At 37.4% G+C, this 129657-nt stretch overlaps 5 protein-coding genes across 6 annotated transcripts; 4 read left to right on the top strand and 1 right to left on the bottom strand.

Moving 5' to 3' along the window:
* The first annotated feature begins 8717 nt into the window (after positions 1 to 8717).
* LOC149843997 (putative zinc transporter At3g08650) lies at positions 8718 to 25556 on the top strand. The gene is made up of 5 exons (XM_090001009.1): positions 8718 to 9206; positions 20021 to 20305; positions 22280 to 22408; positions 23067 to 23164; positions 24481 to 25556. Exons 1-5 carry the CDS (start codon positions 8718 to 8720, stop codon positions 25286 to 25288), a joined length of 1809 nt encoding a protein of 602 aa, XP_089857135.1. The 3' UTR covers positions 25289 to 25556.
* A 1581-nt stretch (positions 25557 to 27137) lies between these two features.
* Positions 27138 to 30782, top strand: LOC149843996 (hydroxyacylglutathione hydrolase cytoplasmic-like). The gene is made up of 7 exons (XM_090001007.1): positions 27138 to 27142; positions 27189 to 27311; positions 27880 to 28041; positions 28913 to 28991; positions 29152 to 29265; positions 30200 to 30378; positions 30707 to 30782. The coding sequence occupies exons 1-7, from the start codon at positions 27138 to 27140 to the stop codon at positions 30780 to 30782; spliced, it is 738 nt and encodes a 245-aa protein (XP_089857133.1).
* Positions 30783 to 37476: 6694 nt separating this feature from the next.
* LOC149843995 (hydroxyacylglutathione hydrolase cytoplasmic-like) lies at positions 37477 to 47525 on the top strand. Its single transcript, XM_090000225.1, has 7 exons — positions 37477 to 37571; positions 38255 to 38377; positions 38536 to 38697; positions 45962 to 46040; positions 46199 to 46312; positions 46832 to 47008; positions 47215 to 47525. Exons 1-7 carry the CDS (start codon positions 37525 to 37527, stop codon positions 47287 to 47289), a joined length of 777 nt encoding a protein of 258 aa, XP_089856351.1. The 5' UTR covers positions 37477 to 37524; the 3' UTR covers positions 47290 to 47525.
* A 4002-nt stretch (positions 47526 to 51527) lies between these two features.
* Positions 51528 to 83147, top strand: LOC149843994 (NADH dehydrogenase ubiquinone 1 alpha subcomplex subunit). Of its 2 annotated transcripts, none has more exons than XM_090000223.1 (3): positions 51528 to 51710; positions 51857 to 51946; positions 82838 to 83147. In XM_090000223.1, exons 1-3 carry the CDS (start codon positions 51609 to 51611, stop codon positions 82904 to 82906), a joined length of 261 nt encoding a protein of 86 aa, XP_089856349.1. In that variant the 5' UTR covers positions 51528 to 51608; the 3' UTR covers positions 82907 to 83147. The 2 variants fall into 2 exon arrangements, with proteins under 2 accessions (XP_089856349.1, XP_089856350.1); XM_090000224.1 differs by having other exon boundaries at positions 51539 to 51710; positions 82873 to 83147.
* Positions 83148 to 89376: 6229 nt separating this feature from the next.
* On the bottom strand, positions 89377 to 92222 carry LOC149843993 (uncharacterized). The gene is made up of 2 exons (XM_090002014.1): positions 92134 to 92222; positions 89377 to 91428 (listed from the first exon to the last, which is right to left on the bottom strand). Exon 2 carries the CDS (start codon positions 91079 to 91081, stop codon positions 90113 to 90115), a length of 969 nt encoding a protein of 322 aa, XP_089858140.1. The 5' UTR covers positions 91082 to 91428; positions 92134 to 92222; the 3' UTR covers positions 89377 to 90112.
* Between the last annotated feature and the right edge of the window lie 37435 nt (positions 92223 to 129657).

The following is a 129657-nucleotide window of genomic DNA, read 5'->3' as shown; positions in this document are numbered from 1 at the left end:
CACCATCCCCACCAACACGAGAGGGTGGTGTATGTTCCCCCCCGATGATTCACTGAATCCCATGTCTGTGTTCGGGGCTTTGAATGAGCACCACGTATACAAGCACATGGGGCTCGTATTCCCGTGTATGTTGACATAACTTTGCATCGGACTCCGGTGTTGTTGCAAAGACTTAAGTACGCTTTCTTGCTATTCTTCTCATAAAGTGATGGTTTGAGAAAATGACAAAAATACTCTTCATTCAAAAAAGAAAAAACAAATAGTTCAAAAAAAGGACAAACATGTCCTCCATCCAGAAAGTAGAGGATGATGTTGACTCTTCAAAGTCTTCTTCTTCTTTCTCCGTTCAAAAAAAGGACAAACATGTCCTTCATCCAGAAAGTCGAGGATGATGTTGACTCTTCAAAGTCTTCTTTTTTCTCCGTAAAACACTGTAAAACCCCCTCTCTCTCTAGAGAAGAAATCAAGGGAGGCAAAAAGTTCTCCCTGGAAAAGGTCATGAACATCAACCCTCACACTCTCTCTCTCTTCCCTCTCTACTTCTGTGCACATCCAACAGACGATCCTACATTGCTCCATCAAACACCGACTGACCTGCACACTGACTGTAGCATCGTTCAACTTGAAGAGTTGATATGTATAGGAGAATACAAAGATGTTTCTCGGATTTATTGGAACCTGTTATTTCTTTTTTAATGTGCAGTTGACTCTTATCATTTTCAGTTGTTTTTTACATTGTACTTTCAATTCTGGTGTATTTTAAATCCATCTATTTGTATATAATCAGAGCTCATTTCGATCTGAATTTTTTACTGCAAATTCATTCATATGTCTTCATACTCCCTACCAAAAATCAGATTATTCTGAGTTTGTTTGACCCACTTTAAAAATCGAGGTTCAGAACCTGTAATTTTGCACCGTCGGGATTTTAGCAGAATCAGGACCAAATTTCGGGAGTGATTTCTCCCTAACCAGAGATGATCTTTTCAATCCGTAAAAAAAGTTGTTTTTTAAATTGAATCTAGTTTGTTCATACCAAATTTCAGTGATTTCTATGGTGTTTTCATACCAATTTTGGGTCAAAGACTACAACCCTGTCACCCTGTGTCATTTTAACGGCTCAGATTTTCATCCATTTTGTCAGAATTTTATTTCCCTAATGAGAGATCATTTTTCAATTTTGTAAAACGGGTTCTCTTCATTTATGTGTCTAGTTCATCTCTGTAAATTTTCAGAATTTTTCATGATCAATTGCTATTTTATTTTGATTTAATACCAGAACCCTGTATCCAGATTTTGTAAATGTTATGATTTTTGCCCCCATATCATGACTGTTGTAGCACTCCTTCAACAAATCGCTATTTGATTGACAAAATTTTCAGATATAAACTAGACAAATGAAGCAAAAAAACCCTTTTTACAGATTTGAAAAATGATCTCTCGTTGGGGAGATATGACTCTTGCAAAATGAACTAAAAACATGAGTAACTCAAACGATATAAAGTATGATAGAGTCTTGGTTTTTGATCAAAAATAGGTATTGAATGACCATAAAAATTGCTAAAAATTGACAGGAATAAACTAGACTCAATAAGAAATACACCGCTTTTTACGTATTTGAAATTCGATCTCCGGTTAGGGAGATACGCCCCCGACAAGTTGGTCTTGATTTAAATAGCGATTTACGCGTGACGACTATAGCGATTTGTAACTAGAGTCTTGGTTTTTGACCAAAAACAGGTATGAAATGACCATAAAAATTACTGAAAATTGACAAAAATAAACTAGACTCAATAAGAAAGACACCGCTTTTTACGGATTTGAAATCCGATCTTCGGTTAGGGAGATACGCCCCCGACAAGTTAGTCTTGATTCAAATAGCGATTTACGCGTGACGACTATAGCAATTTGTAACCAGTCTCGGTTTTTAACAGGTTTGAAATATCAAATGAGCATAGAAAGTTATGAAATTTTTCAGATATAAACTAGACACATAGAGGAATAAAACCCTTTTTACGGATTTGGAAAATGAACTACGATTTATAGTATTTTTGGGTCTCCAATGACCCCTACAACGATTTATAGTGTTGTTCGATCTTTTAACTACGATTTATAGTGTTTTCGGGTCTCTAACGAGACCCACAGTGATTTATTGTGTTGTTGGACCTCGTTGTAGCGATTTATAGTGTTTTCCGCTAAACACTACTGCGATTTGCGATACAAATCGTTGTATATCGCTACTAAAATTATGACCAATTTGTGAGGGCCATATCTCCCTAACCAGAGATCGGATTTCAAATCCGTAAAAAGTGGTGTTTTTGTTATGAAGTCTAGTTTATTCTTGTAATTTTTCAGAGATTTATATGGTCATTTGATACTCCATTTAGATAAAAAACAAGACCCCTATCAGTTTGTCTTATTTGAATGACACAGTTTTTAGTTCATTTTGTAAGAGTCATATCTCCCTAACGGAAGATCATTTTCCAAATCCGTAAAAAAGGTTTTATTCCTCTATGTTTATAGTTTATATCTGGAAAATTTCATAACTTTCTATGCTTATTTGATATTTCAAACCTGTTAAAAACCGAGACTGGTTATAAATCGCTATAGCCGTCACGCATAAATCGCTATTTGAATCAAGACCAACTTGTCGGGGGCGTATCTCCCTAACTAAAGATCGGATTTCAAATCTGTAAAAAGCGGTGTTTTTCTTATTGAGTTTAGTTTATTCTTGTCAATTTTCAGCAGTTTTTATGATCATTTCATACCTATTTTTGGTCAAAAACCAAGACTCTATCACACTATATATCATTTGAGTTACTCATGTTTTTAGTTCATTTTGCAAGAGTCATATCTCCTCACCGAGAGATCATTTTTCAAATCTGTAAAAAGGGTTTTTTTGCTTCATTTATCTAGTTTATATCTGGAAATTTTTATAACTTTATATATTTATTTGATATTTCAAATATATAAAAAACTGAAACTATTTTGTTTAATCATGGTTAAATAAGATTAATTTATAACCAGTCTTGAATTTTAATAAATTTAAAATATCAAATATGTATAAATAGTTATAAAAATTTTCAGATATAAACTAGACACCTAAAAAAAGAAAACCTTTTTTACAGATTTGAAAAATGATATTTCATTGGGGAGATATGACTCTCGCAAAATGAACTAAAAATATGTGCAACTTAAATAATGCAGAATAATAGGGGTCTGGTTTTTAATCAAAATGGTAAAACAAATGACCATAAAAATTGCTGAAAATTGATGCTACCCACGTTGAGAGGAGTCCCCAAACCCTTCTTCTGTAAGGGCAAAAACTCTGAATCAAGATCTACAACTCATTTAGTTGAATGATGCTACCCACGCTGGGAGGAGCCCCCAAACCTTCCTCCTGTAAGGGTAAAAACTCTGAATCAGGCTCCACAACAGTCAATGTGCAGGTCAGTCGGTGCTTGATGGAGCAATGTAGGATCTTCTGCTAGATGTGCACAAAAGCAGAAAGAGAAAGGAGAGAGAGTGTGAGAGGGTTGATGTTCATGGCCTCCTCCAGGTGAGATTTTTTTCTCGGATAATCCTGCAGTGTAGAGACTAGGTCTTAAATAATCATCTTCGGGGCACTTAAGTCTTTACAATCACTCATTTTCTACGATCATTATTTTTTTTGGCACCAATGGAGGAGAGGGTAATTAAGTCTTTGCAATAGCATCAAACTCCAATGCTAATTAATGCTGACAAACATGGGGATACAAGATGCACAGGCTTAAATACGTGGTGCTTTTCGGGACCCCCGAGCATGAGATGCCCTGTTCGGGGGGGGGGGGGGGGGGGGGACATATAACCTGCCGTGCACCAACACTGTTTTTATTAAAAGGATTTGAGGAACAAGTGCCTCTATGGGATGGCAAGTGTGAGAAAGAAAAAAAAAATTAAAAAGAGAAGGCAAAACTAGGGCCTCTCGGGCTTTAAAGATTTCAATTTACGACATTGTCTTTATCTATTATTAAGGAAAGTAACTGTAATTTGTGGAGATGCCTTCCTAATTCTATTAGAGAGAGAGAGAGAGAGAGAGAGAGAGAGAGAGAGAGAGAGAGAGAGAGAGAGAGAGAGAGAGAAAAGTAATTCAACATTACCACTCATGAAGATCAACAAAATGTTGAACCCATGAACTGAACAAGAACAAAAGCCAAAACAAATAAAGAAAGCACAAGAGAAAAGAACATTAGACAGATAAAATGGGTTCACGCCAGAGCCGCTTGCCCAGATTGCGACAAAGGATAGGTAGCATCAGCAGGAGGGAGTGGAAGATCACTAAGATGCATACGCAAGATCGCATAAACATCTACCAAGATTTTATGCACCAGGTTTTGAATGTTAACTCGAATATGACGAAAATGAGCATCGTTTCGCACCATCCAAACAAACCACCAAGAAGTAAGCAACCACGTCCGCCGGATGAACCTCCACCTCTTGCTGCGCCTAATACAAACCGGCCCCAAGATCAGATCTAGCGCAAAGGACTCCTCCTTAACAAATACTTCCGGATGCCTCTAGGTCCTGCTAAAGATTTCTATAAATATTGGGCAAGACTAGAACAAGTGAAACGTAGATTCTTCTACAATTTGACAAAGCATGCTCAAAAGTTGAATGTCCCACTTGTTTCAAAGGGGGAGAGAGAGAGAGCACTTGTTTCAAAGGGAGGAGGTGCCCGAGAAAGGATGGGCTGGGCTCACCAAGGAACCGGCTGAGGGGTCGCTATCGACGAGTAGCGCGAGTAGGGGAAGCATTAGGAGGGATCACCCAAGTAGAGGCCATCATTCGTTGCCAGATGTAGGATGAAAACAAAACAAAAACAGTACACCAAATTGATCGGTGGGCAAGTGATTCAAGGCATGAGTGGGTGTGCCGCTGGTTTTCAGTTTTTTCAAAGATCTCCGCTCGTTGAGTCGGGCCCCCTGTTTCAAGGAGCGCCGAAAAAATTAACCCTGTTTCTTTATAAAATAACTATTCTACCAGTATCGCATCTTTAAATTACTATAATACTCTTCAACTAATTTGAAATGCCTTTGCTGTCACCTACCAAAAGGCTTTGATTTTTCATAAATTACTTATAATACTCTTCATCTAATTTTTTTCATATTTTTCCACTTTGTTTTTATCATAATACACAAACAAACAAATTTTTTGTTTTTGAAAAACTTCTCCTATCAAAACTCATCACAGGCAAAGCTTTCTTTTTCCTATGAGAGTTTTTCTCTCTTCCAAAAGGTGCCCTATATAATCCCTTTGGGAAAATAGTTGTCCATTTTGACTGACCAAACTAGGTGGGTGCTTATCATTATCAACAACAAGCTTTATATGATGCATAACACTGCATTAAACTCGAAACCAAGTGCTAGACAAAGTTGAACGAGTGATCCGTACCCAAGTTCATTTGTTTGCCCTTTTCTCACTTCCAAACAAACATGATTTTATTTTTTTTAAATGTGATTTGATTTGGGGTGGATTCACTCACATCTCATGTGATTTGGGATGCAGCCAAACAGCCATCCAATATTCATAACCATGACATTAGGGGTGTCAATGGATCAGGTTTGGTTCGGACCCAGGTGGAACCAGACTTGGATTAGATATTTGGGTATGGTATCAAGTCTGGACTCAGGTCTAATCAAGTCTCCAATAAGAGAAACCATACTCGGATCCGATAAGAACTACTTGAACCCGACCCGGTAAAATAATACTTTTTATCATTTTGACATTGAAATTTTTTTGGATCTTAACCAAAACTCGGGTTGGGTTCGGGTCTGGTATAAAATGTCACAAACTATACCTAGGTCCATGTATTAATCAGACCTTCAGGTCTGGACCTGTGTCTTAATTGGGTATCCTTATTTGTCATCATACCCGCACCCTATAGGGTTTGGTCCCGGTCTGGTCTATGTAAACCCGACCGATTGACACCGCTACATGACATGTGTTGGACGCTTAGATATTACTGTGTGTCACAGAAATCGAGTGCTTCCGCAAAAAATCACTTGGTCCCGAATGTATTTCCATGGGCCACACTGTGGTCACACAAACAGAGGAACGTCTATTCTTAAGGAAAGAGGCTCAGAGCCCGCAGCACACAAATTGCACAGTCTGTGTTTTTGTCAATAAATTTTTTATATTTTATTATTTTATAGATCTTTCTTTTTTAAAAGCAAGTTGGGGTTAGGCAGATCGCTACCAGATATCTCTTAAGCCCCATGTGGCAGAGGGATTAGAACTTGGGCCTTCAGCTTGGCATAGTACCCCCTTTCCACATGGGATATACTTTGAATGATTCTTTTAAAATAAATTTTAATGTAAAGTTTGGTGTACATATATCTACTTGTAAAATGAAAGTCATCTAACATTATTGTAAAATAGTAAATAATAACTTATAAATTAAAATTTAAAAGTTAAAACCACATGTCCTGTTATGATTTAAAAAAAAATCACATGTTAATGTGACCCAGGAGCAGGAATGAGACACTACCAGGTCCATAAGGTTCATTCGGATCCATATTATTATTTGTGCTTTTTTATAATTATTTAGTTAGATATTAGCCTTTGCATCATGTTTTGTATTTTAGTTGGTAAGTGATCTACCTCGGATGCATATTAGGATTATGGTTTCTATTGTTTTTATTGGGTTTGTTATATATATTCATTGTATGGAGAATATGAGTAGAGCTTGGTGAATGAGTTATTTGTGATTTTGGGTTTGTTTTTGTATTATTTTTATTTTCATGAAAAAATAATTTTGGCTAGAGTATCAATTAATTTTGCCAGGTTTGGAAGCGATCTTCCTGTTCACTGCATCATAAAGTCTCTTATCTTTCTTGGTATATGTATCCATGTGAGGCTCACCATCCTACTCCAAAGCATGGTCATAAATATCAGCCATTTTTTGAAATTCTCACTATTTATTATAAGATTTTCAAAAACCAATAAAATTTAAAAAAGGTGTTTTCCAAATATCATCTATTTTTTTTAAATAGTGTTTCTATGGCAATATTAATCTGTTATTAATGTGACATTTTATATTTTTTATATTTTTATATATTTTAGATATTTATTTATTTATATTATATTTTATATGTTTTTAAATTTTAAATATGCAGATATTTTCTTAAATTTTGCCGAAAAAATCCCGATGACAAGATTTGTGACTTACCTTCAAGGTTCAGAAATCCGAACCCACTAAGGGACACGTCCGTCATTTACGACCAACTCTTGCCCTTTCACAAATTCATCCCATGAAGTCCTTATATGTCCATGACCACGAAATGACGAACATTTGGTAATTCCACAGGCCCAACGAGCTCCGTTCTCCTTTAAATACGTTGTCTCAAAATTCCCGCCGCGGCCAACCGGACAAGACAAAGAGCGCGAAGCGTCGCCGGGAAACCACCATTTTCCCATCTACCACACTAGAAAGTGGTTTTCCGGCGCCTATAACCTCTCGGAAATCCTGTCTTCCGCAAGCTCGGAGTTTTTGGTGCGTCTCTGATCCTGCGTTGTTTTTTTCCGCATCTGAAATCGTCGTAAATTCCTGTTATTCATTTGTGGGGTTGCGGTGATATTTCCTTCGGATTTCCGTGAAACTCTCTTCCTTCTTTTGTTACAAGCGCAAGATTTCGATCGCTGGGAGGGACTAGGGTTTTCGGGAATCGGCGTGTTCCGGCGTTGATTTGATCCTGGTTTCTTGAATGTGTGCTCGAGATCATGCGATACACTGAATTTCTAGGTGGCTTTTTTGATGAAATTCGCATATTTCCTCCCTTTTTATCATCGAAATTAGGGTCTTGTTACGAGTCGGAGTGAGTAATGAACGGGTGATTTCTGTATCTTTTTCTATTCATTTTTTAATCTTTTTTATTTTTAATTTGGGATTACTAGTAGTAGATTTTCAGTGGTATCGGAATTCCGTGTTTTTATTTTTAAGTTGCTTGAGACGTCAAATTTTTTTGAGATTTCATAACTGTTTACGTGTTTTGAATTGGGAATAATTGAAAAAAAAGGAAAAAGAAATCGTGATTTTTTTATGCAGAGAGTTGAAATTTGGCTCTGTATTCAGATTATGGTCTCAAATCTGGTTTTGTTGTTTGAAGAAGAGTAGGTTTTCGCTTCTCGTCGATATTCTCTGCGTTAAATTGAGATGGTATTTCGGTCATTTGGATTGTGGATATACTCTTGCATTGATTCTGAAGTCATGGGGAACGTTCATTTTAATTGAAATTCAGACGCGCGTTTTTTAATCAATTCCGATGACGGGTATTGGTACTTTTGAAGATGTTGGTGAACCTACTTTTAGCTTTAAAAATGGTTTTTTGTTTTAGTTTGTGTTTTTCTTTACTTCAAAAAAATGAAAAAAGGTGGTGGGGTGCTTCTTCAGTCACCCATGATTTGCGAGTGTTGTGATTTTCTGGGCATTTGTTTATGAGCTCAATAACATGGAAAGTTCGTCCTTTGTTTCGATCCTCATACTCATCACATAATCAGTTCAGATGTATAAATTGGTTGATGATATTCCCATTTTCGGAAACCTGATTGTATAGTTTTGTTACTCAATTTCTGCTTTATAATATTTGTCGTTATGCTTTCTTAGATGCTTGAAGGAGATTGGACGCAGTAGGAATTTTTATTGCCGTATTCGTGACTCCTTATTGCATTCTTGAAGGACAATGACACTAACATCTGAACGAGCATGTATATTATGGGTGGTTCTTCTACTATTATGTGGTTCTGCCCTGGCAGATTCAACAACCAAAAGCTTCAATTCAAGGAGATTATTGGAAGTGCAGTCACATAAAAAAGTTGTGCATGCGCCTGATATGTATTTGGGAGCTTCTGTCATAGATGGGTCTGGTACAGAACATTTTATGAGCTTTGGTAGTGCTTCTCATGTGTTCAAGGAGAGGAATGACAGAGTTGCAGTGTCAACAGTTGCTTGGTTCACTCTGGCGATGGCTGCAGTAACTGGCTTAGGTGCAGTGCCATTCTTCTTTGTGGAACTGGAGCCTCAGTGGGAAGGGGTGTGCAATGGGATGGCTGCAGGTGTGATGTTAGCAGCAAGCTTCGACCTTGTGCAAGAAGGGCAGGACTATGGCAGTGACAGCTGGGTGGTGATTGGGATCCTTGCAGGTGGCATTTTCATCTGGCTTTGTAAGAAGGTAGTGACTTATACTTTTACCTCATGGTTTTGTTGTGTGTAACCTTGTAGGAGCACCTCTATCTCTTCCCTTTTTTTTCAATAATGGGAAGAAACTGTTGGATTAACCACCACGATTAACGTGGTGGTTATCCACGATGTGGATACATCCCCACATTAGGGATGATCCATCCGATAAATATGCATGCGATTAAGGGGAACGGTTACGCAAACCGTTCCCACCGTATGCTTTATATTGACTGGGTATCATGAGCGACCCAAGTCAAGCAAAATACAGAAATTTGAGAGGGGAAGAGGTCGACTCACCGTCTGCATAAGGAGGCCTGCGCTTGTGGTGGCTGCAGACAGGCTGAGTTGAAGAATCCTTTTCTCCGGCGACCTCCAACCTCCGTAAATGGCAGCATCAGGTACGCTGTCCTTTTTTTTTCTGTGTGTTTTGTTTTTGTTTTGCAGGGCCACTGCTACAGTGACGCCGTCTGTTTTGCCGCCTCGCCGGAATATCCTCGCCGGAAACCAACATTGGGTTATGGGCCCACACCACGTTTCCTGCTGCGCGGGGTGTGCTCCGGTTTTGACCAGAAACGCAGGTCACCGGCGCCTGTTGCCGGCACCGGCGACTGTCGCCGTTGGGCGACAGTATAATAATAATAATAAAAAAAAAGATCTTACCTCTGTTCATGGGGGTTTTCCTGTCGTCGAGGATCCCGCCGGCGTCTTCATCTTCATCCGCCATCAGGAGGCTGCGGGAGTTGTCGCCAGCGATTTTTTAAGTCGCCGGATTTTTGAAATTTTCTGCAGCATCGTTTTTGGCCGGCGGATGGATGCTTTCGTCGGAGAAGGGCGCCATCAGATGGCGGCGTTGGTCGCCGGCGGACGGCGGCATTGATCGCCGGCAGCGCCGGCGTTGGCTGTCGGCAGGCGGCGGCAAAACCCTGCAACAAAATGAAAAGGGCGAAATAGGGTTTTGGAAAACCCTAATTTTGACTCTTATCGTTTTTGTTTTTTGGGTCGGGTTCATTTTTGAACCGGACCCGCCCACCTGAAATCGATCCATAAAGTGATTCGGATCGGATCAGGGATTCGGGTGGGGACCCGCTCGGGTCCGACCCGGATAAGGAAAACCCCAGGTCTGACCCGGATCCAGCGGTAACCGGGTCCGACCCGGATCCGGTATGTACCGGGTCTGGCCCCGGATCCAGTAATACCGGGTCTGACCCGGATCTGGTTAGTACCGGGTCTGACCCGGATCCGGTTAGTACCGGGTCTGACCCGGATCCGGTTAGTACCGGGTCTGAACCGGATCCGGTTAGTATCGGGTCTGACCCGGATCCGGTTAGTACCGGGTCCGACCCGGATCCAGTTAGTACCGGGTCCGACCCGGATAAGGACTGTACCGGGTCCGACCCGGATCCGGATAACCCCGGGTCTGATCCAGATCCAGTTAGCAGTCGGGTTTGATCCGGATCTAGAAGGGTCCAGGCACTATTTGGCCTGAACCGGATCAGGGACTGACTCAGTCCCCTTTCGGGACCGGTTCAGAGCCGTTTTTGGCCGGTTCCTTCCAGTTTCTCACCGATTCCGAGATGCTAAGACCCTGTTTCCTTAAATATAAGAAAATATAGGGGTTTTGGCATACGGTTATAGGGTTTTAATGAACTTTTGTTCATTTTTGACCCGGTTCATAAGGTTCAAAACCGGTTCGGACCCTTGGATGACCGGTTCATAGTGCTTTAAGACCGGTTCTTGATACATATGACTGGTTCATTCAGTTTAAGAACCATTTCGAGGGTCATATGTCTAGTCCATTCGGTTTACGGACTATTTTAAGATATAATTTTGCATATTAGCATAAAGGATAGTTAAATGAATCAGTGTTTTCATGTCACCAAAGTGATTGAATACACGTGAGTCATGAATGAATTTTATACTATCATACAGTTCCTAAGCCGATATGCACATTGTACTTATATTCATGAAACGATAGACGACCTAAAGGTAGTTTTATCGTGTTTGGAATTTAAGTAGGGTAGAATAAGGTAAATGTGTCGAGATACATCACACATGTGTATCCAAAGATACCTTGTGTTGATGGTCTATCTTCACAAGAACCTTAGTTTTACCGAATATGGTTGGTAGGCGAAGTGGTTTCGCGTGTCGGAACTCTTACCAAAGTAGGACTCCGATGACCCCCTTCACTCGCCTGGAAAGAAGCATATCAAGGGCCTTTATCATTTTGCTTTTTCCACTAAAGTTTTAGTCTCGTATGAATGTTTCCTGATACGTGTCTTTTGTCATGCAGTTTCTAGTTCTGTGATTTTAGATGGCTCTAGCTCCATACCTTTTCTAGATGGATCCAATTTTAGTGATTGGAAAGAAACCGTTTTATTTGCATTAGGGTATATGGATTTAGATCTGGCCCTAAGGATAGATGAACCCGCTGCCCTCACTGATCAGAGTACTGCTGATCAAAAGATTGCTTTTGAGAAGTGGGAGCGCTCGAATAGACTTAGCTTGTTGCTTTTGCAATCTAAAGTAGCTAAGAACATTCGGAGTGCTATCCCACAATGCAGAACAGTGAGAGAATTCACGAATGCCATTGAGGCACAGTTTGTGAGTTCAAACAAGGCCAGAGCCAGTACCCTGATGTCAAAACTGATATCTATGAAATATACTGGAGGGGGAAACATTCGCCAGCACATTTTGGAGATGAGAAACATAGCGTCTCAGCTGAATGACATGAAGCTCACTATCTCTGATTCTTTCCTAGTGCATTTAGTTCTAACGTCCTTACCTTTGGAATACGGACCTTTCAAAATCTCGTACAACACACATAATGATGAATGAACATTTAATGAACTCATGTCTAAGTGTGTTGAAGAAGAAGAGAGGATGAAAGGTGAGAAGGTGCAAAGTGCACATATGGCTTCTCATACGTCCAAGGTAGGACCAAGGAAGAATGCATTTAAGAGAAATGCTAGGAAAAAGCCAACTGGGGATAAGTCATCCCAAGATAAGCAATCAAACTCTGTTCCCATAAAGTGCTTCTTTTGCAAGAAGAAGGGACACATAAAAGCAGATTGCATAAAGTACAAGAAGTGGTTGGAAAAGAGAGGTAATTTGTCATTTGTTTCTCATGAATGTAATTTATTACAAATTCCTGAAAATAGCTGGTGGATTGATTCTGGTGCTACTGTTCATATTTCCAACTGTCTACAGTTGTTCCTGAGCAGAAGGGAACCAACAATGTATGAGAAAAGCATCTATTCGGGAAACAAGATGCGTTCACATGTGAAGGGTGTTGGAACCTGCAGGATTACTCTGGATACGGGCGTAGTTTTAGATCTTCATGATGTCTTTTATATTCCATCGTATAGTAGAAACTTAATTTCAATTTCAAAGTTGGATAAATTTGGATATTGTTTTAAGTTTGAAAATTCCAAATTGTTCATATTCAGAAATTCAATTGAAATTGGTTCTGCATCAGTTTATGATGGTTTATATAGATTGAATGTGAAGATCCAAACTCAGGAGTCTTTGACTTCTGAATACGCATTAGTTGGAAATAAACGTAGCATGATGAATGATAAATCTTACATGCTTTGGCATCGAAGGTTGGGTCATATCTCTGAAAAGAGAATAAAGAGACTGGTAAATGAAGGGATCTTGCAATCTCTAGATTTTACTAACAATGACCCATGTGTTGATTGCATAAAGGCTAAGCATACAAACACATATAAAGAGGGTGCCAAACGCAGTAGTGAGATATTAGAAATAGTTCATACGGATGTATGTGGACCATTTTCCCCCTGTTACACAGGCGAAAAATATTTCGTTACCTTTATTGATGACTATTCTCGGTATATGTATCTCTACTTGATTTTCGAAAAATCTGATGTTTTTCAGATGTTTAAGGAATTTAAGAAAGAAGTAGAGAAACAAACCGATAAGGTTATTAAAATAGTCAGGTCTGATAGAGGTGGCGAATATTATGGTAGGTTTACTGAGATGGGGCAAAGGGAAGGACCATTAGCACGATTTCTTAAAGAGGAAGGCATTGTGCCTCAATATACCATGCCTGGTAGTGCCTATCAGAATGGTGTAGCTGAAAGGAGAAATCGTACGCTTAAAGAAATGGTCAGGGCTATGTTGAATTATTCAACACTTCCCATAAAGTTGTGGGGTGAAGCCTTAAGGACAGCTGTGCATATTTTGAATAAGGTTCCTACGAAATCTGTGCCTAAAACTCCTTACGAGTTGTGGACAGGTAGGAAACCATCACTGTCTTATATGCACATATGGGGATGTCCTGCAGAGGCTAAATTATATAACCCCCACATTAAAGCCTTTGATCCAAGAACAACCAGTTGATATTTCATTGGTTATCCAGAAAGATCAAAAGGGTACAGGTTTTATTGCCCATCTCACTCACCACATATTGTTGAAACGGATAAGGCTAAATTCCTAGAAGATGGTTCAGTAGGATTAAGTGCACTTCAAAGCATTGGTTTTGAGGAAATACAGGATCCAGTTTCATCACCTGTTAAGGAAAACATCGAAAGATACCACATTGTTATTCCTAATGATGGTGTGGTTGATCATTCGATTGTTAATGCACAAATCCAAAGTGAACCTATTGTGGACAATGCGGAAGAGCACGAACAGGATGATCAGGTTCAATCTGAGCCTGAGGAACGACCTGTTTGGAGATCCACAAGGATTAGGAGATCTGCAATACATCCTGATTATGTGGTGTACCTTCAGGAGCCTGGTGATTTCATAGATATGGATGATGACCCGTTGAATTTTATGGAAGCTGTTGAGAGCAAACAATCTTCGCACTGGATTGAAGCCATGAAAGAAGAGTTAGACTCTATGGCTAAAAATCAAGTGTGGGATCTTGTCACGTTACCTAAAGGAGTAAAGCCCGTAGGGTGTAAATGGGTCTTTAAGACCAAGAAGGACTCCAAAGGTAACATAGAGAGACATAAAGCAAGATTGGTTGCTAAACGATTCACCCAGATGGAGGGCATTGACTATAATGAGACATTTTCTCCTGTCTCAACTAAGGAGTCAATGAGGATAATTCTGGCCCTCGTAGCTCATTATGACTTAGAGCTACATCAGATGGATGTGAAAACAGCGTTCCTCAACGGGGATCTGAATGAAGAGGTATACATGGAACAACCTCTTGGTTTCTCTGAAAATGATCGTTTGGTTTGTAAGCTTAACAAATCAATATATGGACTTAAACAGGCCTCCCGACAATGGTATATTAAATTTTCCCAAGTCATTGTGACTTTCGGGTTTACAGAAAACATTATTGATCAATGTATATACCTTAAGGAAAGTGGGAGTAAGTTCATTATATTGATGTTGTATGTGGATGACATCTTACTTGCAACCAACGATATTAAGTTACTTTCAGAGACAAAACAGTTTCTTGCATCACATTTTGATATGAAAGATATGGGTGAGGCTGCTTATGTTCTTGGCATTGAGATTCGTCGAGACCGAGCAAAAGGGTTTTTAGGCCTCTCCCAAAGATCCTATATAGAAAAGGTGTTAAAGAGATATGGGATGGAGAATTGTTCTCCTACTTCTACACCCATATCAAAATGTGACAAGCTGAGCCTAAAGGATTGTCCACAGAACGATATTGACAAAGCACAGATGAGTGCTTATCCATATGCATCAGTTGTTGGCAGCTTGCAGTACGCGCAGACATGTTCTCGACCAGATATTTCTTTTGCAGTAGGGGTACTTGGTAGATTTCAGTCTAATCCAGGTTTACCTCATTGGAAGGCTGCCAAGAAAGTCTTGCGGTATTTGCAAGGGACAAAAGACTATATGTTAACGTATCATAAGGTTGACCACCTCGAGGTCATTGGCTACTCAGATGCGGATTTAGGAGGATGCCTTGATAGTAGAAAGTCTACTACTGGGTATGTCTTCTTACTAGCTGGGGGAGCGATCTCTTGGAGGAGTGGAAAGCAGACGACCACTGCTGCCCACACCATGGAGGCAGAATTCATTGCATTGTACGAGACTACTTCGCAGGCTATATGGTTAAAGAACTTCATATCACAGTTAATGGTGGTCGATTCCATTGGGAAGCCACTGAAGGTCTACTGTGATAATGAAGCTGCAGTGTCCTTTTCGAACAACAACAAAAGTACTACGTCATGCAAGCATATGGAATTGAAGTATTTTGTTGTTAAAGAAAGGACGGAGAATCATTTAGTGCATATTGTCAATATTGGTACCAAAGAGATGATCGCTGATCCTCTTACTAAAGGGCTAGCACCGGGATTATATTCCGAACATGTAATGAGGATGGGATTGTTAAACTCTTTTTGACATATGCATATAAATAAAGTGATCACTTTCAGTTTTTTGATTCTCATTTTGGTTGTTGTTAATCTCATAAGGATTAGAGATTCAACTAAGGACCTTTAGAATAGAATATAAAGGCCATTCTATTCATCAAGTTATTTCCATAAGGTTTTCTGGTTAAAAAGATTTATCGTCGGATCAAGTGGGAGAATGTTGGATTAACCACCACGATTAACGTGGTGGTTATCCACGATGTGGATACATCCCCACATTAGGGATGATCCATCCGATAAATATGCATGCGATTAAGGGGAACGGTTACGCAAACCGTTCCCACCGTATGCTTTATATTGACTGGGTATCATGAGCGACCCAAGTCAAGCAAAATGCAGAAATTTGAGAGGGGAAGAGGTCGACTCACCGTCTGCATAAGGAGGCCTGCGCTTGTGGTGGCTGCAGACAGGCTGAGTTGAAGAATCCTTTTCTCCGGCGACCTCCAACCTCCGTAAATGGCAGCATCAGGTACGCTGTCCTTTTTTTTCTGTGTGTTTTGTTTTTGTTTTGCAGGGCCACTGCTACAGTGACGCCGTCTGTTTTGCCGCCTCGCCGAAATATCCTCGCCGGAAACCAACAGAAACAACCACTTTCGTTTGGATGTTCCTTTACGGGCCAAGAGGTGTAAAATATTCAAGCTTTGGCATCCATTGAAGCACAAGAAAGAAACAAGAAGATAGAGAAGAGTTGAAACTTCATTAGCAAGAACGAAGAAATAATACAACATATAGGGTCGACCTCTCCCTTTGCACTACAACAACAAAACAACAACAACAACTACGCCTTCATCCCAAAACAATTGGGGTCAGCGATATGAACCAAAAAAGAAATTCATTTTGGGTCTTCCACATGAATCCTTTTCCTCCAATCATTTCTATCCAACGCCATGTCCTCGGTGAGGTTCAAAGCATTCATATCCTTTCCTATCATCTCCATCCAAGTCTTCCTAGGCCTACCCCGACCTCTTTTAACTAATATATTTTCCCATTTCTCTAACCTTCTAACTGGAGCATCATTAGGCCTTCGCCGAATATGTCCAAACCACCGTAAACGATTCTCTCGCATCTTATTTTCAATGGGTGCAACACCTACCTTCTTACGTATCTCTTCGTTCCGAATCTTATCTTTTATTGTATTTCCACACATCCATCTAAGCATCCGCATCTCAGCTACCCTCATTTTTTGAATATGATGTCTCTTGGCAGCCCAACATTCCGTACCATATAGTAAAGCGGGTCTAATAGTCGTCCTATAAAACTTTCCCTTCAACCGCAATGGCATTCTACGATCGCACAGCACTCCAGTAGCACTTTTCCATTTCATCCACCCAACCTTTATCCTATGATTTACATCTCCATCAATTTCTCCATACTTTTGAATGATGGATCCCAAATATTTGAAATAATCATTCACCGGTATATCTTGCTCACCAAGTTTCACTACACTCACATCACTACTTCGTTGCTTACTAAACCGACATTCCATATATTCAGTCTTACTCTTACTCAACTTAAAACCTCTAGCTTCCAATGTCTGTCTCCATAATTCTAACTTAGCATTAACCCCAGCTCTAGACTCATCAATCAAAACAATATCATCAGCAAACAACATACACCACGGTACATTTTCTTGAATTGATCTCGTAAGCTCATCCATCACTATCGCAAATAGGAAAGGGCTTAAAGCAGATCCTTGATGTAACCCAACCGTTATCGGAAAATTGGTTGTCACCCCTCCACAAGTGCGGACATTGGTCACTACTCCTTCATACATATCTTTAATTATACTAATGTACTTGAGAGAAACACCTTTCTTCATCATTGTCCACCAGAGAACGTCCCTAGGTACTCTATCGTATGCCTTCTCTAAATCAATAAAAACCATATGCAAATCTTTGTTCCTCTCTCTATATCTTTCAATAAGTTGTCTAAGAAGATGTATAGCTTCCATAGTTGATCTTCCAGGCATAAAACCAAATTGATTCTCCGATATCATGACAACCTTCCTCAACCTAGACTCAATCACCCTCTCCCAAAGTTTCATAGTATGACTCATGAGTTTTATACCACGATAGTTTGTGCAATCTTGTATATCACCCTTATTCTTATATAAAGGCACCAAAGTACTCTTCCTCCACTCATTAGGCATCTTATTTGTTCGCCAAATCAAGTTAAAAAGATTTTTCAACCATTCTAAACCTTTCTCTCCCAAGCATTTCCATGCCTCGATAGGTATACCATCTGGGCCAACTGCCCTTCTTGATTTCATTTTCTTCAAAGCCTCTGCAATTTCTTTCTTTTGAATCTTGCGCATGAAGTCACGATTTATCTCATGAAAAGGAATGGAGAAGTCTCCAAGATCTTGAGCATGACTATCATTAAATAGCTTATCAAAATAATCTTTCCATCTCTCCTTAATCTCCTCATCTTTGACTAAAACCCTTTGCGTTTTATCTTTGATACATCTAACCATACCCAAATCCTTCGATTTCCTATCTCTCATCTTTGCAAGCCTATAAATATCCTTCTCGCCTTCTTTGGTATCCAACTTGTCATAAACCTCCTTATATACCTTAGCCCTCGCGTTTCGAACAACTTTTTTAGCTTCCTTCTTTGCTATCATATACTTCTCCAAATTCTCATTATCACGACTCTTACTTAGATTTCTATAACACTCTCTTTTAACCTTAATAGCTAATTTGACATCCTCGTTCCACCATGATGTATCCTTACCTAGTGGTGCACCGCCTTTAGACTCACCCAATACCTCCTTAGCTACTTTTCTCATACCACCCGCTATCTTATTCCACATTGATTCTGAATCCTCCTCGAGACACCAATCAACTTCCTTAACTACCTGCTCTACAAACATTCCTTGTTTAGCTCCTTTCAGTGCCCACCACTTAATTCTAGGATCTATCCTATGTCTATCCCTTTTGCGGCATTGTCTAATTCTAAGATCTAAAATTAAGACTCTATGTTGTGTAGCTACACTTTCTCCTGGTATAACCTTACAATCGATGCAACAACCCCTATCTCTCTTTCTAAGTAGGAAAAAATCTATCTGACTCGTATTAACCCCACTTTTAAATGTTACTAGGTGAGACTCCCTGTTCCTAAACCAAGTGTTTGCTAAGATCATATCATAGGACAAACAAAAATCTAAAATCCTTTCTCCACTTTCATTTCTTTTTCCTACTCCCTTTGCACTACATGTCAAAAATATTTGACCACTACCTCCTAACTTCCTAACAGATTACATTGATACCCCTAACAAATAACAATATATACACTTAATGAGGGGTAGCACATGGATAGTAATACACATGATAGTTGATACATCTTATATTACAGTCTTCAACATAAAACTCTATGTGAATTCTCCCTTGCCCACTAGAGATAGTTTCCCGTTGGCTTCTTTTTCTTCAGTTTTGAGGTTTGAAAAGTACTGAAGTCAAAGCGTCAATCTTCATGTCTTTTATTTTGGTAACAACCAGAGTTGACTGGAATTTCATATTACTACCATACGCAGAAATGGTTGTCTAAATTAGAATGTTCAGATTGGTTTCTTGCATTGGTGGTTTTGAATTGGACTCTGATTAGATGCCTAGGGTACACCAGGTTTCTTTTCCAACAGTAAACACAATGAAGAACCACAGATTCACAGAAAAATCACTAAAACTACTTATACTCTAAGATTGTTACTGTATTCCTGTTTTTTTTAATACTGATATCGTGTATGTTTAGTCTACTCAGTATGTTATCCATTGGAAATTTTGATATTCAAACTTCCGGCAGATTTAATTTCTTGGCCATCATTTCTACTACTATTTTGTTGCTTGAAAAACACTAATTCCTACTGGCCACTAGAAGCCATTGCTCCTGACATTCAGAAAAGCATCCTGTTACCTTCTCATGTGATTCGATAAATCTTACTTGTCCTGATAGTTGATGTTTTTTATGAGGGGAAGTCCTAATAGTTAACATTTCAAATTGAAATAGTTGTCTATCAGGCAAGTAACAAGTTAAAAAAAAATGTGAATAAAGTTTTCATCGCCTTATATATCCTTATTATTAACTGATGATTGATAAATGTTGTTGTTTTATGGCTATACCTCGCATTTATGATGTGAGGTATTTATTGAATTGACATGAATATTTTGATCCTATCATTGTAAAAGGAATATATTTTTTTGGTCATCTTTATCAGTCAAAGTGATGCCATCAAATCATAGATTTCTGGATTTTCCATTTTTTATTCTTCTTTCTCTTGTTCTCTTTTTTTATGTTCTTTGAATTATATTCAAGTTTTATGTGCAATTTAAGTAGTTCTCTTGATGTTATTGATTTCTGATTTTGTTCTTTTGATGGAAGATGCTTGGATGGTGTCAGTAATGTGCTCGATGACCCTTTTCTTCTAAATATGCAGTTCTTGGAGCAATATGGTGAAGTAAGCATGTTGGAGATTAAAGGTGCTGATGCTAGAAAAGCGGTTCTTGTGATTGGAATAATGACTCTTCATTCTTTTGGTGAGGGCTCAGGTGTTGGAGTCTCCTTTGCTGGATCAAAGGGACTTTATCAAGGTAGTTTGGTAACATTAGCCATAGCTATACATAATATTCCAGAAGGCTTGGCTGTGAGCATGGTCCTTGCATCTAGAGGGGTCTCACCTCGGAATGCAATGTTGTGGAGCGTAATTACATCATTGCCACAGGTATTACATAATGAATGCTTCTGCTGGCTGTTGTCCTTGTTCAATATGAAAAGTGTGTGTTTTCTACAAATTGCTATGGTTTAATAGGTTGTTTATGATTTGGTTAACAATTATAATTGTAGTTATTGTATCATTACTATTTATTTTGGTTAGTGTTTTTCCATAAGTTGGTAAATGGTAATTTTCCAAAGAGGCACTTTTTAATAGGTTCGATATGGTTTGGTAGTGAGTTGGTGTGGAGTTTTATTTTCATTCGAATGCCATTTGAGACAGAATTAATGAGTATCCAACTTATTTTTCTTAAGATTTTGTAGGCATGCCATATCAAGATGGCTAGTAAATTTTTTCTTCGAGTTGAATATTTTTGTATCCATCATTTGATGCTCCTGAAATTTGTTACACCTCTTTGCAGCTTTCTTCAACTTTTAGCTATTTAATAGAAGCTGTCAAGCAGGAAATATTAAAATAACTCATGACATGAAAATGCATAGGCATGCTGTGTTTTAGTGCATTGGTTGAAACTTTTAAAGTAAAAAGAAAAAGAAGAAAATTTTGTTATGTTTTCAAAAGAAAAACGGGTTCTTGCAATATATATATATATATATATATATATATATATATATATATATTGAATCAGTGAAGTAAATACCTAAAATTGGAAGAAGTATGGATCCTTAGTTTTATCGTTATGTCTATGTGGTGCTGCAAGAATTTAGAAAGAGAAGGAAAAAAGTAAATAGCAAGCAATGACTAGATTGTTTCCTTCTATTATGAGTGGTATGCTACAACACAGTAGTCCAATATATCTTATTGCTATCAAAATGGGACACACCATTGTGTCCAATAGTATACTTTGCATCATATATATATATATATATATATATATATATATATATATATATATATATATAATGTTTATCCACAACATTGAATTGAATTGTAGAATCCATGTGCTCACATTATGCAACCAAATTAAATCATGTTGCTGTCATAATGGGATAGGTGATAATGTCAAGCAGTCTCGTTTGCATCATATTTGTTAATGTTCATTTTCCACATCATTGAGTGGGATTGTAAAATCCATCTATACATTCTGCACATTCTCCATTTTGCAGCTGTATGAGACAGGTGATCGTGTCAAGTAGTATCGTTTGGATCATATTTGTTAATGGTCATTTTCCACATCATTGAGTGGGACAATAAAATCCATCTGTACATTACGCATATTCTCCATTTTACAGACATTTCCTTATTCATTTTCAGGCTTCCTTTTCTTTTTTCTTTATCCAAATGTACTGCAGCTATTCTGCTGTAAAAATTGACAAAGACATATACATGATGGATGAATAAATTCTGCAGAACCAACATGAATATTATGCAATATAAAAGTGTGTTTTAGGTAAGCCTGTACATGTTCCTTCAAACTGCATATTCATGTTGACTTTTGCGGAATTTGTTCATCCCTTATGTATTCAGCTTTTTCATTTGGAGTTATCAAGCAGACAAGCAGGTACTCTTTTTCTTGCTGTTTCTAGATGTCTTTTGTGTGTAAAGCAAAAGTTATGGCAAGAAACAAGATGAGAAGCACTGCTATCTGTATGCATTTATCCAAATGCACTATTACAATATTTTTGATATTTATATAAAACTGATTCTATTCGAGATATCTACCTAGAATGTTTTGATCCTTCCCACCTTGGGGCTTCACACTTTTTATCAGTCTGCGTCTTGCATATTTAGTTGCAATTACTTGTTTAGTGTATGAAACTGTAGGCATAATGCTTACCGCTCTAAATATTTTTGTGTTTTTTCTCAATTGAAGATCTTGTAGAAGATATAACATTTATGCTATTGACACCTTCGTTGTTGTGATTGTTAACTCAATACAACTGTTTTTACCCCAATATGTATGGCTTCTCTCTGTGCTTTTTTCAATGAAGCTAATGGGACTGCACTGACTGTGGTTTCTTGTAGCCCATTGTAGCTGTTCCTTCATTTATATGTGCCGATGCTTTCCACAAAGTCCTTCCTTTCTGTACGGGCTTTGCTGCTGGCTGCATGATCTGGATGGTAATGGCTGAGGTACTCCCTGATGCATTCAAGGTAAATCTGTTTTTTCTTTTTTAACTTTGGTTTGATATTATTTTAATTTATATAGTTATGCTGATGTGCCCAAATATGCCTTATAAATTGTGAATTCTGGATTGTGGATGTTGAAGTTTTACTAAGATACAAAGTAAGAAGAAGGCTAAGCATTTTCTTCATATGATGCCTGTTGTTGGTGTGCACAGGCATGGAAGAAGTTTTTTTTTTGTCTTTTATAATCAAATGAAACCTTTTTAATGTATCCATTGAATGAGCAATGCATGGATGAGATGCTTGGAACAGTGACTACAAACATGCAAGGGAACTGACTTAAAATAAGATTACCTTTGTTTTCTTTTCATACTGTTGGTTAAAAGGAGGGTGCAATTTATGCACCATAACTTCTGGCAAATAAACAGTCAATAGAATATGTTTGAACCTATTGATATGTCAGGATCAAGCCCTTTCAGTTTTCAAATATCGTTGAAAAGCAATGAACGTGTGGTTGTTCTTTATTCCTAGGATGCAACAAGGACTCGGTTTCTTGTACATGATTTATGATCAATGTCTGAATCAATATTGTATACCAAGTATTTCTCTTTTTATGTGCACAACATGATTTCATTAATACCCTTGCAGTAGTTTTTTTAATTTCCCAGTCATATTGTCAATGCAGGAAGCTCCTCCTTCACAAGTTGCAACAGCAGCTACAATCTCTGTAGCCTTCATGGAAATGCTAAGCACAGTGTTCCAGACTTTTAGTGAGGGATACAGGTGAATATCTCCTTCATTAACCTTGGGTATTGGCAGTAAGATTTAACTATGTGCGCATAAATTAGTGATGAGGCAGTTAGATAAACCAGATTGCTTTGCCTACTTGATAATCTATGTTTTGCATGCAAAATTTATGTGGAAACATGCATAAATGTCCACAAAACCAGAAGTAAGCTGCACAAATATTCATACATAACATATGTTTGACGAAACCAAAAACGTGTACTCCACCACTGAAAATTCTCTAATCATGTAACTGCTCGAAAGCACGTCCTAGTATCATTGCCCAAGCACACATTTACACATGCAAAGTTGGGCAGTACTTTTTGTGTTGCTATATGTATGGTGATTATGTACACTAAATGCAACCAATCTGCTTGATGCTAAAAGTTATAGTAATCCTGTTCGATGTGATTGTGATAATTCTCTTGGTTTCTGTCTCATGTCATGTCAAGTGATTAGTTAGATCCATCTTTTAAGGTGTGGTCCCATCTGAATCCATCAAATGGCATCTCTTACCTACTCTAAGGGGATAAACTTGTGCTTCAGAAAAAAAGAATTTCTATACAGCACAAAAATTACTTTTGGTAGTGGACACAAAAAAAAGTTTTCAGAAAAAATTTTTTGATCTTGTTTTTACCTAGAAGCATTTCTGATTTAGGAGAATGGAATATTCCTTTGTGTATAGTTTTAACCTTAAGTCATCGAAGAAACCTATCCCTTGCACTATGCCATGTAGGAAGGTGCATTAGCTCTTCTCTAAAATGTTCTTAAATATTCTGAAAGGCAACCTGATTTTGTTTGCAAGGTGAGTGGTTTGGACCATCAGCTTGAAATATTAAACCACGTCCAAGCATGCTAGGTGTGTATAGGTGAACTATCATTGCTCCCATTGATGACCTCATTTAAGATAAAATCTGGCAGTTGTGTCTTCTCCTCTATCAGCCCCCGGTCTGGCTGTGGAAAAAATCGGTGGGTCAGGTTTTTGGCTGCCCAACTCTTGCCACCAGGTTGGCCAGAAAGGGCTGGGTTGGCACTGTCCTGGTTATGGTGCACCCCTCACATGTTCAAGCTGGTGCCTCTTCCAGGTACATAAAGCAGGAGAGCGTATCACTTGCATTGTATGCACAAGAATGTGTGTGTGAAATGCGGGCATATGTGTGTACACGTGAACACAAATGCATGCAAATGTAAAATAGTTGTGTACTGTCATATTTAAAATGTGTCTGTCATTGATTCTATACATGTGCATGTTATGTATGCATGTCTGTGCTAATCCATTTGTTCTTTTTCATGTCTGAAATTTTGTATTGCAGCTCAGAGCATGTTTATGGCTTCTTGGTTTCCCTTCTTTTTGGTCTGGGTCCACTCTTAGGTGGTGCCACTTTGGTTGCATTAGCCATCACTTCCTGCCTCCAGCACTCTTTTCTCACGGGTGCCTCTTCGGGGATTGCCTTTGTCCTTGCTGCCTGGCGGCCTTTACAGTTGTGGGCTGGTGAAAAAATGGGATTCTTCACTATTTTGATTCTACTAGCTCTGGGTTCAGCTTTCTTCCATTTCTCGACGACAGGCATCCTGAGGCTGGCACGGCGGAAGGTCTCCACAGACAGCCTAGCACCATGGGGTTTTCCCATGAGTGCTTTGACACTTCAAGCATTCCTTGCATGTGGAACTGTGGCCCTTCATGCACTTGCAGAGGGTCTTGCTCTGGGTGTAGCTGCTCCACAAGCTTACGGTCTTGGGCGTCACATGGTGCTGCCGGTTTCCTTGCATGGCCTTCCTCGTGGTGCAGCTGTAGCGAGCTGTGTCTACGGTGCCACTGATAGTTGGCGAGGTGCGCTTGCTGCTTCAGCATTGACGGGTCTTGCTGGCCCAACATCTGCCATTGGGGCAATACTATCAGGTATTAGCTACAGTGGGCTCGACTACTGGATGGTGTTCGCTTGCGGTACTCTTCTCCCGAGCTTTGGAAGCATTTTCCAGCGCGCCATCCGATTGGAACCTGGAAAGAGTATGTTTGGACTTGTAATGGGTCTGTCATTCGCGTTTGCATGTCTCACCAGCACAAAGCTTGTCTGCCTGCACACCCCTTATTGCAATTCTGCACCTGAAGCTGTGACATAAGGGAGGTTAATCAAGATGAAGTTGGTCACTGGTTAAGAGGAAAGAGGAGTTCGCCCTGCAAGATTCTGTGGATCTCAAGGACATTGCAGGGCATGTAAGAGAGAGAGCTTGTTGTACTTGTAACTTCAAATTTTTTTACTAGCAAGAGTTATAGGTTTACGTTGGAAAGGGTAAAGAGAATGCTCATGGTAACTTAACATGGCTTATGTAAAATTATTGCAATTTCCTGATTTTTGAATACGAGGTTCTGGGGGACCTCTCTTTCAGAGCTTGTTGTACTTGTAACTTCCATTTTTTACTAGCAAGAGTTATAGGTTTACGTTGGAAAGGGTAAAGTGAATGCTCATGGTAATTTAACATGGCTTATGTAAAATTATTGCAATTTCTTGATTTTTGAATAATAGGTTCTTCGGACCTCTCTCTCTCTCTCTCTCTCTTGTATGGAGAACTCTACATCCGATTAGCTAATTTAATTACTTTCTTAGGTGATTTTCAATTGTTTTTATACCGGACCAAACCCCCCAAAATTCTTTGGAATGGGAGATTTGTCATCCGGTCCTTCATCCACCAGGATGAGCGGGTGGATATATCACCTGATCCTTTCTCCTGAGAGAGTGTGTTATGTGTAGGGGTGTCAAAATGAGTGGGTCCATACCCAAATCCAACTAAGTGGTGCTGGTATTGTGGTCGGATCTGGGTTCGATCAGATCTTTCACAAGAAAATCATACCCGAATCTGATAAAGATCACATAAACCAATGGGGGTTCCGCTTGTCTGGTAGGAGCAGCTAGTGCACGTCAAAACCCAATGGTATAGTTGTATAACTGGTAGGGGTCTGCCTAACCCCAGCTTGCCATTAAAAAAAAAAGATCACATAAACCAGGTTCATAGCTTGTAAAATAATATTTTTTATTACACTGAAAAGTTGAGGACCTTTCGGTATAAAATTTCATAAACCATATCTGGTCCACACTTCACCGATCCGACTGGAATAGTTAATAGGACCACTTCCTTTGTTATCAAACCCTAATCCCACCAGTAGTCAAACCCAACCTGTTGACACCCCTAAAATATTGAATTGAGATAAGGTGCAATGTGACTGCATGCTTTTAGTGTGCTGCAATACAGCGCCGCACCCGATCACCCCATCATCCGGCTGTTTGGGCCCACAGCTAACAGGCTGTAGTGCAGCACACTAAAAGTATGCACCTGATCTATGTGTGTTACGTGTGCATGTGTCGTGCACTGGCCATGCCACCCTTCACACTCATCTGATCATCTCCTTGTATCTGCCTCAGACTGTGCTCCTCTCTCTATTTCTCTATTAAGGCTGGGTTGTGGTGTGTTCCCCTTCTCTCCTCTCTCTTTTCAAGGCTTATAAAATCATGCCTATGTATCACAATCTCGAGAGCTGATTCTCACTAACCAAAACATGCAAATCACATTAAAAAAATTTATTCACGTCATGGCCACCTATCAAATCTTAGCCCTTTATTATATATAGGCACCTAAAGTATGGCAATTTACATTTAGCTGCCTCAGTTCTCAAATATTTAAGATAAATGCCTACTTTTTCATGAAATTGCTTGCATGATGGTCGGAAGTGCTTTTTCATGTCACCTAACTTTAGTTTACTCGTTAAAATGATACTTTTAACCTTGCCCTTTCTGTAAATGATTAGACCTATCTGTTGTAGGTCCTTATTTTTGTAGCTACATTCTAAGAGAAAAATAAGTAATTTCAAAAGGTCCAAAAAGGTAACACATGCAGTAATATAAGCAATTTCTTAAAAAAGTAGGCATTTTATTTTAAATATTTGAAAACTTAGGCAGCTTTGCGTAAATCCATCATGGCGTTTGTATGTAAGTTACCCAAGGATTTTTTTTAGGTTGTTTTTCAGGATCATTGATGAAAGTTCAAGAGAAGCTGCAGTTGTTGATCCTGTGGAGCCTGAGAAGGTTTTGAAGGTAGTCAATGACAATGGGGCCAATCTGAAGCTTGTTCGTACCACTCATCATCATTGGTCTTCTTGTCTTAAATTCAGGAATTTCTAGCTGTTCGTGAGTTCATGATTTCAAAAGTTTGTTATGTCATGGTTAAAAATTTAATGGTTTGTTATGACAGAGTAGGTGGTAGGTGCCTACTGTTTTTCTGGCCTACTGCCAGCCTCCCGGGATTTTGAAGAGCTTTTTTTATGTTTTTTTAAAATTTGACAGTATAGATATGTTCTACATGTTTGGTTTTATAGGAATCTACTCTTGGATCATCCAATTTCGACATGCAGGTAGGTTTTTATAAGGTTTAAAAACAAACTGTCTAAAATTTTTATAAATATTAAAGGCTTCAAAAATTATGTTTTTTATTGAAAAACATGATCCAAGTGTCATTTTCTAGCAAATGGACCATGCTGAATATATACATCTGCAGGGCCAGATTTGCCAAAAACTGCTTGAAAACACCTGTTCACTTGCAGTAAGCTGGCGGTAGGCTAGATTCCATTATGACATGATTAGAAATTTAATCATTGGAATTCTATGATGCTGTAAGTACATGCATTATGCACCTTGAATTTGTGAACTTCCAAATTGTAGGGATCACGCTCGTGGGAATGAGAAAATAAAGGGATTGGTGCATGGGATAAGGGTTTTTGGAGGTTCACTAGATAATGTACACAGCTGTACTGATAAGTTAGATCATGGAGATAAGATTTCCATGGGGAGTGACGTGAACATATTGGCCCTTCACACACCATGGTATGTTTCCATACAGCTGCGCTTTCTTCTTCTTTCTTTCTTCCCTTTTTCGTGAAGTCGTTAAAATATCATGTTCCTGACGTATACATTTTCCTTTTGGTAAAAAAATTGAAGTTTTTTATTGCACAATTTCTAATGGTTGTTGCACTTCTCATATTGCACCAAAACTACACTATATTTTAGAATAATTATATTCATAGGGCCCATTTGTTTCATGTAATTTTCACGGAAAGATGCTCTGGCACCCCTTTCCCTCCTTTTCTCACCATGTGTGAAACAAACATGTAAGTGTCATGTTGGGAAAGTACCATGCTGGTACAAGTGGGTCTCAGTTTTTCCTACCACCTATTTCTTTTCACATGAAAAGTCTTTCATATCTCACCCCATATGAAAGAACCTTCATGAGAAGGACTCTTAGAAAGTCATGCCACTTTCCATGGAAATGAAACAAAAAGGCCTACATGTGTAATATTGCAATCATGAACTTTTTCTTTCTAACCTGTGACTAATGGCTCTAGACTAGTTGACTAAAATGTCTGTAAAATAAATTCAGTGTACAACAATAAGAATAAGAAACGAGAAAAAGAGAAGAAAAAATGTCCTGTCTTGTGGTATGTCCACAACCTACTACAGAAATTCTGGTCAAATTAAAATAAAATCGAAAATGCATCAATATTAACATTTCATTTGGTGTTGTGTCCTCAGCTTTTCTTGGTTTTTGTGAATGGGTTCATGTTGCATTTAGGATTCTAATTTTTTGTTCTTGAATGCCTGCATTTATTCTATCCTTTACACCGGTTCAACAAATCGGTTAGAATATTAGATACTTGAATACTCCATATGCTTACATGTATGTATATGATGTCTCCAGCCACACTAAGGGCTACACATGTTATTTTGTGTCAAGCAAAGGTGACCAAGATCCAGCTGTGTTTAATGGGGATACATTAGTAAGTAACTAAAGAAAAGGCGACACCTTTGTCTTGTTCTTGATATGCTTTATCATTTATGACTGGATTCCTTTATGTTCCATAAGATTGAATCAATTCTCAGTTCAATGTTGGCCTGATCGCTACACTAATGCTAGTAGTGTGATCCCATTTTCCACAGTTTGTAGCTGGCTGTGGAAAATTCTTTGAAGGCACTGCAGAGCAGGTGTATCAGTCTCTCTGCAAAACATTGGGGTCATTGCCAAAGTCAAGTCGAGTTTATTGTGATCATGAGGTATGATTGTATTTTGAAGTCTTTGGTAGCATTTAGCATTTGTTGCATGAAATCTATGTGCACATTTATATTCTACAAGTCTGCCAAAATTAGATATTTTTGGGCTATATAGCTTTTGCATTGAACCTTAAACTTGGCATATTGACAGAGATTTTGTTATATGTGTAAATCAGCAAGGTTGTAGTTTACCATCACTGGATCTGGATGGAATAAGCCATATTATGGACTCTTTGGAGTAATCAAACATCTTATAACCATGAAGGTCTCTTCTTGCTTGTGTTTTGTAGTCTCTCTCTCTCTCTCTCTCTCTCTCTCTCTCTCTCTCTCACACACACACACACACACACACATAGAGCTTGCATCTACAGCAACAAACATTTGAAATGGCAAAAGAGTGGCAGCAAAATTCTTGTGAGAAATTGAAGATTTTCATATTTCTCGCATTTTTATCAGAAAAATAGCGGTGAAATAAATACATTAAAAAATAAAAAGATGTTAGTAAGAAGTGTAAAATGTTTGAAAATAGAATCGACCATTTTTTTATGAAAGATAGCTGATAAAAACATAAATATCGTAATAAATTCTGATAATTTACATTTTAGTGAAAATTTCACGATATTTTGCCAAAGATGGCAACCTAAAGTATCACATTTTTTGCCGATATTTTCAAAATATTGCTGATATATTTGTCACTATCCTGTGTATGCACAAACATGATTCTGCCACCATCAGAAGGGGATGTTGGAATAATGCACAAGCTGCCATCAGAAGCGATGTTGATAAGTTGAATATTCATTCAGAAAACAACAAAAATTATCTGTTGTTTCTGATTAAATTGCTCCTTCGGTTGATAAGAGAAATTGGTACTAAAGCTGTCAGTGTGTAAGATGAAGCACAATAACAGAAAAGTTAATGTGAGGGATTTTGTGTTCAGTACACAGAAAAGAACCTTCACTTCGCGTTAACTGTTGAACCAGAGATTGAGCAGATAAAGCAAAAACTTTCATGGGCTAAACATCAGCGTGAGGCCAACCAGCCCACAGTTCCATCAACCATCGAGGAAGAAGTAAACACCAATCCGTTCATGCGTGTCGATATCTACCAGAGATTCAGGTATGAGTCCACAGTTTTCCTTTCTATTAAAGATGGTAGAATACAGGGATGTTTTTATCTGTTTTACTGAACCGTGGTGCTAGTTGTTAGTGGCTTAATTGATAGGCCCAAAGAGTCCATGCTTATGAAGTGTTCACATTATATGCAGCACCGTCATGACGGGAATGCAGTGACCTGCCTGAAAGCCATTCATCTTGGCATTTCTCGAGAAGGGTGCGGTGTCTATGTTGAGATGGATGGTCAGCAGTAATGCAACTGCATGCTAAGCATGCGATGCCGCTGCATAAAAAATGACCTCATTCAAATATATATGTTAATGTTTGCAGAGGCGAGTTGGTCGTTCCGACCCCATTGAAGCCCTCGAGGAACTGCGGCGTATGAAGGATAATTGGGGGGCTAGCTAACCAGCAACAAGATGACTTCGTGTTCACCTGCACGCATCCGTGTCTGTCCTCTGTGCGGCTTTGCTGAAAACCATGTATACAGGAGCATGCAGATGTATATATGGAGAGTGAAGTTAACTGAAATATGAAACCTTTGGATTTCATTCCCCATTTCATAACTTTCTCTCAATTCAGCATGATGGATTTAATAGGAATCAACCCTTGGAAAATATGTTTTCTTCGAAAAAGGAAAAAGTATGGTTGTATTTGTTCAACCATTGGTTTTTGAATCACCAAAAAGTCCTGCACATAAGTCGAATTCCGGCAGGAAAGGTTCTGAAAGAAAGGATGATCTGGTTGTAGGAGCAGCGCGCTAAAAGTTGTGTTCTATTTAAATGTTTTTCTTCACTAAATGGTTGATGTAGATCACATTTATGGAATCCTATTTGATCAAAGCAACTTGCATCAATGAAATCTCAAAGCAACTTGCATCTATAGGGATGACTTTGGAGTTGAGTGGTACTCTCTCTCATAGTCTTATTTTTTTAGTTGACAAAACCCAAATATGCCATCCTGCAGCCCACCACTGTGGGTATGGACGTCTGGTTGGGTATCTGGCTCAAGATGGGCTCGGTTTGGACTTCCCTGTGCTGTGTAGCCTGAAGTCCCATAGAACTCGCGCCTAGCCTGACCCCATAATTAGTAAACAAGCTGTAATCTGGGTAGCAGTAGCTTCAGAGTTTTACATCTCTAGGACGACTACCATAGGTATGGCAGACTAAGCCAGTGCAACCAGGTTCTCAGTGCCAGACTTCGAGTAATAAATAAAAAAAATAGGAGCTCGGCCCAACCCAATAACAATTGAGTTCCAAAGGGACTGACCGGACCTGACTGGAACCCAGCCTGATAAATTGTTGGTCAAGCCTGAGCCCAATAAGGGCTTTCAGTGGGTTAAGGTCTCCTGACCAAGTCAGATATTAGCTTTTTTGCCTTTTTCATACCATTCTTTTGGTGCTTGCCTCTAATTATGAGATATTTGTCTCTCAAAAGGGTGGGAGCTCACCCGCATTGAGAGGCATACAACTCTATCCCAATGTTGAGTAACTAGGCATCTGGATTTTCTTGGTTTGGGAAAATTTCATAATAAGTTTTTTTTTAGACAATTTGCAGAAAATATTGGTAAATATAGCCCGTAAATATAAAGCATAAAAATAAAGGTTAAAAAAGTGTTTTTATCGTGCTAATATCAAACTATTATCTCTATATTTTCATTATAAGTTATATTTCATGTTGAGACATGTTTATAAGGGTCTTGTGGGCTTTCGTATTAATGTCCATTTGGTTTGGGTCTTTTTGTAATTTGGTGTTCATGGTTAATCTCTATTTAAGAAGAGATTAACCCTAATATGAGATAACGATTCTCTCTCTCTCTCTGATTTGTTGGAAACCCTAGATGGCTTCAACATGGTATCAGAGCAGGACATAACTCTGGGCGTCTGATTTGATCGATCCACACACTGATCGATCGGGTGACACTGTGTACATCGTGAAGAGCGATCTGAACAACGATAAAGTTGATCGTTGTGTGCAGCAACTACAACTATCGCTATGTATAGAGTATGGATCCAACAAGAATGTGAATGGGTGGCGCTGTGTAACAACATGAACAATGATCAACCTCTCCAGCAAAAAACTAATCGAGCGTGTGTTATGCGTGTGGTAGTAGTAGAAACGCAGATCGGGTGGTGATCGTTGACAGCGTCTACAACGACTGGTGTGCGCAGTGGAAGCCGAGTTCTTGTTGTTGCTCGTCGTGGAGTCGAAAACCCTAAAATCTGTCAAAGATGGTGTGTCGTGATTTGGCAGATCTGTTAATGTAGTGGATCATATCTGATCCGTTGTGGACGTGAGGGGGTCGTTAGTGTTTTCAGCGAGCAACAGTCGTCGTGTTGTCGTGGATTGCTATACAGATCTGACAGAAGTCGCAGGGATCTATCAATCGTTGAAAATCCAAATCTAAAATCAGATTTTACATGAGAAAATATGTGGAAATCTGATCAGTGTAGGTCAAAATCAAATGGTCATGGATACATGTATGAGTTTTGTGTTGAAGTAGTGAAGTTGGTAAGAGATTAAATACATATTTTAGTTGTGGATCTGCAAATTTTTTTTTTGAGATCTGATCACAGATTCGAGTGTGTTGAATATTAATTTTTTTTTGGTAAACTTGCATTCATGGTAAACCTTCATACTACCTGTTTGGTCTGCTCATATCTGGTCGTCGTGAAAGATTGTTTATATTAAATAGTCGTAGTAATGGCTGATTCACGAAAAGGGAAGCAGAAAGCAGATGGGTCGTCAGATTATAAAGCATTCTCTAATCTCTTGGCTCAAGTGGCTAAACCAGGTGCAGATTATTCCAATGATATTGTTACTCTTAGCAAGGCTGAATATGACGAGCTTCTAGCCTTACGCCTATCTACTTTGAATTCTCCTGTGGCCAAGGTTGCGTACTTGGAAGGTGATGGCCTATTTGGCCAAGGTGGTAGGTGGATCATTGATTCATGAGCATCTAGACACTTGTCTGGAAATTCGTGTAACTTTTTAAGTTTAAAACCTATATCTGGTCATAAAGGCATTGTTCTTGCTGATGGGAGTTCTTCCTCAATTGTAGGGCAGGGAAACATGTCTATTTCTCCTACTCTTCAATTGTCAAATGTTCTTCATGCTCATTCTTTTCCATAGAATCTATTATCTATGAGTCAAATGACAAAAGAACTGAATTATAGGGTGATTTTTTATCCTATGGGTGGCACCTTTCAGGACTTGCTGACATGGAAGAGAATTGGTGGCGGTTATGAGGAAGGTGGTGTGTATTATCTACATCAACCAGTGGGTTCGGTCTATTCTGCTATTACATCATCCTCAAGTTCTCTATTATGGAATCATCGTCTGGGTCACCTTCCAGTGCCAAAACTTTGTCATGTCATTCCTCATATACCTCATTCTATTTCTTTTCAGTGTGAAACATGTCAATTGGGAAAACATTGTCGAAGCTCCTTTCCCTCTAATCAAAGTCCTTCGAGTCAAAGAGTGTTTGATCTTCTTCATGTCGATGTATGGAGTTCGAGTAGGATTCCTAGTAGGACTCAGTGTCGTTATTATTTGGTTATTGTTGATGACTTCTCAAGGTTATCGTGGGTGTTTCTGTTAAAAGATCGATCTCAAGGCCCTATCATTCTTAAATCTTTAATTGCTGAAATAAAGACTCAATTTGACGTGTGTGTTAAAATTGTTCACACTGATAATGCTCTTGAGTTCAAATCTAAAGACTTGCTTCAATTCTATTCTGCCAATGGGATTTAACCTCAGTTTACATGTCCCCATACATCCCAGCAAAATGGTGTAGCTGAGAAGAAACATAGACAAATTCTTAATGTCGCTCGGTGCCTAATGATTCAATCCAATATGCATGCATCGTACTGGGGCGATGCGGTTTTGACTGCAGGCTTTCTTATAAATTGCATGCCTTCAAGTTATGTAGAAGACCAGATCCCAATTCAAATTCTCCATCCTGAGGTTCCTCTCTTTCTTATCCCCCCTAAAGTTTTTGGATGTGCGTGTTTTGTGCATAAGCTGGGGCCTGATCGAGATAAACTTGCTTCGCAATCTATTAAATATGCTTTCCTTGGGTATCCTAAGAATAAAAAAGGATATCGTTGCTATGACTCTATATCCCATAAAGAGTATGTCAGTGCGGACGTTATCTTCTTTGAATCTATTCCATATTTTTCGAGTACTACTCCAAGGTTACAGGAGAGCCATGGAGATGTCCTTCCTCTGTCGATTCCTCCTTTTTCGTTAGAGTCGTTCTCTCCATAGTCATTGGCTCCATCCTTTGGTGAGTCTCGCTACCGAAACCCTCCTATAGTATACACTCATAGGTTAGCACCTACCTCCATGCCCCCATTACCTCCTTCTCCTGAGGTAAGCATCTCTGAGCATCCTGAAGTTTCTGCTCTTAATGATGATCTTCCTATTGCTCTACGCAAAGGAAAAAGACAGTGCACCTTTCATCCCATTTCTCAGTTTGTTTCAGAAGTTAATCTTGGGGCATCTATGAAGAATTTTATTTCGGCTCTGTCTGGCTCCTTTGTTTCGCTTCATCACAGTCAAACTTTATTCGACCCCAAATGAATGCAGGTTATGCGGGATGAGATGGATGCCCTATGCTCTTGAGGTACTTGGGACTTGGTTGATCCTCCTACTGATGTAAATATTGTTGGTTGCAAATGGGTATATACCATTAAATGTAACTCGGATGGGTCAATTGAACGGTACAAAGCCCGATTGGTTGCAAAAGGCTATACTCTGACTTATGGTGTTGACTTTTTTGAAACTTTTTCCCCAGTTGCTCGTCTTGGCACTATTCGTCTCGTTCTTTCTGTTGTTGTGCACTATGGATGACCCTTGTTTCAGTTGAATATAAAAAATGCCTTTTTGTATGGGGATTTGCATGAAACAGTCTACATGCAATAACCCCCAAGCTTTGAGGTTCAGGGGGAGTGTCAGAAGGTGTGCAAGTTGAAAAAAACTATTTATGGCCTGAAGTAGAGCCCTCGAGCATGGTTTCACAAATTATTTGAGGTAATGTTGAGTTTTGGATTTGTCAGGTCAACTTCAGACCATTACTTGTTTATCAAGAAAACTAGTGTTGGAATTGTTGTTATGGTGGTATATGTCGATAACATCATATTGACAGAGAGCAGTGCCCAAGATATTTATGCAACAAAGGATCATCTTCAAAAACATTTTGTTACTAAAGATCTTGGTTTCCTCCGATATTTTCTGGGTATCGAGGTTGCAAGAAACAATATGTGTTGGATTTATTAAAAGAGACTAGAATGCTAGGAGCGAAGCCAACTAACATTCCGATGGATCCCAAAACTCATATGTTCGATGAGAAGTTTGAATATGTGGATAGTGCCCGTTTTAGATCCTTGATGGGTAAGTTGTTATATGTGATCGTTACTAGACCTGATATTTCATTAGCCGTGAGTAAAATCAGTCAATTCATGGATAAACCTACCAAAGTTCACTGGGATGCAACTATGATGGTTCTCAGGTACCTAAAGTCATCTCCTGGTAAATGACTGTTGTTTAAACAAAATTCCTCCTTGGATGTTGTTGCTTACACTGATGCAGATTATGCGGGATCTATTGAAGATAGAAAGTCAACAACTGGATTATGTGTTTTTGTGAGAGAAAATCTTGTTGCTTGGAGAAGTAAGAAAAAAACTGTTGTAGCCAGGTCGAGTGTTGAATCGGAATACCGAGCTATGGCTCAGATCGTAACTGAGATTATGTGGGTAAAATTAGTTTTGACCGACCTTCAGGTGAAAGTATCCCTACCTATGTTGATGATGTGTGACAATAGTGTTGCTACATATATTGCCAACAACTCAGTTTTTCATGAAAGGACTAAACATATTGAAGTTGGTTGTCACTACGTACGTAACTTGGTTCAGACTGGTTATATTTGCGCAGATCATGTATCTTCCGAAGATCAAGTTGCCGATGTCTTCACCAAGGCTTTCGCGAGGCCTAGTTTCTCTCATTGTTGTGATAAGCTGAGTATGATTGATATCTATGCTCTAGCTTGAGGGGGAGTGTTGAGACGTGCTTATAAGTGTCTTGTGAGCTTTCGTATTAATGTCCATTTGGTGTGGGTCTTTTTGTAATTTGGTGTTCATGGTTAATATGAGATAGTAACTCTCTCTCTCTCATTTGCTCTGGAAATCTGGAAACCCTAGATGGCTTCAACATTTCAAAAATATTTATATCATGCTAAATTCGATTTCAGATCCCGTATTTGTCGGGTCACATAAACCCATACATATGTGGTAAGGTGTTTTTGTTGTTGCCCACGAGGGGCTTCGCTTATCTTACAGGGGAGACTTGTGAATGTCACTAAAGGGATGTCACGAGTTCAAAATCTACACGCTACTGGATAGCCCAAAGAAAATGAGTTAAGATCAGGTGCAATTGCACAAATGCAATGTGCAGTTGCACCTGATCACCCTCCATCTTCTGTTATAAGTCTGCCAGAATTGGGGCCCAGCAGCAGATGGATGGTGATCAAGTGAAGCTGCACATTGCATTTGTGCAGTGTGATTGCACCTGATCCCAACCCGAAAAAGAGGGTTTTGTTGTGGTTTGGGTTGGTACTGAAATTGCAGCATGGGCTGGATAAGATCGGTTCACCTTCTTGCTGATAGAAACACACATACAAGATCCGGTCACATGCTCAACCTGAAACAGGTTCGTTATCAGATGGATTGCATTCAAATTAACTTGAATATGGATCCAGATCTGGCTGGTTGTGTGCATACACTTTATTGAGTGATCTTTTTACAGCCTAAAACATTAAGTTGGGATCCAGGTCGGGTCAGTGAGCATCCTACCCAGATTCAAAACTAAGTGGTTACGTTGAATAGTAACTGGTGGGGTCTGCCTAAACCCAGCTTGCCTTTCAAAAAATAAAAAACCTTCTTGTTCACATGTGCTAGCATTTTACGTCTGGTCAGTACACTCCCAGTCACGGACTGGGTTCGATCCTACTGGTATAGTGGATTGGGCGAGCTTTCACGTTGGTCCGGGCCTGGACTCTCTTGGACCAAGCTTGATTTATATACCAGAAAAAAAAGACTGAAGAGGGAAAAGATCTTTCTAGCAGGGAGCAGCAACAGAGGAAGCGGCGGCAATGAATATCATTCACATCCCTTGCCTCGAAGATAACTATGCCTACTTGTATGAAATTCTTGTTTTTTTTCACAGATAATCTGTTCAATTCCTGATTTTTCTTTGTTGGCATTTCTGGAAATCTGATGTTCCTTTCCGTCTCGTTATCTTATAGAAAACGTTAGTAACTAAGCCTAATTGTATGAAATTATCCTCTTTTCTTGGATAATCTGTTCAAATCCTGATTTTCTTCTTTATTGGTATTTCTGGAAATTGGTGTCCCTTTCCATTTCGTTATCTTCTAGAAAACGTTAGCTTAATGGTGGGGGAAAACTTTAAGGTTTTCTTGGCTCATGAATATCTAAGAGTGATGGGGAAACCATAAAATCCGATTCCTTTTTTTTTTGTGTGTTTTTTCTTCATGTGCTTTTCGGGAAATTAATTCAGGTTTTTCTTTAGTTGGGGTTTTTCATTCGTTGAAAGAGCGGCAGTTTTCTTTCATACATGGCTTGATTCGATAGCGAGAAATCTCGTAGTTTCGTAAATCTGTAGAAATTTCCCATCTTCTTTTAGCAAAACCATGAATTCTTATTGGTGGTTGAAGCTTGAAGTTGTTTAATTTTGTTTTTAGCCGTCTCCAGATGACTAGCTGTGATCATCGACACCATTCGCGGTCGCTGATTGTCTTCGGTTTTCACGATCATTGTTGTTGGTGTGCTTAGATGGTGTTTGAATTTTATGTTGGTTTCCAGGATCATTGATGAAAGTTCAAGAGAAGCTGCAGTTGTTGATCCTGTGGAGCCTGAGAAGGTTTTGAAGGTAGCCAACGATAACGGCGCCACTCTGAAGCTCGTTCTTACCACTCATCATCATTGGTAAAGTTTCTTCTGGTCCCAAATTCTGGAATTTCTAGCTGTTCTTGAGTTCCTAGTTTCAAAGAATTTGGTTTGGTTAAGTATGTCATGATTAAAAGTTTAGGCATTAAAAGTTCTATTATCCCAGCACCTTGAATTTGTAACTCTTCAAATTGTAGGGATCACGCTGGTGGGAATGAAAAAATAAAGAACTTGGTGCCTGGGATAAAGGTTCATGGAGGTTCATTAGACAATGTGAAAGGGTGTACTGATAAGTTAGAGCATGGAGAAAAGATATCTTTGGGGAGCAATGTGAACATATTGGCGCTTCACACGCCTTGGTATGATCCCATACAGCTTTAATTTTTTCTTCTTTTTTTTGTCATGTTTTATGGAGATACATGGAACTATCATGTTCAGGATGTATACATTTTCCATTTGGTAAAAGAGTGATATTTTTTATTGCAGAATTGCTGATGATTGTTGCACTTCTCCTATTGTATAAAAACTGCTTGTGTTCTCGAAAAGTAATGTTCATAATATGTTACTGCAATCATCAATATCTTCTTTCTTTCTAACATTTGATTCGTGAATAAGGACTCTAGTAAACTCAATTAAATGTATGTAAAATAAATCCTATGCTTGGCAACAACCAACAAATATGAAATGACCAAAGAAATAGATAAAAATGTCTTGTTGCACAGTGTAGTCCACAACCCACTAAAGAAACACTCCAAGAGAGGGATATTTGGCTAAAGTGCAGCATTATGGAGTATGACACATGGATACAGATGCGGGAGCGGGACAAGATGCAGATTCGCTTGGTACGATTCAAAAATTTTCAATAACAGGACACGAGGACACGGCTGTACACACACAGATGCATCTATGTGTGTGTATGTATAAAACAATAATTCTAAATTGCTATAATTAGAAACATCAAATAATGAAATTGAAATGTAATGTAACTGATGACAAATTTTAAAGAAAAAGAACTCAAGTGAATATGAAATAAGTAAATAAGATCATAAAAGAAAATAGATAAAGTTGATGACAATGTTGACTGTTCCCATGAAGTGCTGTCGTTGTGTCCATGTCCGTCGTATTGTGTCGATACAGCATACACATGTGTCCGTGTGACATAGATTATGGATGAGTTCAGATGCGTCTATATATCTGGATAAATGGGATAACTTAGGATGTTTAGTTGTGAGAAGAGCAATGACATCCATGATCCATCCTATTTCTGTGAATAAGTAGACTACTGGTATTGTAAAAAATTCTCAAAAACAAAAAATACTAAGGCTAGATAAATTATTCTTAGAAAATTTCAAGTTTTTTTTTCAGCTAAAGACAGCTAAGCCTACATAACCACCACTTCCAAATCTAAGATTGATATCCTGAATTAACAATAGAGAACTATGTTTTTTTGCATTGATTTGCTAATTTACGTTCATGGTTGGTGTGGTATTAGTTACACCCCCACCCAAGGGAAGCCACTATCCGTTGAAAGGGATGCCCAAAAGGGAAATTGCTTCTCCATGGGGGGAAGTGTGAACCCATTTTGATGGAAGGGTGTTTTTTTTGCATTTATCATGTGGGGCCCACCACATACTTTTCCATGGAGTTGTTTGTTTCACCCCTTTTAAGAAAGAGACCCTGTATCCTATGAAAAAGGGCTTATTTCATAGGAAAGAACATGAAACAAACGCCTGTTAAAATGTATCTAATATATATATATATACACTGTATATTACATCAATACCCGATAGGGGTATTTTTGTAATTTCACATAGTTGTTTTAGAAAACAACTATTTTCGAATTTCATAAAATGTAATTTTCTTTTTTTATTTTTTAGAATTCTTTTTTGTAAACGACTCTATGGGAGCCCCCTTTTGGGCTCTCCTTTTGAGGCCTTTGGCCATCCCTTCTCTCCTCTCCCTCTTGTATAAATAGGGGTAAACCCCTTGTATATTTTCATTCTTGAGAGCTTTCTCTCTTCTCAATAAGAGGCTTTTTATATTGTTGCCTTCTTAAAGGCTTGTGCTTGTATTGTCCCTTTGTGGACTTGTGATATTGTCTCTTTTATTCATTGTTGTAAGTGCTTGTATGCACTCTTTATATTTCCGCAATATATCATTACATGGTATCAGAGCCACTCGATTCTTGAAGGAAAGGTGTGGTTCGTGTATTTCATATTTGGTGGACATCTTCTCACTTCTTGGCAACATCATGGAGACAAAGATTGACCTATCTTTCAAGCTCAATGGAAAGAATTATATGATGTGGGCATCGGCAATGGAAAATAATCTCAAAGGAAAGAAGCTTTGGGGTTTTGTCATGGGTACCGTTCCGGAACCTAAGCTTATGCTCACGAAGGTAGAAGAAGGTCAAGAAAAGGCCCTTGAAGGAGATGCTCGCCTCAAGGCCATTGAAAGTCATCAAAAGGAAGTGGAAGATTGGGAAAACAATCACGCAAAAATCCTTGCGTGGTTTATGAACAATGTGGAGCTTAAGGTATGTGCTAATATAGCTAAATTTCGTAGAGCCAATGAGGCTTGGTCCTTTATGGAGGGTATATATACCCAAAAGGATCTTGCAAGAGCATACTTCTTGCAAGAAAAGATTAGAACCACCAAGCAAGGTGATTCTAGCATTCAAGACTATTATAGTGCCTTAAATCCACTATGGGATGAATTGGCTCTCTTGGAGCCAAAATGAGTTTCTATGGAAGATATTGATTTAAGGCAAAAACAAATGGAACAAGAGCGATTGTTTCAATTTCTTTTTGGGCTACGTCCCGAATTTGAGCAAGTGAGATCTTCACTTCTCCATAGATCTATTTTTCCTCCTATTGAGAATGTTATTGCCGAAATCACTCAAGAGGAGACAAGGCTTGGCATGAGTAAGCATGTTGATGAAGTTCTTGCCGTATCAAAACTGGGTAACAATGTTAGAACCTATAAGCCTCCTCATTTTGGGAAACAAGGAAACTACAATGGAGGAAGAAAAATGATTGTTTGTCATTATTGCAATGAGCCGGGTCACATTAGACCCGCTTGTCCAAAGGTTATTGGAACCTTCAAGCCTAAAGTGGCTTCTCTTGAAGAAACCACCACCAAAGAAGATGAAGGCAAGAACAATGACATCAAAGAAACGCTTGGACAAATATCTATGGCTCTCCAACAAATGCTAAAAGTTTCTTCCTCCACATCGGGTGCGGCTATTGCTTCAACATCATCACCCGGTACGTATTCTTGGATCCTTGACTCCGGAGCTTCTTTTCATATGACCCCTCATGAAAATGGCCTTAGTGATGTTTGCACCAATTCAAAGGACTCTTGTGTCTCTACGGCCGATGGAACCTTTTTAAAAATTTCAAGTATTGGCTCTTTTAAAGATTCACAAAATTTTTGTGTTCCAAAAGTAAGAGTTGTTCCCAAACTAAATTTAAACCTATTTTCGGTTTCTCAAATTGCCGACCATGGATGTGAAATATCTTTCTCATCTAATGGTTGCTTTGTGCAGGATCTCCGGTCCGGGAAGCGGATTGGGCAAGGCCATAAAAAGGGAGACCTCTATTATATGGACCATCTTGATCTCCCTACAAACTTTTTTTGTTCTTATGTCCAAGAAAAAAACATGGAAACTTGGCATAAAAGACTTGGTCATCCAAGTTATTTCAAAATGTATCTCTTTCCTTTTGGAAACAAATTTTGTAAGGAAAAAGAAATTAATTGCAAAGATTGCATTTTTGGAAAAATGAAGTCTATTCCATTTCTAACTAGAACTTTTCTTTCATCAAGGCCTTTTGAATTGGTGCATTCGGATGTTTGGGGGCCTTCTCCGGTTATGTCTAAAGGAGGCTATTCATATTATGTTACGTTTATTGATGACTTTACTCGGTATGTTTGGATTTATTTTCTTAGTCATAAGTCGGAAGTATTTACTTTCTTTAAAGATTTTCATAAAAAGGTTCAAAATCAATTTCAAAGTAACATATCTATTTTAAGATCTGATTCCGGTGGCGAATACTTATCTCACGAATTCCAAAACTATTTAACCCAAAATGGCATTTGCCATCAAAAGTCATGTCCTAGGACTCCTCAACAAAATGGCCTAGCAGAAAGGAAACATAGGCACATTATAGAAACCGCTAGAACATTACTTGTTTCTAGGAATATTCCAAAGAAGTTTTGGGCCGAAGCCGTTCTAACCTCAACCTATCTAATCAATAGAATGCCCTCTTCTAAGTTAAAAAATGCTTCTCCCTATGAAAAACTCTTTAAATTTTCACCCGATTTCAATTGTCTTCGTATTTTTGGTTGCAAATGTTTTGTCCTATTACATAAAAGGGATAAGGTATCTCCAAAAGCAATTAAATGTGTTTTTCTAGGATATGGTGAAAATAAAAAAGGGTATAGATGTTATGATTTTAAGAATGATAAACTATATGTTTCAAAAGATGTAACATTTCTAGAAGAAGAAAACAGTTTTGATAAAATAGAAGAAACAAATGAAATTGATTATATATTCTTATATGATCTTATTGATGACATACAAGAAGATTTTCTTGAAAACATAGACGATACTCGTGAGGTATCCCCTCTTGACATAACACCCCCAAATGATAGTGATTCAAATATAAATGTTCATGATAGTGATACCAATATAAATGTTTACTTAAGAAGAAATCAAGAAAATCCTATTAGTGCCCTCAAAAAATACTCTCAAATTTCTGAATCCACCGAGGAACCACAAGTTAGGCATTCTTCTAGAATATCAATACCCCCAAATAGGTTTGTATCCTATGACTCCTTAACTCCCAACTATCGGGCATGTTTAATAACCCTACATTCTTATTTTGAACCGGCCCACTATAATCAAGCTAAATCTATACCTCATTGGGTTGAAGCAATGCAAGTTGAACTAAATGCTTTAAAAAAGGTCAATACTTGGGAAATAGTTAATCTACCCTCACACAAAAAACCCATTGGTTGTCGATGGGTCTTCAAAGTTAAAACTAAAAGCGATGGCTCTTTAGAACGATATAAAGCTAGATTAGTTGCTAAGGGATACTCCCAAGAAAATGACATTGATTACGAAGAAACATTCGCTCCCGTAGCTCGAATGACTAGTGTCAGGACCTTAATAGCTGTTGCATCAACCAAAAAATGACCTATTTATCAACTTGACGTAAAAAATGCCTTTTTAAATGGAAGTTTAAGTGAAGAAGTTTATATGGATCCGCCACCCGGAATAAATATTAAGCAAGGTCAAACACTTCGGCTTTTGAAGGCATTGTATGGTCTTAAACAAGCTCCTAAGGCTTGGTATGATCGTTTCAGTGATATCATGATAAAGTTAGGATTTCACTCTTGTTATACTGACACTGCTCTTTTTGTTAAACATGCAGGTTCTAGTATCGTAATTTTGTTGCTTTATGTTGATGATATGATTATCACTGAGAATGATCAAAATAGTATTATTAATGTTAAAAATATGTTAAAAAATAATTTTGATATGTCTGACTTAGGTTTTCTCAGATATTTTCTTGGAATTGAAGTTGCATATTCTCCTAGAGGATATATTTTGTCACAGATGAAGCTTGCTGCAGATATATGTTCTAAGTCTGGGATTTCTGATGATAAGAAAGTAGAGACTCCCGAGGTTATTAATGCCAAATTGCAGTTGGAGAATGGGGTTCTTCTGAAAGATCCCACACCTTACAGACAACTCATTGGGTCTCTTACCTATTTAACCATCACCAGACCAGATATCACTCATGTGGTTCACTCAGTTAGCCAATTTCAGCATGCTCCTACAACTGTGCATATGAGTGATGTTCTCCGAATCATCCGCTACATTCGGAATACCATCAATAAAGGGCTATTTCTATCCTCCTCTTCTTCTTTGAATCTTCTTGCTTATACTGATGCAGATTGGGGAGGTAATCCCAATGATCGAGTCTCAACTACTGGTTTTTGTGTCTTTTTAGGGGACTCTTTGATTGCCTGGCGATGCAAGAAGCAGCAGAAAGTTTCACTATCATCCACTGAAGCTGAGTACCGGGCTATGGCAACCACGACAATGGAACTTGTATGGCTTCGCAGTCTGCTTAAAGACATGGGAGTTGATATTACCGAAGCCTCAAAACTATGTTGCGACAACAAGAGTGCCATCTATATTGCGAGCAATCATACTTTTCATGAGCGTACAAAACATATCGAAATAGATTGCCACTATGTTCGTGACGAATTCTTACGAGGAACTATTGCTCTTCCATATGTCACTTCAGAATATCAGTTGGCGGACTTCTTCACTAAAGCTCTTCCGGCTCCTCGCTTCATGTTTTTTCTTGGCAAACTTTCCATCATTTCCCCGTAAAGTTTGAGGGGGGGGGGGTGTTAAAATGTATCTAATATATATATATATATATATTACATCAATACCCGATAGGGGTATTTTTGTAATTTCACATAGTTGTTTTAGAAAACAACTATTTTCGAATTTCATAAAATGTAATTTTCTTTTTTTATTTTTTAGAATTCTTTTTTGTATTTTTTTAGGACTAAAAGGGGCTCCAACCATAGAGTCGTTGGAGCCCCCAACGACTCTATGGGAGCCCCCTTTTGGGCTCTCCTTTTGAGGCCTTTGGCCATCCCTTCTCTCTCCCTCTTGTATAAATAGGGGTGAACCCCTTGTATATTTTCATTCTTAAGAGCTTTCTCTCTTCTCAATAAGAGGCTTTTTATATTGTTGCCTTCTTAAAGGCTTGTGCTTGTATTGTCCCTTTGTGGACTTGTGATATTGTCTCTTTTATTCATTGTTGTAAGTGCTTGTATGCACTCTTTATATTTCCGCAATATATCATTACAACGCCCCCTTAGGGTATGTTTGAATCCTTCAGATTTGAGGTCTGAGGGTTACAGATACGTTTTCTGGCCTGACCACATCCCTTCCCCAACCCCAATTTAGGCCACAGATACAAGTTGAACTGATATTTGGATCTCAGATCCCCATTTTTTTTGGGGCATCTGAGATCAGTGTTTGTTTTCCATTGTTTTGTGTGTGGTACCTGCCACAAAGAATATGTCTGAGAAAGCACCTTTAGAGATTTTGAAGTCCTTTATCATGTTGGGACTCATGTACTTGATTTTGGTTATCTCATGTGTGAACGTTCCCGTCTCTCCCCACTTTCATCCATTTCTTTGAGCAATAAAAGAAGTAAAGAACCCAGTCAAGGTTAAGATGGTACAAACATCATTCAACTTAATTTGTTGATCTTATTTACTAGGAAGAGCCCCATATGATAGGTGTTAGTTCTGTCTGTCATCACACTGAAAATGAACTCATTTGTTGTCTTACATATTATGGAGTGGTACAGTACATTGAATTAAAATAAACTAAAGATTCATCAATTTCAGCAGTTCATTTGTTAATTTGTCTTCCTATGGTTCTTTTCTTGGCTATGTTAAGGATTCTAATTGTTTATTCTTGAATGTCTGCATTCACTCTATTCTTTACACTGGTTCAATGCATTAGTTAGGTATCTAGATGTTTCCCAAGTTTCAGGTATGCTTACATGTGTATGATGTCTCCAGCCACACTAAGGGCCATATAAGTTATTCTGTGTCAAGCAAAGGGGAGGAGGATCCAGCTGTGTTTACTGGGGATACATTGGTAAGTGAAATATGGGAGACTCCTTGGCCTTTGTTTTTATATGGTTTAACATTTGTGACTAGTCCCTTTATGTTTCCTCTCATAAGGTCAAATCCATTGCTCAATTTGATGTTGGTCTGATTGCCACACTAATTCTATTATGCTCTTATTTTTCACAGTTCATAGCTGGCTGTGGGAAATTCTTTGAAGGCACTGCGGAGCAGATGTATCAGTCTCTGTGCAAAACATTGGGGTCATTGCCAAAGCCAACTCTAGTTTTTTGTGGTCATGAGGTATGATTGACTTTGGAAGTATTTGGTAGCATTTAGCATTTGTTGCATGAAATATGCACATTTATGTTTCAGAAGTCTGAAAAATTAGACAGGATTACTTAGCTTTTGAATCTTAACATTAAACTTTCTGTTAACCTTGGCCCATTAATGGTGGTTTTCTTATATGATGGTTGTCATAACTTACAACCACTGTTTCTGGATGAAATAGGTCAAATTATGGGTTCTTGGAGTAATTTTATAGCCATGTGGATCTTGCTTTGTGCCTGTCTTTTTTAGGCTGTCATTTATAATCTTAGATGGAGTGCACACACACACTAGAGCTTGTATTGTGTCTGTGCATAACCACAATTCCACCACCATCAGAAGGAGATGTTGGAATAGTTTGAATTTTTCTACAGAAAATCCCATAATATCTCGTTTCTGATTAACTTTCAGTCACTAAGAGAGTTTGGAACTAAAGCTGTTATTTGTAAACGATGGATCTGAATGATAGAAAAGTTAATGGGATTTTCTGTTCAGTACACAGAAAAGAACCTTCGCTTTGCGTTAACTGTTGAACCGGAGAATGAGCAGATAAAGCAGAAGCTTTCATGGGCTAAGCATCAGCGTGAGGCCAACCAGCCCACGGTTCCATCAACCATTGAGGAAGAAATGAACACCAACCCATTCATGCGTGTCGATCTACCCGAGGTTCAGGTACAAGTCCTCGCGTTCCAAATTTCCTTTCTGTTGGTTCGTAGAGTACACTGATGTCTCTGTTTGGTATTTGATCTGTTTTACCGAACCACAGTGCTAGTTGTTGAGGGGTAACTTTGTTGTAGAGCTAGATGGTATTTAGAAACGTGTTAAATGTAGTCCCGAAGAGTTCAAGCTTATTTAAGTAATCTGATTCATGTTTGCAGAAGCGAGTTGGTCGTTCCGACCCTGTTGAAGCCCTCATGGAACTTCGGCGTATGAAGGATAATTGGAGAGGCTAACCAGCTACAAAATGATTGTATGCATATAGGTGTGAGCGCACGTGTTGCCTGTGTGCTTGCTCATAAGCATGCCGGGTAGCATGCATTTATATGTGTGGAGGGTGTAGTTCACTGAATATGGATTCCTCTCTCTCTCTCTCTCTCTATATCTATCTATATATATAAATGAAACCCCATGGTGCTAAATGAGACATGTTAATGGATTTTTAGTGTGTGTTTTTCGAAATTCCAACCCCATAGATGCGTTCAGATTGATTTACTAGAAATAGGCACTTGGATCATGCATTTTGGATGGAAAAGATGGTATTTGAAGCCTCGAAATTTATGAAAATTGTAGGTCATTGATTTTTTAAACCTTATAAAAACCTATCCATGCATCGGAATCAAATGCTGGAAGAAGTGATTCCTATGAAAAAAGCACATAGATTACATCTGTATGGTCAGAATTTTGAAAAAACACAAGAAATTCAATAGCATGTTTCATTTAGCACCGTGCTCATTTTGTATAAGTAGGACTGGTGCTCTAGGAGCCTATTGAAAATCATAGTTCTATGTTGCATCTTCCCAATGTAGATGTATTCAACATAGCTTTTTTGATAGGAATTATGTTTTTTTGACAATAAAAATGGGATTTTTTAAGCCAAAAAATTTTGGTACAGTGTGAGCCATCGATTTTGAAGATCTTAATAAACCTAGATGCATGTCATGATCACATGATCCAAATCTTGTTTTCCACTAAATAATAATTGTAGGTCATATCTATAAGGTCTTATCAATACAATAACTCAAAAATTTAGAAAAAATTAAAAGCTTCTATTAAGTGGGAGTAGGAGCTCAGGGAGCACCCTATCATTACTATATATATATATATATATATATATATATATGTGTGTGTGTGTGTGTGTGTGATGGATTCCCAATCCTCTAATTGAAACTATTAGGGCAGGTTGTTTTGACCAAATCTGACTCCACAGATGCATTCAACATAGTCAAAATAGTAGACATCAATCTTTGGATCATATTTTCTCAATGTGAAAATATGATTTTACGAGTCTGATTAGACCTGGATCAGACCAGTCGTAATTATTCTGATTTGGATATGGATCAATTGACCTTAGACCTGGCAATAAGCTTTGGATCTGTGCTGGGCATTACACATTAATGAATTAACATAACTTGTTTATTGATGCTCAGATCCACTCCACACTCAAGCAATGGCCCAAAAGCTTGCCCGGTGATGGGGTCAAGTGCACCTTGAGCACGACTTGGGCCAAGTTTGAAAAATAATTTTGGATCCAAATCTGTTTTGCATAATGCTGGCCCAGATCCAGTTCTCATTTCTGTTAACAGTTCTAGATACCAATGATCTTTGGAGTGATTTCATATGTTAGGACTGGTAAACAAGCCAAGCAAGCTGGTCAAGTTCAGATACCACATCGAAAAGTTACTGTAGGAATTTTTGTTTTTCATTCAATTCCTTCAATGTGATTATTATTTATTTACTAAAAGACATGCCATGCATTTGATTTTATTCTTCACTGAATAATTTTTAGAAAAATTTACAAATACATGCTCAACTTTTGAGGTATTCACAAATACCCACTGAACATTTGAAAAATTATGAATGAGTGCTCTGGTTTAGAAATTTATTCTCAAGCACCCACCTTATCTAACCTGAAGACCCTCACCATGATCAAAGGCTGGTTAACCAATGTTAAAAGACATTTATACCTTTACCTCCTTTTACTGTATTTTTACCTTTTGTTCTAAAAGAACATGATTTTGCCTAATGAACGTATTCTTCACCGAAACTAGGGTTACCAGAAACACTATATTAAGAGCATGAGAAACGTGTTTTCCAGGAAACCGTTTTTGAAACGGAAAACATTGTGTTTGCTAAACATGTGGTAAACACCAAAAAAATTGGGGAAACGAGTTTCTCATATTTGGGAAACTCATTTCTCAAGCATTTCCCTTTTGTTGAATACATGTTTCTCATGTTTGGTAAGTTTTTTTTTTCTTGTTAAATATTTCTAAATTCGTATTCTGGTTCCTTTTTTCAAATTCATTTTCTGTTTCCCGTTTCACATCTGTATGAAAAACCTAGTTTTCCATTTCTGTTTCCCAAGACGTTTTCGGTTTCCGTTGCCCTTTTATGGCAACCTTGACTGAAACTTTATCTCTCTTGTCGAATTCACCACATGATTGATTCTTTCTCTCTCTCTCTCTCTCTCTTTTCAGCACACCCCTATCTCAACCTGCAAACAAGAGTTTCTCCATTAAGCAAAACCCTAACTCCGTACATTGATTTTGCTCTTTCCTTTCCTTTAAATGATTTTTGAAACCCACATTTTTTCCTCATCTTTCCCTCTAAAACCTAAAATGCTGAAAGCCATCATTTAAGGTGGAATGAGATCAATGTGAACCGCCTATGCATCTGATCACAGCATGTTTTAAGATTTGATATTCGGGCGAGTGCAAAGGCAGTTCCCGTGAGTGAACAGAGAGAGTTTGGGCAGAGAAACGATTGGATTAGGTAAAAAACAGCCTTCTTTGTGAGGATGGAAGTATAAAATGAGAGGCAATATACTTCATTTAAGGGTATAAGTGTCTTTTGACATAGGTTAACAAGTGTTTGACTAGGGTAAGAGCCCTAGAGTTAGACCAAGCTTGTGTTTGACAATTAGTATTTAAATCTAAGCTCCCCATTACCCCGTGTCCATTGCTTCATCTGATCCTTATGTACATTATGAACGGTGAGGATGCCAACTCACTTTGAGAAAAGTGATTTGGCAGATCACTTGATCTGCTCTCAGGGGAAAGAACGACTCACACTTGCTTTTGAAATAAGCTTCCCTCTCGTTATACATTCTATTGTTATTGCTTCTTCATTTTTTGTGTTTTTTCATGTTAATATTGATATTTTTAGTTTTCTTCTTGTTTTTTACACATTTTTTCTTCACTTCTCACTCGTTTCTCTCTTATTTCATTCATTTTTTTTTTGAAAGGCAAGCTGGGACTAGGGAGACCCCCACCAGTTATTATTCAAGGTACCACTGGGGTTTGAACCTGCAACCTCCCACCACAAGGAGATGTGTACTGACAGCTCCTACCAATCACGCAGAGCCCATTGGTATTTCATTCATGTTTTCCTTTTCACTTAGGGATGGCAGTGGACCGGGGGAAAGCGGGGCCCCGCCCCGCCTCGCCCCGTTTGGACCGGGGATGGAGGGCATGAAATGGGGATGGAGGCGGGAATGAAGGTTTAAATCAATTGTATGTCCTATGGTATATAGCTAGGCATGCACACAAGCCGAGTTTAAGCCAAGCCTGGGCTGTTCTAACTCGGCTTGCTTCAAAATGTCTGTGTTCAAGTTTGGCTCGAGCTCATAGCGAAGCTTGAACAACATTGTTCAGACTCAGCTCACTTTCAAGCTTGAGCTGAGTCAAGCCTGACCATTGTTCCAAAAAGACTTTACCCGTAAAGGGTCCTGCAAAAATGAGATTCAATCCCCAATCTCTCCAGACAGTGCACAAACGCCTCACAATTACGCCAAACTGTGTGTTGTGATTATTATGACCTAAAAATTTTATATATACTAAAAATCTAAGTTATTAAACGTGAATTTTAAACTCACGCCTCCTGAGGTAGACTAACACCCTACCCATTAAAGAAACAATGACTTTTTTGGTTTTATCTTGCAAACATATTATATATATATATATATATAACTTTATGCGAGCCTGATTGAGCTTAATTGAGCTCAAAAACTTGATCAAGCTCAGCTCGTTTATCTACACTGAGCTTAAACTTGTGTTCAAAACTCGGCTCATTTATTTTTTCGAATGAGCTAGAGCCGAGCTTAAACAGGTCGAGCCCAAGCCCGAACAAGCTAGGCTCGTTGTGCATCCCAATATATAGCCTAATGAGATAGGGATTTGGTATAGCTTCTCCCCGTCGCCTGTGACTTTGAGTCCAAATCTTACTCAGAATTGGACCAATAACATCTGACCTGAATCCGACCCGTATGCATCATCGTGTCCTGCACAGCTGTACAAATCTGATATTTTTTTTTGTCATTAACATAACTAAAAAGTGATGTCCTGTAGTATTTAGAAAAACTAAAAACTTTCTACAGCAGCGTGAGAATTTTTTCCAGGGCTTGTTTTTTGAATGCAACAGCTTGTCAAGAAACTATCATTGTTTCATTGTTTCTGCGCAACTGCAAACTACAAAGAGAGGAGCAACGAACCAAACAAGAAGGATTCTGTACAGGGAAGGGAAGAAGGGCAGAAAAGTAACAGAATTCTCATTGAAGATGGTCTGGTTGGAAGCTGTTCTTCCCTTGGGTATCATTGCTGGGATGCTCTGCGTAATGGGTAACGCCCAATACTACATATACAAGGCTGCCAATGGAAGGGTACGCAATTTTTTCCATCACCATTGGTGATTTATGCTTTTTTTTTTTTGCAAAATATGAATCACCCATGTTGTTCAGATCTAATGTAGTGCTTTTCTTGTGGTTGATGGTTTTTTTTTTGTGATGTTTATGTTGAACAATTGCAGCCCAAACACATTGGGAATGATATGTGGGACGTTGCGATGGAGAGAAGGGATAAGAGGGTCATGGAAATGCTTTCTGCCAAACAGGTCCAAGTGGGTACCTGTTTTGTCTTTCCCTTTATTTGGTTTTGATTCTTAAATTGGTTTGTTCGCTGTCTTTTGATGAATTCTGGATGTTGGGTTTGCTTGATTTTTGTGGGGAAGTCATGGTTTTGGAATTTGGGAGGTTTGATCTTTGTTGGGGCTTTCGTTTTGAGGGTCAATCTTTTGGGGTTTCTGGTGTGATTTTGGTTTCCTTAGGATGTTGGGTTTGCTTGATTTTTGTGGGGAAGTCATGGTTTTGGAATTTGGGAGGTTTGATCTTTGTTGGGGCTTTCTTTTTGAGGGTTAATCTTTTGGGGTTTCTGGTGTGATTTTGGTTTCCTTAGGATGTTGGGTTTGCTTGATTTTTGTGGGGAAGTCATGGTTTTGGAATTTGGGAGGTTTGATCTTTGTTGGGGCTTTCGTTTTGAGGGTTAATCTTTTGGGGTTTCTGGTGTGATTTTGGTTTCCTTATTATTGAAGAGGTCTGTATGAATTACTTGATCTGTTGTGGTCAAAGACTTTGGGCATTGATTCAGGAACTATTGAGTGGTGCAGATAGTTTGATAATTTTGTGTTTTATGCTTTATGGCTAAGCCGCTAAGCCCCCGTTATCCTTTCATCTGGTTCAGTGGGTGTCTCATCAGTGACCAAAATAGCCATGGTCTTTACTGTATTCCTCGTAACTGGTAACGGAAGATTTTCTTGCAGAAGTGAGTTTAGCTAATAGAATTGCAAGGCATTTCAAGGACACTAAAATATGCAAGTGTGTAGAAGCAGACCTCATGACCACCAATCTTGATGAGTAACACAGACACAGGCATATAAGGCAAAACAAAGTCCAAGACTTAAGTAGTGAGAGCTCAGTCAAGAAATGATTAGAAAGAGTCTTGGGTTGAATGGAATCTGAGCACTGACCACGTGCACTGATTCAGCAACCAAACAGTAGCAAATGATGATGAAATGATACAAGAAATGGTTTATTTGATTGGTGAATATAATGACTGGCGGAGAATTGCAAAACTGGCAAAATCTTGCAGGTTGAACTTCTTTTCATGGAAAATTATTGAAATTGCTAAATAATATGCAAACAGTGATCACTCATGCAATGATAATTTTTCACAATAAACCATCAAAATGGCCTCCAGACCAGGGACTATGGAATTAGCACCGAGAATGTGTCTGACATGGGTGGCTTCACATCCGTCTGAGATTAGGTGGATACAGGTATGGTTCACACATGGTTGGGTGTATTGAGGTCAACCAATATTCAATTCTGTATCTGACTAGGCTAGTTCATATCCAACTCATTGTATTTGACGTCTTTATTTTATCTGTGGTTCAGATTGATTGTATTTTGAAAATCTTATTGCTATTACATGTCCATCTGGTGCTGCATTCCATTTGTCTTGAAAATGGATATGGTTTGGACATGCAGTTGACCCATGTCCTACCCATTTTCAGCCATAACACACACGTAACTCACATGCCCTCACTGAAGAATGAAAAAATGGTTGATTCTTACCATACACATAGAGAGTCACAATGATGCCTTGTGCCATTAATTGCCAGTTAAGAAATGTGCTAGAAGAATGACATTGTAAACTGCTTCTTGTTAGAAATGAATGAGGTAATGAATCCCCGAATGGATTATGTACTATAGAATATGATAATGGGGGCCAAAGATAGAAATAGTCTGTATATAAAGAATACAAAGTACATTATGACAAGAAGGGAGGAAAATATAATACCTCTTGTATTTCAACACTCTGTCAGTAACAGCTCCATCTATGGTTGGAAGAAAGACCCACAGATGCTTGGGACCCTTTATGGCACTTTTTGAATTAATTCTTACAGTTTGCATTAAATGATTTCATGGCATGTACCCTATGGATACGTAGATTTGTGTAGGCCAACATATTTGTGTATGAGGATTTTTTCTCTTCTTGCCTCTTCCTTCTCTTTTCCCTACTTTCTCCTTCTTCAGCTATGCATCCTAGTTATTGTTAGGTATTCTTGCATGTGTTTCCATTTGTTAAAATATACTTATGAATATATATATATATATATATATATATATATATATATATATATATATATATATATATATATATTCAGTTTTGTAATAGCTAATGCTCATTAGGGGCATTTCTGTCTTTTCACATATATAATAAATAACTGTTTTAGAAAATAGTTATTTTCTTTTCATTTATTTTTTGTAATTAACAATGCCATTGGGGGCTCTATGGTCATCAGACCCCCAATGGCCCTCACTCTCCCCTTTTTGTTGTGTATAAAGAGGGGTGTTTCCCCCTTATTACTTTAAGCTTTTACTAAATCCTTTGATCAATAAAGAAATTATATTTTTTATCCTTTTGTGTTTGCCCTTTGTTGGCTATTGTATTGTTCCTTAGTGGACTTGTGCTTGTGCACATTGTGATTGTGATTTTGTAAGCCCTTAGTTTCATTACACGGTATCAGAGCCATAGTGCTCTTGATCTTGTGGGACGCATCATCAAGTGTTCATAATGATATCATCAAGTGTTCGTGGTGACTCAATTGGAGATATACTTCCACATTTTTTGTTCCCTCTCTCTCTTCTATCACTCAAGATGGAGCATGAACAAAAGATTGACTTATCACATAGTGTGGGCATCCGCAATGAAAAATAACCTTAAAGGTAAAAAACTTTGAGGATATGTGATGGGAACCATCCCGGAGATGCAACTCAAGTTCACCAAAAGAAAAGGAGATCAAGAGAAAGCCTTAGAAGGTGATACACGTATGAAAGTTACTCAAGATCATCAAACTAAGGTAGAAGATTAGGAAAGTAATATTGCCAAGATTCTTGCATGGTTTATAAATAATGTTGAGTTCAAGATATGTGCCAACATTGCCAAATTTCGTAAAGCCAATGTGGTTTGGTTCTTTATGAAGGGTATGTATACCCAAAAAGATCTTGCAAGACATTTTTTTTTTGCAAGAAAAGATACGAACCATCAAACAAGGTGAAATGAGTGTTGTTGATTATTTTAGATCTTTAGGTTCACTATGGGATGAATTGACTCTTCTTAAACCCAAATGTGTTGCTAGCGAAGATGTGGAGCTAAGAAGAGAAGAAATGAAAAAATAATATTTTTTTCAATTTTTACATGAGCTTAGGCCCGAGTTTGAACAAGTCAAATCTTCTCTTCTTCATAGATCTAAACCTCTTCTCTTGGAAGATGCGGTTGTCGAGGTTTGCCAAGAGGAAACTCGTCTTGGTATGGTTAAAAGAGGAGATGAAGTGTTAGCTATCTTTAAACCCAACAACCATGTGAAGTTTTATAAGCCTCCATACTTTGGGAGACAAAATAACTATAATGATGGATATAAGAAAGTTATTTGTCACCATTGTCATGAACCGGGACACATAAGGCCTAATTATCCCAAACTTAATGAGATCTCAAAAAACAAGGTAACTTTCGTTGAGGAGACCACACCAAAGAGAGAAAAATCTATTAGAAAACGATGAGACATTTTTTCACTTACTCAACTATCGGAGACACTCCAACAACTACTCAAATCTCCATCAATTTTGGGAGCCGCGATAGCATCATCCTCTCCTCCTAGTATGTATTCTTGGATCCTTGACTCAGGAGCTTTTTTTTCATATGACTCCTGAAAATTGTCTATTCGATTTATGCACTAATTCAAAAAGTTCTTATGTTTCCACTATCGATGGAACATCCTTGCAAATTAAAAGTATTGGAACTTTATATTCTTCTAAAAATTTTTGTATTTAAAAAATTAGAGTTGTTCCAAAATTAAATTTAATTTTTTTTTCGGTTTCTCAAATAGCTGATCGTGGATGTAAAATCTGTTAAAATGTAAAACTGTACATATATGTATATATAATAATATTATATTATTATTATTATATATATATATAAATACATTTTTCATTTCTTTCTTTTCTGTAATTTTTTTCCTTTATTTTTATTTTTTGTCTTTATGTCATCTAGTTCAGTTTGAACTAGAATGACTGTTGCTAGTCAAGTCCTGTCCAGACTTTACTAGCAATAGAGTTGTTGGACTGACACAGTCCAACATCTCTTAATAGAGCTGTTGGACTGACACATTCCAACAGCTCTATTTAGAGCTGTTGGACTGTGCCCAACAACTCTATTGAGTCCTCTTTCAGCTGTGTATATAAAGGGGTGCAACCCCTCTTGTATTTTACTCCAATGCTTCTTAAGCAATTGGTTTTTCATATCAATAAAGAATACATTTTTATTTTTATTTTGTTTCCAGTTATACCCTTTTTAAGGGTTATGCTTTAGTGTCATTCTTGACACTTGCTCTTGTTAATCTAAGCTCGTGTTTCGAAGATCCCCATTTCATTTCATGGTATCAGAGCCGCAGAAGTACTAAATCTTGAGGAAAAGCTGCCTCAGTTTCCGTGCCCATTTGCAAAAGTGTTCACCACTTGAAGAGAAGTGTTTTATCACTTCATTGGAGAAGATTTCACATCTTGTTGTATTGTTTTTTTTCTTTCTTTTTCATTTTCCTTCTTGTTTCTCTTCTATCCCTATTCTTTCTCTCCTTGTAATCGATGGATGACAATGATAAAGTCACCATCATGCCTATGAAACTAAGCGATACGAACTATGTAACATGGGCTTCAATCATGAAGCACCATATATGGGGAAAAGGCTTATGGGGGATTGTGGATGGTTCCGATTCGGAACCAAAGCTATCTCTTACTAAAAAGGAGGGAGATAAAGAGGTCCCTCTATCGGAAGAAGAGAAAATCAAGGCTATTGCCTCATACGAGAAGAAATGGAAAGAATGGAGAATATCTCATGCGAAGATAATGTCATGGCTTATCAATAGCGTTGACATTAAAAAATGCTCAAGTCTTGCCAAATTTGATCATGCCGATAAGGCATGGGAATACCTTAAGAATATGTATTCCCTTAAAGATATTGCACACGTGTGCAACCTCCAAGAAAAAGTTCGAATGATGACACAAGGAGACAAAACTATTCGTGAATATTACAATGGGTTGTCCGAACTTTGGGAAGAACTTTCCCTTTTAGAACCAAAGTGGCATTGTGCCGAAGACATCGAGCTTCGTCAGAAACAACTCGATGCCGAACATTTTTACCAGTTTATCACTGGATTAAGGCCGGAATTTGAAACCACTAAATCGGCCCTACTTCACCGGGGAAAAATTCCTTCTATTGTTGAAACTATTGAAGAGTTAACAATGGAAGAAAATCGTCTCCGGAAAGGTTCTTTAAAAATTAAAGATGATTCCGTTTTAGCCGTGTCTAGACCAGAGAATCATGTTCGATCATATAGGCCTCCTCACTTTAACCGACAAAATGGTGACTATGATAAGAAGAAAGTTATTTGTCATCACTGTCATGAACCGGGACACTATAGGCCACAATGTCCCAAACTTAAGGAGCTGAGAGAAAAAAGAGCTGCAATTGCTGGATCGGAGCCTAAAGATCAGGATGCACCAGTTTCCCTGGCCCAACTAATGGAGATTCTTCAGCCTCTCATCAAAGGTGCCTCTTCCTCATCTGAAGCTTCAACCGGCGCAGCAGCCTCATCTTTTTCTGATCTAGGTAAAATTTCTTGGCTTCTTGACTCTGGTGCATCTTTTCATATGACCCCAAATAATCATAGTCTATCCAAATGTGTTAAAAATAAAACAAGTGTGTCAAAGGTCTTTACTGCTGATGGGACTTCTCTTGAAATAGAAGGAATAGGAAATTTTGAAAAAATTTATAAAACAAATTTTTTTTTTATTCCAGAAATTAGACATGTTCCCAAATTAAATTTAAATCTTTTATCTGTATCTCAAATTTCTGATTATGGGTGTAATATTTCTTTTTCTTCTAATGGTTGTTGGGTACAGGATCGCCAGTCAGGCAAGCTGATTGGGGAAGGCCATAGAGAAGGAGGACTCTATTACATGGATTTTTTGGAAATGCCGAAGAAAACTTTTTGTTATAATATTCAAAAAATAGAGTTGGAACTGTGGCATAAGAGACTTGGTCACCCACATATAGCCAAAATCCAACATTTTCCAAATCTAGGGAAATTTTGTAACTCTGAATCATTTGATTGTAAAGATTGTATTCTCGGCAAAATGAAAAGATTACCATTTCAGAACAGAACCTTTTTCTCTTCAAGACCACTTGAATTAATACACTCAGATGTTTGGGGTCCTGCACCAGTAATTTCTAAAGGAGGATTTGTTTACTATGTTATTTTTGTCGATGATTTCTCCCGACATACGTGGATGTACTTTCTCAAACATAAGTCTGAAGTATTTTCATACTTTCAAACTTTTCATAATATGGTTAAAAACAAGTTTCAAAATGATATTACTATTTTTCGCACAGATTCAAGGGGAGAGTTCTTATCCACAGATTTTCAAAATTATCTTAAATTGCATGGCATCACACATCAAAGATCTTGTCCTTATACACCTCAACAAAATGGACTGGCAGAACGAAAACATCGCCATATTATAGAAACCACTAGGACTTTATTAATAGCAAATCAAGTCCCGAAAGACTTTTGGGCAGAAGCTGCCTTAACTGCCACATATCTCATTAATAGGATGCCATCTTCTTCGTTACAAAATATCACTCCTATTGAAAAACTTATGAACATTTCTCCAGACTACTCTAGACTAAGAATATTTGGGTGCAAATGTTTCATATTTACTGACAAAAATGATAAACTTTCCCCTCGTGCGATTCCCTGTGCCTTTTTAGGATATGCTGAAAACCAGAAAGGTTATAGATGTTTTGACTTCAAAAATAATAAACTATATGTGTCTAGAAATGTTTCCTTTCTTGAAAAGGAGAGCTTCTTTGATTTTAGAAAATTAAAAGACGTCACTAAGTACTCCTTTTTGATAGATCTAACATCAACATCTAATGAATATGACCTTGACTGTAACTTTGATGATGATCAAAGAATTATTGATCTTAATGTTGAAAATGAAGAAGTTCATAGAGATACTAGTATTCAATATTCCAGGCGACAAGAGTCTAATCCTCCATGTGCACTTGAGAAATATTCTAACATTCCAACTAGACAATCAACCCGAATCTCGAGGCCTCCAGGAAAGTTTGTATCATACGAGTCTTTCTCACCCACATATAGGGTAGTTATTGCATTAATTCACTCATATGAAGAACCATCCACATATTTTCAAGCAAAAAATGATATCAAATGGATAGAAGCCATGAAAGCTGAATTAGATGCACTTGAAAAGGCTTCTACATGGAATATTCAAGATCTTCCTCCAGGGAAGAAAACTATAGGATGTCGATGGGTTTATAAAATTAAAACCAAGAGTGATGGTACTCTTGAAAGATATAAAGCCCGTTTAGTAGCCAAAGGTTATGCCCAAGAATATGGGATTGATTATGAAGAAACCTTTGCTCCAGTGGCTCGTATGACTACTGTCTGAACCTTAATTGCCTTAGCTTCTATCAAAAAATGGTCTATTTTTCAAATGGATGTCAAAAATGCTTTTTTAAATGGAAAGTTAGTTGAAGAAGTATATATGGAACCCCCTCCTGGTCTAAGTATTCCTAAGGGTAAAGTCCTTCGCTTAGAAAAAGCTCTTTATGGACTTAAACAAGCACCAAAAGCTTGGTATGATAGGTTTAGTCGTGTTATGATTGATATTGGTTTTCAATTCTGTTTAACTGACACTGCTTTGTTTATTAAGAATTCTGATGCAGGGATCATTGTGCTTCTTCTCTATGTGGATGATATGATCATCACCGGAAGCGATAAACAGGGAGTTGAAACAATCAAAACACTTCTTAAATCTCATTTTGAAATGACTGATTTGGGCTTGTTGAGATATTTTTTAGGCATTGAAGTTGCTTATTCTCCTAGAAGATATTTATTATCTCAGACTAAATTTGCTTTTGATATTGTTTTCAGGTCTGGTATTACTGATGATAAGAAAGTCGACACTCCAGAAGTTGTTAATGTTAAAATGAAAATTGATGATGGAGAACTTCTTGCAGACCCTACTCCTTACAGACAACTTGTCGGGGCACTTTCCTATCTATCCATTACCAGACCAGATATAGCACATGCTGTTCATACAGCAAGTCAATTTCAACATGCTCCTACTTCTGTTCATATGGGAGCAGTCATGCGTATTATCAGATACATCAAGTCCTCTCTTTCACGAGGACTTTTCTTATCTTCCTCCTCTTCTCTTGATTTAATTGCATATACTGATGCTGATTGGGGAGGTGATCCCAATAACACACTCAACCACTGGCTTTTGTGTCTTTTTAGGGGAATCATTAATCTCGTGGAGGTGTAAAAAGCAGCAGAAGGTATCTCTCTCATCCACCGAAGCTGAATACAGAGCCATGGCAACCACGACCATGGAAGTAGTTTGGCTCCGACGACTGCTTGCTGACATGGGAGTTGAAGCAACAAAGGCTTCACAAATGTGTTGTGACAACAAAAGTGCGATCTACATTGCCAGTAACAGAACATTCCACGAACGCACCAAACACATCGAAATGGATTGTCACTACGTCAGAGAGGAATATCTACACGGGATAATTGATCTGCCATATGTCACTTCAGAATATCAGTTAGCAGACTTCTTTACAAAGCCTCTCGCTGCTCCCCGATTTCACTTTCTCTTAGACAAACTTTCGCTCATTGTACCGTAAGTTTGAGGGGGAGTGTTAAAATGTAAAACTGTACATATATGTATATATAATAATATTATATTATTATTATATATATATATATAAATACATTTTTCATTTCTTTCTTTTCTGTAATTTTTTTCCTTTATTTTTATTTTTTGTATTTATGTCATCTAGTTCAGTTTGAACTAGAATGACTGTTGCTAGTCAAGTCCTGTCCAGACTTGACTAGCAATAGAGCTGTTGGATTGACACATTCCAACAACTCTATTTAGAGCTGTTGGACTGTGCCCAACAACTCTATTGAGTCCTCTTTCAGCTGTGTATATAAAGGGGTGCAGCCCCTCTTGTATTTTACTCCAATGCTTCTTAAGCAATTGGTTTTTCATATCAATAAAGAATACATTTTTATTTTTATTTTGTTTCCAGTTATACCCTTTTTAAGGGTTATGCTTTAGTGTCATTCTTGACACTTGCTCTTGTTAATCTAAGCTCGTGTTTCGAAGATCCCCATTTCATTTCAAAATCTCCTTCTCACCTAAGGGTTGCTTCATGCAGGATCTTCGATCTAAGAAGCGGATTGGACAAGGCCATAGGAGAAGAGATATCTACTTCATAGACTCTTTAAATCTTCTCTTAAAATCATTTTATATGTCCAAGATAAAGATATTGAAACTTGACATAAAAGACTTTGGCATCCTAGCTATTCAAAGATGTATCTTTTCTCTTTTGGGGAAAATTTTTGTAACGAGAAAGTTTTAATTTGCAAAGATTATATTTTTGAAAAAATGAAAGTTATTCAATTTTCAAACAGAACATTTATCTCTAAAATTCCTTTTGAATTAGTGTATTTGGATGTTTAGGGGCCTTCCTCGATCATATCAGGAGGATATTTATACTATGTTACATTTATTGATGATTTTACTATATATGTATGTATTTACTTCTTTAATCTGAGTTTTATATGATTTTCAAAAATCAATTTCAAAGCAATATTTTCATCCTTAGATCTGACTTAGATGGTGAATACCTATCAAATGAATTTCAAACTTATTTAAAATAAAACAAAATTTGTCATAAAAAATCTTATCCGAGAACTCCTTAAACAAAATGGACTAGCCGAAAGAAAACATAGACATATTATGAAAACCGCTAGGACCTTACTTATCTCTAAAAATGTTCCAAAGAGTTTTTGGGCTGAGGCCGTTCTAACATCAACTTACTAATAAATAGAATGCCTTTATCATCTATTTAAAATGTTTCTTCGTATGAAAAACTATTTGAAAGAACTCTTGATTATAAACGTTTGAGAATTTTTGGTTGCAAATGTTTTGTCATTTTGCATAAGCGAGATAATTATCTCCAAAAGCTATTGAATGTGCCTTCATGGGTTATGGAGAAAATAAAAAAGGCTTTAGATGTTTTCACTTCAAGAATAACAAACTTTATATTTCTAAGGATGTGACCTTTTTAGAAAATAAAAATGAACTTGAAATAACTAAAGAAAAAGAATTAAATTATAACTTCTTATTTGATTTCTTGCCACAAGAAGAATTAACCTCTTGTGATGTTTCTTCTAATGATAATTCCTTGAGTGCTCATGGTGATAATGATGGGCATTCTAGTATTGAAAATGCCGAAACAAGTAATGATAATATTATTAATAAACCAATACAAGTATATACACAACGTGAGCAAAGAAACCCTCCAAGTACCTTAGAAAAAATTACACATGATTCCTCTATAGAAGAAATTCCACTTAGAAGATCCAATTGTGTCTCTTTTCCTCCTCGTAGACACCAAATTATAGAGCTTGTTTGATAGCTTTACATTCTTACTTTGAACCGTCATAATATATTGAAGCTAGAAATCTTTCACTTTGGGTTGAAGCAATGAATGTCGAATTAGATGATCTAAAAAAGGCAAAAACTTGGGAAATAACTTCATTACCCTTAGGAAAGAAAGCTATAGGATGTAGATGGGTGTTTAAAATTAAAATCAAGAGTGATGAGACCCTAGAAAGATATAAAGCTAGGTTAGTCGCCAAAGGATATTTTCAGAATTATGAAATTGATTATGAAGAAATTTTTGCACCTGTAGCTAGGATGACCAGTGTTAAAACCCTTATAGTAGTTGCATCCATTCAAAAATGACCCATATACCAACTTGATGTCAAAAATGCTTTTTTAAATAGGGAATTAAATGAGGAGATTTTATGGATCCTCCATCGGGATTTAGTATTGAAAATGAAAAAAATTTCAGGCTTAAGAAAGCCTTGTATGGTCTTAAACAGGCTCCAAAAGCCTTCCATGATAGATTTAGCAGTGTTATGTTTCTTTTGGGTTTTCACTCTTACTATACTAATATTGTTTTTTTGTTAAAAGTACAAGTTCTAAAGTGGTCATACTTCTACTTTATATAGATGATATGATAATCACTGGAAGTGACAAGCAGGTGTAATGAAATGGTGGTCTTCCACGAATGCCCTTGGAATGATTGAACGAAATGTCTAAAAGACACTTTAAGCAAAGCCCTTAAGAAGGGTAAAATAGGAACAACACACACATAAATAAGTAATTTTATTTATGTAAAAATGATGCTAGAAAAGCATTACAAGAAGTGAAGTTTACAAGGGGGCTGCACCCCTATTTATACAAGAGCTAATGGGAGCTCTCCCTTCTAGCTGTTGGACTAGTTACAACAACTAGTATTTGGTTAAGTTCCAAGTGGAACTTAACCAAACTAGATATTATCTATATTTATTATACAATAAATTAAAAGAAAATAAAAAATAAAAAAATAGATATATATAATAATAATATATTATTATATATATCTATATTACATTTTAACACTCCCCCTCAAACTTACGGTACAATGAGCAAAAGTTTGTCTAAGAGGAAGTGAAATCTGGGAGCCGCAAGAGGTTTGGTGAAGAAATCTATTAGTTGGTACTCAGATGTAACATATGGCAGATCAATGGTGTCGTGTAGGTGTAAGGAAACGACTTTGAATATATTAGGTTCAATAATGAACCAATACACATGCACATGAAATACGAATATACCCACTAAAGGGGAAAACACAAGCACATAATGTGCTAACACATAAACCCACAAAGGGGCAAAAATGCCTATAAGGCATAAGTTGATATTATTGAAAAGAGGAAGGGTGTAACACCCATTACATGGAGCAAAGGCTCCTCCAAAGGAGTGAATAAATTACAAGGGGGAGACCCCTATTTATAACAAGAGAGGAGCCACATAGGGGGCTCCCAAAGGAGTCGTTGGGAGCCCCCAACGGTCACATTTGTGACCGTTGGGGGCTCCCCAACGACTCTTTGGGGAGCCTCCCTAGGTGGCGCAAACCACAAGAATGAATAAAATAAAAAAATAAAAATAAAAATAAAGTTACAAACATATTCCAAATGGAATATGCGTAAAAATGTGAAAAGACTAAAGTACCCTTATGCCTAATAATAGAGAAATATATATTTTATATATATAATTAGGAAGATACATATATATACCATATATGTATATGTATCATCTTTTATGTATATAAAATATATATAAGATTACAAAGATTGAATGATACATTTTAACACCCCCTCTCAAACTTTGCGTGGGGGAACAAAAAAATTGAAGAATGAAAGAGGAAGAATCTCAAGGCTTCAAGAGCCTTCAGTCCGAATGCCATTGAAATTTGCAAATGTCTTCCTCCAAAGTCTTTAACGATGAGCATCTTTCATAATCTATCCAAGGTACTTCTTTTCCTCTCATCTTCAAGATCCTGTGGAACAAATCAAGAAGAAGTCCAAGTAAAAGATATCTTTGCACTTTAATCAAGTGAAATATTCCAAATAAGATGAATTAACCAAAAAAATCATATCATATAATTCATCCAAAAGTAATGATGCAAAAAGATATTCTATGCATAATTTATCATAGGATTTGATGGAACAAGATAATTACTTATGTATGCAAAATTATTTTAGAAAACCAATTTTTCATAATCATATACCATGTTGAAGAGGGAGCGAAAACAAATTACAAGAATGCATAATGCATTTATAAAGTCCAACATTGGACAAACACAAACCTCATAACAAGGAATAACATAATGGTCCACAAGGGACACCACAAGAAGCCTACAAAGAGGCACAAATTGCACATAATTTATTGAATGAGGGCCAAAAGGCCATAATGAGCATATGCATAAAATATCATGAAATGAATCAACACCTAAAAGAGTCATTAATGATCATGTTCCAATCATACTTTAGTCAAGTAATATGAACCGATAAGATAGAAAGACAAGTGTTTTTGATTTTTAGCTTGAAAGCGATTTCAAGAGGGAAATGCTCAAAAGAGTGTATAAAACACAAGAGTTCAAAAAGGTTTTAAGTCCACTTAAGAGGCAAAATAATGAGAGTTATTTGAGTAGAGAACCTTACACATTTAGGAACATCTCACTCAAATGATTACAAAAACTCATTTTGCATATCAAATATAAAAGGTAACCAAAAAATCAATTTGATTTTAAAATATACATATTAATGTTATGATTCACTTGTATCTTAAAAAGACAAAATATGAATGAAATTTCATAAATTTCAACAATAATTCATCCATTACAAGCAACTACCTCATTAGTCCTCCAAAACCCACAAATCAAGTGTGTAAGCTACTAGATCAAGAACATAAATATAATGCCATTAATGGCCAAGGACACACACAACGATGTATAAAAGAACCTCTTGTCTACATGTAATAATACTTGAAATGAGTGCATCAACGATAAGACCAAGATAATACACGCCAACATGGACCAAAAGCATCTCTTATCTACGTAAAAATACACTCAAGAGCAAGTATGTTCAGCTACTAGAACAAGAGTATCAAGCCAACCATGGGCTAAAACACAATACATCTCTTGTCTACATAAAATGGCACTTGAAATGAGTGAAAGAAGCCAACCATGAACATACATCTCAGCGACTAGAACAAGGATACAAATGCCAACATGGACTAAAATCACACATCATTGTGTGAATCAACGTACCTTGTCTACATATAATAACACTCAAGACAAGTGTGTTCAGCTACTAGACCAAGAGAGCAAAGCCAACAAAGGGCTACCAACACATAATGGTGTAATAATATGTTTTGTCTACATATGATGACACTTAGATAAGAGGTATAAGAGGAGAAGACTTTTGAGGCAATAAAACTTTGTAATGACAAATATATAAATAAAACCTTGGACAATATTTTTTTTTAAAATAAATATGTGCACATACGCACAACAAGAACACTTGGAACACTTGTGCACAAAAGCACAAAACACGAAATCACAAATGTGCAAATGCATTCATAAGATTCATAAGCAATAAAAGGTTGGGCAATAATCCCCAACACCCTTGAATTAAATATACCTTAAAACATTTAAGGTTCCAAGACACCATATATCCATCACATTTATATATAAATAAGAGCATCCATAAGATCAATGGCCAAAAGAAAACGAGTGACACACTCATAATTAGAGATCATATAACAAATCATTCTAGAGTCCCAAGGTGCCCATAACTCACCTCAACAACCATCTTTAATATGGTAATTGGACAATCTAAAATGACATAACACAAGGTGCCCTTAACTCACCTCAACAATTATCTTTAATATAACAATAAGGCCATAAAAAGGATTGATGCGTCATATAACTTGTGATGGATAAAAATAAATGTCATAAAAAGGCAATGAACACTTAGGGAAATCATTTTCCAAATATGTGATTTTATAAAGACGGCCGATTCAAAGGTCCAACATAATTAATCACAACAATATGCCTTATAATAATTTTGCATAAATACGAAATTATGTTCAATCATGATCATTATCAAAAGACTCAATAAACACAACATGAAATATTTAAGCAATGTCATGTTGTGAGAACGGATTTGGAATAATCCAAGAATCAAATCAAGCCTCTATAAATTGCAATTATATGCATACCAAGATGTAGAATGACAATAATCTTAAATGAGCAAATTTAGGACAACATGTAACAAGAAATTGCGGAAGCACTTATAATGATAAAATGAACAATCTCACAAGTCCATTAAGGGACAAAACAAGCCTAAGGAAGGCAATATATATCATCTCTTTATTGAAAAGAGAGTACCATGTGAAAATGTCTATGAATAGACAATACGCATACAAGCATGAATACTTTATAAAAGAAGTGTACGAAGACACTCTCACAACATTTGAACAAAATACGCAAAAAGCATAATAATAGCAAACATGCAATAATGCATGTATAACAAGGAGCAAATGCTTGAGACTCTCAAGCTTTCACAAAGGTGGTAATATTAAAAAAATCTCATAAAAAAACCAATATTAAAAAGAAGCTTATAACAATCATGAAATCTTCTCAAAGAGTATATACTTATAAGAAGATTCACAAGGATAAAAAGGCCTCTCAAAGAAAGATCCAACAAACAAAATTCTCAAATGAGGATACATACGAAAGGAAGAGGGAAAACTTTATTAAAGTGGAGAAAATCCCCAAAGAGAATACTAGGATTGTGTTATGACATAAATCTATAAACAAAAATTCATAATATTATATGACTTAATAGATTATAACCAATGGCATGAATATGTTTTAAATAAACACAACATGAAATATTTAAAACATATGTAATAAGTATGCAACATTAATAAAGACCATAAATCTTATAATAAAACATATTCTTGAAATTGAATTGAAGAATGAAAAGAGGATAACCATATTTTATGAGATCATTTTTAAAAACTTAATTCAACCGATATTATAAAAATGCCTTCTTAATCAAACATTGCTCGTATGAAAAAGAACTCATTAGGTAGGAAAATAAAACATCATTTTTCAAAGACACGTTATTATGAAAAAATCTCATATAGGACATTTTAGAGGGTAAACACATACCTTTAATATGAAATAATTATGATGAGAGTATGTGAGCAATGCTACATCTCTCACAAACATTTTACTTCTAACATAACTTTCTTTAAAAAACTTATTTTTCAAGAAAAGACATACGAAAGAGAATAATATAAAAATTCAATGAAATTGTTAAGAATCCAAACTCATAATGACATGGAGAACACAAATGCAAAAACATATCTAATTCTTTATAATGCTCAACACTTAAAGAAATATAATGCATACCAAACATTTTTAAGAAGCAAAAGAGAGAAACACATATGAAAAAACATATAATTCTTCATAATGCATAATACTTAAAGAAATATAATGCATATCAAATAATTTTAAGAAGTAAAAGAGAGAAACGAAAACTTCAGCATTCTTCTTTAAAATTTCTTGAATAGCACGCTTCCCAATGCAACAAAGAGCAACTCGATCCCAACCTTGCTTTGATACCATGTAAGGAAACGACTTTGAATATATTAGGTTCAATAATGAACCAATACACATGCACATGAAATGCGAATATACCCACTAAAGGGGAAAACACAAGCACATAATGTGCTAACACATAAACCCACAAAGGGGCAAAAATGCCTATAAGGCATAAGTTGATATTATTGAAAAGAGGAAGGGTGTAACACCCATTACATGGAGCAAAGGCTCCTCCAAAGGAGTGAATAAATTACAAGGGGGAGACCCCTATTTATAACAAGAGAGGAGCCACATAGGGGGCTCCCAAAGGAGTCGTTGGGAGCCCCCAACGGTCACATTTGTGACCGTTGGGGGCTCCCCAACGACTCTTTGGAGAGCCTCCCTAGGTGGCGCAAACCACAAGAATGAATAAAAAAAATAAAAAAATAAAAATAAAGTTACAAACATATTCCAAATGGAATATGCGTAAAAAGGTGAAAAGACTAAACTACCCTTATGCCTAATAATAGAGAAATATATATTTTATATATATAATTAGGAAGATACATATATATACCATATATGTATATGTATCATCCTTTATATATATAAAATATATATAAGATTACAAAGATTGAATGATACATTTTAACAGTAGGTACTCCTCTCGAACATAGTAACAATCCATCTCTATGTGTTTGGTGCATTCATGAAAGGTCCGGTTGCTTGCGATGTAGATTGCACTCTTATTGTCACAGCACATGCGCGAGGCCTGTGTTGCTTCAGCTCCCATGTCAGCTAACAGTCTTCGGAGCCAAACAACTTTCATTGTGGTGGTTGCCATGGCTTTATATTTGGCTTCAGTGGAGGAAAGAGAGACATTATGCTGCTTCTTGCACCTCCACGATATGATAGATTCACCTAAGAACACACAAAAACCAGTGGTTGAGTGTCTATCATTAGGATCACCTCCCCGGTCAGCATCAGTATAAGCAATTAAATCTAAAGAAGATGATGCAGACAAGAAAAGTCCTCGTGAAAGAGAACTCTTTAAATATCTAATAATGCGTAAGACTGCTCCCATGTGAACAGAGGTGGGAGCATGTTGAAATTGACTAGCTATGTGGACAACATGTGCAATGTCTGGCCGAGTGATAGAAAGGTAGGAAAGAGCTCCAACAAGTTGTCTAAATGGAGTAGGATTTTAAAGTCGTTCTCCATCATCAATTTTCATCTTAACATTAACTACTTCTAGAGTATCTACTTTCTTTTCATCTGAGATGCCAGACCTACAAACAATGTCAAAAGCAAATTTAGTTTGAGAAATCAAATACCTTTTAGGGGAATAAGCAACTTCTATGTCTAGGAAATATCGTAATAGTCCTAGGTCAGACATCTCAAAATGAGTTTTAAGAAGAGTTTTGATATTAGTAACTCACTGTTTGTCACCTCCAGTGATGATCATATCATCCACATAAAGAAGAAGGATAATGATACCTGCATTAGATTGCTTAATAAACAAGGCAGTGTTAGTCAAACAAGAACGAAAACCAATATTAGTCATAACATGACTAAAACTGTCATACCAGGCTTTTGGTGTCTGTTTAAGACCATAAAGCGCTTTCTCAAGACGAAGAATTTTACCCTTAGGAAGACTAATACCAGGAGGAGCTTCCATGTATACTTCTTCAATAAGGCTCCCATTTAAGAATGCATTTTTAACGTCTATTTGAAATATATGACATTTCTTAATAGAGGCTAAGGCAATTAAAGTTCGAACTGTGGTCATTCGAGCCACAGGAGCAAAGGTTTCTTCGTAATCAATGCCATACTCTTGAGCGTAGCCTTTGGCTACAAGACGTGCCTTGTATCTTTCTAGGGTCCCATCACTTTTGGTTTTGACTTTATAGATCCATCGACAACCTATAGGTTTCTTTCCAAGAGGTAGGTCTTGGATGAACCAAGTATTGGCTTTTTCTAAAGCATTTAGCTCTAATTTCATAACTTCAATCCATTCTGCAATATTTTTTGCTTCAAAATATGAAGAAGGTTCAACATAGAATTGAATTAAAGCAAGAGCTGCCCTATATGAGGGTGAAAAAGATTAATAGGACACAAACTTCCCGGGGGGTCTAGAGATTCTAGAAGTCCTACGAGGAGGAACTTCAGAAAATCTTTCTAATGCGCATGGAAGGCGTTGCTCTCCAATTCTTCGTCTTGAATACTGAAGACTAACATGCCTACTAGTTTGATCTTCAGTATCAAGATCAAAGCTAGTAGGGCTTTGGTCATTGTCAAAACTACATTCAAAATCCTCTTCATCGGATTTGGAAGTTAAGTCAATTAAAAAGGAATATTCAATAATATCCTTGTGTTTTTCACTTTAAAAAAAAATCTCCTTTTCAAGAAAGGTCACATTCCTTGACACATATAATTTATTATTTTGAACATCGTAACATCTGTACCCTTTTTGGTTTTCGACATATCCTAAAAAGCACATGGGATTGCACGAGGGGAGAATTTATCGTTTTTGTTTGTAAATACAAAACATTTGCAACCAAATAGTCTTAGTCTGAAGTAGTCTGGAGCTAAGGTATAAAGTTTTTCAACCGGAGATATGTTTTCTAAAGAAGAAGATGACATTCGGTTTATAAGATAAGTAGCAGTTAAAGTTGCTTCTGCCCAAAATCCTTTTGGTACTTGGCTTGCTATTAGCAAAGTCCGAGTGGTCTCCATAATGTGACGATGTTTGCGTTCTGCAAGACCATTCTGTTACGGGGTGTTTGGGCAAGATCGTTGATGAATAGTGATATATGAAATAAGATAGTTTTTAAACTCTCTAGGCATAAATTCTCCCTTTGAATCAGTGCGAAAAATGGAGACATTACTTTGAAATTTGTTTGTGACCATTTTATGAAATATTTGAAAGTGAGTAAAAACTTCGGATTTATGTTTAAGAAAATAAATCCAAGTATGTCTAGTAAAATCATCTATAAAGATGACATAATATGCAAAACCACCTTTAGAAATTACTGGTGCGGGTCTCCAAACATCCGAATGTATTAACTCAAGTGGTTTTGAAGAGACAAAAGTTCTACTAGAGAAAGGTAATCTTTTTATTTTTCCAAGAATGTAGTCTTTACAAGCAAAATTTTCAGATTTACAAAACTTTTCCAAATTTGAAAAATATTGGATTTTAGACATATGAGGATGGCCAAGTCTTTTGCGCCATAAGTCTGTTTCCAATTTCTGAACATTTAAGCAAAAAACATTCTTGGGTAGCTCCAAAAAATCCATGTAATATAGTCCTCCTTCTTTATGGCCTTCCCCAATCAGCTTCCCTGACTGGCGATCCTGTATCCAGCAACCATCAGAAGAGAATGATATATTACATCCATAATCAGAAATTTGAGAAACAGATAAGAGATTCAAATTAAGTTTTGGGATATATCTAACTTCTGGAACACAAAAAAATTTGTGTTTTTCAAAACACCCAATTCCCTTTATTTCAAGAGATGTTCCATCTGCTGTAAAGACTTGAAATACTTGAGTTATTTTTAAGACATTCGGATAAGCATTTATAATGTGGGGTCATATGAAATGAGGCACCAGAATCTAAAAGCCAAGGAAAGTTACCTGGATCGTAAACAGATGCAACTGCCGCTCCAGTTGAGGCTTAAGCGGAAGAAGAGACCCCTTGAAGAAGAAGCTGAAGGATCTCCATAAGTTGAGCCATAAAAACAGGTGCATCTTGATCTTTTGATTCTTCAACTGATGCAACCTTCTTTTCATCTCTTTTCTTTAATTTTGGACATTGAGGCCTATAATGCCCCAGTTCATGATAGTGATGACAAATCACCTTTCTTTTATCAAATTCGCCATTTTGCCTCCCAAAATGAGGTGGCCTGTAAGTGCGAGTGTGATTCTCAGGCCTAGATATAGCTAGGACCGAATCATCATCAGTTTTAGAGGAACCTTTTCGGAGACGATTTTACTCCATTGTTAGTTCTTCAATAGTTTCAACAATGGAGGGAATCTTTCCCCGATGAAGGAGGGCCGATTTGGTAGTTTCAAATTCCGATCTTAACCCAGTTATAAATTGGTAAAAGTGTTCAGCATCAAGTTGCTTTTGGCGAAGCTCAATGTCTTCGGCACAATGTCACTTTGGTTCTAAGAGAGAAAGTTCCTCTTAAAGTTCCGACAACCCATTGTAATATTCATGAATTGTTTTATCACTTTGAGTCATTATTCGAACCTTTTCACATGTGCAATATCTTTAAGGGAATACATATTTTTAAGGTATTCCCATGCCTTATCGGCATGATCAAATTTGGCAAGGCTTGAACATTTTTTAATGTCAATGCTATTGATAAGCCATGACATTATTTTTGCATGAGCCATTCTCCACTCTTTACATTTTTTCTCATAAGAGGCTACTTCCATGATTTTCTCTTCTTCCGATAGAGGAACCTCTTTATCTCCCTCTTTTTTGGTAAGAGATAGTTTAGGTTCCAAATTGGAACCATCCACAATCCCCCATAAACCTTTTCCCCATATATGGTACTTCATGATAGAAGTGAAAGTTCAAGAGATACCTGTGGAATGAGAAAAGAGAAGAAGAAAACAGGAGAACAAAGGGTGCGGCTGTCACAATTTCAATAAAATGAAATTGTGACCTAAACATGGTATTAATAAGTGTAAATGAACAGAGGGTTCGGGTCTGGTGTAATGTCCAGACCCGAAAGACCAAAAACAAGTAGAACATACAATGGACCATACTTAAGACTCGGGTCCTAATATTCAAATTGTATATACAATGGACTCGAGTCTTAATATATATCCAGAATACACTTTTTCACCCCCCCTCAAGTTGATCATGGTTTTGGACCATGAACAACTTTCCTTTAAGCAACCAAAAACGATCTTTTGTCAATCCCTTTGTAAATATGTCTGCAACTTGTCTTTCAGTATTGACGAACTCAGGTTCGATCTCTTTTTCTTCAACCTTTTGTCTCACAAAATGTTGGTCGATCTCAATATGCTTAGCACGACTGTGATGTACGGGATTGAATGACATGTTGAGGGCGCTTTGATTGTCACACAACAAGGTAGAGTGAGATATCTTTTCTTCCACTTCAGTTAGTAGATGTTTGATCCAAGTGGCTTCGGCAGTAGCGGCAGCCATGGATCTATACTCAGCCTCAGTGCTTGATCTAGCGACAGCCTTTTGTTTTCTGCTACTCCAAGAGACTAAATTTCTACCAATGAAGACACAATATCCCGATGTAGATCTTCGTTCATCAGGGTCTCCTGCCCAGTCTGCATCACAATATACAGTAAGTTCATGCTTATCCTTGCTGCCAGATGACTGTGGTGAATATATCAATCCGTCCTCAATGGTTCCTTTCAGATATCTAAGGATCCTCTTAACCGATTCCATATGTCCAGTACGTGGTGCATGCATAAACTGAGACACTTGATTAACTGAATAAACAATATCAGGACGAGTGAATGTGAGATACTGTAACATCCCTATTAAACTGCGATATCTGGTGGGGTCCTCATACAGGTCTCCATCATGAATGCTAAGTTTTTGGTGAAGCACACTTGGAGTTCCTAGAGGCTTGCAGTCTTTCATACCTGCCTTACTGAGAACATCTACTGTATACTTGTGTTGAGTGAGAGTCAAACCATGAGCCTAGCTGTCAACTTCTACACCAAGAAAGTAACGCAAGACACCAAGATCTTTCATTTTGAACCTCTGGCCTAGCAAGATTTTTACTTCTTTGATGTGAGCTTCAGAGTTTCTTGTGATGACAATATCGTCAACATAGATTAACAGTAGGGTGGTCACATTCTGACTTCTAAAAATGAATAATGAGTGGTCCAGTAGGGAATGTGAAAATCCATGCTTTTGAATCTCAAGCGAGAAGCTGTCAAACCAAAAACGAGATGCTTGTTTTAGACCATAAATAGCTCTCTTTAGCCTGCACACATGGGTTTTACAGTTTTGTTCTTGATATCCAGGAGGTTGTTCCATATAGACCTCCTCCTTCAAATCCCCATGCAAAAACGCATTTTTTACATCAAGCTGACTCAGTTTCCATCCATGTTCAACAGCCAGGGAAAGAATGATTCGAATCGTTCCCATTCTCACCACCGGGCTAAAGGTCTCATCATAATCTTGTCCTGCTTCTTGGGTGAACCCCTTTGCCACCAGTCTTGCCTTGTATCATTCAATGGTTCCATCTGGTTTATACTTTATTTTGTAGACCCATTTGCATCCGACAACATTTTTATCAGGTGGTCTGAGAACAATTTCCCAGGTTCCACATTCATGTAAGGATTGCATTTCATCATTCATGGCTTCTACCCATTTGGTAGAAGTAGCTGCCTGACAGTACATAATAGGTTCATCTTCATTATTGAGGGCTGTTAAAAACAGTTGAAAGTCCAAGGAAAAGTTGTTGTAGCTCACCCATCTATCGATAGGATGTCGTATGCGATTTGACCTCCTAACTTCAAGGGTATGAGAAGGAGTAGGGTCGGTTGCTGAGACGGGATTTAGATGACTTGATGTTCTCATTTTCTGTCTAGAATAGGAAATGCCCTTGTATTTGCCCGGTACGGATGATGATACTTCTTCCTCATTTTGTGATCTCGATGTCCCGGTGGTTTCAAACATTCCTTCTTTTTGCTGTACACAATCTGGAGGGCAGTCTTCATTGGAACTGGTAAAAAGTTCTGAATTCAACCAAGGATAATAAACTTCAGTTGGGTTAGATGGCATGTCCGTTGTGTTGACTCTGTGATCAAAATTTTGCTCATCAAAAACAACATTCCTTGAGATTCTGATGCGCCTGTTGGTTGGATCATAACACCTATATCCTTTGTACTCGTCTGCGTATCCCACAAATCTACACTTTTGAGCCTTATCCTGAAATTTATTTCTCAAGGACCGATCAATGTGCACATAACAAACACATCCGAAGGTACGCAAATCATGATAATTAGGATGAGCTCCAAAAAGACAGTAATAAGGGGACTTATTTTCCAGAACAACCATAGGCAGTCTATTTATCACATGTACGGCAAAATGAAAAGCTTCTGTCCACAAATTGATGGGAAGATTACTGTCATGAAGCATACTCATGGCACTTTCAACGATATGCCTATGTTTTCGCTCAGCAATCCCATTTTGTTGAGGGGTGTGTGGACAGGACACCCTTCTTCCTATCCCATTATTTTGAAGGAAAGAAATAAAATCACTAGAGCTGAACTCCCCACCTCCATCACATTGGAAAAATTGGATAGACTCAGAGAATTGATTTTTTACTAAGGAAAGAAAATTTCGAAACAAAAGGAAAACTTCTGACTTATTTTTTATGAAATATATCCAGGAGTATCGAGAATAGCTGTCAACAAAGATTAGGTAGTATCTGCTTCCAGATCCAGAGACAATTGGGGCTGGTCCCCATACATCAGAACAAATTATCTCAAAAGGTTTTGAAGCTCTCTTATTAATAGAATGAAAGGGCAATACATGACTTTTGCATAAAAGACAACTGGAACACTTCTGACTTTTCTCATCCCCATTGAGACTTTCTTTTGGGATGAGATTATTCGAGACAAGTTTCTCAATAAAATGACTCCCACAATGTCCTAATCGACTATGCCATAAGAAAGGCTTATTACATTCAGAAATACTAAAAACATTTGCAGAAGAGGAATAACACGACTCTAATGAAGACTTCGAATCCAGATAAGCAGGGGGGACGAAATGACATGGAGCTTCTTCAAAGACATACATATTGCCTCGTCTCTTTCCTTCAGCGAATGTTTCCCTCGTGCGAAGGTCCTTGACCTGCACAGAGAAGGGAGTGAATTCAACTGAAGCATGATTATCATCAATAAGTTTGGAAACAGAGACAATATTTTTCTTGATGTTGGGAGCATGAAGAACATCAGAAAGTTCAAGGGTGGAATGTGACATGGGAATAACAGTGTTTCCAACATGAGAAACAGGATGGTGGGATCCATCGCCAGTGACAATTTTACTTTCACCAAAATAAGGAATAGGGTTGGAAAGTTTACCTGCATCACCAGTCACATGAGTTGCTGCCCCTGAGTCAACGAACCAAGCGCCTTGATCATTCTGCTTCAATTTCAATTCTGACAAGGCGGATATCAACAGGTCTTTAATCTCTCCACTGTCTCTGATATTGGTGAAATTTCTTTTGGGTTCTGTTTGTGAAGCCTTTCCTTTATTTTCTGGATTGTGCCAACAATTCGCCTTGATATGCCCCCTTTTGTTACAAAGGAAGCAAGTGGGGATGGATCTTTGTCCCTGTGCATGAGTCATCATGTTCGGAGTGGGGAGCAAACCACGTCCCCCGTGTCCACTTCGCCCTTGCCCCCCTCGTCCTCTTCCTCGGCCGTAAGTCACCCCTGTGACAAGAATTTCTTGGGAATTTGTATGAACATGAGTTTCTTCAGAAAAACCCTTCAGAGTCATTTCATACTGAATTAATTTAGCTCGTAACTCATCAAAGGTAGGAAGAGCAGGTAGACACAATAGTGAAGTAACGATCATATGGTAGTCAGATCCCAATCCACTCAGAGTTTGTTGCACCATATCACTGTCACTTACCGCACATCCTATAACTGCTAGCTGGTCTGTGATAGTCTTCATCTTGTTCAGATATTCCATGATGGTCATGGAACCTTTTTTTAGCATCTGAAATTCCCTCTTGAGAAAAAACATCCTCGCCTGTGAAACTTGTGAATACGTCTGAACCAATCTCTCCCAGAGTTGCAGGGCTGTACAATTGTCAGGAATGGCAACAAGGACCTCTTGGGACAGGGTAGAAATGATATATGCAACCACTGACTGATCTTTCCTTTCCCAGTTGAGATACTCCACATTTTTAACATACACAATTGAACTTACCCCTTTGTCATCTTTCTCTTCTCTCGTAACAAATTCTAGTGGTACTGGAGTGGTTCCATCCAGGTGACCTAAGAGTCCTTGGCTCCTTATAAAAGGGATAATTTGTCTCTTCCAGATCAAGAAGTTTGAGGTGTTTAGCTTTTCAGAAACAAGTTGATTGAGGAAATTCGAAGAAAGGCTCGATTGAGAGGAATGTGAATCCATGAGGAGAAAGAAAAAAAAAACAATCACGAAGTGAAATACTCAGTTTGTTGCCGAGAAGGGTATTGGTCCTTTTTTTTTTTTGCTGCTCGGCTGTCACTTTTCAAGAGATTGGCGATCTGAGTCTGTCAGACCCAAAAAAAATTTCTTTTCCCCCTTTTATAAGGTTTATGTTGAAGCAATACAAAAATTAAGTGAATAACAGACAAAGCACAAGTAAAATAACATAGACTGTCAACTGTTTTCCTGAATACCAAATAAGACAGTGAGAATAAAAATAAAAAATGAGGATAGAGACACGGGTTAGGAATGAATTGATATTTTAGTCAAAGAAAAAAAAGAAAAGTGCCTCAGATCTGTTGCAAAGATGCAATCAGGTCTGGGTATATCAGACGAAGAAGGAGGAGGATTAGGGATTTCACGCGAAAAAGGAAAAGTGCCTCAGATCTGTTGCAAAGATGCAATCAGGTCTGGGTATATCAGACGAAGAAGGAGGAGGATTAGGGATTTCACGTGAAACGTGAATCCACAGAGAGGAGATAAAGGAGAGAAGTGCGATTATAAAATTGGGGATTTCACGTGAAACGTGAATCCACAGAGAAGAGATTAAACACGAGAGAGTTAAAACCTCAAACCTCTAGTTCTGGTGAAACCCTTCTTTGAGGAAGCCTCTTCGATCCTGGATCTCGGCTCTGATACCATGAAAGTTCGAGAGATACCTGTGGAATGAGAAAAGAGAAGAAGAAAACAGGAGAACAAAGGGTGCGGCTGTCACGATTTCAATAAAATGAAATCGTGACCTAAACATGGTATTAATAAGTGTAAATGAACAGAGGGTCCGGGTCTGGTGTAATGTCCGGACCCGAAAGACCAAAAACAAGTAGAACATACAATGGACCATACTTAAGACTCGGGTCCTAATATTCAAACTGTATATACAATGGACTCGGGTCTTAATATATATCTAGAATACACTTTTTCAAGAAGCCCATGTTATATAGTTCGTATCACTTAACTTCATAGGAATGATGGTGACTTTATCATTGTCATCCATCGATTACAAGGGGAGAGAAAGAATAGGGATAGAAGAGAAGAACAATAAAAGAATGAAAAAGGAAAGGGATACAAGATGTGGGAGCTCTTCAAATGAAATGATAAAACACTTCCCTTCAAGGGGCGAAACACTTTTGCAAAGGGCACAGAAACCTAAGCAGCTTTTCTCCAAGATTTAATATTCCCGTAGCTCCGATACCATGTAATGAAATGGTGGTCTTCCACGAACGCCCTTGGAATGATCGAACGAAGTGTCTAAAAGACACTTTAAGCAAATCCCTTAAAAAGGGTAAAATAGGAACAACACACCCATAAATAAATAATTTTATTTATGTAAAAAGGATGCTTGAAAAGCATTACAAGAAGTGAAGTTTACAAGGGGGCTGCTGTTCTATTTATACAAGAGCTAAGAGCTCTCTCTTCTAGCTATTGGACTAGTCCAACGGCTAGAAATCTAGCTGTTGGACTAGTTCCAACAGCTAGTATTTGGTTAAGTTCCAAGTGGAACTTAACCAAACTAGATATTATCTAGTTCGATACGAACTAGATAATATTTATTGTATAATAAATTAAAAGAAAATAAAAATAATAGATATATATAATAATAATATATTATTATATATATCTATATTACATTTTAACAGCAGTGAGTTATTAATATTAAAAATGTTGTGAAAAAAAATTGACATGACTGGATTGGTTTTTTTTAGATATTTCTTAGGCATTGAAGTTGCTTACTCTCTCGAAGGATACATTTTGTCTCAAATGAAGCTTCCTGCTGATATCTACGCTAAGTCTGATATATCAGATGAAATGTTAAGTTAAGACTTGATTATGAGACTCTTTTTAAAGATCCTACACCTTATCGTTAATTGATTGGGTCACTCGCCTACTTGTCAATCACCAGGCCTGATATAACTTATGTAATTCATGTTGTCATTCAGTCTCAACATGCTCCAACAACTGTGCACATGGGTGTTGTGTTAAGAATTATCTGATATATTAAAAACACTATAACAAAGAGAGTTTTCTTATCTTCATCTTTTTTCCTAGATTTCCTTGCTTATACTGATGCTGAATAGGGAGAAAATCCCAATGATAGAATCTCAACCACGAATTTTTGTGTCTTTTTAGGAGATTCTCTAATTTCGTGGACCGGTAAGAAGCAACAAAAAATATCATTATCTTCAACTGAAGCGAAATATCGTGCAATGACTACAATCACAATGGAGCTTGTGTAACTCAAAAGTCTTCTCAGAGATATGGGTGTCATCATTTCAAAACCTTCGAAGATGTCTTGTGACAATAAGAGTGCAATCTACGTTGCAAGTAACCACACATTTCATGAGCGAACAAAATACATAGAGATAGATTGTCATTATGTATGTGATGAGTACCTGAGGAACTATTATGTTTCCGTATGTCACATCCGAGTATCAACTCGTCGATTTCTTCATCAAATCTCTTCCTGCACCTCTATTTTTTTTTCTCCTTAGCTTTGGTCATTTCACCGTAAGTTTGAGGAGGGATGTTAAAATATACTTATATATATACTTTTGTAATAGCTAATGCTCATTAAGGGCATTTCTGTCTTTTTACATATGTAATAAATAACTGTTTTAGAAAATAATTATTTTCTTTATATTTATTTTTTTGTTTTTATTTTTTGTAATTAACAATGTCATTGGGGGCTCTATGGTCATCAGTCCATAGAGACGTTGGGGGCTCCCAACGTCTCTATGTGGGAGCCCCCAATGGCCTTCACTCTCCCATTTTTGTTGTGTATAAATAGGGGTGTTTCCCCCTTATTCATTTAAGCTTTTAGTAAAGCCTTTGATCAATAAGGAGATTGTATTTTTTAGCTTTTTGTGTTTGCCCTTTGTTGGCTATTGTATTGTCCCTTAGTGGACTTGTGCTTGTGCACATTGTGATTGTGATCTTGTAAGCCCTTAGTGGCATTGGTTCTATATTTTTCGCTATTTCATTACGCCATTTTGTCATTGAATTCACTTGTTCTTTAGTTTTTAAATTCAAGGATTCTAGTAGATTCTTTTGTCATGGTTGATGGCACATATTATCCTATATTATAAGTTTATAACAATTTCATCGATTGAGCTGAAAGTTTTGCTTATTTATGTTTTGCCTGATGGTAAAAAGTGATTAAACAAAAGAGATGACGGATTGAAAACAATTGGGTGACGAAGTGCTTGATGGTAAATTGATTCCCCAATGTAACATGGTAATGCAATCTTGTTATTTTGGATTGTTAGTGGTAGCTTATATTTAAAAAAAGTGTGATTTTGATGTAGTTTCTTGGAGTTGTAAGGTTGCTATCAAACGAAAGAATGGCTCTGGATTGCAGAAAGGATGGCCAAGGATTGGAGCATTTTTTAGAAGGCATTTTAGGGTATGTTCATATCTTGGATTGGGTAAATTTGAGTTCACAAGGAACATGTGAACACATTGGAAAAGTAAATGGTAACACTAATTGGTGTGGTGGAGGGCACTATTGTCTTTGACTCTTGGAAATCATGAAAATGGCAGAACTTGGATTCTTTTGGAATGAATTGCTAAAAAAATTTGTGGGGCCCCAATTATAATTCTGGTTAATGGGAATTTTCACCTTGGTATCCAATCACACATTTATTGATGGAGATGCTAAGCAATAGAGCTAGCAGCCCTTGGGTGTCAAGAACCACGTGCTTCTTGATTTCCACTACCCTTTAACATTGCTTGCTTAGAGTAGTAAAGCAACTGCCTTTTCCATTTATTTGGGTTGAAAACTATAAATATGCATTAGTGGGTCGGGAATGCCATGACTTATTGGAGCAAATGTACTTGTTCAAGATATGCAGTTGAAACCACTCACTAGATGATAAACTTGTTTGGAAATGTAACAGGAGTTACTGGTCCTAGTTTTTGCTCATTGTTCTCTTTTGGAACCTTTGATTGTATTAGTTCCGATACAAATTCACTGGATCACATCTCTAGGAGCACATGTTTTCTCCCAGTTGGTTCCTTTTCACAAACCCCTCACCATGAATAGTTTTCAAACACGAGGTCTTCAATTGGCCAGCATATGTTTGTTCAATTCTGAAATGGTAGAGTATACATTTGGGCATTTTGGAGTATTTAGATTCCTTTAGTTGCTTGTAGGACAGGGCTTCAACGTATCATGGGTTTCCTTTTTGGGCCTTAAAGATATTCTCTTGGCATATTTGGTGTGTATAAAAGGGAAGAATTGGTTTGAAATATTGAGTCTTTCTGGCCTAAGGCAACTTAAGTATTTGGTTGGAAACTTGGAACATATGTGCAATATTTTCATAGTAATCACCAGTTATAGTTTTCTAACATCAACTGGTGATTCTTGATATAAGCTCACATACTTCTGGCTATGTAAAGTTATCTCATGGATTGGTTCAAGTAGGTATATCTGGAGCTATTCTAAGTTAACATTTGCTTCAAGGTGCCTAGTGTATCTTTGTCAGTGCTGGTGCTTTGGGTGCCAGAACTGGCAACATCCACGTGTGCACATTTGTATGCTGCATGTTGGTATCCTGAACCGATCCCCAAACAAGATGAAGAAAGATAAAAATGTATAATTACTTAATTAGAAATCAACTTTTTGTAAATATTGACAAAACAAAATTTGACTGGTAAAATATCTCTTTGTTTGCTAAAGGTTCATGTGGACTGTTGAACATTCATGTCCTGGGGCACAATGTGACTTATGCTCATGTAAATATCTGACATACTTGTGTGCACACTGCACAGTGTAATCTGAATCACATCCAACAAAGCACCTCCATTAAGGCATCTGGCTGACCTATGAAGAAAGAATGATCATTGACCTTATCCATTGTCAAGTATTGGAATCTTGCTATCTTATACCTGCTATCTATCTCTAACAAGCGCTCCTTTAACTGCTCTTTGTCCTAGTTTTGCCTGCTTTTGTTGATGTGCTTGCGTGGTGTATAATTCATCTTGCTTATAGAACCTTGTATTGGTTAGTTTCCTTACGTTTGTCCATGGAAATTTGATTTATGTTGTGTCTACAAAATTTTCCTGTACCTAGGAATTTAGTCAAAACAAAAGTTTTCATTCCCAGGTATATCTCAAAAACATCTCCACAAGTATGCAAGAGTGCAGTTTCTACAATGTTACTGATGTTTCCTCTCAGTAGCTTATTCCTTGGGAGAGAGAACTGTTTGCATCTAGTAATCTGGAAACTGTTTAAGAGTGTTGGTTGGAGACAAACTGTTTTCTTTGCTTGACTGAAGTTTCCAATTGCACTTTCATATTGTTAAATATTTGGTCATTGTTCAGGAGAACACCATATACTGTTATCATTTATTGTTGCATCTTTTTTATGTATTTGCAGTTTTTGATGCACCGAAGAACACTTAGTGTAAAACACTTGGCTTTATAGCTCTTTGCTATGGTTCTTCTGGGCACTTCTGTTATTTTAGATACCTATGTGATGTTTACCGCATTTTATTATGGTGCATAATGATTTCCTTTTTTATAGGGTAGTCTCTCATCACTGTTGCAGTATTTTTGCAATAGTTCAATAAGTATTTCAGAATAAATCTCACTAATTCAAAGCAGTTACTGCTTTGTTTCTCTATTGGCTGCTATTTCAGGAATAATTGGAAAGCAGGACTGTTGATCAGATGAATAAATGCCCTTTTGCTAGGTGCAGTGCTGCAGGCTCTTAATTATCCATGTTCTGCACTATCTTCAAACCCTTTAGGGATTTGGTTATATTGATAACAGATGAGTTAGCTTTGTTTCAATTAACGTGGTTCTTTCTGTAACTCTGTTGAGGATTGAATGCTCAACTGTGTGTTTGGTTTAAAGTTGCTTGGTTCTTGTCGATGACCATGATGATGCTGGTTAGTGTCAATATTTTTTCATGAAATGGCTCAGATTCATTTATGGTTCTTGGTTCACTAAACCACAATATTTGATTTGGGTTATTTTGTTGTCTAGCTAAGCAGGTTTTCTGGCTTGTCTTGAACGTGTAGATGGTGATTAGACTGCGTGCTCCCATGCTAGCCATGTCTGGATGGTGGCTGGTGGGGTTCGGACCTGCAGGGAACGTTTGACTGTTTGTCCAAGCTTAGACAGAATGCTGTCCTTGTCCAGCACAGACATGTTCTTGTCCAGGGCACTGTCCCGATAATCTTTTTTTTATTTTTTAGAAAACTGTCCCGGAACACCATGGGACAGCATGTCTGGCTTTTGACTTCCAGTGTCCTGCACGTCCTGCAGGACTCACTGTCAAACACACCCTGGCAACCAGCTTGATTCTGAACCATAGGTGACCAAAGATGTTATTTTGAAAATAACACCTTATTAATGTCATATATTCAGTTACCATTACCGACATTCTTAGGGCCAAACCACCATGATGCACTAAACTTCAAAATTTAAAAATATTTTTTATTACTTTATTAGCCTGTAAAAGACATGTTAATAACCTGTTACAATCCACTTTAAACAACATTTTATGTATATTTTATAGATTTATTATAAGCTTTCCTATTTATACTTTTAAAATTTCTATTGATAAACTAGCCATTACTTTTGCTGTTAGTCTTTTTTTTTTAATAGTCAAACTAGCCATTAATTTACCAATTCCAACGCATGAAAAACAACAGTGTGTTTGTTGAACTTTGAAAAGGTGAGTCTGGATAGATGCTGTTGCTTGCTGCACTCAACGTAATGAAGAATTTCTTTAAAATGACTGACATCTTCTGCTAGTATATATTTTTTGCAACCGGCAGCAAGAACAGCATGGCTTGAGTGTTAGTTTTAAAACACTCGCAGGCTTTTGGTCTATGGAGCATATAATGAGCATTTACACTTTAGCAACTTCTGAATGGTGTATGCCAATTTTTCTCTTATTTTCTTTTGTTCTGCAGTTTGTTTCCAGTTGAATGCAGAAGCTTGAATTTTATGTCATTAAGAATACTTGGGAATTCAACGTTCCTGTCAGATGATTTGATCTTTTGCCCTGACCAGTAATGGTACAATTTTTCTTTTTTAGTTGGAAATGGATATTTTCAACCTTTTGAATGCTTAAAATTAATGATGGTTATGTTGGAAGTATGACTGTAAGATAGAAGTGCATGTTCTCATTTAGAAAGATGCATGGCCAACATCCTTTTGGAGTCGTGGCTGGGTTGAAGCATAGTTGGAAAACTGTATTTCAGGTTCAACTTAATTGCGTACAATACCAAAATTGATAATGGGTTGAATAATTGTATGAGTTGACTGTCAAATTGTCCAGAGTTTGAAGTGCAGAAGATTTTGCTGTGGTTTACAGTATGGGTTTTTATGGTTTACCTAATGCAGTACTTGGAGAGGGAGAGTTTTGAAGCGTCAAAGATTTTGCTGAGGTCTACTGTATGGATCTTTATGGTTTATCTAATGCAGTACTTGAGAGAGAGAGAGAGAGAGAGAGAGAGAGGTTTGCCTATTTACAAATACTTCTATTGGGTTTGTCATGCTTTTGTACGGGGTGGTGGAACTGGCTCTGCCTTTATAATTTTATCAATGTTGTATGTAATCATAAATACTTAAAATATCAATATGATACACACTCGTATTGTGATACGAGTGCGTATTGTGTATCGTACGATACATGCTCATATCATATGATATTGGATGTATCGTAAGATACAAGGTAATGCTTTTTAAAAATTGTCAAATTGTAATTTTTCACTTTTGGGTTTTAAAGATCTTAAGGGCTGATTCTTTGGTAGAGAGGTATCCACATACCCTAGGACTCGTGAGTGATTTGGGGCCCGATTCGTGTTTGAAGGAGAGAGCTTTTGCGGTTTGCTAAAGTAAAATATTTTTGTACTATTTTTTTACTCAAAAAAGTAGGTTAAGGTAAAAAATCTTTATCATGAGTAAAATTATAAAACTATCCTCCAATTTTTTTTCACCTCGGGTATAACTTTTCATCAACTTATCGTGAAGTTGGATCTACAAAAATTAAATATTTATATTAAGGTAACAATCAGGCTCCATACTCCAACAAAAATGGCATTGATGACGTGACATGACAATGAAGCACTCAAGTAATGAGTGAAAATTGATTGAAAATCGAGTGTAACTATTGTCATAATATTTTTGTTTAGGTAATATGAAAGCATGAGTCTTGTGGTATGTTCTTAATTGCAAAATATTTAATATTTTGTATTATTCTTGTGAGATAGTTGATGTTTGATGATATTTTATGCAGTTCATAGACATAAATGTTTCATATGTGATTTTCTGGTTTTATTTTGTGTAATTTATCATTCTTTCATGTGTTATGATTTTTTTTAAAATTTTTGCTAATTTTTTCTGAATTTTTATGATTTTTATTTTATTTTTTTCAAAATTTATTATTTTTTTTACGATACTATATGTATCTTATTTTGGGCCCAACCGATACAGGTTACAACACTATATATACAACCTTGACTTTTAGGCCTTTATCAATCTTCAGCTCCATTGCTCCTTTGTGTTGTCTAGTTTATACACTGATTAGCATAGTTCAACACTACTTGCGGTGTTTGGTAACAAATCCCTCCATGGGTTTGTTATGTTTGAATGGTATGATGGTATCGCTTCTCTTTAGAGTGGTTTAATATATGGTTAGATGGCCATGATGTTTGAATGAGGTTTTTTATTCACTTTTTTGTTCTTTTTGTTGTTTTTTGTGAAACTAACCTTACAGATGTCATCTACATGGTTTGGTTAGTGTAAGTCGGCCTTTAGGTTGTCCAATTACATGTAGGCATGATTTTATGAGCATTGAAAAATCAATGGCATATAATGTGTGTGTGTTTTGGCTTATAAAATCAAGGTTTTTATCGAATCATAAAATCAAGTTTTTTATAAAAAAAAACACAATGAATGAGCCGGTTCTTAGCATTTGGACCATCAACCCATCTATGAGGTCAGATTGGGTGGACACAACCCCCACCTATGATTTCTAGCTCGTTCAGACGATCAAGTCGACATGACCAAATAGTACCTCCTTTAGAGTAAAAGTGTTTGGTCAGTCTTTAGTTTAATCTGCTACCATATCACTTAACTATGCAAATTTACAACCACAATTGTGCTAGAAACTTCTCAAGGTCAACAAGCATTATTTGGTTTTCTTGATAAATCTTGTTCTTGGGGTTGGCCAATAGGTAGTTCTACTGCTGAAGGGGAAACAACACAAACATGTTCCAAGACTTATTATCCGTTGCATTTGTGTTTTGAATTTGGTGAGACTAGGCACCTACTGTACCTGACCTATCTCGAAAACTCTCTCCAAAGTGGTAGAGTACTTAGAACAGAAATCATCAGCTGCTCTCCTGAGCATCTGCGCTTAAGTACTCAGCTGGCTGTTTGGTCGGTCTAGCGCTACCAGGATTTGAGCCAGTTGGTTCAAATGGTGCAGTCTCTTCTACTCAACTCAGTGGCTCTAGCATCTGGGTGCTTCTGGTATGCATCCCTTGATGGATGTCTTTCGTTGGCAATGCATGGGTTATCGTTTTCAAGGAGACACTTCGCCTCCATTAGGGCAGAAAGTGGATGGACCAGATATTCTGCATGCCTAGAGCTTTCACCTCCACCAATTCTAAGCCCTGCTGGTCCCGAGAAACCGGAAGGTCGGCAAGTTATGATAGTTCAGGTGCACCAGCATCTGGTTATTCTTCTAGTACATGTCTGATGCAACCAAATGACTCTTGATGTACCAACAGCTGATCTCTAATGGAGCCATATTATGGCATCCATGGGATGTGCAGATGCACAATAAAAGAAGGCTGTGGTAAAGACCAGTGGGAGAATAAAGGTTGTTGGTGTTTCAAGACATGCCCAGGCAAAAGAGACTAGTGATAGCTCTTTTTGGTTGGGGTTTGGTAGCCTTTGATGATTTTGTCATATTTAATTTGAAGCCTATGAACTTGCAAGCAAGACCATGGGGAGTTGGATTAGCTCCATAGAGTGTGGTTTATTGGGCCTTTGATGACTTGTCAGGGTGAAAGTCTGTGCTCTTAAAGGAGTTTGCATGGCCATGAGGATTGGGTTAATTCTATTCAATGGGTGTTTGGTGGCCTTGTCAGAATCAGGATATACATGTGACCTTTGTTTACCACTTTTTCCTTTCCCCTACTTTTATACCCCAAACCTTCACCTAAATTGGTTTTGGAGACTATGATTGGGGTTTGTTTATGTTGGTTATATTTCTCCTGTCCTCTAAAAGGTTTTTATCTCATTCTTAAGAGAATTTGACAGTCCTTTATGAATTTTGGAAAATCGAGATAACTTCTGCAGACTCTGAAAGCTGAATCGTCGATCCTTCTTGAGAGCTTGCTGAACTTAGGCTACTTGGAACAGTCAACTGTCACCACCTTGGAGGGATTTTTGGGGGATGACACTATAGCTGAAAAGGAGGTTTTCCTCATTTCCCAGAAAGAGGGGATGTTTGTTTTTCTGTCCAACCTGTAAAGCATAGGCTGAGCCACCCTGATGATCGGATCATATGTGAAAATGACCATGATATCAACTACATGAAACAAAGTTTTGTGAAAAATAAGACTGATTTTCATGTCCAGGATGATAGTTAAATGTGAGTTTAAGCATTTAACATCCCTTACACATATAATAATCTCTTTTTAATATCCAGGGCAGAAATCCACATAAAATGAAAGCTTTTTTATTGTGAAGCTCTATTAAATGCATCTGTTTCGTTAAAACCAACCAATGAAATTAAATGCTTCACTTGATGTAGACGGTGAGAGCAATAAATGGGAGTTTGATATCATAAAATATAGTCTCCATTCGTGTGCCCACTTTGATTAAAATAAATGCCTTAAAGTTTTGATATTGTTAATGACCACTGACTTCATGATTTTGGAGAATGACATTCTTGGGATAATCTACTCTTGAGACAATCTTTATATTCCAAAACTATCCGTTGTTCATGCCTATAAGGTTGAAATAAACGGCTGGCTTGTCAGGTTGATCTATTTGATTCTTGGTTATTTGGAAAATGAATCCGTACCCTTGGGAGTTAAGAAACGCTTCTCAACGGGAGGCTGAAAGGCGTTTGCAGCTTTCAAATCCTTCTCCAAATGATTATAAAGTTGTTTAAATTAATTCAGTGAATTTAACGTGATAGATTATGCTTCAGAGAGACTTCAAACCGAACGGGATTAACAAAATTTACACTTGGGTTGAATTGGATAGCTGGATGGTTAGGTTGCAGTATCATCTCTCTCTCTCTCTCTCTCTCTCTTAAGTACAGATACTATCCCATGTTGGAAGTATGGTAATGGGGAAACTGACACCAACCAACAGCAGCAAATGAATCAATCACCTGGAAGGGTTGGCACAAGATAACAACATGGTCCAATTAGGACCACTCCGTTGGGAGTGCAGAAAATTATACACGATCCAGGAAAGATAGAAATAAGAGAAAGAGTTGGAGAAAGCAAGTGGCAGCCAATAATAGTACGTCCACCACTCCTCTGCTCATTCCCAGGCAGAATTGATTAATGGGGATTTTGTTGAATCACGGTTTGCCCTACCGCATCTCACGTGGGACCCACAAAACTAAGGTGGACCACTCTCTTGTCATACATGTCCATACAATGGGCACTCTTTTTTTTTACCTCTTCAGCATTCAAACAATTCACTTTTGGCATTAACATAAGATCTGCAGTTAAAACTTTTGTGACGCAAAGAAGCTCATATATCATACAGCTTTTCCCACTTTCCCTTGTCCTCTGGTAGTAAAACTGCATTATAACTAGCCATCACCCATAGCTATAAAAATAGAACATAGATTCAACTGGTTCTGTTAAAAGGTTAGAATATAAAATTCAGGAAGAAAGACAAACTCAAGTGCTGTCATTCTTTCAGCAAAGCATGTCTTCTTGATTAGAACATAAATTCAAGAAAGCAAAACTAACTGTATCCATGTATGTTCTGTGCAGCATTTAACTTGTTCATAGCCATGAATGTATGCATAACACATTACTATAGGCATCTTGAACATGTATCCATGTACCTAGGTTGTGTGTAAGCAAGAAATTGATCAATGTGTAGAGTTGTGAAGCACATCCTCTCAATTTTGGACCAGGCAATAAATTGGAAGAACGCATGCAAAAGCCTTCATTGAGTGACATGGAAAATGGAACAGTTTCAAGAGATACACACAACAAAAAATTTTAGGAAATTATTACAACTGAGGCCAAAGAAATTCAGTGAGAAGTTCCCATCTTTTATTTGCTCTGCATGCCCAGTGAGCCAGAGCAACCACAACAATATAAGAAATAAAACAAATACCTAAAGCCTCAATTCTGGAGCCACACCAAGCATCACTACACAACAATGAATCTTGTGATAATGGAAGAGATGCAGAAACAGCCACAACAAAAGATGGAGTTACAGAGATTTATCAACACTGCTCAACAACAGCAATCCATGATTAAGAAATGTGTTGCCACTTGTCCACCACAGCTTTGAAGAATCAAATAATCAATGATCCAATAATGCTTCATCTGGCTCAAAATCAACTAATCTGCCTCTTCCAATGGCTATTGCTTCATTCTGTACAAGTGTAACACCTCCATAAAATAAAACCATTAGTTTTTTTTTCTCTCTGTCAATCCCATTCAAGCAACAAATTTTTTAATTAATTCCAAACAAGCTCTTCAAATACCAGAAGGATAAAATTTCACTAAACCCTGATATGCTCAACAAGTGAGGAAGCAAAAAGCCCAAGAACCACCAATGACTGCTACCACTACCACAGCTGAAATCTCAAATGACTAATAAGTGTTTCCTCTTCATAAGAAACTCCTACCATTATGTGCATTATAAAACTCAAGCAACATACTCATTCTCTAAAACTGGCTGTGTTCGGGTCCCTACTGCTGCTGGTGCCTTAGTGCTACCGATCTCTGACATTCGCAATGCTTCTCCTTGGTCAGCCTGCCGTTCCATGGCTGCTAGCCTTGATTTCCGCCTCAATCTCAACAGTGAAACTGCACAAACGCTCAAACCGGCCACTACAACAAATCCGCCAACCACAGAACCAACTGTAATCTTCCAAACCTTCGAATTATGGTTATTTTGAGGTCCTACCAGACCTGGAATAGGACCTCGATTTGGGGCAGGCAAAGATGGAGTGTTAGAGGGAACTGGGGATGGAGATGAGGCTGGAGCAGTCAACTCAACAACCAGTGAGAAATGACCCTGTTTCAGAGCCGAGCAAGTATTTGGTGCTGAAAGATCACTATATTCCAATGTGCCGTTCAAGTCGAAGCGCACACATTTTGCTGTTAATCCACTGGGAATTGTTGTACTTGCAAAGTTGACTGAAATCGGTTCCTTTGTAGCAGCGAACTCCAACTCAACCAAATTAGTTGCAGTAAGATTTGATGCATCATATGCCAGTATGCCCAAAACCGGAGAAATAAAAGTATAACCAGGGACATCATAATAAACAGAAGACCAGTTACCCAGATTCTGGTAAACCAACGCAAGTCTCTGAACATATGGTTGCTCGCGAACTCTGAGAGGGATCTGAAATTCATAAAGCTTAACTCCCCTGTTCCACAAACTACCACTACGAAGCCTTACCACAGACAGCTTTAGTCCATAGATAGTTGCAGGTACAGATGCATCATAGATAACACCTGTGTGTGGACGCGCAAAAGCTCTGTAAGCGTAATCTTGTAAAAGAGCATCTAAAGATCGAGCTGAGCTTGGCGGTTGCGCCCCTACTCTGATTGACACAAGTAAAATCAAAAGTAGAGCAACAGACTTCAGAAAGCAGCAAAGAAACCCCATCTAGTTTTCCCCTGAATAACCAGATCCAGAGAAACAATGGGTAACCAATCTGACTCGAACAAAATTCACCCTCATTGTTCTGTCACTCCAACAACATACAAGCTAAAATGGTGAACCAGAGTTCCATTGGAGTCTCAGTAAATGTCAAGCACACTATGGTCTCTCACTTCTATGAAATCAGGATCTCAAACATCTGATACACTTCGATAAGGCAAAAATCAAGGATTTCTTCCACCTAGAAGAACAGGATTTCACCATCAACAGCCACTACGACAACTTTAGAGCATCATGGTCCCACTTCAATCGCCGTTCTCGAGTATTTCTCCGCGCCAACGAGACCAAGAAAGCTGCAATGCCAAAATAAGCTAACCAACTTCAGTAGAGAGAAAAAAAAGAATCTGAACAATCAGCATTGAGCGCAAGAGAAACAGCAGGATCTCAACACAATCAAAGTGTGCCACCAACAAAAATCCCAACCAAACCAACTACTCCAATCACCCTCAGAGACGTCCTTAACTCTCCCCTCTTCAACAGCTCAAGCCAACAAAAACAAAAACAAAAAACATCACTCAAATACCACACTTTCACCATCAACCAGCTCCATCTCCATCACTTCAATATGACAAAACAACAACAAAATAAAACCCAAAACCCCTTAAAAACGCTCTAAATATCCACTTCTTTCCCCCATTCACCACTCAACAAGAACCACAAAATTCCTTTTTTTTTTCCTTAAAAAAGAAAAAGACAACGCAAACTCGCTCTCGCACAATGCTGGTCCTCTTCACTCGAAAATCTCCAAAGAACTCCCAACTCTTCACTCTTCCTACACAGCAAATAAAACCCACCAAATCTTCCTCCAAACTCAACCAAAAGAACCGCTGAAATGTCCCCCAAAAATCACTAAAATCAACGAATTCTCACTCCAAAAAACCGCAAAAAATCACAGAAAAACCAGCAGATCATCTCCAGAGGAGGAACGACGACAACCTCAAGAGAAAAAGCAAAGGAAAAGACCGACACAGAAACGGTAACCTCCGAGAGGCACGTACCTCTCTTTCTCACACTCTTTAGGGTTTGGTCTTCCACACAGGCAGCAGAGGAGGGACGAGACGTCCCGATCGTTTGATCGTTGCACGTCGAGAGAGAGCGACGCCTTAAATAGTGACAGCTCAGCAAGTGGGGATTAATCAGATTCGTGTGTCGACTGAAGGGATCGAATTCCTCTTTGCCCTTTTTTTCCTAAAAGTCTTTTCTACCCCTTACTTTCTCGTTAATTATCCTCTCTTATTTTTTTTAGAGAGTGGTTCGCTGAGAACCTTGACCCGGTTTGTTCCGAGTCGTCAAGACGTCAGCTCCGGTGTGGTGGGATGAACCTACACCCAAGCCCGCGGAGAGTCCGACCCGGTCTTGAGTTTTATTGGATTTGAGTTCGAAGTGGATAGTTCGGACCCTTTAAGCCCGAGTAATAAACAGGCCGGGTTGCAATGAGTTCCATTGAGGTGTCATGTTTTCTTTGTCAAGACCTGAAGTGGGCCAGGTGGGACCCGACACTTTATAGTGGCATGGCTGCATGTAGGGGTGTCAACGGGTCAGATCTGGTTCGGACCAGGACGGGAATGAAGCCCTATCTGATTTAAGGTGGTGGTATCGGGTTTGGTTTCAGGTTCAATTGGATACACCATAAGAAAAACCATACCAGGTCCTATACGAATTATTTGAACCAGACCCGGACGATACACGGTAAAATAACATTTTTGATCTTTTAAAATTGAAAAATTGCAGATCTTAATAGAAATTTGAGTCGGGTCGAGTCTTATATGAAATTTCACAAGCCATACCCTGCTTCATATATTGATAAATCCGACCTGGATGAGAGCGGATCCGGTAAAACGCTGGGTGAGATGGGTCCCACTTGTACTGAGCTTCAGTACAGAGGGGTGGGGTTTGTGGTTGTAAAAGACCCAACGTTTTACAGGATCCGCTCTCGACCTGGATTATTCATCCTTTATCACCAAACCTTGATCCTACAGAGTTTGATATGGGTCTGGTTTGGGTCAAACCCAACCCATTGACACCCCTAACTGCCTAAAGTAGTCTAGACCTGGTCCATCTTGGGTAGGGTATCCCCACTACCCGTCGGGTATTCCACTTGATATCTACCCTTATTTGTGAGCCCTGTTTATTTAATTTTTGGTTGTTCTAGATCCGTTTTTAATTTGACTCTCCACGTATTAAGCTGTTTTGGATCCGACCCGTTTGTATCCCTAAGTCAGACAGACAATTTATAGTGATAGAGTTGTATATGGCAGTCTGGACCTGGTCCACCTTGGGTAGGGTACCGGAGGGTGCGTTTGAATTGTGAACGCACGTGGACAGGATACGGCACGATGTCCACACATGTCCATGAACAGGACAGGACACACTGTCCTTCCCTGTCCACGTGCCCCAAAAAAATTGTTTCAAAACATTTGTTTTTTTTTTGTCTGAAAGTGTTCCATGGGGGTGGTGGTGGTGGCACGAAGCGGCAGATGCCAAATAAGCGTTCACGGAATGCACCTATATTGGTGCATCCCGTGGATGGGCACCGTCGACAGCGATTCAAACACAACCTGACTACTCGTAGGGCATCCAACTTGATAGCTACTCCTATTTGTGAGCCCTTAGCCATATCATGGTCGTGAATTTTGTTATTGGGGTTTTTTCCAAAAAGGAAAATTTTGAAAAAGTTTAAAATAATTGTTTTTTAAATTTTGGATAAATGTTAAAAATTGAAATTTAAAATAAAGAAAAGTTTATTTTAAAAATAATTAGAAACACATTAAAAAAAGGTGATATTATATTTAGATCATAATTTAACATTTTTGTTTGTGAATTTCTTATATAAAAGTATGATAAATTCAAAATTTTGTCAGTAGTTATGACCACATACTATAATTCAGCATAGCCACCGTACAAATATTAACACAACTAGAGGTTTGCATGGTTGAACTTTGCTTTGCTTAGGCTTGGTATTATAAGTTTCATTCTGAAGTATTTTTTTTTTTAATAGGGCCAAGGAAGAACATCAACCCCACATTGGTTGGCATCTGGTTGGTAAAACCCTTAATGTTTTCCGTGGCCACTGGTGAGTGCACCTACCTTCTTCAACCATGCGTCAAGGGATGCCAGCTGTGTGTTTCTTTACCTCAGTTATCTATAAAACATGGTGGCCCCTAGCAAGAGAAAACTGGCAAAATTTGTAAAAATTTTATTTTCAAGAAAACATCAAGGACATCCTAGTATTAATGCTTGAAAAATATAATTTTTTAAAAAAGTAAATATTAAAAATCAATAAAAAATCACAACAATATCATGCTGATATATATATATATATATATATATATATATATATATATATATATATAAAACCCTACCTGCGTGTCAAAATCAAATGATGCAAAAATCCATTCCTATAAAATCAAACACGTATAACACATCTGTATGCAGTGGCATAGCTACGATTCATGGGTGGGGGGGGGGGGCGGCAAACATGGGTGTAGCAAAAAAAAAAAAATTGGTGTGATAGTCTGGGGTTCGGGGGGCAGCGCCCCCGAAATTTTTTTTTTAGATAAAATAAAAAATGGCTACAATTATTAATAAAAATCTATTTCATATGGACAAATCAAACTATTTGCTGCAGTCAGGGCTGGGCTAGGACTGAGCTTTTAAAAAAAAATTAACTGTTTCGTGAGGCAGGACTGGGCTCCACCCCCCCCCCTAGCTCGGCCTCTGTCTGTATGGTTAGATTAGAGAAAAACATAAAAAAAAACTCTTCAAAAGCCCCATAGGCAGCAGTAGGTACGGAACATTGTAGGCAGTTACTCTCTCTCTCTCTCTCTCTCTCTCTCTCTATATATATATATATATATATATATATATATATATATATATATATATATATATATATATATATATATATATATATATATATATATATATATTAATATATACATACACGTCTGTGTATGTGAAAATCATACTATATTGAAAACATGTGAGTTTTGAATATCACCTGAGATTAGTTGGATATCCACGACCTGGGAATTTGTAGGATTCTAGTACTGTATGGACCCGAGTCTGGTTTAAAATTTTTCATTGGATGCTCTAGTCCAAACATAGTACTGATTAGGATCTGCTATTTTAAAATTACAAACTATAAAAAAACTTGCTATTTGATTGAGTCTGGTTGTGTCTAAGTCGGGTCTGAACCTAGATTCAGACCTAATACTAGCACCTCAAAGTCAGACCCAGATTCAAACCCACCCTAGTATATAGCAGTTCCAACCCGTTACCCATCGACCACCCTATACCTAAGGCCCTAAATTTGACTGGCTCAAAGGCCCAGATCGGCTTATGAAGTCCAGCCCCACATTGAGCTCGATCCAATCGTCTGATTCAATGTTGTCAGTATCGGTATAGGAACGGTATAGTTTGGCTGATTTAGGTGAATCGGCCCATACCAATACTCAAGTGAATTGTTCTGAATTGTTCTCAATCAGAACGTCAAATGTGTTAAAGTTATTAAAATAATATTAAAAATTATTTTAAATATTTATTAAAAAATAGCCAATTCAGAAGTAAAGCAGATCGATTTTCGCCAATATGATAAGTATTTGCCGATACTGACAACATTGGTCCGATTGCACTGCAGACACAACTAGGGATGACAATCGGGTGGGGTCGGTGGGTCAGAATACCTCAACACCAACACAACCTGTTTATTAAATGGGTGGGATGTGGCAAACACAAACAAGACCCAGGTAACCCTTGTTTAATAAACCGGTCGGGTGGACACGACACGATTACACGACATGGCGACCAGTTTATTAAACGGGTTGACCCTATAACATAGACACCATAACCGTACAAGCGCACATTTCGTGTAAACGGGTTGACCCGATAACATAGACACGATAAAAAAAAGTTAATATATATATATAAACGGGTTGTGGGTTGACGGATTTGTATAAATGGGTTGACCCACCCGCCTAACCCGTTTATTAAACGTGTTGTCGGGTTGGCATACCCCTAACACGAACACGACTACTTTAATAAACGGGTTAGGTGGGTTGACCCGTTTACAACACGAACCCGTTTAAGCCAAACCCTAACCCAGCTAAGAAGCGGGTTGCTGGGTCGTGTCAGATTTTGCCACCCCTAGACACAACACAAAACAAATAGATGTATAGTAAGTGAGACATTGGGTGATTCGGGAGATAGGATGACTCGCCCGAGTTAGGGGGAGACCTGCCAAAAAGGAAACTAATGAGTTTTTAAGTGCTTTTAGGGGGCGTTTGCCTGTCACGGCACCCTCTTTCACCCTTTCCTTTCCGCGGAAACGGAATCGGACTACCCCTCCCACGAGAACCCTTTCCGTTGAAAGTGGGAGGGTTCTCGTGAATTTTTAGCTCCTTTTCAACGTTGAAAAAGAGTGCCCAGTTTGTTTGGTTATGGTGAAGCCTGCGAAAATGCACGCCATGCGTTTTAGGGAAAAAACCTCAGTTTCCATGACTTTCAAACGCTCCCTTAGTAATATTGGTGAAAACGAGTTATGTTCCAAGATTACTTCGGATTGAGACTAACAATGATGAGGGATATGTAAGGCATTTTTGGGATATATCAAGACCCGAATAGACCTTTTGGCATATCTCCATAACTTATTTTATTCTTATTACCTTTGCAACTTGCACTCTGCAATTCTCTACAAAAAGGTGAATCACTCATGAGAGAAAGCTGGCACCTTTTCTCTCTCACACATGATCCAAAACATAAATAGCAATTAGCTTCCAAGAATTCCACTGTTCCCGTTATGCCCTTTTGATCTTTCTTTTTTACCAAAAAATAGACTTGGCTCATTCATCAGTGGACCGAGCTCGTGACTCGGCTCGTGTTCAGCCGAACCAAGCTCAAGCTCGACTAGTTTCTAGTTGAGGCAAGTTGAACGCAAGCAGGTTCCTGTTAAAAAAAAATCATGATATTTATATATATATATATATTTTTTATATTACAATTGAAATATATTAGTTCACATTTCACATGTATATTTTTCATGCATTCTTCTCTTTATATATCACACAAAAAAACATATACATTTTTATCTATACAAGTTCACCTAAGCCAGGCTCGACTAGCTTAAGCTAAATTAGCTGATTGTGGCTTGACTGGCCATGAACGAACTCGTGACAAGCTGAACCGAGCCTAATCATCTTCATTTACCAGCCCTATAAACAAATCTGGTCCAGACTTGGGAGTCAGGTTCAGTATGAGTTCAGTCAAACACCAAGTTGGTGCATGGCTCAACAAATTGCTAAAGGAAGCAGCATTTCTCCAATGATGGGCTCGACACAGTCAAACCCAAAATTTAGCTTTTAGCGACACGGTTCGATGCACATGTCTTAAAAGAATCGGAGGCTAAAGTGAAACCTTGACCCTTGAACTGCGCTGGGCTCGTATTTGGTCAACTCCACATCGAACCAAGTCGTAGTAGAAAGTGCGGCCTTGGGTCCGGAGGAGGGTAATCATGTCATTTAGCCTCAGTCATGCAGGGGTTTTTTCTGTCATTGAGAAAAGTTTCCGTGTACCGTTTCGGAATTGAAAATTTCTGCCACGTGTCACTGCAGAAATCAAACAAAATTTTAACGGGTCTCACGTGGTCTGCCATCTACACGTGGCAAAAATCAATTTGTTTATTGATTTGTGGGCCCCACACAAAGCTGCAGGGGAGCTCTGTGAAGCAGCGGTGAACCTTTATAATCAACGTTAAAAGCCCTGATTTAGGAATTAATGAATCTTAAATGTGGTGTCAACGGGACTAGTTTACCCGGATCCTACCCGAACCAAACCTTATAGGGTCCGGGTATGGTGATAAATAATAAGACCAGATTAAGACCCGAATCCGGACCTGAAGGTCCGATTAATACATAGACCCGAGTATAGTTTGTGAAATTTTATACCAGCGCCAGACCCGACCCGATTTTGGATTAAGACCTGCAATTTTTCAATGTAAAAATAATAAAAAAATATGGTTTTACAGGGTATGGTTCATGTAGTTCTGAGTGGATCCGGGTATGATTTTTCTTATAGTGGCCCAATTAAACTTGAATCTACCAGATACCAATATACCTGAAAACCAGGTCCAAGTCTGGTAACGCCCGGGTCCGAACCAAACCTGACACCCCTAGCCAGGAACCAACAAGTGACACAAAACCTTTCCAGATCAACACCTCCACAATTAGATCTTTCAAGATGAACACCTCCACCATTATTTTTGTTTTTTTTCCTTGAATAACTTGGGAAAACCACCTCACTCACTCGTGAGTTCATTGATGTAAAAACCGGTCAGTGTACCGGTATCGGCATTGTATCGTTTGGCCAACGATTCAGGTGAATCGAACCGATGCCGCTACTCAAGTGAATCGTTCTGAATTGGCTAAAAAATAATTTAAAAATATTACATGTCAATCCAAACATGACACATGTTAAAGCCATTAATATTAAAAATAATTTTAAGTAATTTTTTACATTTTATTAAAAAAATAGCCAATTCAGGGGTGAAGCCTATCTATTTTCTGTTGATATCGGCCGATACGATAACAACATTGCCCCCAACTCATCGTTGCTTATAAGGAAGTACACCCAGCTTTGGCCTCTCCCAAGGGAGCCAAATGATGGGTTTTGAAGTCGTGATGTCCCTTCAACTTGGCGACATTGAGGAATCTCCCCTACCAAATGAGCTAAGTTATTGTACCAATGTTTTCTGAACCATTGTGCTGTCCAAAAATTAAAACCGAGCTGATTAGGCTTATTTTTAAATAAAATTTAAAAACAATTTAAAATAGTTTTTAACATTTTAAATATTATTTTAATATTTTTTTCTTAACGCCTGTCATTTGCTGGTTAAAAATTAGCTGATTCAGCTCGATTCGGTTTAGAATCATAATCGGCAGATTCCCTGAATTGATTCAAGGTAGGGGTGGCAATCGTGTAGGGTTGGCGGATCGACCCGACGGGTTGGCGGGTCAGCATACCTCAACCCAAACCCGACCCGTTTATTAAACGGGTCGGCTGTAGCAAACACGAACCCGGCCTGTTTAATAAACGGGTAACCCGACACGACCCGCAAACCCATTTAATAAATGGGTTGGGTCGGGTAAACAGGTTCTCAGGTTCGCGGGTCAGGTTGGCGGGTTGACGGGTCGGGTTGGCAGACGGGTTGGCGGGTTGACCCACCAGCCTTACCCGTTTATTAAACGGGTCAGCCGGGTTGGCATACCCCTAACACGAACCCGACCCATTTAATAAACGGGTTAGGCGGGTCGACCTGTTTATTAACCAGGTTCATTTTTGCCCAACCCGAACCCACCTAAGAGGCGGGTTGGCGGGTCGTGTCCGGTTTTGCCACCCCTAATTCAAGGTCAGAGACAATTCTGACAACATTGCCTTGTGCACGTGTCCTTATTCTTGGGATTGTACAAGTTTTATAAGAAAATTTTGTAATTTTCATTGCTCAGCTTATTTGTTGGGGGTAACTAGCGAATGTAGAAAGGACATCACGAGTTCAAAACCCACAAGTGTGCATTCCTTACTTCAAGGCCAAAGCAAATGGTTTTTTGTGATGTTATGGGTATCAGATCTTATAAGGTGGACACTTTGGACAATAACATATTGTTTAGTGACGTTTTATATGTGTCATCAATGAAATGTAATTTTGGTGTCCATACCCAATTTCAAGTAAAAAAGGCGTTGAGGTTAGATTCTAGTCTGGCAGTGTAATTGTGGAAAAACATGGTGGAATTCAGTTTGCAGAATCTCTTGATCAGGATCATGGTCTATTTAAACTTGACTTAGTGCCTTCCTCTAGTTACGTTGATTATGCATTAGCGGCTGATATAAATGTTTGACACCAAAGGTTAGGTCACATCAGTCTTGGCAAAATGAAGAAACTTGTAAACTTAGAATTGTTACCTAAGTTTAAAGAAAAATCTTTTCATAGGTGTGATTCTCGTTTATCGAGTAAGATGACAAGGAGACCTTTTTTAGGTTGAGATAGATCCCTTGAACTTTTAGGAATAGTCTATTATGATATATGTGGTCCATTCAGGGTTAAGACCCCTAAAACAATGCTATATTTTATCACATTTATTTATCTCATATCTCACAAGTATGTGGCACTAGAAAAAATTAAAGAATATCATCGATAGGTGGAGAACCAATTATGATGTAACATAAAAATCTTTGAGATTATATTTTGGTTGAAAAGTATAACAGGACTCTCATGAATGATTCATGCATTTCTATCCAAAGTTTGTTTGGAAGAAGCAATTAAAACAACCATTTATACACTTAATAGAGCTCCTTGTAAGTCAGTTATGTCTACACCATATGAGCTATGAAATGGTAAAAAACCAGACCGCAGCCACTTTAAAAAGGGGGAATTCCTTGCACATGTTAAACTTCTTGATCAGTTTAGAGATAGACTGGATTGTAGAACAATGAGATGCACTTTTATTGGATACCCCCAAATATCCAAGGGTTACAAATTTCATCATCCCAATATGGGATTTATTGAAAGGAGGGATATTATATTTCTAAAAGAGCAAAATATGGACCTTGAAATTCCCAAAAATGTTAGTGATGACTCATATGATCTTATTTATGAGTATGATGAAGTCAGTTTATGATGAACCAATTGGTTGTGAGCCCTTCCCTTTTCATCATACTATTGATTATAAGAGGCCTAGAGCTTTTCCCACATATTTATATGATTACTATGTTTATTTAACTGAAGAGCTATGCTGCTCAGTAGATCTTGATGACATAGTCGATAATTTGATCTATCATGCAACGATTGACTTGCATGAGCAAATAGGCAGGGTGAAAGCCATGGATATAAGAAATTGAGTTCATTGAGAAAAAACATATTTAATAATCATCTGATTTACTTGAAGGAAGAAAACTCATTGGTTGTAAATAGGTGTTGAGAAAAAAATATATGTATGATGGCGGTATTGATAAAACTAAGGTTAGGTTAGTTGCTAAGAGATTTTTTCAAAGAGAATGAGTGAACTATGTTGATACATACTCATCGATTGCAAAGTTTGCATCCATAAGAATAATTCTAGCTATAATTGCACATTATTATTTGAACCTATACCAAATGGATGTCAAGATTGCATTTTTGAATGATGACCTTTAAGAAAATAATTTTTATGAAACAAACAGAAGGCTACGTGGTTAAATGTCACAAAGATAAAGGGTATAGGTTGAAGAAGCCCCTATACGGTCTTAAGTAGTCACCACGACAATGGTATTTGAAGTTTCACAAAGCCATTATTGTGATTGAGTAAGTGGCTAATGAGCTTGATCACTGTGTTTTTATTTAAAAAAGTGAGACCAAATTTGCCATTTTGTCACTTTATGTTTATGACATTCTATTGACTAAAAACGACATTGAGATGATTGTCAGAACCAAGTCATGGTTATGTTTACAGTTTGAGATAAAGGACATGAGAGATTGAATGTTCTTTATGTTTAAGTTGTTGGTAGCTTGATGTATGTTATGTTGTGTATAAGACTGGATATTAGTTTTATCATGCGACTCATTAATCGTTTTCGGAGTAATCCTGGTTGGTCATATTGGCAAGAAATTAAAAGAACTTTTTTTATATTTGAAAAGGACTAGAAATTACATTTTGGTATATGGCATCGAAAGTACATAAAATATAAATACTAAATATTTATGTTATTCTTTTAATAAGCAAAGTAAACCTTTGTTCATGTTGATATAACCTCATGGGCATCCTTTCGTTTAGCTCACCCAACTCAATTAACATGCTTGGTCGAGTTTTTGAACAAGTTCAGCTAACCCCAAGAATGAGGGAGCAATAAGTCTATAGTGCATACCCTATTTTTTTTTGTTTGGTTTGGCCCTGACACTCAACAGATCAATTTGTCGACAACCCTTCCCTTTTTTGAAACAAATAAACAATTAGGACATTTTGGTCACTTTCTTTAACTAAGTAATTAAAGTCCAATTGGATGATTTTAAAATTAAGTATGTCTTTCATACGTAAATTATAAATGTAGGCTGTTAAATGTGATAAACAAAATGTAAGAAGCTTTTTATAAATACCAGATAAGTTAGGTGGCTTTTTGCAAATTACTCAAATAGATGATGATCTAATTGACTTGGCTTAAAGAAGTCAAGAAAGCTACCTTCAAACCTACATGTTATTGCTTTATCACAATTAGGGTATGTAAGGCTAGGTGGTCATGTCCTTGACCCGAAGTTTTACCTTGTAGAGAGGCAGGCCCACTAAGTGAATTGGTTCTTTGTGACAATTCTTTCATCATAAAAAAAGAAGCAATATCTACATGTACATGGTTGGTACTCGTTATCAATGATTTAACAAAGTTGTGAGTTTTTAAGAAACAAAGGGCGACGTTTGATTGCCCTAGATCTTAGATATGAGGGTTTGATCTAGTATGAGGCCTATTTTTTCTTTGATGATGAGGAACCCTCACCCAGAACTAGGCCACTTAATAGGTATGAAGGCCATTTCAAACCCTCGGTGTTTTCAAGGATTTGAGATCCTCAAAACACACACACACCATAAAACAACCCCCTAATAAGAAAGGAATGAGTTCTTGATATGGCTTGTCTTGCCTCAAGGTTGAAATTGAGTGTACTTCCTGGTGAGCAAGATGCAATGACCTGAACCGGGACATCTCAAGTTCGGGTTTGTGGGCATCACTTTCTAGAAAAAAATTTACCAAAACAACCTCAAATTGAGCCATTTTTTTTAACAAGGTTCACATAACTATCAAGTTAATTCATCCAACATTAATACTAACCATCCATGTTTATCAAAACTAAAATATTTAGATTAAATGTTTAAAATAATTATACAAAAATAAAGACAGTGCTACCAAGTACTTCAAAGTCTACCAGTAGCAGAGTCCACAAGTCATGTCCTCCTGTTTACAACAATCCCTGATCCTACAGTTGTAACCAAGCAGAGGTGAATCTAAAACTCAATAAGATTTCATTTACAAATTTAAGACATAATCGTTACAACTGTAGTGAACTCTAGCTTCGAGTATGAGTTTAATTCTCTAAGTAGCACACATGTTGTTTATGCATTTTATCCTACTTTATACATTTTTTCATATATTTATTGAAATCATTCATTATTTTTAGAGTAGACATTTTCCAATGTCATACTCCGTACTAATCGGCTATTCCAGAAATAGCTTTCTAGGGCGTAGTAACCCATGTAGACAACTTCAGAGTCTACGGTGTTGGCCAGACATATGAGTCACTCTACTACAACATAATTCAAACTGGTCCAAATTATAGACTTTCAATCACTACAGTTTTACTCATCAATTCTAAACCGAAGAGCCCAATATATTTGTCGATTGCTAGCTGAAGAGCCCAAGAAGTTGTATCTGCCTCTAAGGTTTGTGGTTCATTCTACTTTCTATGTGTGTCTAATAAGCAATGTTTTCAACCCCTAAGGGTTACTTAGGAATTTCTCAAGATTCTAGGCACAAAAGAAGTACGATACCTCTTAACAAAGCCCTAGACTGTCTTTTCTAGTAGAGTTCTTTATTTATCTCTTTGTTGTTACCTTAGGTACATTATTCCTTTTCTTTCTTAATGTTAGTGTATTATACAATTTTAAATATATGTTCACTAATTAGTGTTTAGCATGTAATCACATAAGTTTGTTACAATTTTAGGGATAACAATGCATCACAAATGTACATTATCAATTAATCATGCAACGAGACTTACAATACCCCTCCCCAGGTATAAGTGTGACATTCTCAAAATAATTTATATTTTGAGAAACCTAGAACTCTATCTCCTTTTTCTCAAATCCTAGCATTCCGTTCTATTTTTCGTAACTTATATTACATGTATCTAACTATTATCCTCATTTTCACAACAAGCATATTCGTGATACAAGTCATGTCATCTACTAACATTATGACATGATCAAGTTTTAAGATAAACATGTAATATGTGCAATAATCCACATGCATCTTATTGAAAGTATCAAAAATATGAATTCCTAAGCATGCAATTCAATCGATCTATTCATATACATGAAATAATCATCATACTTCTAAAGCACATGAAATCACATAACAAGATGCATTTATAAACAAGCTTGTATCTTATGTATTTATGAAGTTATTTGTAAATGTTCTCTTACCTAGAGTCCAAGAATCAATACCTCACCCTATAGTTGAATCTCTCATGATCATCGGTTCTATCCATTACACAAAGATTCACTAAAATTACCAAACTAACATTTTCTTTAATTTTCTAATTTACCAAACTACCCTTCCCAAAGATGATCGGTCATACCTTATTTTTCATGTTGTGTGTTTGACCATACAAATAGGAAGACAAATCTCTCTTTAGGTTCCAGTTCCAATATATTAAACTTCACCATATTTTGAGTTCAGAGTAAAGAGTTATGTCTATTTTACCGAAGTAGGTAGAACAAGGCCAAAATGATTATTTCACCTCTCAAACTGGGTCTGGATCCGAACAACAGGACTAGTGAAGGATCCAGTCGACTCTCTTGATCTGAATCTCAATTTTGGATCTGATTCAATCCAGATTTGTATCCTACAAATTAAACCCAAAATAAGTATATGTATAATTTAGTTGCCATCTTTAATCAACTGAACTAAGTTGGCCTATTGGTTAGGGGTAGTTCCCTTCTTATGAGAGTTGGGGGTTCAAACAGGTTTGAGTTCAATCCAAACTGAACCTAAATGGCTTCAATGCCCGTTCTTCTCTCAGATTTAAGCATCAAGTCTAGTTTGTTTGGGTTCAAACTGGACCTAAAATAGAGATCCAGTCCCTATTTTACATACTAGATCCAGATCTAGTGTGATTGGTTTGAATCCGGGTTTGGTACCACATGGACTCAAACCTGATCCAGTTTGGGTTTGGTTTGAACTGGACCCAAACCTGATCCATTCTAGGTTTGGTCCAAACTGAATCCCAAACCATATATAAGTCTGGATCTGGTCCTATAAGGACCCAGACCCAGACTCGTCTTCCTGTAACAAGAAACCGAGACAACTACTGTCTCAGTTTTTTCATAATATACATATATTTCAATATATATTATTTATTATATATCTTTTTTTTTAGCTTCTTACCCAACTTTGTCTAGGTCACACCCATACCGAGCTGTCCGAGTTCAAACCTTCCTGACTTAGTTTGGGTTGAACCCAAATCGAGTCGTTTGGCCAGCTCAGACTGGTTCGAACTTGAACCGAGTCGGTTTATGGCTTTCTTTTGATTTGATTTGGTAGTCTAGGTACAGATCGACCCGACTCTGTTCGGTTCAGACCCAAACCGAGTCGGTTCAATGGTTTTCTTAAAAAGCTGATACAGAGGCCACAGTTTCTTCATGGAGGGCGGCAGGGACAGTAGGGTGCCCTCTATCACCCCTCTCCATGCATGGGGGAGAGGAAGAGGCTCCCTTAAATCCCTTTTAATTTGGGACTTCCTTCCCACCACCAAAAACATGGGGGAAGGGAAAGAGACTCATCTTCTCTGACCTAGCCGAGCCAGGTGGGCTCGAGCCCAATCGACCACCTAGGTCAGGTTTTACACAATGAGGACTTTAAAGATTTTACCCTGAATGCCTGCCAATGCACGATTATCGATAGGGAGTTTTTTCCTTCACGAGAATAACAAATGTGCTCAATTTTCATATACTTTATAGAAACAAACTCCTTACTTGGGGGTGTCAACGGATTGAATCTGTTTTGAACCCAAGTCAGTTTGATACCTAGATCCATTTACTAATCAAATACTTTGGATCCGATCTAGTTTTTAATTGAACCTTCTTCTTTATCACCAAACCGTGGTTCAGTAGGGTTTGGTACGAGTCGGGTCATAGTCAAACTCAACCCGTTGACACCCCTCATTCCTGACATTATATAGTCTACTTTTTTTTTAGTCAGAGAAACCACTCCATGATCAAAGGCCTAGCCGGACTCCCTTTGTTTACCGTACATACGGTTGTTGTCTTGGCAACGTAAAACTCCAAGGGCTTACCCCTCGCCCCCTGGAAGTCACCACACTTTAGCTTGCATAGGGGTGATGCTCATGAATTCGGTTGGATCTCGGATAAAATCCAATCTATTGACATCCCTGGGCATAATCTATTTAATCTGTTGGTGAAAAGGAGTCTGTCAACAACTCGCATCTGTTCCAAACTCAGCAGGATCCATACCCAGAAGCAACTTTCAGATGCCAGTATTAGGGTTGAGTTTCAATTGGACATCATTTTAAGCTGGACCAAGTCCAGGTTTGGGTCCAATCAGACCCAAGTTACTAAGGTAAAAACCCTTAATTTTGACATGCAAAGATTTTTGGATCTTAACTGATCTTTAGGTTGGATCTGGATCTAGTTTATTAATGTCTAAACCACGTTTAGATCTATCTAGACTTGGATCCTGTGCTCCCATCCCACAATTAATCGGATCTGCGTCTCTACATAATTCAGAAAAGCAAGGCAAAAATCATTCTCGGGATCTTTGTTGCAAAGAAAATTTTTAGAATTTTGTGAAAGAATTGTTTTAAGAAACGATCACGAAAAGCTCTATGAATTAAAAAAAAAAATCAAAAACTTAATAATTAATGGACAAAATAGAAAGAAAAAAGTAAAACAAGTTGAGATAAAATAAGGATCTTATCATAACATATTAAAAGAAGACAATAAACTCAAGTGATCTCAACTTTGATTGCATATTGACCTTTTATTATCACAGTAAATTCAATTCATCGCCAATGTTTGTCATACAGAACCAGACCACAAAATTTTATATTTGGTTGATGTTACTCAAATTGTTTCCCTAAAATAGTGTTACTCAAATTAATTTCTATTTGATCTCATTCTGGATATATCTTGTGTGAATGTACAGAGAGAGAGAGAGAGAGAGAGAGAGAGAGTCATGATGTCTTCCTGCTTCAGTTGGGTAAGTCTGGGTTAGCAGCATCATAGTTTTCTAGTTTCAGTTTGGTTTGCTTTTGGCATTATCTGAGTTTAGTCTGGCTTGGTCTAAGTTCATAATGGTATGACATAGGTTTAGTCTAATTCAGAGTCCAGCCTAGAATGGGTTGTTTTTCCAATTGTGCCAACTAGGACCCTGTATTAGTTCTTCCCATATATGTTCAGTTTGTCTCCATCTAAGCATGGGCTCACCTTGCTTATTTGACCAGGAACATCATGCCAAACCATTACAATAGTTGAGTCCACAGGCATAAGTCACCCGGTCAATAAAATCCACCTCTTATTGGAATCTAAACCCTATATTTATCTAATCAAGTCATAGTCAGAACCTAGGTACATAGGACATCTAAAGGACTAAAACCAATAAAGGACTAAAACCAATATGGATTCATATATATATATAGAGAGAGAGATGATGATGATGATGATGATAATTTGATTGACTTGCTTGAACAATGCATGGAAGTTGCTTTTAAGCCAATAGAAGTGATAGTGCTCCCATTTTATTGACAAAGTCGGGGCTTTTTCAGAAACCAAGTCTCTGTTTGGGAACTCGTGTTAGAGGGAGTTGCAAGGAGTGGAAGTACAACTACTGATTTCAGGGGAAATGAATTTCAAAGTAGTTGTGGACTCTCTGTTTGGTTTGGAAGCATAAACAAGTTCTTCAAGGATTCAGGCTTTCAACAATTCTTGATTCCTTACCATGTTTGGAAACCGGTAGCATGGTATTTGAGTAGCAAAGAATGTAGAAAAAAGTTATATTGAATTGCTTCATTGGTTCCACATTTTTCAAATAAACAAGTGTTTCTAATTTTTTGTATCTGTCAAAGCCCATACATGTATTCATGCTTGGTTATCATTCTTGACTTTCAGCTTAGTATACCGGCTACTCAAAACTTTAGGCTGCAAGGGTAATAGTTATTCAAATTACCCAAAAGGGTATAGGGATTGAAGAATTATGTAGCGTTTAGTCTCTTTTGTGCTTTAGAACGGAGATAATATGATAGACTATAAGTTTGTCTTTGGCTCATTAAGTTATTGCACTGATTTATATACCTTTTAGCAGTTTTAAAATGGCCATGTAGGTGGGTTTTGCTTCTCCTGTGTATTGCATCTAGATGACACTGTTGGAGGCTTTTTTCATATGGTTTATGGCAAGTTGGAAGAACCATTAACATGTTCTACGCTTTTCAGCTACTGTAAAACATTATACATCAAAGCCATTATTAATGATGATTCAATCATATATTAATAGTCTTCTTCGAGCTTTGAGTTCACAGAATTTACTGCTAAGTGGTGAAACAGTTATCCTTTTTAATAATGTGATGGCAGAAGTATCTTTGATCCAGATCCTTCATTACAGATTCAGTTTTCAGTTCTAGAATTGTTTGGATATATAAGCTAAGCGAATCTTTCTCATGACGATAAAAATAAATTTATTACTCAGGTCTCTCTCTCTCTTTCTCTCTCTCTCTGTATATATATATATATATATATATAGAGGGACATTATTCGCTATCTTGCATGTGGCATTAATTTCCATAGTGCTTACTTATTTGCAGGTGCCCTATAATTTCTCTCTTATTCACGTGAAAGAATAGTTCTTACTATAACTTTGCCAATATGAAAATGAAAGGTTTTGGAAGTTTCTACACAGGAAAATATTAGTGATGTAAAGTGGCCAGGTTGGTCCTTGGGTGGTTGTACTGAAGGGCCATGCAGGTTGTGTTATGCATTTCAGAGGTGGATGCATGGACAACTTGCAGGTACTTTACCTAAGGAAATGGCCTCCGTACCTGAAACCATCTTTGTGTTCAGTGCAGCTCTCTCTAAGGTTAATAGTCCACTGTGCCTCGTAATCATGCCTTGATAAAGTGCTTGCTGGACTGTATATAATCAGAATATTTAACGGGGTGTCACGTGAAATATGACCAAATTCATAAACTCTTATATTTCAGGCAGTTGCTATCGGGTTTTTAAGTAGACTCACCGGAATCTTGGTGAATCCAGTAATGGCAAATACCTATTCTTTTTAAGAGAAGCTCAAATGTGTATTTTGGAGGAATTGAAGTGGGCTGATTCTCAGCAGAAAATCTCGCCTTCCTTCAACTCCTCCCAAACGGCAGCCAAATCCTTAAGTTGAGTGCCACATCAGATAACCATCTCTGATTACATCTAAGATCTTCTAGTGCTGTGCTCCCAAACAGAGCCTAACATAAAAGGAGAATAATTTTTTAAAGAGTCCGTATCAGGTCAGAGTGGCCTTTTATGATAATTTTGATGCCGTTCATTTGTGTGATCAACGGCCTCCCAAATACCAAGATTGAACTCTATGTTTTCAGTCATTCATGCAAACTTTAGATGCCATTCATCTAGGGCATCAATAGCTCTGAATAAAATGGGGACCCATCTGGGAGATGCAGGTCTAATAATCGTATTCCGGATGACCTCTGATGCTCGGACTAGATGCACACTGGGTTTGTTTTTTCAAACAGATCATGACCACCAGGTGCTCATTTTTGATATACTCTTTTTCGACCGAGATAGCTGAGATTCGGCAGACCCCTACCAGTTATACAAACATACCATTTGGGATTAGAACTTGCAACTTCCCAACGCAAGGTGAACTGCACTAACCATGCTCCCGTTGTACTTGATGAAACACCACTTGAGCCTGCCTTATGTCATCTATTTCCTTTGAACTGCACATTTTTGGGGTAATCCAAGTGGAGGCCATTTTTTAATGCAGCGGCTGCTGTTGATGATCATCAATCTCAACATTTCTCGAGATGAACATCACACAAATCTCGAGAAATGTCAAGATGGGTGGCTGTCAAGCAGGTTACTGCAGGCGACCTGCATACAATGTGAAGTCTTCCAAGTGCAATGTCACCCATACTAGTTCAGAATGCCTCTAAAGATTCATCGGGCACGTTTGGAAGAGAGAAAAACTCTCATAAGAAAATAAAGTTTTGCCTACTAGAGTTTTTGATATGAGAAGTTCTCCGTGGAAAAAAATGAGAGAGAAGAGGAAGAAGGTGGTGTTGATGGTGGTGAGATGGATGGTGATGGTGAGATGGTGGATGGTGGTGGTGAGATGAGTGATGAGTGTAAAATTAATTTTTTTATTGGTAGAAAACATTCCTCCACCACTCCCATGGAGGGTTGGTCAGAAAATCCACACATTTTCCATTTTGCATCACTTTTCTTACATATTTCTCTCTTCCAAATGTCCCAGTAGGGGGGACGTCAACGGGTTGGATGTAAGCCTGATATCCGACCCAAATCTGAAACCGATTAGTGGGGTAGCCAAATTCAGATCCGATTTGGGTTTGGTATTGAGTTTTTCCCAACCCGAATCTGATTAAAATCTTAATCTGACTAAAACTTGAACCCAATTAAGTGTAAATATCAAGTTTTAAGCTAGTCAGATCCGAATTATTTGCTTTTAACTTTTTTCATCCGAATCTGATCTGATTAAGTGTGCACAACTCTCAGCTTGTGGGGTTTGGACATTGCTGCGACAGTCACCATGACTGTTGCAGCCGAGTAAATTTTTTTTATAAAACTATGGCAGACCGAAAGGGGTCTGTCAAGCCTTAGCTGGCTACTACCTTGTGACTAACAACAAAATGTTGCACCTGTTGAACACAGCAGATACGATCTGCTGTGTTGAGCAAGGTGGGCAGCTGCTGCTGCATCTGTTTAGGTGAAGGAGGTTGGATTCAATCGAATCAACCTGCCTATCAAAAAAAACTTTGGAAGGCAACCAGCTGAAGATCTCGAAACATGTAATATATATATATATATGAAATCATACATATGTATGTATGAGAATACTTATGTACATTAAATCAAATGTTTATATTTTATGAGTTTATCATTTACATTAAATCAATAAGGAATAATTGTTTCTTATTGAATCTGCGATGAGAGTAAGATTCTTTACGGTACTACCCATCATTTTATGTGAACATAAAGGTATTATTGTACAAGTTACAATCTCTATCACTTGTGCATAGAAATATTTATCTCTTCTCTAAACATTGCGAAAATACGTACTATGGATATGCTTTTATTTTTCACACTAAATTATATTTGTTTCTCATATGAATATCATGACCATTGTTCCGAACATGAAAGCATGTCATTGCAAGTATGTGTTTAATAATTTATATAATTGTGGGCATTTGCATGGTTTATGAATGTGCAAAAAACTCAAAGTGGGTTCAGTAGAACCTCGATAGTGCACATGAGCAATTGGAACGTGTTTGTGTGTCATGCCAATACTATATTGTGTTGATATTCTAAGTACACATGTGTGATCGCCCATGAGTTGAGTTAGTAGTCGAATTGGATTAACGGGGTACTCCATGTATGCTCAAATAATATTAATGAATAAAGTGCATGAATATAAACATAATTCAAGGCTTGATCGGTTTTGTATCAGGGCTTGTTTTTGGACCACATCGATGTTCTGATACCATGAGTACAATGGATGGCTGATCATAATGTACCATAACATAGTGAATTTACCACCACACTTGTGTAGTTGGTGTTCTTGCCATGATGGTAGACACATTTTGTACCCTGGTACGGTACATGGGCTCTCAAAGCCCTGTTTGCTCAATGAAGCAATCGAACTGCGCGTACCCATAGGAGGTTAATTATGGAACATAAAAGATAACTGATCAGCTTTACTTTTCTTAATACAATTGAGTTTACATATTAAATAATGTGGATGCACTATGGTTAGTTCTATGATATACTTTGAGATATATTAATGAATGTTCCAACTTTAATCATGTATGATGTATGTTATTTTATTTGTAGTAAGATTAACTTCAGTATATGCCTTGAAGATGTCATTTCTGAATATTCAACATTTAGATAATCATAATGCATGCTCTTATATGTCTGGTGCATTGGTTATGTGCTTTGGAACAAGTTTCTCTACTAAGACTAGTATAGTCTAATTGACGTTTTGCCAAAATTCTATAGGTTAGGAATGATTATGCAGAAGCTATTGTGAGATGCTACAGATGCGGTCGTGATTCATACAATCTCAGGGGATCCTAGTCATTGTTTATTTAATTGAACAATTTATCATTTCTTTTGAATGAACTTCTTGTAGTAATTCATTTAAATTTTTAAGTGATGAACCTTTGATTTTATTTGCTTTAATTAATGGCATGGTTACTAACATCGGTAACTTGCCCAAGATGTTCTCCATTTTATTTAAATTATTTTTCCTTTGCTTACTATTTAAACAAAGATTGTCGAAAAATTAGATAAAATTTTGGGGCATTACAGTCATATTTGGCCAAACTTTGCATGACCTTCACGCAAAGTGCAATAAAATTAGTTCCCCTAATCCTTTTTCCAAAGAAAAAATTCATAATATTTTGATAAAAGATTTAATTTTAGAAAAAATGCTAGTAAGACATCCATGAATAAAAAAAGAATGGTTGTTAAAAAATGCACAAAATAGAAAGTAAAAAAGTAAACAATTTGGATTAAAACGGGATAAAAAGAATCAGAAAACAATGATAAACTGAAGTTATTTAATCTTGATTGCAAATTCAATTCAATTCATAGATAATGGTTCTTCATTGCAAATTAAATCCAATTAATTCATTAGACAATGCTTGTCATACAAAACAAAACACCAAAATTTTCTATCTGATTTGTTACCTGAACTTCTATTTGATCTCATAATGGATCTGTGTGTGAGTGTGCACACACACACACACATGTGTGTGTGTGTGGTGGTGTGCCATTTGTGAGAGCGCTTAGAAGACAATGATACATTAAGCTTGTTCTTAACCAAATATCAATATGCTTAGATTCAAACTTGATGTATCAAAAAATTCTTTTTAGGTTTTTCAAAAATGGCTTTTAAACCGACATTTTTTTCTTCTTTTTTTGCATAGTTAAGTTGAGGGATAAACCCCATGGGATTCGATGCCCTTGAATTATGATAGTGCAGCCTAACCATCCAGCTATCTCATTGGCTAACACATATTTATGGTAAACAGGAGTATGAACTGAGATTTTCATAGTTTTTTTAAAACTTCTTAAATTTCACCATACAGACATGATCTAGATGTCTGGTTTGATAAAAACAAACTCTTGGATAATTATATTATGATGTATAAGAAGAACCTTTTAAGGCTTGAAAATCATCAAGAGTCGATTCATAGCAAATGAACCACACTGAATCCATTTGTAGGGTTGGATTTGCAAAAAAAGTGTTGGAAATGCCTATTTAACACTCTGGCTCACATATTTTCAGTTAACATATTCTAGTGAACCGGAGTGTTAACTAGGCATTTCTGACACTTTTTTTGTAAATCCAACCCTGCAAATGGATTCGTCGTGGTTCATTTGCTAAGAATTGAATGTTGGATCATGTATTTTCGATGAAAAATATGATTTTTGGATGCTTGAATATTTGCTAAAATTATGAGTCACTGATTTTCAAATCTTAAAAGATCCTTCTTATGCATCATAATCGGATGACCCAAGAGTTTATTTTTAAAAAACCAAGCATCTAGATCACATCCGTATGAAGAAATTTAAGAAAATATAAAAACCACATGAAAATCTTGGTTCATACTCCAATTTACATATTTTCAATTAACATATTCTAGTAGCCATATATATAGGGAAAATATAATTATTTTGTATCATAATACCATGCGGTGTTACACACTTGTTTGCATAGGTCTAGCGGTCAAATAGTAAATCTAACTAAAAAAAAGTTTTTGGCATGATTTACTTACTATATTAGAAGGTTTTATCATGTTTAATATATTCTAAGATTTCATTTTTGAGTATGTGAAAATCAAAGGCTCACAATTCATGAAAATAAAGGTAGTTTAAAAATGATATAAAACATCATATTTGAGTCAACTTTAACATATGAAAATAATAAATAAAAGATATTAAACTTGATCCAATGGTTAGATTTTACTTTTAGAGCTTAGATCTATGTAAATCAAGTGTGTACCATAAGTAGTATCACCAAAATATATATAGTAATGTGTTGGTGCTTACCCATTTTTGTTCTGCCCTATTAGGCTTCTTAAAAAAATCATACTTTTTTGTGATTTTTCTCACATCTAACACGATAGATGTGATCTATAAGTTTTGTCTAGTGAGAACCAACTTTTGGATCACTAGAATCTGACTTGTGTACATGTTTTTTTGGTGATCCAAGTTTTTTCGGTGATCCAAAATCAATGACTATGAAGGCATCAATTTTTCTTGGCTTATAAAAATATTTTTTTTATCAAAAAAACATGATCCAAGAGTTGATTTTCACTAAATCGAGCATGCTAAACACATCGAACAATTCAGATATTTCATAAAACACTTCAAACTATAGAGCCTAATGGGGTAGAACGAGAAAAGAGGGCCTAATATGGTCAGTTCTCATATATATATATATATATATATATATATATATATATATATATATATATATATATATATATATATATCGAGATCAAGAGAGAGAGAGAGAGAGAGAGAGAGGTTGTATACACAAGCAACCTACCCTAGCATCCCTCACACTTTGGAAGCAAACATCATTAAGATGGGCAGACCTCATTAGCTACCCCGAACACTATCATAATGTGTTGGTCCAACATTATCATTTAATTACTCAAACAAGGGGTACCACCAAAACCTAGGTCATGTTTGGTGGATATTTCCTTTATAAAGTGAACTTTTTACTTTAGTAAGAAAATGAACTTGTTGTTGGCCCTAGGATGTAGGGTCATGTGTCCATGGAGCCTCCCTCATCCATAACCCATTCAGTTAGAGGGATTGGGCCCCTATCTCTAACTGATTGAGCTGGCCTAACTAACTGATTTACCAAAGTTACTTCGGTTGGGTTTGCCTGCACATAGGAGAGATGAAGAGCATACCTGATATGACCATGATTGTCCGGTAATGGCCGATGGTGGACCGGTTGAGCATTTCTGAGATATTTGTCTCCTCAGTCGATCACTACCCCCAATGAGTGTAGGCCCTTCAACAATGGTGAGCAGGATTCAATCCCAGAGCAATCAACTGTGTTGATTATATTGTGCATTGTATTGGGGTCTCTCATCAATACCCCTTTTATAGCATTAAACTTTTTTAGGAAACACTTGAGATAACCGTTCCCTCCAAATGGTAAGGTCTATCCGATAGGGATACCTCTAGGAGAGTCCTTATACATGGGTGACTCCAACATTCTTCCACTTGTCAAAGTGATAAACCCTTAACCGAATACCTTGTGGGAATGACTTGATGAATATATTGGCCTTTAAAATCTATTCTACAGATCCTTAGTTGAATCTTAATCCTTATGAGATTAACAAAACAACCATAATAAGAATCAAAACTGTATGTGATCACTTTATTCTTATGCATATGTCAAAAAACGTTTAACAAGCCCATTCTCAATTCATGTTCGGAGTATAATGTCAGTGCTAACCCTTTAGTAAGAGGATCAACAATCCTCTCTTTGGTATCAATATTAACAATTTGCACTAGATGATTTTTTGTCATTTCTTTAATAACAAAGTACTTTAATTTCATATGCTTACATGACGTAGTACTTTTATTGTTAATCGAAATTGACACCACAACTTCATTATCACAGTAGACCTTGAGTGGCTTCTCGATGAAATCAACCATCTTTAACTGTGATATGAAGTTATTCAACCATATGGACTACGAAGTAGTTTCGTACAATGCTATAAATGATGCCTCCATGGTGTGAGCAACAGTGGTCGTCTGCTTCCCACTCCTCCAAGAGATTGCGCCCCCAACAAGTAGGAAGACATACCCAGTAGTAGACTTTCTACTATCAAGGCACCCTCCTAAGTCCGCATCTGAGTAGCCAATGACCTCAAGGTGATCAACCTTATCATACATCAACATATAGTCTTTTGTCCCTTGTAAATGTCGTATGACTTTCTTAGTAATTTTTCAATGGGACATGCATGGGTTAGACTGAAATCTATCAAGCATCTTTACTGCGAAAAAAATATCTAGACGTGAACAAGTCTACGTGTATTGCAAGCTACCAACAACTGATGCATATGGATAAGCACTCATCTGTGCTTTGTCAATGTCGTTCTGTGGACAATCCTTTAGGCTCAGTTTATCACCTTTTGATATGGGTGATGTACCAGGAGAATAATTATTCATCCCATATCGCTTTAATATCTTATTTATGTAGGAGCTTTGGGAGAGACCTAGAAAACCTTTTGCTCTGTCTCATCAGATCTCTATGCCAAGTACATAAGAAGCCTCACCCATATCTTTTATATCAAAATGTGATGTAAGAAACTATTTTGTCTCTGTAAGTAACTTTATACTGTTGGTTACAAGTAGTGTATCATCTACATACAACATCAATATGATGAACTTACTCCCACTTTCCTTAAGGTATATACATCGATCAATGGTGTTTTTTGTAAACCCAAAAGTCACGATGACATGGAAAAATTTAATATACCACTATCGAGAAGCATGTTTAAGTCCATATATTGATTTGTTAAGCTTGCAAATCAAATGATCATCTTTAGAGAAACTAAGAGGTTGATCCATGTATACCTCTTCATTCAGATCCCCGTTAATGAATGTTGTTTTTACATCTATCTGATGTAACTCTAAGTCATAATGAGCTATGAGGGCCAAAATTATTCTCATTGACTCTTTAGTTGAGACAAGAGAAAATGTCTCATTATAGTCAATGCCTTTCATCTGGGCGAATCCTTTAGCAACCAATCTTGCCTTATGTCTTTCTATGTCACCTTTAGAGTCCCTTTTGGTCTTAAAGATCCATTTACACCCTATGGATTTTACTTCTTTAGGTAACTCGACAAGATCTCACACTTGATTCTTAGCCATAGAGTATAACTCTTCTTTCATGACTTTTATTCAGTGCGAAGATTGTTTGCTTTCAACAGCTTCCATAAAAGTCAACGGGTCATCATCTATAACTATGAAATCATCATGCTTCTGAAGGTACACCACATAATCATGATATATGACAGATTTTCTAACTCTTGTGGATCTCCAAACATGTCGATCTATAGGTTAAAATTGAACTTGTTCATCCTGTTCGTGCTCTTCTGTATTATCCATAATGAGTTCATTTTGGATTTGTGCATCAACAACCGGGTGATCAACTGCATCAACATCAGGGATGACAATATGGTATCTCTCTATATTTTTCTCAACATGTAGTGAGACTAGATCTTGTATTTTCTCAAAACCAAGATTTTAAAGTGCACTTAATCTGACTGAACCATCTTCAAAGAATTTTGCCTTATCTGTTTCAACAATCTGTAGTGAATGAGATGGGAAATAAAACTTATATCCTTTTGATCTCTCTAGATAACCAATGAAATATTCACTGGTTGTTCTTGGATCAAAGGCTTTAATGTAGAGGTTATATAACTTAGCTTCTGCAAGACATCTCTATATCTGCATATAAGACAATGATGGTTTTCTACTTGTCCACAACTCGTAGAGAGTTTTAGGTACAAATTTCGAAGAAACCATATTCAAAATATGCACAACAGTCCTTGATGGAAAGTGTTGAATAATTCAACATGGTTCTGACCATTTCTTCAAGCGTACGATTTCTCTTCTCAGCTACACCATTTTGGTAGACACTACCAGGCATGGTATACTGAGGCACAATGCCTTCTTCTTTGAGAAATCACGCTAATAGTCATTTCTTTTGCCCCATCTCAATAAACCTACCATACTATTTGCCACATATATCTGACCTAACTATCTTAATAACTTTATTGGTTTGTTTCTCTACTTTTTTATTAAATTCTTTAAACATTTGAAAAACATCAAATATTTTCATAAATCAAGTAGAGATACATATACCGAGAATAATCATCAATAAATATGACAAAATATTTTTCGCCTATTTAACAGGGGGTAAAAGGTCCACATACATCTGTATGAACTATTTCTAATATCTCACTATTACGTTTGGAACCCTCTGTATATGTGTTTGTTTGCTTAGCCTTTATGCAATCAACACACAGCTCATTGTCAGTAAAATCTAGAGATTTCAAGATCCCTTCATTTATGAGTCTATTTATTCTCTTTTCAGAGATATGACCCAACCTTCGATGCCAAAGCATGTAGGACTTATCATTAATCATCATATGTTTATTCTCAATCAACGCGTATTCAGAAGTCAAAGACTCCTGAGTTTGGATCTTCATGTTTAATTTATACAAACCATCATAAACAAAAGCATAACCAAATTCAATTGAATTTCTATATATGAATAACTTAGACTTTTCTAATTTAAAACAATATCCAAATTTATCCAACCTTGAAATTGAAATTAAATTTTTACTATATGATGAAACATAAAAAACATCATGAAGATCCAAATCTACGCTGATATCTAAAGTGATCCTGCAGATCCGAACACCCTTCACATGCGAATGCATCTTGTTTCCCAAATAGATGTTCTTCTCATGCATTGTTGGTTTCCTTCTGTTTAGGAACGACTGCAAACAGTTGACAATATCAACAGTAGCACCAGAATCAATCCACTAGCTATTTTTAGGAATATGAGAAATAAATGATAAATTACCTTTCTTTTCTAACCATTTCTTGTACTTTATGTAATTTGCCCTTCTGTCTCTTCTTCTTGCAAAAGAAGCACTTTATAGGAGCAAAATCGGGTTGCTTGTTGTAAACACCCCAAATTTTCACTTATATTCCTGACATCTCCACCAATTATCACATTTCAGTTCTCCAGAAGCAATGAAGGGAAAAATGGTCATTTTCTGAGTTTAAACCTCGCAGAAAGTCCTAAAATTCATTTTCAAATCCCAAAATCTCTCTATTTAGGCTCAGAAACATCTTTAAACTGCAAATTTGCAAAATTCTACTCTTGACAAGAAGCTAGAATTTCCCATTACTAATTCAGAGTAGCATTTCTTGAAACATGTCTTTGCATAGCATTGCACAAACATTTCATATCATTTCACTGCACAACATGTCATTTTGAGATCCAGAACTCCTGATTTTCAAATTTGTCAATCCAGATTTGAGTTTTAAACTTTTCAAAATTGATTTCAAAACCCTGGGTCTTCAAAATTGTCAATTCTTCTCATTTTACCCCCAGGACTCTGAATTACAAAAGCTTTCTCAAGAAAACAATCTGGATATTTGGATATCGATTTTATATTTAAAAGATTTTATCTCAAAAACTTTTTTTTGCAAAAAGACTTTAAATCTCTTTACAAAATTTCTGTATTTCCTTTATTCATATTTTTTTCCTTGAAAAACCATTCTTTTTCTTCCAAATTCTTGAAAAACAAACAAAGTTTTATCTCGTATTATAAAAATTCCAAAAAGAAGTTATTTCTTCTGCTTTTTATTTTTATTTTCAAATAAATGGTGTCGGACCGCCTTTGAACTAGCATCACACTCAGATTCTCAGGTAAGTTTCTTAATTTCAAGCGGGGCCCACCCGGAGATGACACCAATTTGCAAATTCCTCTTTTTAATTTTTTTTAATGTTATTTATCTTACAAATAGTTAGTGGGCCCACACACATGTGGCGCCCCACTTGAAAATAAAAAACCCAAACCAAAATAAAAACTTTATTTTCAAAAGAATTTTAAAAAAATTTGTTGAGGTAGCATTTTCCTAAAAAGCCTCCCATTTATTTCACTATTCATTTTTTTATTTTATTTTATTATTTTATTTTTTATTTATTTGTTTAAAGAAACCCTAGATGGCGCCATGGTTCAGCTTTCCTAAAACATTTCATTTTACCTAAACTTTAGGTAAATGAACTGAAATTTTTGAAAATCACAAGATTCGCCCCTTTTTAAAACGGCGGATTTTCAAAACATTGAAATTTCAGTTTCAAAATCTTTCAAAAGTTGTAACGGAACCCCTAAAAGGAAGCTGCGATATTTTTGAAAGGAGGCTCAAAAAATCTTTAAAAGAGGGGGTTTTGGAAATAAAAAGGGGGGGGGACTGATGGGGTTTCTCCTTTTATTCTGATCGCAGGTACCTTCCTCTAAAGCAGGGAGCTTTTCCTCTTTTGGAGGCTCATTTTTTTCATCCAGTGTGAAGGGCTTCATACCTCTCAACTTTTGTTGGGCTGTAGGAGAGTTCGTTTGGTGAAAGAGATCCAGTCATCATCTTTCTTCTCGTTTCCTTCAGCCTAGCAGCAGAGAATGACTCTTTCTACAAGGGTCATTGGATGCAGGAGATACTGCAAGCTTCTTCTTCATTTCCTTCAGCCAAATAAAAGAGGATCGACCTCTTTGTCGTTGGCTACAGGTCATTTGGGTGCAGGGGATCCTTGGTCGATTTTTTTTAGCCTTTGGTTCTTATTGCAGGTCTGGTGCTGCTTCTTCTTTTTCTTCAGATTCATCATCTGTTTCTTTTTCTTTGTGATATCAATTAGTCTTGTTATTTATAAAAAAAAAACGAAAATGGAAAAAATTATATTCTTGATTTTTTTTGTTCATCGGTTGATCTTTTATTCTGCATTTGATTCTTTAGTTAGATGTTATTGACTCATTCATAGTTCTGTTTAATGTGTTTTTACAGCATTACATTTTCAATTTTCATTCATTCATTAGTTGTTTAATGCATTTTTTTTCTTAATTTCCTGTTGTTTTCACTCTGCTTTCATTCATCGCACAAATTTTTGTTATTTTGCAGTAAATTCCTGATTTGTTCTGTTTTTCATTTTCCTGATTTTGTCACTTTCTTGATTTCATGTTTCTCATTAGTTTGAATTCCACTACATTCAATTGTCGTTATGAATTTTTTGCACTTGTTTGATGTTCTGCATTTCAATTGATCCATTGCATTGTCTATGACATGTTTCCAGTTATTTCTTGTTTTACATTTTCAATTCAATTGTTTTCTGGTTTAATGCATCGTTTGATTCTTGTTTTCTGTTTCAATGTATAGTCTGATGCTGTTTTAAGTTTCATATTCTGTTTCAATTTATACATGATATTCTGTTTTTTTTAGCTTAGGTTCATAAGTTCTGAAATTTCTTGTTTTGATCATTATAATTTCCTATTAGATTTTGATTTTTTTTATTATTCATCTTCTGATTTTCCGCAATCTATAATTTCTTTTGGGTAAAGTTCTGTTTTTAGCATAAGTCGTTGCATTTTATTCTTTTTCTGCAAAATAATTTTTTTTTTGTTTTGTCATTCATTCCTTACATTTTCTGTGTTAATTCAATTTCTTTGATTTCCAGTTTCTGTTTTTCAATCCATTTTTCTGTTTTCTTAGTGAATTACATTTCAGCTTTTCCTGTTTTGAGTACTTTACATTCTTGTCGTTCCTTTGTATTTTGTCCTATATTTCATTCCCTTCATTTGTTGTTTTATAATTTCATTCACTAATAATCTTTTTCATGTTGTCTTTATTCAATACTTCTGTTTTTTTTTCATTCCTGCATGTTCTTGTCCTTGTTTCTTCCTTCAGTCTTTCCTGTCTTTCAATTTTCACATGTTCTTATTTTCTAAAATTTGTAATTTTATGTTCTTTTGTTCATTTTCTGTTTTGTTCATTCATGCTTTATTTTCTGCTTACTACTTCAACGCAATCCTGTTTTTCAACTTGCATTTCCCCATTACATATGGGAATTCAAGTATTATGTATATTTTCCCATTATAAGCACATATATATATACCTATATATACATATATAGACCTCTTCATATGCCTTTGTTTTTCATGCATAAGCATTTAGGTAGATATTTTCTCTTGTAAATACATTTCCATTATCATATGTCACCTAGCACAAATTTGAGCATTTAGATATATATACCAATATATTTTGTTGTACATGTTATATATATATCCATTTCCTTGGATATATGGTATATCCATTCCTTGTACTAATTCTCATTTTGCAGGAAAATCTGGAAGATATGGTTTCTTGGGGAGCTATCAAACATTTAGTTATATTTTTTTTACTTTTTGTCAGCAATGTAACAATCAAATGTAAACTTTGGAATAATATTTATTTTTCTGCTTAGATTAAGATGCATCTCATATAGTTTGAGTTTCTGTAATATCCTGATTCTATGAATCATGCATTTTATTTCAAAGTCACTATGAATGAACACGAATGGCATGTGCACCAACTCTTAGAGAGTTGATGAACTCGATGGAGTCCATATTTACGGCCCTAGTCGGAATATGGACGAGACCCAGATCCAGCATCTTTCTACTAGTCACACTGAGCCTACACTCTTAGGCTATCTCCCAAATTGCACATCATATTTCCAATTTTGCAAAATATTGTGAATTAACTCAATTAAACTCTGAACATATTCATGGCCACAGTCAGAATATGTGAAGAATTTACTTTGGCTTAATACACATTTTTCCAACAAATTTCTCAGAAAATCTTTTCAGAGTGCATTCATTCGTTCAAATCATCTGCATCATGGCATCATCTGCTTTTTTCATGATTTTCTCAAGAAAATTTCATTCTATGAAAATCAATTTCTCAAGAAACTTCTAAAATTTTCAAAATCGGATTTTCCAAGTCAAGTTTTCCCACGATTTTTCCTGGAAAATATTCTTTCTTAAGATTCATTTTCAAAAGGAGTTTTTCATCTCTCTCAAGAATCAAAGTCGATTTTCAAATATTTCAAGGCTAAGATTCTCAGGATTTCAGTTTCCTGAGTCTTGGTTTTTTTTTTCCCAAAGAGTTTTCCTATAAATTTTCCATCATTTTCCTAAGAAAATTCTCAAAGTCTGAGTTTTCCTCACAAGTATTTTCCTTTTCAAGTGTTCATCTTTTCTCAAGAATTCATTCCATTTTCTCGAGATTCTCATTTCTTCATGATTTTTCAAACCTTTATAAACTTTCTTGAGATTTCAAATCTTCTTCATCTGAGTTTCCTTAGAGATTGATTTCCATCTTTTTCCTGAGAAATGCTTTTCAACTCCAAATTTTTTCTAAGCATACATCATATTTTACCAACTTACATTTTATAAAATCTCATAGCACATGCCTGAATTCTCTGTGCATTTAGAATAGAACACAATTTCGATGATTCAACTAAGTCAAGCACATTTTGGTCATTGGTTTGATTACCCCTGTTAAAGGCGGCAGGAACGGTCGAACCTCGTACCGACAGGTCGAGCCTCATCCCATGGATTTTCCCGCAAATTTCAAAAACGGAGGCGAGTATTTCAAAAACCATTTCCAAAATCCGGTCAAGTTTGACTCGCGAGAGTATTTTCCTCTCTCTCTCGCAAGGGAAGGGAAAAATTTTGCGACGATTACACTTGCTCTGAGATGACTTTTCTCCTGCTGACTTCTTCCTAGCATTTTTCTTAAATGCATTTTTCTTTTGTCCTACCTAGGATCTATGAGAAGCCATATGTGCACTTTACACCTTCTCTCCTTTCAATCTTTCTTCTTCCTTAACACACTTGGACATAAGTTCATTGAATGTCCATTCATTATTATGTGTATTGTAAGAGATCTTAAAAGGTCCATATTCCAAAGGTAAGGATGCCAAAATCAAATGGACTAAGAATGAGTCGGAAATTGTCAGCTTCATGTCATTCAGTTGAGACGTTATGTTCTTTATTTCCAAAATATGTTGGCGAATATTACCCCCTCCAGTATATTTCATAGATATGAGTTTTGACATTAGGTACTAGCCCTGACCTTATTCAAACTGACAAATTATGCTTCAATGGCACTCAAAAATTCTTTCACTATCCTGCATTACGGGATAATACTATGAATGTTCTTAGCCACCTTAGATTGCAAAAGCAACTGGCTAAGTCTATTCAAGCGCTCCCACTTCTCAAAAGTATTTTTTTGTTCAGCAGTGCTTTGATCTGTCAGGGCAGCAGGCTCGTCATTTCTTAAGGCCAAATCCATATACCCTAATATGAAAAGAACAAATTCTTTTCAATCACTAAAATTAGATCCATTAAGAAAAGGGATAGTACTCGAGCCATCTATAATCACAGAACCAAAAACTGCATGGTAAAAGACACGTATCAAAGAAAACATATACGAGACAAACCTGATGGAAAAAGTAATAAATAAAAAGCTCTTGATATGCTTATTTTTTGGTGAGTGTAGGGGGTCATCGGAGTCCTACTTTGGTAAGAGCTCCAACACGCGTAATCACTACGCCTACCGACCATAGCTGGTAAAACTAAAGCTCATATGAAGCTAGACCATCAACATATGGCACCTTTAGATACACATGCATAATGTATCTCAATACACTTGCTTTATTTTACCCTACTTAAATTCCAAACATGATGAAACTCTCTTTGGGTCGCTTCATCGTTTCATGAATTTAAGTACAACATTAATATTTAATAAAACTGTATGATAGAACACTATTGACAACATACATGCATCCAGTTACTTTGGTAACATGAATTCACTAAGTTATTTAATTATCCTTGATTCCAATATCAGACATACATAATGCATGCATAATCACAAATAAAATACATGAATAATAACAAAAACCAAGCTTAAATGGGTAAAACCCGGGGTTCTCAAGCAGGAACCGGTCTGAAAATACCCCGAACTGGTCTGAAACAACCTTGAGCCGGTCATCCAAGGTTCTGAACCTTATGAACCAGTGCCAAGTATGAACAAAAGTTCATAAAACCCTATAATCGTACGCCAAAATCCCTATAACTTCATATATTTATGAAAACAGTGTCTTAGCATCTCAGAATCGATGAAAAACTGGAAGGAACTGTTCAAAAACGGCTCTAAACCAGTCTCAAAAAGGGTCGTATCAGTCACAGATCTGGTTCTGTTTCAAATAGTGTTTGGACCCTTCATGGATCCAATTTGGTTCAAATAAGATCTGGGACTGACCCGATATATACTAGATCCGAATCTGACCTGATACTAACCGGATCTGAGCCTGACCTGGTCCAAACTGGATTTGGGTTTGAACTAATATAAACTGGATCTAGGTCTGACCCGATACAAATTGGATCCAGATCTGACCCAGTACAAACTTGATCTAGGTCTGACCTAGTACAAAATGGATTCGGGTTTGACCCAATACAAACGGGATCAGGGTCTGACCTGGTACAAAATGGATATGGGTCTGACCCAATACAAAATGAATCTAGGTCTGACCCAGTACAAACTGGATCTGGGTCTGACCCGATATAAAATGGATCAAGGTCTGACCTGATCCAATCATAGCTCAGGTCAGACCCGGTCTTTCCAGATCAGACCCATACCCAGAACCATTATAGGTTTGGGTCCGATCCAAGGGAAACGACAGACCTGATCCACCCAAAATGGGTTTGGATCGGGCCTATCACTGGGTCAGAATACCGGATCTGATTCGGGTCTACCGATAAAAACATAAACCTGAGGGTTTCTGTTTACAGAACTTGAGAAACCGAAACAATTTATCCCCCTTCCATCGCCCCACGGTGACCCACATCACCATACGGTGACCGACACTGGTGCTCAGCCGATGATGGTCACCTATCCCTGGCGACCCACCTCCGGCGACGGCTGCAACAACGCTCCAAGTCATGATCTCGACGACACTCCGACGAAGGTAAACCCCTGCTTGCCATTGCTGGCGACCCGCGTCGTCCCACGGCAACCGACACTGGCGACAGTCTCATCGCGGTCAAGAGTCACTGACGATGGTGATGGAAAAGGGCAAATGCCCTTGTGGCAACCGAGATGCAGGAACCATGGTGGGTGATGCAGTCGGTGTATCAGCGATGCCGTCAGACAGGCAGTGGTGCCGGCAAGGCCTCCGTCTTTCACAGACCTCTCAACTCTTTGACGAAATGCCACCAGCTGAAAACCCCAACCCAACGACTGAAGAGGCAAACAAAGAAAGGGGGAAAAAAGGGAGTTTTTAAAACCCTTGTTGCCGCACATCGTCGGACTAACGCCGACGATCCGACGATACCCCCATCAACCCGACAACTATCCAACGACAGACCTCGACACCAGCAAAAGCCCCTACAACCCGGCGGTCACAGGTAAAAACCCATGACTTATCCTTATGTGGTTTTTTTTATCTTAGAAAGGGTTGTCGAGAACGTTGTCACCCCACGATGAGCGGTAACAACGTCAGCGAGTATGAGCTTGTTACCCCTTCTGTCCTGGTGAAAACCGTTTATCTGAGGGGGTACTTGGATTAGCAGAATGAGAGCGTGAACAGGATGCTCCCAATGCACCCACACCCGCAGCCAACCTGCAACCTACGTTGCCCCATGGCGATAGTCGCAGAAAAAATGCCAACAGGCCCGCGCAGTGGAAAAGCATGGTGTGGGCCCATAACCCAATGTTGGGTTTGCCTGCACACAGGAGAGACGAAGAGCATACTTGATGAGGACATGACTGTTCGGTAATAGCCAACGATGGACTGGTTGAGCATTTCTGAGATGTTCATCTCCCCAGTCGATCGCTACACTCAATGAGTGCAGGCCCTTCAGCGATGGTGAGCAGGATCCAATCCCCGAGCAATCAACTGTGTTGATTGTATTATGCATTGTATTGGGGTCTCTCATCAATACCCTTTTTATAGCATTAAACTTTATTATGAAACATTTAAGATAATTGTTTCCTCCAAATGGTAAGGTTTATAGGACACCTCTAGTAGCGTCCTTATAAGTGGGTGGGTGACTCCAAAAACTTCTAGTTTAACTGAATCATTTTATTATAATTAGTTTTACTTGTGCTTTTGACCTTATGTAATTATGCTACCTACTCTACCTTATTGACAGTTTAACTAAGTTAGATTAGTCTGGGGTTTGAATGGGAAGAAAAGTTTGGAAAGACTATTTCACGTGGGAGGCTAGCCAAAGAGCGGACACTTATATAGAGATGAAATCTATTAGCAGTTAATGAATATAAAAGAAAAACACAACACACTTATCTCTCTTTAGTCATGTTCCAGGGGATCACCAGCCTAACCACATCTCTTTCTTGAGTTTTATCCTCATCTGAATATCCATTCTTAGTTTTTCCTGGGGTGAATCCCAACACTAGTATAACAAGCATTGGCACGATAGGCCTTCTTGGAATAAACTGAAAATTAAGTTTTCAATTGTTTGCCTCAATGATGTTACATATAGGGATGGCAGTTGATCCGGAACCCCCCCTCCCACACACATACACACACACACACCACCACCACCACAACACACACACACACATTTGAACCAGAGGTGGAGGAAAATGAAACGGAGAATGAATCAGGGATGGAGGTTAAAATCAAAATTGTATACAGATGCAGTCAGGGATGGACTTACTCTTGCCCTCGCCCCGCCCTGCCCCCAATCCCCATTAAAGAAAAAGGATATACATGTTATAAAATTATATATATATATATATATATATATATAAACCCTAACATAAAATCTTTTTTAATCTTTCCTCTCTCCTTCCTCTAACGAGCTGTGCAAGCTTTCATTTCCCTCTTCTCCTTCTAATTTCTCTAATGGCAAAAAGCAGAAAGCGACAATGACACGGCCTGTTTGGACAGGAGATGGAGGACATGAAATAGGGAATGAACCAAGGATGAAAGTTAAAATCAAAATCTGTATGGGGATGGTGGGCAGAATTTTGAGATGAGGTGAGGGTGGAGACCTTGTCCCCCGCCCCCATCCCAGTCAACTGCCATCCATAGTTCCAAAGATCAAATGAAAATTTTGTCCTTGTCTTGCTTTTGTGAGAAAAGCATAAAAGTTTTTTCAAACAATAAGGTGTTCATAAGAGTTGAGCCAACTATTCAATCAAATGATATTTTGGGCACGCTTTTCATCTCTTCTCAAGAGAAAAGTGGGATTAAATTTTTCTTCCTCTCTTTTTTTTATTTCCTCTTTTATTGTTTTCTCTCAAAATAAACAATGTACCTTGAAAAATGACATGCTAAGATGTGATCACAAGGGAGATTCTTTTTTCCTTTAGGATGATTTTTTTTTTAAATAAGGAAACCATGAAAGAATGCACTAAAGAAAGAATGCACTAGAATATGTTGTGGCATGCCATGGATCAAAACAATGAAGGACCCAAACATTGTGTACCGATCCACGAACGAATCAACTTGAGCCCAAGGTGCAACCATCGCAGAGAAGAGGTCGGGCTGAATCTTGTGAATTATTTTCTTTTTTGAAAGGCAAGTTGGGGTTAGGCAGACCTCTGCCACAATTCATTCGAATAAGAAAGAATTACAATGTGTGGGTATTGTCCCTAGAAGGGATCCAATTCGGGGGAGTGATCTTTTCATGATTTATATAGCTCCCATTTTGCTAAATGAGCTAGGTATTTGGAGAGAAAATTATAATTATAACTTGGTTTGTGAAATGTGAAGTAAATCTCGGGGAATGACAGCAAATGAGCCACTTCACTCGAGGGCTCTCTTTACCTTAGATAGAAGGTCAATCCTATGAGTTTCAATAACAATGGTAAGGCTGATTTTCATGGTAGACAAAATATGAGTCCATCCTGCCTTTTCCTTATCTATTAAAGTGCTTGATGTGGAGAAACAGTCAGATTCCACATGCGCACTTGAATGGTTCCTAACAGTGTATCCAAAATGCCAAGCTCCATCGAAAAAGGCCAGAGATATATTGAGACAGAAACAGTTGGGGTCTGAGGGGATCCAAAGCCAAAGGCGTTTCCATTTAGGCGTTGAATCTTGTGAATTATGGTCGCAGTAGAAGCCGTTAAATTCTGGAATAAGCGGTTGTTCCTTTCCTCTCATACACGCCACCAAGCAGAACAAAGCCACCATTTCCAAATCTTCCGCCACCTTTTTTACTTATGAAGCACAGGCGGACCAAGGATGAGCAGCCTAAAACAAGCAGCACTGGCAATTTGTAATGAAATATCCGGCCAGGTCCAGTTAAATATTGCTTGGAATGAAGGGCAATACCAGAGAAGGTGTTTGGCAAATTCAACATCATTTTTACACAGTGTGCACTGGTTGGCCAGAGACCAGCTGAGTTTCTACAAATGATCCAAGGTGTTGATGTGGCCAGATGGTAGAGTGGCACGAGGGGAAGGGACCCAGCTCCAAAGGGCATCATCAAGGAGCCACTGAGCTCCAGCCTGCAAGGTATCCAAGTAGCAAGAGGAGGGTGCTGAACAGACCTGATCTTTTGTTGGCTTTTGAGCTATAGCAATGGCCAATAAATTGTGGCTGATGAGAGTTGCCCTATTGGCCTTGGAAAGAAGCTTTGCATTCCAAATTTCTGTTTTTGCTAACGATTTTGTACTTGATTGCCGTCTATATATGCGCAGTAGGCCGACCTAATAGGATATTAAAACCAAGGTATTCCATGAGGAGATTTTAACTAGGATTAAAGAGTGAAAGGTGACATTTACCTTCATTGATGGTGAATCCTGAAATTGTCTCAAGAGAAACCTTCAATAGCAGCCAAACACGAGTCATTTGAGCCG

The sequence above is a fragment of the Nuphar pumila genome, chromosome 3 (assembly GCF_984573655.1).
Source record: "Nuphar pumila chromosome 3, dmNupPumi1.hap1.1, whole genome shotgun sequence".
Lineage (NCBI taxonomy): Eukaryota > Viridiplantae > Streptophyta > Magnoliopsida > Nymphaeales > Nymphaeaceae > Nuphar > Nuphar pumila.
This window is presented reverse-complemented; position numbering and strand designations above follow the sequence as displayed.

What these genes read in the sequence shown, in the direction of transcription:
- LOC149843997 (XM_090001009.1), top strand. Translation starts at nt 8,718, where the DNA reads ATGACACTAACATCTGAACGAGCATGTATATTATGGGTGGTTCTTCTA. An exon ending in TACTCCCTGATGCATTCAAG is followed by an intron (nt 22,409 to 23,066) that starts GTAAATCTGTTT and finishes TTGTCAATGCAG; the next exon opens with GAAGCTCCTCCTTCACAAGT. An exon ending in ACTTTTAGTGAGGGATACAG is followed by an intron (nt 23,165 to 24,480) that starts GTGAATATCTCC and finishes TTTGTATTGCAG; the next exon opens with CTCAGAGCATGTTTATGGCT.
- LOC149843996 (XM_090001007.1), top strand. An exon ending in TTGGCCCTTCACACACCATG is followed by an intron (nt 28,042 to 28,912) that starts GTATGTTTCCAT and finishes TGATGTCTCCAG; the next exon opens with CCACACTAAGGGCTACACAT. An exon ending in TGTTTAATGGGGATACATTA is followed by an intron (nt 28,992 to 29,151) that starts GTAAGTAACTAA and finishes CATTTTCCACAG; the next exon opens with TTTGTAGCTGGCTGTGGAAA.
- LOC149843995 (XM_090000225.1), top strand. Translation starts at nt 37,525, where the DNA reads ATGAATATCATTCACATCCCTTGCCTCGAAGATAACTATGCCTACTT. An exon ending in TAGTTTTTTGTGGTCATGAG is followed by an intron (nt 46,313 to 46,831) that starts GTATGATTGACT and finishes TTTTCTGTTCAG; the next exon opens with TACACAGAAAAGAACCTTCG. An exon ending in TCGATCTACCCGAGGTTCAG is followed by an intron (nt 47,009 to 47,214) that starts GTACAAGTCCTC and finishes TCATGTTTGCAG; the next exon opens with AAGCGAGTTGGTCGTTCCGA.
- LOC149843994 (XM_090000223.1), top strand. Translation starts at nt 51,609, where the DNA reads ATGGTCTGGTTGGAAGCTGTTCTTCCCTTGGGTATCATTGCTGGGATG. An exon ending in ACAAGGCTGCCAATGGAAGG is followed by an intron (nt 51,711 to 51,856) that starts GTACGCAATTTT and finishes GAACAATTGCAG; the next exon opens with CCCAAACACATTGGGAATGA. An exon ending in TTTCTGCCAAACAGGTCCAA is followed by an intron (nt 51,947 to 82,837) that starts GTGGGTACCTGT and finishes AATTCAAAGCAG; the next exon opens with TTACTGCTTTGTTTCTCTAT.
- LOC149843993 (XM_090002014.1), bottom strand. Translation starts at nt 91,081, where the DNA reads ATGGGGTTTCTTTGCTGCTTTCTGAAGTCTGTTGCTCTACTTTTGATT.